Consider the following 114,604-nt stretch of genomic DNA (forward strand, 5'->3'; position numbering starts at 1 on the left):
CAATTGAAGGCTACGCTTCTTTTTTTTGCCAGCACAATGCGTTGTCCTTCAGGAAATAGCCAACAACAAAAACCAATACAGGGCTTGGTTAGTCACAGTTCAAACAAGCCAGTCTCTTGGTATCTTCTCTCTCTTGTTGAAAGTCTTTTATTTCAGAAGAAATTCAGGAATATTATGCCCATCAACACCTTCTGGTATTAACCTTGTTAGGTTCCATAGTTCTTCGAAACTCAGGACATCAGATAGAACAATTTTTGATTAACAGGATCCATAATGTTTTAAGGCCATAAGCCTGGATTGTTGAAAATGCAAGACTCAGCCTAGGACTATTCTCTCCTGCTTCTTCGTAAACCTAGTGGGGGTGCCTATCTTCATGCCTTTCCCTGGAGTCACAGCTTTTCTTTGTCATCAGTTGTCAGTGCCACAGTCTCTATACTGAGATCATTTTCATCTTGATTTTGTTCCACCTGTTTACTGGATTGTTCCTTGACTGCTGAAAAGTTCATTTCTTTTACCTCCTGTATGATTCATATGTATAGTCAGCTTCAGTCATGGCAGCATGGAGCACATGTGTTAAGGACTGTGACTGAATTAGACACTTAAGCTGTTTCCACACTGTAGGCTTTGCTCCAAGCTGCAGGAAAGTAGCACAAGTACCCAGGTGTCACCATCATAGGTATGCAGGTACCTATGTTGTAAACACAGATGTGATTAGTGATAAGTAAACGAGTATTTGTGTTGTCTGCTTGCTCAGTTATTTCTTTCCCCAGTGCAGACTTGCCATTTCAGTAAAAATAAGCAGTTATATATTATTGTACAATAATTGTTTCCCATATAGGTGTATATGTTCGTATATACATAGAATCATAGAATCATAGAGTTGGAAGGGGCCATACAGGCCATCTAGTCCAACCCTCTGCTCAACGCAGGATCAGCCCTAAGCATCCTAAAGCATCCAAGAAAAGTGTGTATCCAACCTTTGCTTGAAGACTGCCAATGAGGGGGATACAATACAATAATAAATAAATAAATATAAGCCCATCCCACGCACAATATCTGTAGCTCTATTTCAAGCATAAAGCCTTACTGGTCTGGGCATCTGAGAAAGAAGTTCTTGTTGTAGTAATGTCCTCTGTGAAGAAGGGCATTTTTTCTTTGGAGGTTTGAAATTAGCAAAACCTTCACTCTGCGTTTTAAACGTTCCCCCCCCCCCCCGCTTCTCTGGGCAGAGAATAAGCATGAAGTGGGGGGGGGGAGATAGGTCTAGCTAGAGACAATAGGAGGGTCCAGTCTCTCTCCCGCCCCCCAACCAAGGAACAGAGACTTGGAGGTATTAAATACTACAGAGACTTAAGAAAGAAACTTCTGAAGACCTCCAGGAAAAGCTTTGTTGACCCAGCCTGACCAGTCAGTGACTGGGGAACAAAGAGGTGATAAAACTGAAGAGAGTCAAGAGTAAGCTCTATTTTTGGTGCTGATTCCATCACAGCAAACAAAACCTCTGAAGAAAGTGGCCATTAGCCATGTCATGGGCTGGGCAACTTAAGAAAGCTTCAAGAAACTCACTAGAGACCTGTAACTTCCTAAGCTAAGTAGCCTGTCCTATGTTGGTAGGGCAGGGATAAAAAGCTGAACAGAGCAATTGCATGTCATCCTTTTTTTTAAATCCCATGCTCAATCTGGTACTGTGCTAAAAATATGCTTGCAAACATTTTCTTTTTAATCAATACTTTAATATATTTTGATATATGCTTTATATCTTTTGATAGTGGTTCTCTGCACCACATAGACCTCTGCTGTTTTGGACCAGCTACTGTAAAAAGAGCACCAGGGCAAAGGCTGGCCATTGGCAAGTGGTCATTCCTCCAGAGGCCCACAAAGCAGTAACCTATCCCCTCAGGTGGCCAGGCCCTGGGCAGCAGGAAACACAGAGGTAAGGCCTCATATCTGAGAAGGGGAGTTAGGCATCCTGACCCTCATAGCAAGCATTTTCTTACAAAGATTAGGTGGCAGCGATGGGTTACCTAAGAAAAGCCTCTTCAGATGCTGGGAAAACCTTGGATGGCAGGATGGAACAAAGCCTGCAGCCCAGTTCCTACACATTCTCTGTTTTCACTTTGGAAATCTGGTCACCCTACTTTGGGGTCTCAAAACAGAGACACGGTAAACCTGGAGAACAGAATGCTCTTGAAGGAAAAACCTAAGCTACAGCAAAGACCAAAATACTTGAATGGTCTCCTGCTGACACCTAGTGGCACTACCATGGCAAAGCATTAGTGTAACCCAAAGAATCCTCAAGTCACAGCTGACTTATGGAGACCCTACAGCAGTGGTTCTCAACCTTCCTAATGCTGCGACCCTTTAATAAAGTTCCTCATGTTGGGGTGGCCCCCAAAATTATGCAAGTGTTCTTTAACAGAAATTAAACCAAAACTGACCAATGGCATGAAGATCCATTGTTCATGATTGTACATGTTGTTGTTACGTGCGAAGTCGTGTCCGACCCATCGCGACCCCATGGACAATGATCCTCCGGGCCTTCCTGTCCTCTACCATTCCCCGGAGTCCATTTAAGTTTGCACCTACTGCTTCAGAGACTCCATCCAGCCATGTCATTCTCTGTCGTCCCCTTCTTCTTTTGCCCTTGATCTTTCCCAGCATTAGGCTCTTCTCCAGGGAGTCCTTCCTTCTCATGAGGTGGCCAAAGTATTTGAGTTTCATCTTCAGGATCTGGCCTTCTAAGGAGCAGTCAGGGCTGATCTCCTCTAGGACTGACCGGTTTGTTCGCCTTGCAGTCCAAGGGACTCGCAAGAGTCTTCTCCAGCACCAGTTTGTACATAGACTGTTTTTTTTTTTTGGGGGGGGGGGGGTTCAGTTCAGTTCTGCCTCTTGTCCCACCATGCCAACCTTGCTCTTTTCTGCTGCTCCAGGCAGACAAATGCTCTATCTCAATCTACCCTGCAAGGCTGTTATGTGGATGAAATGGAAGAGGAGCAATCTCGGCCACTTTGTGACTCCCTTGGAAAGAAGGGCTATTTGTCCTGCTGCGCCCCCTGTGAAAAGGTCTTTTGACCCCCAAAAGGGTCCCGACCCCCAGGTTGAGAACCACTGCCTCACAGGGTTTTCAGAGGTGGTTTGCCATGGCCTGCCTCCATGTCCTGAGTAGGGCTGCCAGCATTCAGATGATGGCTAGGGATCTCATGGAATTACAACCCAGGTAATGGTGGCTGCTCTGGACAGTGGGCTGTGTGGCATCATACCCCACTGAGGATGTGGGACAAGGGATGGGGGAAGAGGCAAGAGGCTCCCACTGCTCTGGGCTGAGAAGGAGGGCAGTGGGTACCAGACTCAGCTGCTCTCCAGCTCCTTGAGGAGGCGCAGGAAGCAGTGAGGAGGACAGGTGGTGGCTTTGGCCCTGAGGGCATCAAAAAATCCCGGGGCTGGCTCTGAATGAATTTCCAAATAGTATCTGTTCAAAAATGCCCCAGTGCAAGACTGCCTTTCTGTCTGTTCTATCTCTCACACTTTTCTCCCAAAGGAGGAGCAAAACATTCTTTATGGGCCCTAATTTATTCTATTATCTAGAGGTAAAGTCCATTGCACCCAGGAATAAAATGGGCACAAGCACATATACCTGCCCTGTGACCTTCCTGGGTTCTGGCTCTCCTCAGCCTTCCTGCTCCCGGCTCAGTCTTGAGACCCAGTGTGGTGAAGTAGTAAAAGAGTAGGCAGACTCTAATCTCAAGAGCTGAGTCCTGACTACTCCTTCATATGCAGCCCAGCTGGGTTGCCAACTTCCAAGGGGAGGCCTGGAAAACTTGAGGAAGATGAAAGACTAGATCAAAGAGAGAAAAAGAAACAGAGAAAGAAAGAGGGAGGTGAGAAGGAAGGCATTGGTTCTCCTGGAGAAAACAGCTGCCTTGGAGGGGCACTGGCCCTCCCACCCCACATTAATCTAAATGTTTCTTCTCTTCTATTTCTTTTTTCTTCTTTTCAGGTATTGAAGCTTAAGTTAGAAATGTATTTTGTATTTGAAAAAAAAGTATTTTATGGCATATTTTAACCAATCAGGTGCATGTGGGCCTGATTTGAACTGTGGCAGGCAGGAAAAGAGGGCTTTCTTTTTTTTTCCCTTCCTTGTCTTGCCAACTTCCAGGTGGTGGCTGGAGAACTCCTAAAACTACAACTGATTTCCATGTTACAGAGATTAGTTCCCCTGGAGAAAATGGCTGCTTCAGAAGGTTGTCTCCATGGCATTAGACCCTGCTGAAGTCCCTCCCAACCCCTCCCCCCTCTCCAGGCTCCCCTTCCCAAACTTTCAGGAGATTCCCAACCAGATTTGCCATTCCGAATCTTCCCCAAATGCCATTTTCTCAAGCCGAAGTAGCCCTGGTGGGGATGAACTACTGGCCATGTTGGGAAACACAACTCGGTCTTGGGAAACTATTTCTTGTCATGTTGGGTAAGCCATGTTGCTCCCAATGGGGCAACTAGGAGCTGTACAAGACTGTCAGGAAAATGGTGGGGAGGAAAGCTTAAACCCACATATATCTAGGGCCCAATTATGAACTAAGTTCCTAGCACGGAAGTCCCAGAGCACATTTGTTGACTGAACCCAGGGACAGACGTGTTTACAGTGGTTAAACCCTTCATTCAAAAGGCATTATTTTGGTAGGTCTTAATTAAACCAGTGTGCAAGTTTTGAATTCTGCAGAACCCTTAAACTGGCTGAATATATTTGTGGTCGCTTTTTGCTGCTAAATAACACATGGTAGGATCCAGTCCTGAATCATGAGCATCATAAGAGAACCACTACATGGAATGGTTCTCAGAGTCTCACAGAGAGCCTTAAAGCAGTAAACGCAGCAGAGCATCTTGGGGTGACCACAGGAAATACCCCCAAGGATACCTTTCTGAGGAACATCAGCACAGACAAGAATTAAACCACGCTAGGCTAGAAGACAAAAAGACGCCTCTTCTATATTGTCTTTTATAGAATATGCAAACACTGCCCGTTAACACAATCTTAACATTAAGAGCCTTGTGACAGTCTGGAACCTCCCATTCAGATCTTCTCATTGTCTGCCAAACTCCTGCCAAAGACATGACTCAGTTTCATGTCTCCAGTTTGGTAATTCTGAATTATAATTCAGTCAGGAACTTCCCTCCCTAGTGCCCTTCAGTTCTCTAGCTTTCTGCTGATAACTTGCCCAACTCACAAGTATTTCTTTATCTTTTGTCCTAATCTTTTGAGTGTTTTTTTGTTTTTTAAAGGAACCCATTTTTTGTTGTGGGCCAAAAACAGTGTAACTGGCTTGGCTTTAGAGCTACAAAGCAAATTAAAGGGAAACCACAGCAAAGCATAACGAATCTAAATGAGAAACGTAAATGCCTGTAATATTGTTACAAAGCAAATAGTAAATAATATTCACAAGGAGTGTCAAGTGCAATATATGAATAAGTGTGTATTATCAATAAAACCCATCAATCCATGTATATAGCAAGATTAATCTTACAATTTCTTTAGAGCCAGCAACTGAGGTCAGATCCTGGATACTGATGGAACGGCAACAGATGCCCAAAACACACACTGGATCCACCCTCCTTCCCTCTGACATTTTCATAGGATAGTACAGGGAATCTTTTGAAATTCTCTCATGTGTGCTTTTTAAGATGGCTTCTTTATGGATCCCTTCCCTTGGCAAAGTAGAATGCAAAAGGTACAGGGATCTGTGAATGAGATATCATAAATGTGTTTTCCCCACTGCGCAGTCGTTTTTTCTTCTCTGCTTTAGATCCACTTCGTATGTTGCTCAGAGGACATCCGTGCTTAAGAACAAGATGTGCTTTTGGAAAGAAAACAATCAAAATCCTATCTGATTCAAACAGATCCTCTTTGTTAACAGTGCAGTACACAGAATTGCGCTGTGATGTAGTTCTCATAACTAATGCAACCATGACAATTAGCAACACTTGGAAATAATGGGCAAAGGTCAGTAATCCATCACATCACATATTCTAGAGTTGGCAGTTCCATGTTTGGAAAAACCTGGAGAATATGGGGTGTGGAGTCTGCAGAGGGCGGGGTTTAGGTAAAGGAGGAAGTTTGATGGGGTATAATGCCATACAGCAGTGGTCCCCAACCACCGGGCCATGGCCCGGTGCCTGGCTGCGAAGGCCCTGGCACTGGGCCACGGCTCCCTCTCCCACCCCCCGCAGTGAGAAACTTCCCAGGCCGCAAGCAATTCGGCCGCCAAAGCGGACAATTAGCTTGTGGCCCGGCAAGCTTCTTTTTGCAGGAGGGGGGGAGAGGGAAGCGCGGCTGCCGGCGCAAACGCGCATGCGCGGCAGGTCCGCGCACGCGCATTTGCGCCGTGCGCTGCCGCAAATGTGCATGTGTGGCAATTTCGTGCATGCGTGCATGCGTGGCAGGTCCACACATGCGCATTTGGGGCTGCGCGTGGCGCAAACACGCATGCATGGACCTGCCACACATGCACGTTTGCGCATGGACTCCTGCGCATGCGCTGCGGCCGGATCGCCCTCCCCCCCCACCGGTCCACAGCCTAAAAAAGGTTGTGGACTACTGCCATACAGTACACCTTCTAAGTGGCCATGTTCTCCAGGGGAACTGATCACTGTTACCTGAAGATGTACTATAATTCTGGGGGATCCTCAGGGTCTACCTGGAGGTTGGTTTCTCTAATATATTCCCTGGTTCTTCACTTTTTTAAAGAGTTGGGGATGGCTAGAGAAGGGAAATCTGGCTTCTGAGAGTGGTAGGGTAGGCTGAGCTGTCTAGCATACCACGCATTAGTATATACGTAGCATATATTGCATTCCCACTTTGCAAATCACTTTATTGATTTACAAGATACTTAAAACTATTTCTCCCAGCATAGTTTAAAGCAGTTTCCTTTCCAACACACCCGCTCATGTTGCATTGAACAGGCAACATAAGAACACACATAGCACAAAATAATTCAAGTATAAAACCATCTCAAACAATAATATCTATAACAAAATTTGAGTCCAATAGCACCTTTAAAACCAACAAAGATTTATTCAAGGCACTCTTCCTCAGACAATGCACTCAAACGTTACCTTGAATAAACCTTTGTTGGTCTTAAAGGTGCTACTGAACTCAAATTTTGTTGTGCTACTTCAGACCAACACAGCTACTACCCACTTGAATCTAAAATGATATCTATAGAGAGCATTTCACAAATCAGAAGAGGGTCTCATCCCCTCTACCCCTTTCAAGGACGCCACATTAAGACTCAACACACACCTGATGCCCTTCACTGGCCATTATATTAATTTATTCTGGAATAACCAGCCTGGTGCTGTTTTAAAAGCATAATGGGTGCCTGATCTTGCCGTTAAGGATAACCAAAGAAGACTATTGTTTTACATTCTGCTATTTACAATTCAAAATGAGTCTTCATTATATCTGAAATAGCAGGGGGGTGTTAAATGGTGCATTACATGTATTTTCCTGCACGTGCACTGAAGGCAAGAAAAAGAGAGAGACATATTAATTTACAAGCAGTGGGCTTAAATAGGTGTATCCAGCTGCATTAATTTTACTTCTAAAGACCCCGGGAAGGACAAGATCCCTAAAGAATGGCAGCTCCAGGAACGTATATAAATGACATTTTATGAAGACATCACCCTCAGTGATTTATCAGGGACAAAGATGAGGACACAGAAAAACAGGGACTGTTGGATTGTATGAAATCCTAGGTAAAGGGATTCCAATATCTCAATTCCCCAAAATATCAAGACTAAAACAGAAGCTTATAATGGAATGCTAAATAAAGGTAAAGGTATTGCCTGTGCAAGCACCGAGTCATGTCTGACCCTTGGGATGACGCCCTCTAGCGCAGGGGTAGTCAAACTGCGGCCCTCCAGATGTCCATGGATTACAATTCCCAGGAGCCCCCTGCCAGCGAATGCTCCTGAGAATTGTAGTCCATGGACATCTGGAGGGCCGCAGTTTGACTACCCCTGCTCTAGCGTTTTCATAGCAGACTCAATACGGGGTGGTTTGCCAGTGCCTTCCCCAGTCATTACCATTTACCCCCCAGCAAGCTGGGTACTCATTTTACCGACCTCGGAAGGATGGAAGGCTGAGTCCACCTTGAGCCGGCTGCTGGGATTGAACTCTCAGCCTCATGGGCAGAGCTTTAGACAGCATTTCTGCCACTTACCACTCTGCGCCACAAGAGGCTCTTGGAATGCTAAATAGTCACCCAGAAAAGGCTTGGGGATCCCTAAACTATTCCTAAATCCTGGATGAAATTTCTCTAGTGCAAGAAGGCTAGTGAATTAGGCACAAGGCAGCCAGGGAAAAGAATTCTACAAGTGAGGTGCCACAACAGATAAAGGTTTGCCCCTCAATCTCCAGGGACCTCCCAAGGGGGAATTCACAAGCCTACTGGAAACCTCCACACTACAGTCTGAACCTATGGAGTTTTCTGAAGGCAGCCCCAGGTCTAGTGGATTGTAGTAGTCTGTCTTGTAGAGGTTAGACAACTATGGCCAGAACCAGCTTTTCAAAAATCAATAACAATTGCAAATAAAAAAAATGTATTCAGGGGCTTTTTCAAAACAAGAAGGTAACCCTAACCTCCTTTTACAAGGGGAACCAGAAACAATTTATGGATTTATGAAAATAAAGGTTTAGATTTACTAGAGAAACAGGACAACATGGGGTGGGGGGAATCATAAAAGCCCATCTGAGCACCACCATCTTGACACACCCATAGCCTGCTTTGGCACCACACTAAAGAACGTCCAAGCATGGCTGTGTGAAGCCACTTAACAGAGCTTTGTTTAGGCAACACAAACCCACAACTCATCTTCTGAGTGGCTGTGGGAGGAGAAGAGCTAGTTTTTATACCCTGCTTTTCACCACCCAAAGGAGTCCCAAAACAGCTTACAAGCACCTTCACTTTTCTTTCCCCACAACAGTCACCCGGTGAGTTAGTTGGGGCTGAGAGAGCTCTCAGAGAACTGCTCTAAAATAACTGTGACTAGCTGTAAGAACAGCCCTAAGAGAACTGTGAATGGCCCAAGAGTGGCCCAGGTGGCAGCATGTGGAGGCATGGTGGATCAAAGCCAGTTCACCAGATTAGAGTCCGCCGTTCTTTAACCACTATACCATGCTGGCTCTCAGAAGGGAGGAGAGAGGAGACAAGGGCTGGCGTTCCATCCCGCATTGACCTTTTGGTGGATTAAAGTTGGTTTCTCTTGCTAAAAACATTTGGAAGCATTTGAAATATGCACATTATGAAATAGGATAAAGGACTAGGATAAAACCTTGATGCTGTGCAGGAGGAGTGGATACATGGCAATGAAAATACGGCAGGAGGCTTTATCTTCTCCCCCACCCGTTTTGTTTTGATTTTTTTGGCATAGAGGTTTGGATTTATGAAAATGAAGGTTCTGATTTACCAGGAAAACAGCAGGACAACATGGGGGAGGGTGTGTGTGTGCGAAAATCCCTGGCATGCCAGAATCAGTGTAAGATTCTGCATTTAATATTTTGACCTGCACCTCTCTCACATAAATTTCAGTCTGCTGGGAGGCCAGGGGGAAATATCATGAAACGTGCTATTGGGGATCCATGACCGTGCTCTACCTGACATGTTTAGCTGCAAAAATCATGACAGACATGCAAATATGGATTGAGGTTATAGAACTGGGGAAGGGATTAATTCTTTCCCCCTGTGGCATTTCCTGATCGATAATTACTCCTCCTGGTTTCCAGTAGGATCCAAAATCCTTTGGATTGTGCCTGTCTTTTTTTTTCTCTCCCAGGACTTACCACAGGAAGATTATCAGTATGTCAAAAAGTGAAAATAGTGAGGGTCTTACAGTAGGGATCAAAAATAGTGGGCTACAGGCTCTGAAACGCAAGCAATCAAAGCAAACATGGCTTCCAAACATGGCTGTTGGGATTGCTAATAAAGATGCTACAGATAGACAACATGTTTCAAGGATCAAGCTCACCTTGTTCAACAGTATCAATCAGACATGAGCCAGTTACTGGCTCTGCTTGATTCCGCACCAAATAATTCTGGCCCTGTAGCAGGGACGTCTTAATAGCATTATGGGCCCCTGGGCAAACCAGTGTGCTGGGACCCCTACGACAAGCACTCAAAGGAATAAAAAGTCAATGGTTGATAATAACATATATTGATTCCATTGGCACTTTTATAGTTTAGTATAGTCTAGACCAGGGGTAGTCAACCTGTGGTCCTCCAGATGTTCATGGACTTTTGCTGGCAGGGGCTCATGGGAATTGTAGTCCATGAACATCTGGAGGACCACAGGTTGACTACCCCTGATCTAGACTACTGCGTAGTTGTATTTATTTATGGCAAGTCACTTAACATACACAGATTAGCATGGGGCCCTATGCCTGTGGAGCCCCTGGACAAGGGCCTATCGGGCCCATGCCTTAAAACAGTCGTGCCTGCTGGTGGACCCCCTGATGGCACCTGGGCTTCAGCCACAATGTAACACAGAGTGTTGGACTAGATGGGCCAATGGCCTGATCCAACATGCCTTCTCTTACGTTCTTAGTTCAAATGCCTGCTGTTCAGGGTTGCAAAAATAATGCCAATCCAAATACATTGGCAGCTGTCAACATTGCTAAGGACTACGAGATGCAAGCTGAATGGTAGTATTTTTAAAAACAAAACAGCACAGCAACTATTTATAAGTTAAATGATGTCACCAATTTTATCATCTTTTAAAACAACTGCGTGCTGAGCAGAAGCTGCAAGAGCAATGGGAAGTGGAACTCCTTCCACTTAAGAGACTCATGACAGTCTAACTCAACTGAAAAAGAAAACATTTCTGATTAACTTTACAGAAGCTGAAACACAGTTTACATATTGACTATGATTCGACTTCTGCTCTACTTTCTGATCCTAAAGTATGTTGCAGTGATGGTGGTGTTATGACTAGGACAAGAGAGATTTAGGGTCGCTACAATTTCTAGATGATGATACTAGCTTCTCCTTCAGCCTGATTAGTCGCCATTCTATTATCTGTCCTTGAGGCTCATGGACACTGCTCCTGTATACAACCCCCTGGTATTTTGAGATCTGTGTGCTGCATTTCCTAAGGCAGGGAGGCTGGGTATCAATTTCACTTGCATGCAAAATTATCTTAGTTGTCAAGCTCTGCAGAAATTTTGGCTCCATCAGGATTGTCCCTTCTTAAGATAATCTCTTGTGGCACACTAGCTGGAACAAAGGCTAATTGTTATAACTGAGTTTTATATTAGTGTCTTGTGACTACAGTCCCCTTGAATTGGAAGGATGTGGACAAAACTGAGAGGTGTGCAGAGGAGAGGGATGAGGATGATCGGGGGGCCAAGGGACCAAGCTCTACGGGGAAAGGCTGAGGGACCTGGGAATGTTCAGCCTGGAGAAGAGGCGGTTGAGAGGGGACAGGATTGCCTTCTTAAAGTGTTTGAAAGGTAGTCACTTGGAAGAGCAAGGAGTGGTTCTTGTTGGCAGCAGAGGAAATGTAGAATGGTACCTGATAGATATTGGGGGGGGGGGGAAAGAATTCAGTCAGAGTAGTCCAACAATGGACTTGGCTGCCTAAGGAGGTGATGAGCTCCCCCTCACTGGTGTTCTTTAAGCAGCAGCTGGACAGATACTTATCCTGGATGCTTTAAGCTGATCCTGCATTGAGCAGGGGGTTGGACTAGATGGCCTGTATGGCACCTTTCAACTTCAGGATTCTATGACTCTACCATCTTACTCTATTGTAAACTAACTTTCCTGTTATGGGGCACACGAAAGTTTAAAGTATATCCTAGCATAAGGGCATTCAACCTTATTGTGTCAACAGGCACTTTTGAAATTTTGAGAACGGGGAGTTGGATTCCACCCCAAAATGGCTACTGTCCAGAGTTTTCAGGCCAAGTGTCTTCTTATGCTGGAAGCATTTCTGAACAGGTGCTCCCCACAGGGACAAACATGATGCCTCTTCAGCCGTTCCAAAGCACATCCTGCTGAAATAACGTGGAGGAAAGCTAGGATTGGTTCTTTGCTTTGGATGCCATGGCATTGGGGGAGTGTTGCTGGGGATCATTGTGCCCAGGGGATGGACTTTCAGAAAACAGAAACTGGCTCACCTAGATAAAATGGCTTCTGTGGAGGTTAGACTTTGTAACGGAGATGTTCAAACTGTGGCTCTCCAGATATCCATGGACTACAATTACATGAGCCCAGCCCAGGGGATGGATTGTCAGAGTGCAGCATGCTGGCAAGAGCTCATGGCAATTGTAGTCCATGGACGTCTGGAGAGCCACAGTTTGATCAGCGCTGTTCTGTACTCTGCTGATGTCCCTCCCCTCCCTGAATTCTGCCCTCCCCAAGCTCCACTCTCAAAATTTCCAGGTATTTTCTAAACCAGAGCCAGCAACTTAAGGGACTGGGAAGCAGGCCAGTGAAGAAGGCCATACAGGAGAGACCCAATAGAAATGGAAGAGAAAGCAAGGGCTGCAAATTCCCTTCCCTCCCCAGTTCTGAGGCTCTGCAAGCACCCAATGGGGACAGAAAGTGCAGGGCTGCCAACTGTGGCTTAAGAAATTTGTGGAGATTTAGGGGTGGAGCCTGAGGAGGGACCAACGAGGGATATCATGCAGTCCTCCCTCTGAAACTAGGAGTGCCAGCTCTGGGTTGGGAAACATCTGGAGACTTGGGGGGGGGATGCTGGGAGTGGGTGGAATTTGGGGTAGGGAGGGACCTCAGTGGAGTGTGATGCTATAGAGTCCAACCCCCAGAATAGCCATCTTGTCCAGATGACCTGTAAAACCAGGGGATTCCTATACTGGAGTATCTATAATGAAACAGCTATTTTGTCCAGGGGATGTATTTTGTCTGGAGATCTGTTGTAAATCAGGGCATTCTCAAGGGCCCACCTGGAATTTGGCACCCCAAGGCATGACAGATGAGGGAATTTTGAGCAGCATGGGCATACCTACCCCTGAACCACACAGAAGGGTCTAATTATACTTAAGACTGCATGGTTAATCTTCTAGGTGGCTCTTGTACTCTGAAGAGGCCTGTCAGTGGTGCTGGGGTAGTTTCCAATGTGCACTGCAGTCCAATCAGGACCACATAAAGCTCCAATTTGGCAAGGGAAACATTCCAAGCTCAGGTGGGAAAATATTATATAACTTTGACCAAGCAAAGCATCTGCACTGAACACAAATTAAAATGTTTAAAAGTTGCGTTTCAGAATCTAGTTCAAAAGTCTGGCTTCTTATCTGTCTGTGTTATGGTTTTGGAGAGGACATTCTGACCGAAAGGCACAGAACACGTGGTTTTCATCCTTGGGACAGAAACCAGATGAGTTTTGGAGCAAGAAGAGTAAGCAAAGACAATAAGTCACAGAAATAAAATCTTAAATAGGCCACGTTCTTGTTTCTTTTTAAGACCGTCAAGGGATGTCTGCTGGATCGGACCAAGGGAACACTTAATCCATCCAGCTTCTAACTGCAGCCAGTAAGGTTACCAGTCTCAGAAGGCAGGGCGGGGGGGGGGGGCAGCTCTGCCAGAATTACATCTCCAGATGACAGTTCCCCTTTGAGGAAATGGTAGATTCTTTTCACATCTCTGCTGAGCTCCCCCACCCCACCCAAGCTCTGTCCTCCTTTGGCATCAACTCCAGACCTTCAGGACTTCCCTAGCAGAAATTGGCAATCCCATCTACTAGGATGGGAAATGGGAAATCAAAGGCAACCAATATGTGATGGCATAAAATGGAGTAAGAAAGAATCACTTTGGGCCCCAGTTGGAGAGAAACATGGGGTATAAAGTAAATTTCAGAAAGAAAATGAAAGAAATGATGCTATTAGAAATGCAGTGGACAGAGAAGGATTGTTCTCCCTCTCTCATGTTAGAACACAGTCAAACTGATTGGTAGAGTCAAAATAGGCCCACAAAACTGGGCTGGATTCCATGAATCTGTCCCACTGGTATTTCCCCCCAATGCAAGGAATCTTCTCCATAAGGTTGCTTGTGCTGAGGGAAATTGCCACCATAAATGGAATAGATGTGTGGAATTCAACCCGGTATATCTTGACAATACATATCACTGAGTTACAGAATTCACCATCTGAAGGCGTGGAGATGTCTGATAACTCGGGTGGCTTTAAAAGGAGATCAGACAAATATGTGGATGGTAAGTCCATCAATTGCTACTAGACATAGCTGATGGAAGTTTCCATGTTCAGACGCAATATATCACCCAATACCAGTTGCGGGAATAAGAATACCCGGGGGAGGATTGCATGACCCTGTTCCTGGGCTTCCCAGAGGCCTTGACTTATGATCTCTTTTAAAAATTGTTTTCTGGGAAATTTGTTAGCCAGACTTGCTGCTCCCTTTTGGGGGAGCTCTAAGCAGCCTTTCCCAGCCCTGTTCTAGAATTCTGTAACCTCACTGATCCCACCTTTAGGGAGGGCCCAACTTGAACCATTGGCTAACTGGCCTCCGCTTAACCAAGTTGCTCCTTTTTAAGGGGCTTTCAAGGGCAGTGTGTCTGCTCAGCAAATGCTACAAGAATGGGGATGCTGGAGGGTGTCATGTTGTGGGCTTGTTTCCTTGGTAAGTCTGTCTGTATGATCCTAGAGGTTAGCTGCATGGTGAGCAAGCGCTGAATGGGGATTAAATGAAGCCCTCTTGGGTGGGAGAGAGCTATGGGCATACATGGCGAGTTGTGTCTTGGCGTGATTTTTTTCTTAGGTAAACACAAACCAAAGACTCAGGTTCCGTTTCTTTCATCATTCTGTGTTGTTTTGCATCTCTTTCACTGGGGAAAAAATCATTGCAAGCTCAAATCTTTCGCTGAAAACTCAGGAATAAAACAATATGACCTATTAAAATCAAGCTAATTTTTTCTGTTTCAGCAATGGAATGCAAACCTCTGCAGACGGTTCTCAAGTTTGGGGATGCCTACTGGGCCACAGGTAACACTGGGCTCCTGGTACCTTCGCATGTGTGCTTCAATGCCAATTTAGTGATTTGTTCTAGGGTTGTCAGCTCCCAGTTAAGGAAAACCCGGAGATTTGGGGGGTGGAAGCTGCAGAGGGTGGATTTGTGAGGGGAGGGATGTCAATTGGGCATATTGCCATACAGTCCACCTGGGGACTATGTTTTTCCAGGGAGACTGATCGCTGTTGCTTGTAGATAGGTCTCCCCTGCAGGCTGGCAATCCTAATTTGTTCTCGGAGATGCATTAGGGATTTGTGATATGTGGATGGGAGGAAAGTCTGTTATGCATCTCAGCATTTCTCACATCTCAACAGATGTCCCAGGGGGAGGGATATTCCAAGTTTTCAACCATCAGGAAGAAATACTACAAATAAACTTTTCACTAGGGGAGGGGGCTATGGAACAGACCTGATTCTACCAGCTGTAGGGCCCAATGTTTATACTACATGGTTCAGGCCAGTGTTATCTGAGCAGACCCCTTCCAGGTGATGAAGAAGGGGACAATTTCTATACTTCTGAAAGCCAAAATATGATCAAGTATTTGCGCAAGAGCAGAGTGAGTGACCTGTGACCTGGAAGGTCATGAATTCAGACTTTGTGCCCTGCCTTTGTGCAAATCAGAACAGACCATGTGCTTTGTGACAAACCTCACTATATTTCCAGAGGCCAGTGCTAAGGTTCCGAGATGGGAAATTCCTGGAGATTTTGGAGGAGGGTGGGGTTTGGGAAGGGGAGGGACTTCAGCTGGGTATAATGCCATAGAGTCCATCTTCCAAAGCAGTCATTTTCTCTAGGGCAGGGGTGACCAAACTATGGCTCTCCAGATATCCCTATGCTGGCAGGGGCTGATGGGAATTGTAGTCCACTGGAGAGTAACAGTTTGGCCACCCCTGCTCTAGGGGAAATTGTCTCTGTAACCTGGAGATAGGGTTGCCAGCTTTGAGTTGGGAATAATAGGAGAATTTTGAGGTGGAGTCTGGGGACAATGGGGCTTAGGGACCTTGGTGGAGTGTAATGCCATACAAATCCATCCTCCAAAGCAGCCACTTTCTCCAGAGGAATTGTGATTTTTGTTATCTGGCAATTGGTAAAAGTGGGATGTCCCCAGGCTCCACCTGTAGGTTGGCACCCAACCTGGAGACCATTTTGTAATTCTACCTGGCGACTGACAACCTTATCTCTGTTTCCAGGCTAACTAGTTCCAACCCTCTTCCTTCCTACAGGGGTTTTGAAACTGCCTTATGCTGAAATAGAGGAGCCCTTTGAGGCCTGGTTCAACACGACAGAAGGAAACAGCCGGATCCAGTATTATCATGGTATGTAGAGTGGCCTAATGAAAACGTTATTGCTCCGTATGCAGAAATCTGTCTTTTCCCACAAGCATGTTTAGCGCAGGTGACTTGGGCACTACAGCATAAAGTTTGCCTTCACTGGTTGTTTCTTGAAGCAGGGGCTCTTCACAGCATAAACACAGATTGCTCTGCAGGGAGAAAATTGGGGTGGGAAGAATGGAGGAACAATTTCAAGTAGAAACATAGGGGGGAAAGTATAAAGTACCCTCTCCCCTGCTATCTCTAGCAACAGCTCCCTCCCCAAACTCCCCTATTCTGAATCTCCTGTCTACAACAGTCTTTCCTGCTTTTCCCCCATAGTTCTTGCTTCCCTTATTTTCTCCCCTGTGAGGTAGATTAACTGAACCACTGATCTGTATGTATGAGTGGGGATATGTGTAGCCCCCAACCTCCTGGTCTGCCTTGTTTACCAATGTGTCACACTGGCTTTCCACCAAAGGAACATGCCAATGGCCTGATATATTTGTACCCTACTTTTATCTTCAATAGGACCCCAAGGGGCTTGCAATCCAGTGAGGTATGTGTGAGAGAGAGAGAGAGAGAGAGAGAGAGAGAGAGGGAGGGGGTGCTATAAGTATGTGTCCTTATTATAAAGAAATTTGGCTTGGCACAAGAGACAGGGTGGGCTGGAAATTCTCATTAAATAAAGAGTGGGTGTGTTTTCCAAGGCAATGAAATCATCATCCATGAACATATTTCTCTTCTTGCATCAGGCCAGGTCATCACTTACCAGCTTGGCTCCTGGCAGCCTTTTGGTGCCAGCTTCAAGATCACCCCAGAAACCACAGAAACCAGCCTGAATATCAGGAAATGCTTCCAGGTCAATGGCACATCTGAGTTACCCATTAGGCCTCAAAATGTCTTCCCTGCCCTAACAGAGTTCCAGGTGAGTGCCTCAGGATCCTCCTCTCTGTTGAGGAGCATTGGGGTAGTGATGGCACCTGCTGGAGATTCATGGAGCCTTCATTTCACTATCTGACAAATGATTCAAAACAGCCCAGGCTCCACTTCTGTATGGGACCAGCTGCAGGTATGGGACCAGCTGATATCAACTACAGCCTGTGCGTTTTCTGTTTAGCTTCTCTTCTGTGGAATGGGCTCCCTGAGGACTTATGGGAGGGGTGCCATCTCTAGAAATGTTTCAGAGACTCTGCAAAACCATTTCATTTCCCCGGGCTTTTAATGGCGGCATCTGTTAGAGGGGAAGAATTATTTGTGGTTATGTTTTATTCTGTATGTTTTAAATGGTGATTTGTTAGTTTGTTTTGTTCTTTGAGCAAGAAGGAAATGTGGAGTATAAGTATTAAATTAAGTAAACACTTCATTCTCTTCGTTCCTCTCCCACTGCTGCTTCCAGGCTGTACGGCAGGAAATCTACCATGGACGGAATTGCACAGTACTGGAGACTGTGTCACACTGGGGCAAGAAGAAAAACATCTACACATTATGGGTGGCAGATACTCCCACTGGGCTTGTGCCTGTACATTATGAGATGTCAGGATACAACACCCTCTTGGGCTCCCACTACGACAAGTATGAGATTGATTACACCAGCTTTTCTCAGAGCATTCCACCTAATGTCTTCGATCTCCCTCATGGTATGTGCAAAATAATACTGCTCCTATGATTCTGGGTGCCAAATTGACCCCCCCCCTCTGTTGTTTCTGACAAGGAAGTTGGATGTTCAAACAGCACCAGAAGTTTTATTGTTGTTTTAGCAACACTACCATGTGGTCCTTTAGTCACCCAGTGGCCAGCTTTTCTCTTGCTTTGCTCTGATCTTTTCAAAACATGGCTTGATACTATCTATTTTTGGAAAATCAATAGTCAAAGCATGCTTGCATGCTATGTGAATGGGAAGCTGTACATCTTGGAAGGTCCTACTGACATCAGCACCACTTTAATTTCTCAGCTTCCTTCAGCTGCGCCTTCCCCAGCCCTAAAAGACTTCAAAAAAAATCAGTAATCACTTCTACAAAGTTAGCATGTCACGGCTGGTTGAGGTTCTCCTCAACACATGGCAAGCCAGAGGGAACTGAAGAACACAGCCCCAGTCACCTTTTCGTTTCTTTCACAGACCTCAAGTGTGAAAAGTGGCCGACATCAGCTCCAGAGCATCAGATCCTGGCCAATCCCATACAGGAATTTGTTGGGACTGCTGGAGAGATAAGCAGTCACCATGAGCATCTTTTTCAGCGTTACAAGACAAAATTTGGGAAGACCTACAACAGTGAGAAGGAGATGGAGCACAGGAAGCACAACTTCATACATAACATGAGGTACAGAAGGTGATGGCAGAGATGAAGAGTAGCAAGACCTAGGGATACCAGCCTCCAGGTGGGACCTGGGGATCCTCCAGAATTACAGCTCAAGATCATTTTGGCCCAAGATCATCTAGCGAGCTTCATGGCCTGGGGAACTTCAATGGGAACTTGAACCCCAGGTCCCAGGCCAGTACCATAACCACTATACCACAGTGACTCTTGTACCATTGGTGTGCCTGAAAAATTGTGGGTTTTGAAGGCTCCTTTTTGTTTCCTCCCAGGTATGTTCACTCCAAGAACCGAGCCAACCTGTCCTACAAACTGGCTGTGAACCATCTGGCTGATCACACCGCAGAGGAGTTGGCAGTGCTAAGAGGAAGGCTAAAAACCGGGGGCCGTAATAATGGGTGGCCTTTCCCATCACAAGGCTATAATGACCTTAACCTGCCAGAGACCTTGGACTGGAGGCTTTTTGGTAAGCATATAGGCATCTCAGGTAGGTAGGGTGTGGGTGGGTGTGTGAGGGAGAGAGAGACCCACAACCTGCAGTCTAAAACAATTTCCTATTCTTGTAATTCTGCCATGTTATTTCCTTGCATTGTATTCATCAGGTAAGTAAACCTTGGAGGAAAATGTCCCATCTAGAGGCTTAATTGATAGAAACTAAAAATCTAATTTGTAAAAATCAGTTGAACCTTTTCATGGTATGGAAGTAAATTGTATCACCTAAAAAATATCCCAATAAGCCTGTATTTAAAAAATTGGACACTTTTCACCAGGCTTGCTAGCAATCCTAAAACCAGGCCTCAGCTTGCATGTTAGCTTAAGAGTAAGAGGACTCTGGCTCTTTAAAGTCCAAGCTCATGGTTTGATCCAAGTATATAATTCTACTCCTTTGCCCATTTGCACAATGAAAGCTGCAATCTTGGGGAATTGCTTTTAAATATTAGATTGTGACCATGGTGTGTTGACATCTGTCCTTACTTTACTCTGGCTATGGATGAAGGTGCTGTGACCCCTGTCAAAGACCAGGCTGTCTGTGGATCCTGCTGGAGTTTTGCTGCCACTGGAGCCCTGGAGGGAGCCCTCTTCCTCAAGGTGAGAGGCCAGGGACTTGAAGACAGAAAGAGCCATCTAGACACCAGACCAGAGTAGCTTCAGAAAAATTGCAGTATTATGTGCCTTCATAAAGGGGGGGGGTGATGAAGACAACCAGAAGACCCTTAAACCAGAAAGGCCAAACCTGTACAGATTGGCCTATAGATGGCACTATAACTGCCCACCAGCAATTAGCATTCACAGCTACACTGCCCCCAAGCATGGGGGTTCTGCTTAGCCTTCAGAATCACAACTGACAGATTTCCCCCCCCCCTGCACAAATCTCTTTTAAAGCCATATTAAGCAAGCAGTCAACATGGCATCTTGTAGCAGCGTGTTCTTACAAAAGGTTGCCAGCTCCCAGTTGTGAATTCCTGGAGATTTTGAAGTGTAGCATTGGGAGGGGGGTGGGTTAGGGAAAGCTCTTGGTGCAGGATAGTGCCATACAATCCATCTACCAAAGGAGCCATTTTCTCAGTGGAACTGATCTCTGTAGTCCGCAGGTCAGTTAACTTTCCAAGAGATCTCCAGCCCCCAACCTGGAGGCTGGTAGATCTAGTACCACAGCTAGTTATGGGAGGGAGGGAGATTGGGGGATGGAGGATAAGACCTGAAAATGATTAGCTGCAATCTTCTATGTAACCTCAAATTAGGAGGTCTAGAGCAGGGGTAGTCAAACTGTGGCCCTCCAGATGTCCATGGACTACAATTCCCATAAGCAAATGCTGACAGGTGCTCATGGGAATTGTAGTCCATAGATATCTGGAGGGCCGCAGTTTGACTACCCCTGCTCTAGAGTCTTATAAGATTTAACATCTCATGTGAGCTTCTGGATGTATATATGTGTGTATACACACACACATTTTCTCCAAGTTAGGCTTAATTTATAGAGACCCCTCCCCTTCCCCAGCCAGGCTCTTTTTTCTAGGCTGAAAAGGCACGAACACTATACACTTAGGAAAGAGGCTTTAACCCCCCACCCCCATCGTCAGAGGGGCTGCACAGTCGGATCCTTCCTAGTCAAAAGTATCTCTGCACATACAAATCTAACATGATGAGCCTCCCTGAGTGGTATCTGTCTTTCGCTATACAAAGGAGCTTTTCGCCTCCAATCCGACTTCTATTCACACACACCCTGTCTTCATACATAACTTGTTGCACAACTCGTGGGACTGTCCCTAAGTGTACACTATCAGTAGTTAAGAAGTCATCCCTGATGATCTGTCCATTGAGCTGTGATAGTTTGACTAAGGATACTTCTTTTCTCCCTTTCCCTCAGACTGGAGTGCTGACGCCACTGTCTCAGCAAGCTTTAATTGACTGTTCCTGGGGCTTTGGAAACCACGCTTGTGATGGTGGGGAGGAGTGGTATGCCTACGAGTGGGTCATGAGACATGGTGGAATTCCTAGCACGGAGTCATATGGGCCTTACATGGGCCAGGTGAGTCCATTGGTGGCTTGATCACCGTCCCATGTTTTTATTTCACAATTCCTCTGAGAAGCTCCGCCCACTTTGCTACAATCCTAAATGACTGATTTATTTATTACTTGGTGTTACGTAGCCAGGTCACCCAAGGATTGTCTGGCAGCCAGCCAAAAGATGTTCAGAGGTGGGTTGCCATTCCTGCCTCTGTGTCATGGCCCCAGCATTCCTTGGAGATCTCCCATCCAAATATTAGTCTTGGTTGACCCTGCTTAGCATCTGGGATCTGACAAGACCATGCTTGCCTTCAGGTAGGTTAGGCCAATAGGGATCGGCCCCAAGGTTACCCAGTTGGGATGCCAGGTTGCTGCCTGTCATGGTGTGGAGCTTCAGGAGTGGAATAAGAGATGGAAGTGATGTTCTGCTACATACCAACATCACATCTGGGCCAAAAACTGAGGATGATGTCAGCACATTGGCAGATGTTCTAGAAACTCTATGGCCATGCCATTGAATTTCTAGAATGTTGGCTGAGCTCATGTCAGAGTTATTGCCTAGCATGTAGAGGAACCTCATTTCTACTGCCCACTGTTCTTCTGCCAGCCCCTTGAGATATGGTTAGGTGGGGGTTTTCAGCAGGAGAATGCCCACCTGACATGAGCATACGGCACCCCTTCTGCCCAGTGTCTGCACAGGGATTTGAAGCTTGGAGGCCAAGCCTGATTCAAACTCTAACCAAAACTCTGCACTGCATTGGGTGTTCCAGTCAAGTCATATGATCAGGGAACAAGTGCATGCAGGTCTACTCTGAACAGCACAACCTAAGCAGAGTTACACCCTTTTGTCCAGAGCTTAGAATTGCAGTGTCCTTTGCCCACTTCTTGTTTTCTCTTTAGAACAGCCTTGTTGATCCTGAGGATAGGGTTGCTAGCCCGTCTGTAAGCTGAGTGTGGCAGCAGGAGAAAAAAAAAAAGCCAGCAGTCAATGGCCAGATGCCAAGAGGGGAACTTGTTAATCTCTAAGGAGCTCCTGGACTCTCATCTAGCTATTCTACTGCAACCAGCATGCAAAAATAATTTGGAGGTTTTCGGAATTGATGCTCCCTTAAGATGCAAAGATGATGTCACCTGAGCATCTTCTGAAGGACCTATTATGATGAAGTGGAGGAATGACACTTTGCTTTGGGGAATAGCCAGGCGGGCACCAGGAAACACCCTGGCAGGTTCCATGGTGCTCATGGGCACCACACTGGAACCACACCTGTAAGGATCTGGAAAACCCATGGCTTCTCTGCATTCCTGTGGAACTGTGACACTCCCCCTCCCCAAGCCACCCCCTAGATTCCTCTCTTGCATGCATCATTAGCAGTTTATAATCCAGAAGGAATTGCGGAACTGTAGGCTCATAATCAAATCTTGCAATAGCTTTCTGCCGTACTTGCTTTCCAGAATGGCTATTGTCACTATAACCGATCAGAGCTGACAGCACAAGTCTCTGGCTATTTCACGGTGGACTCTGGAGACGCCACTGTCCTGAAGGCTGCTCTCTACAAGCATGGCCCTGTGGCTGTGAACCTTGACGCCTCCCACAAATCCTTTGCCTTCTATGCAAATGGCATCTACTATGAACCACAATGTGGTAAGTACAGAATCATAGAATCCTTGAGCTGGAAGTGGCCATACAGACCAAATAATCTAACCCCCTGCTCAATGCAGGATCAGCCTAAAGCATCCATGAAAAGTATCTGTCCAGCTGCTGCTTAAAGACTGCCAGCATGGTTTGGCTCCTGAGCATGAGGTTTCTTCGGTGGGCAGACATATGGGTGGGATGGTTCTACAGGCTTTCACGAACAAGGAGAAGCTGGTACTATATGGAAAGGCTCAAACTTCACCAAAAGGGAGACAAGCCTATGGCTGCTTCTACACTGGCTCCCCCCCCCCCCCCATGCATGCACAAAACACAGCATGCCTCTGCATTTTTTTGGGAACTTTTGAACACGACTTGCAGAGTTCCTGCCTTTGAACTGGATCAAAGGATAACCTCTTCATCTGATTTAACAGAGGAAATGGGGGGGGGGGGCTACAAGCACAGCGTCCTTCTGGATGGCTACCTGCAGCCAATCTAGGGAAGGATGTGGAGGTATGTTTTGTCTTCAAAATGGCAGAACTAAGCCCTGCATTCCTACCCTGCTCCTGTCCTTGGAACCCTTCAGGACTATATAGTTCTTTTGGCAGCTGGATTGTAGAATAGCTTTAATTGCAACTCAGCACGGAAGGGGGGGGAAGGGAGACTGTGAGGGGGGGCACAGTGTGACCAATGGCATTCTGTGCCCCAGGTCTGAGAGGCAGGAGGAAGGATGGCAAGGATAGCATGAATAGCATGGTGATGGGGAATGTGGACACCATCCCAGTCAGCTACCAGCTTACCTGCTGCTGTTTCTGCAGCTGGGTGTGTGTGTGTCTTTTTGCACCTCTCAATAGAAGCATTCTGTGCTTTCGTTTTTCTTAAAAGATGCAATGTTTCGTGTCCATCTTTCTTAAAAGATGCAAGGTTTTTGTCTCTCTGCAGAGTGTCCTTTAAAATTAAAAAATTAGGCTGACTGCATGTACTTGTGTGAACATGAATAGCATCTCTTTGCTCTGGGTTCCTGCAATACTTGAGGACTTTTTGCAATAACCAATATTGGAAGAGGTCTTTGTGCAGGATTGAACGATCTGGAAATTACATGAAACCATCCCATGCTTTTTGCCATTTTCTGAGCCTTCAGTGAACAGCAATCCCATTCTTTCCCTTTCCGTCACGGTCTTTCATAACCAGAGGACTAGAACCTTTGTGGCTGCTTTAAAAAAGAAACCTGAAATTCTTCAGAGGCCAAATTTAATCATTTGTTCTCCAGTCTTGCAACCATGTAGAAGGCAGGGCCAGTTTATCTGTGTAGCACATGTAGCTTCCAGGAGCCCCACAAGATGCCTTCTTTCCCCGTGGATAAGAGCCATAGCCCCTCTCCTTCCCCGCTTTCACTCTTTAAGAGCAGGGGACACACCTTTCCACTGTTGGGGGCCTTTCCATGGTCATTTTAAGACATCCAACAAGGCAGTGGTGCAGATGGGATGAGGCTCTTACTCCTTCCTTACCTGCCATCTTCCCGCTTTATCTTGGAAAGAAAAGGCAGGGAACAGCAGTGTTTAAACCCTCCTCCCATCCTTCCCCTCCCTTAAAAGAAATCCTGAAAGCTGCCTCTTTTACTGAAGAAAATTTTGTGTCTTTTGAGCATAAGAAGAGCTGTTTTTTATATCCCGCTTTTCACTACCCAAGGGAGTCTGAAAGGGGCTTACAATCGCCTACCCTTCCTTTCCTCATAACCTTGGGGTAGGTGGGGCTGAGAGAGCTCTGAGAGAACTGTGACTGGCTCAAGGTCACCCAGCTGGCTGCATGTGGAGGAGTAATGGGGAATCCAACCTAGTTCTCCAGATTAGAGGCTGCTGTTCTTAACCAAGAAGGCTACAATAACAGCCCGATCTTTTCTCAAAAGTACCACTCCAAGGGGAGAGTCACGAGCGGCTCCTTTCCCATTTTTCCCTTCAGGAAACAGGACCACGGAGCTGGATCATGCTGTCCTTGCAGTCGGCTATGGGGTTCTCCAGGGGCAGAGCTACTGGCTTATCAAGAACTCGTGGTCCACCTACTGGGGAAACGATGGCTACATTCTCGTCTCCACAAAGGAGAACAACTGCGGGGTAACAACTGCTGCAACCTACCCCGTGCTGGCCTAACCGCCATCAAGAACATGGTGATACACAACTGACCTGCTAACTTTGGAGGTGACAACTGAATAGGATTTTGATAAACCTCAGCATCAGAACTGAACAGGAGACTGTCCCCTCAGAACTGCTCCTCCTAGAATGCGTCACTGTATTGTTGTATGCTTCGAGTTTCAGTTATGTTTTAGGTTTTATACTGTTGGATTGAACATGTTTCTGTAAGTACATTTCCTGGCGTTTGTTGATATTTTCAGTGCATTTTTACAGTTTGGTCTGAAAGACCGCAAATAAATTTGATATTGTTGTTATATGCTCTATTGTGCTGAATCCTGCAAATCTGGCAACCTCTGGGCTTTCCCCAAATGCAAGGAATCTTCCCTTAATGCAAGTGATGAGGGAACTTTCTTGCGGTGGGGAAAAGCAACATCATTCACAGATCAGATGCACATGAGCCTGCCCAAAAATGTCCTGTGGAATGAAGGTACTGTGATTCAGTCTATATCCTGTATCCTCATGGCTCGATATCTTTAGCCATTTGACCATTAATACAAGTTCCTGTATTTGGTATGTAACAAACAACATAATGTAGCCACAGGTCTCTGGCTATTTCACTGTGGACTCTGGAGATGCTTTTTCAAACACTTTAAAAGCTCTGCTGGGTTGCATCAATGGTTCATCTAGTCTAGGGAAGTAAACATTCCCTGGAGGCCTGCATTGGGACCAGTGTTATTTAATTTCTTCATACATGATCTGGAATAAGAACATATCATCAGAAGAGCCCTGTGGGATCAGGCCAATAAGCCATCTAATTCAGCATCCTGCCCGCCCACCATAAATAACCAGATGCTCTGGAAGGCTCACAACCAGGAAGACAAAGACCCAAGCCTCCCCCCCAGTGTTGCCCCCCCAGTCAAATGTACACTGCCCTTTGAACAAGAGTTTCCATTTAGCCCAACACAGCTCCTTGTCACTGACATATCCATCCTCTGTTCACTGTGTTGTGGAGGATGGAACAAAGAATCGCTGCACCCAGGCACCAGAAAACTTTTGAAGATGATGATCTGAATTGTTAGGGATTTGGGTACGTATTCCAGACTCCCCTTTCCGTATTTTCCTGCTGTTATTGACTTCTACAATAAATTGTATGGGGAAAGCATCTGCATTATGTGTTTCAAGGTTACTAATTTTTAAGAGCCATGTCTCAAAGGGCAGAGCAAAACAATTTTGCAATCTCACACAATTCTTTATTCTGTGCTAGCAATAAGATGGAAACCTGTTTCTACAGTCAGACTAAATGATGCACTACAAACAAAATGCACACAGATGATGAGCTATGGGCTTACATTTCTCATGTCTGCAGAGCTAGACTGTGCATAATTCATGGGTGAGAAGCTGACACGAATCCCAGCTGTCACCAGCATGTGCCTGTTACTTTCCCCATGGTGTGTATGATTTACATGAGCCCATGAAATGTTACTGTGCAAACCACACTGAAACAACGGTGCTCTTTGTAGAGTTCCACTGCAGTGTCCAAAGCACTTCTGACTGAGCACAGTGGAGCTCTGAAATGGGTGGCTTATGAGCTCGGCAAGTGGCTGTGCTGAGCTAAAGGCCAACAGATCAGAATGTTCTAGCCAGAACAGCACATCAAAGGTTTTGAACAGCTCAGACCCTTCACAGCTACAAAAAGAAGGTGCTATCTCTCTGGCCCTGCTGTGTTTACTGAACTGGGCCAAAAGCCCCCTCTTAATGTTCCTAATCATCACCTTGCCAGGGTATCTAAGAGAGGAAGTCACGTTTTTGCTGCTGCATACAACAAATCTAAGGCTGCATATGGCAACTCATGCTTTTCATATTTGTATTGCATATTCTTATATATATCCTCAGCTCTGCTTAGCTTCTCTGTGAATTCTCTAAGTATTCTCACCAGGTATGAAGGTTTGCTCTTCAGCACCAGCATCTGATTGTTGTTCAGTACAGCCAATATCTCACAGGCCTTGATGGCTTCCTTTACAATGGCCTTTATGCATGGGAGCTGTGGAACAGTGTACTCTATGCTTCTCTCTGCCAACACTTCCAAGGTAATAATTCTCACCTCTCCACAGAGGCAACTCATTGGGAAATCTCTGTCAGTTACTGAAAGCAAAGTATAACCTTCCCTGATCCACTTCTTGCTTAATCACATGGTGTTGACTAGCCAGACAATTCCCACATGCAGCCGGCAGTTCACCATCTCTTTTATTCTGTCCTGATAATTACAAGGACATAAATGAATGAGCATGAAAAGAGTGAGAATTCCTCACGGTGGCTAAACAGATGCCCTGAAATATCCAAAAGCCTTTCCTTCTTCTGACACTCCCTAGCAGGTAATATTCAGAGGTACACTGCCTCTCACCATAGTAGCTAATAATCTTTCTTCTTTATTATTAAGCTTCTACAACAAAAGATCTCGTGCTTAAAACCAATACATCCCAACAGGGTAAAAACCAACGTTACACACCATGACCAAGTGGGCAAAAAGCAAAATACAGAACAATAAAACACATCTCAAAACTCTAAAGCAGACTGGATAAAATAAATGAGTTAACCCAGACAATTTCTCATATGGTCAGCAGGATGAAACTCATTCTAGCAGCATTTTAAAGAGACCATTAGTGTCAAATATTTTGCAACAGGTCAAGTTATTTCTGGATCAAGATTTGCTAACAATAAAGGTATCACCCAAAACTCACCTGGAAGTTGATATCTGGACAGAACAGGGGTAATCCAGAAAGCCCAAGGGACAGTCCTTTGATCAGCAAATAACAAAAAGTGGTCTACGGTCTCTATTGCACCAGGTACACAGCCACAGAAGCAGCCTGAAAATGGGAATTTAGCAAATCATCTTCTGATTCATTCTGACAAGAAGCTGCATCATAAAAGCAAACCTACAGCTAAGGATTGTGAGCAGTTTCAAATAGGAGGGAAGGGTCATAGAGAGAGGAATCCCCAGTGCAGAAGTGGAGTATATACACCTTGCCAGTATTAGCGTGCTGGCATGGTAAAAGCTAGTCATCTTCATCTCAATCAGCTCTGACACTTCCTGGTAAGTGTTCTCTGTTATAATGTAAACCGCCCTGAGCCTCCGGGGAGGGCGGTATAGAAGTATGATAAATAAATAATCCACATTCCTCAGCTTTACAAAGGAAAGAGACTCAACCCTATCATCTACACACCACACCCAAACACTTCTGAAATTGTCTTCCTTTAAAAGGTGCAAAAGTCCCCTTTGGGCATTTGGGCAGTGAAAAAAGGACCTTCAGTGACAGACTAGAGGCAGAAATCCAAGTGGTGGACTTGAATGAACAATGTGTACACTCTAAGTGCAGTTCCTAAAACATAGCTAGACATTCCTGCCACCCCTCATAGGAACTGTAGAGGTACATAAATCAGAGACTCAGAAACTCCACTCATCCAAATGCCTTTCCCAAACAACAGCTGGGAAAATTATTTTAGCATTAAAAGCCTTACTGGCTGCAGGGATGTATTGACCTCTTTTGAAACAGAAGAACCTTAAAAGAGTGTTTGCCTTGGTCCTGGCAATTTCACTGAGCGATCATGGGTTTTCTAGGTGAGATTATGGCTGAAAGTAACTACTCTTCTGTGTAGAACCTGTTCTTTTAGATTTATCATAATTTACAGATAGCCCCTCCTGAATAGAATTATCAATAACTGTATTTAATACCTTATGGCCAGCTTTTGATCTGGATAATAGCACCACGCCATCTGCATTAAAAAGAACAGAGGTTTCATGGCCAGCCAGTAGATGGGCATGAAGTGCTCATTTTTGAAGGTAAGGAATCATGGATCTGTAGTTCTCCAGGGTCTCTCTCTCACACACACTTACACAAACTTTCCTCAGCCCCTGGCACCTAGTTAGAAGAAGACTAAATTGGGAATTAGGGTTCCCAGCTCTGGTTGACAAATTCCTGGAGATGTTGGGAACAGAGCTGGAAGAGAACATGGCTTGGAGTGTGGAAGGGCCTCAGTCAGGTAGAACACCATAAAGTCCATCTTCCAAAGCAGCCATTTTCTCCAGAGCAACCGATCTGCGTAGCTTGGAGATCAGTTGTATTTCTGGGAGATCTCCAACCACCACATGGAGTTTGTTAACCCTCACTGGGATTCACTATAAGGCTTTGACCTAACATGGATTTGGAGTGTTTCACTCCTTTTGTTACTTTTCTTAGCAAAATTAAGACATTATCTAGTTTTTCATCACTAGTTAAGAGTTTCTATTTTTCTTAATTTTAATTTTGCATATTTGCCTTTTATCCAACATTTCCTGCATTTCACAGCTATTTGACATTACTATGTTGTATTTTTTGTGTAACAAGTTTGCACTGTGACAAGTGGGATCTCTAGGCCCCCAAAGTAGATGCTGGAAGAAAGTATTGATGTTCTATTAGTCTCTTGTTCATTTCTACTGGAATTCATTTCAGGCAAACCATAGACAGGTTCCACATAAACAATGTTCTTGGGATGGTCAATGGCAAGGGCTGGGGGCAGGGTTGACAGATCCAGAAATTCCTGGAGATTTCAGGATGATGCCTGGGAAGGATAGGGACCTCAGTGGTGCGTAATGCTATGGAGTTCACACTCCAAAGCAGCTATCAACTCCAGGAGAAATGATCCATTTAGTCTGGATAGGAGCTCTAATTCCAGGGGATTCCCCAAATCCTATCTGGAGGCTGGCATCCCTAGTGCTTCTCGTCTAGGGCTGCCAAGCTCCCCACTGTGTCCACTGGCAAGTGAGTTTTTTTTTTTTGGGGGGGGTAGGCAGGGACTTCAGTGGGGAGCCATAGAGTCAACCCTCCAGAGCATCTATTTTCTTCATGGACTCTGATCTCTGTAGTCTGGGAATGAGCTGTAATTCTGGGGGATCCCCAGGTTCTACCTGGAGAATGGCAATCCTAGGTACCTTGTTAAAAACTAGGAGCAGGGGTAGTCAAACTGCTTCCCTCCAGATGTCCATGGACTACAATTCCCATGAGCCCCTGCCAACAAAAACCAGTTTGGTGTAGTGGTTAGGAGTGCGGACTTCTAATCTGGCATGCCGGGATCAATTCTGCACTTCCCCACATGCAGCCAGCTGGGTGACTTTGGGCTCGCCATGGCACTGATAAAACTGTTCTGACCAGGCAGTGATATCAGGGCTCTCTCAGCCTCAGCCACCTCACGGGGTGTCTGTTGTGGGGAGAGGAATGGGAAGGCGACTGTAAGCCACTTTGAGCCTCCTTCGGGTAGAGAAAAACGGCATATAAGAACCAACTCTTCTTCTAGTCCATGGACATCTGGAGAGCCGTAGTTTGACTACCCCTGAGTAACCATCGAGAGAGAAAAATCAAACCACCTTCCTTTTCTTCGCTCTAATCACCATCGTTCTCACTCTGCAAACTGATAAAAGCTGTTCCTCTGTCTCCTTTCTTTGGCTCTGCTGCTTGCTTTCCCTCGGTCTCAACAAACTAGGCGCCAATGCGTCTAAGAAAACTCCCGGCAACTACATTTCCCGAGAGCCTTTTCAACGTTAAAAAGAGCCAATCAGAGCCGACGGTCGTTGACGTGCTTATAAAAGACCAATCCTGAGGCGTGTATTTCCTTTCGTTCTTTTTCCCTTCATGGTCGAGTTGGGAAGAGGTTAGTAGGGGGCTTGTAATCCATTGCCATCCTTTGGTTTTGGGGGGGAGGGCTAGGTTTACACACTGAGTATCGAGACCCTTAAATAAGTCTGACTCCCCATTGGGTTGTATTTTATTATTAAATTATATATGCTATAATATATTATTAAATTAAAAAGTGAGCAATGATTGCCTGGGAGGATTCTCCAGTTCCTCTTGTACTGGGACTGGGAGGAGGATATCCTTGAACCTGCTGGTTCTGGGACCCGAGCCCAGAAGCCTGTTTTTGCCGTGCCTCTCATTTTAAAACGGGTGTCGTATTCCAGTTGCTGTGACCTCGGAGGAGGGGATCTTGAAGGCCGCAGTGTGCTACTAATTGTAGCAGCAAACGGTCTTCTCTCCCTACCGCGTACCCCTGTGGGTTTCATGCCGGCGCGTTGCAGCCGCACTTCCTGGGAGGGCGGGTTTTGCAAGTTGCTTTGCAGCTTTCTTCAGACATCCTGGCCTTAGCAATCTAAACTGTGCTGCCGAGGCCTAGTAGCTTGTGCGATGGTTCACGCGTGCAGGAGACGGAGGTGGCCCTGCGGTTCACGTGGCCAGAGGGCTTTAAGCTAATTATTGTGAGGCTGGAAAAGGAGCGGCTTGTACGCCGCCCTGGGTTCTACTCTTCCATGTTCTTTGGCCTCTGGCACGTTCTGTTTATTTTTTTCCTTTGTGGGAAGCATTGGGTTGCTCTAGCTTTTGGGGTATCCCTGTAGTGCATCTGGTAATCTTCTGTCCCTTATGGGGCCACCTAGGGTTGCAAGGCAAAGTAGTTTAGGCTGGCCAGGCTGCTTAGCTGGGCTTTGAATCCTGGACTCCTAAAGGCAAGCCCAGCATATTTTTTTTCCTCCCTCCTTTTTCCTCAGTTTGCCATTCCCTTAAGACCTTAAAAGCATTTTGGATGAAAGATTCTTACTTTTACTTTGTAACGTTTAGGACTGAAAGTAGAGCTTAACTCTCCCAAAAGTCAGTGCATTGTAAGCCTGTCCTTGCACATCTTGTAATCTCATCTGGCTACGTGCATGAAGTTAGAGGTGATCCCTGTAGCGGTCTCCTGATTCTCACTGCTGCCTGTTCCGTTTAAGCCAGTGTGGCATTAAGCTTGTTCGTGAGCAGGTTGTACGTCTTCGGACGGGGTGAATCCAGTCCTCAGCTGCACTTATAAATACCTCCCAACATTTATTGAGATACACTTCACTTTTCTTCCCAGTGGTTGCCTTCTTGAATCTTCACAGCAACAGTCCTGTGTGGTCAGTTAGGATGAGGCAAAGGCTAGTTTAAAGTTCACTAGCAAGGGAGACAGCATGGTGTAGCAGTTAAGCCTTCCTTAACCTTTTTACTGTTGAGAAACCCCCAAAACATTCTTCAGGCTTCCAGAAACCCCAGAAGTGGTGCAATGGGGCAGAATATGGTTGGGAAGCATAGTTGTATACATGCCCATCCAAGGCCCCTCGCCTTCTCACTCCTTCCAGGCCTATCATTTTAACACATTTTTAAAATATATTACACATTAACTCCTACCCATTCAGGAAACCCTTCCAGGGCCATCAAGAAACCCCAGGGTTTCACGAAACCCTGAGAGTGGCAGCTTCTAATCTGGACAACCTGATTTTATTTTATGTGTAGACGAAGTTGTGACTAGAGAGATGGTGGTTCAGAATTCCCAGCTTGGCAAAAATCCCTTTCAGGCTTAACCTACCTTTCAGGTGTAGATTTGAAACAAGGGGCCCTGTGTGCCATTATGAGTTCTTTGGTGGAAAGATGGGAGAGCTGCTGATGTATGCCAGAGAAGGTGCAAATATTCAAGTCTAGATGCTTGTGCTAAATAATTCCCTGCTTCCTTGTATTCCAGGTCTCAATGCTGCTGTCATAGCTGTGTTGGAGGAGAGTCCAAATGGCTTGTGAGCTGGTCTGGGCTTCGTCTTCTACCAGAATAACTCAGATAGGCCAGCCCTATCCTCTGAGAAGCAGTGGAAGAATGAGTAGCACTGACCTGTGTAATAAGCTGCTGCTTGGTGAATTAGAAAAGCCTGCATTGGCTCTATATAGTTTTGTTCTGGTGGCCTCATGAGAGCTTCAGCAGAGGCTGCTAACATAATGCTCAAGGGCCACTGGCCGCCCTTCCTCAAAAGTCCCCAAAGTGCCAGCAGGCACTATAATAGGGCAAGGGGACTGCAATAGGGGCTTTGCTGGGAATGCAGAAGTATTTGGCATCTCTTTCCCATGCCCAAATGTAAAGTGGTCCCTGATTTGAAACAACTTTCAAGAAACAACTGGACGGGAGATCGTAACTTTGGTGGCCCTCTATCCTCATCCTTGCCCTTGCCTTAAGATGCAATGGATTTTGCTAACTGTAAGTAGAAATACTGCACGCTTCTGTTTGACAGAATAAGATTGGGGGCCTTGGTGCCGCTTTTCTGATGCATTTTAGCTGCTGTATAGTCCAGTGAGTAAAATAACTGCTGTGTCTGACGTAGTTGTGTTAAATTCCTTTCTAGCCTCTTTCTGTTGAAAGCACCCTCAACAGCTTTCCCCCTCTGGCCCTGTCGAAGCTGCATCTGTCTCTTGTGTGTGGCTGATGTGGTCAAAAAGGTGCCGAAAGCAACTCTCTTCCTTGACGGTCGCTGTTCAGTTGTTCCTCATGTAACTGTCCAGCAACAATTCCAGGGAGATACACATTCTCTCTTGTAGCCATCTGGGTGACCTTGGGCTCACTGCGCAGCACTGATAAAGCTGTTTTGACCTAGCAGTAATATCAGGGCTCTCTCAGCCTCTCTCAGCCTCACCCACCTCACAAGAGTGTCTGTTGTGGGGAGAGGAAAGGGAAGGTGGCTGTGAGCTGCTTTGAGCCTCCTTTAGGTAGAGAAAAGTGGCATATAAGAACCAACTCTTCTTCTAGGAGGCATCACCTGTGTGTCTGCAGAAAACACTGATTCTCTCCATTACTGGATGCTTCCCTTAGAACATCTCAAAGTGCCTTTGTGAAAAAGATTGGGGCCCTGTTGTAATATAAACCATAGGGATAGATCCAGGTGGGTAGCTGTATTGTTCTGAAGTAGCAGGACAAAGTTTGAGTCCAGTGGCACCTTTAAGGCAAGTTTTATTCAAGGGGTGAGCTTTCATGTGCAGACACACTTTGTCAAATACTGATATGTAATGGAATTCCTGTCCATCTCTCCTAACAGGTGGGGAGACAATCTGTCCATAAATTGTCAGAAGCTGCCTTCTTACCACACAGCGTGTTCAGAGCACAGGTGAGAGAGAATCTTCAGTCTTGGTGGGAATGCTTGCTGTCATTCAGACGAACGAAATGCATGTTAACCAAGAGCTGTGGCTTGACAAATAGCTGCTGGATCTCCAACAACATGCAAGAGCATGGTGGGAGGGACTTTGACTCTTCAGACTTGGTTATCTGAGGATGTCACTCGACTCTCCTATACTGCAGTAATCTAGAAGGAATTTATTCCCTTGTAGACTTAAAACTCCATTCTTGATCTCTGTTTGTGCTTGTGGAGGTCGTTTGAGGAAGCTGCAGGATAGAGGCTGTCCCACAAAAGGCAGCATACCTCTCTATTTTTCCCCCTTGGAAATCATGAGGGCTTGAAATTTGGCTTTAGGAAAATGATTGTAGATATTGTTCAAGTCAAAAGCAACCTTACTTGATGTCCTTAAAGAGCCTGAGTGGCTTTGTTAGAGATAACTGCATGTCTTATTACAAAAGTTTGAATGTTGTGTGTATATTTTGAAAATCAGGTCTCCTCCGAAGCCATTCTACAGCTGAAACATGAAATACAGATGTCCTTTTGCAGCAGAGAAGGTTCCCAGCAAATGGGTTTGCAAGGTACAGTTTAGATGGGCAATTTGGTTTAGGGGCAGGTTATTAGTTTTGGGGGCTTCGCTGCGTTTTAAGATTAAGAGATCTGGAATACTAAGATGGGTCATTTCTGATTCCTCCTGATCCCTTTCCCATCAGATCTGAATACTGGTCTTATGGTCAAAAAGGAGGGAAAGTGAAATGCAAGCTGGTCTTTCCCTCTTTATGGGCACACTCCCACATAGAATGAGACTGGCTTGAAACAACTTCTCTGGAACCAAATGAATCAGCATTGCTAATAAGTCTCATTTATACTTTCAGGAGACCTTCCACTGGAACCTGTAAGCTGTGAGGAGGGTGGGAATGGATGTTGCTATGCCTGGATGTTCTTTGCTCCACTCTTTCGAAAAGTGTGGAAGATTCTGAACAGCAGTACAGCTGAGCCACACGGGTAAGAGCCAGTATGGGCACCCATTCACGTGACAAAATGAAAGGAAAAAATTCCAGGTGACAATAGATTTATTTTACAGGGTCCCAATGCAGTTTGTCATGGAGGCTTTGTCAAGGAATCTATAAAAATACACTTTTATATTTAATACACATTTACAAAGACTTCATCATAAATGTATCCCAAAATTATTAAAAACAATATTTAAAATACAGAATCAAAATTGATGTTTACACTCCTGGTGTGTTGTAAACTCCTTAGGGAAGGGTGAAATATCAATGGTGAAGGAGCAGTAGAAGAAAAATTGGTCATTATATCCTGCTTTTCATTGCCTGAAGTCTCAAAGTACCTTACAATCACCTTCCCTTCCCCCACGACAGACACTCTGAGGTAGGGTGAGGCTGGAAGAACTGAGCCTGGCCTGAGATCACCCAACTGACTGCCTGTGGAGGAGACTAGAGACCACCGCCCTTAACCCCTACACCATGCTGGTACAGTATTTACAGTACTGCACTGATCTGGAAATCAGATTCAATTCCCTGTTGTGCCATGGCCTTGAGCCAGCAACATGCAGCTTCATCTACTCCCTAAGGTATTTGAGGGGACAAATGGAGGAAGGGGGTCAGAAGGAGGTTGTAAACTGTTTTGGGATCCCTATTGGATAGAAAGATTGTTTGGTGACAGACTTCTGGCAAAGAGTCCTGTATCCCCACATTGGGGTGTAGGTCTCTGCTGACCTCTTGAGAGCCATCTTGGTTTAGTGGTGGAGAGTAGAAAACTAGTCTGGAGAACTAGGTTTGATTCCCCACTCCTCCACATGCAGCCAGCTGGGTGACATTGGGCCAGTCACATTTCTCACTCAGCCTCACAGAGTATGTGGAGCATGAGAAGGCGATTGTAAGATGCTTTGAGACACCTTTGAGTAGTGAAAAATGGGATACAAAAAGCTGGGTCTTCCTCTTCAGCAAAGCTGACAGCAATGTCTTGTTAGCAATCTGGATTAAGCAGCATGTCAACGGCTACCATATCTGTGTTAAAAACACCTGGTTGGTTTTTGAACCGCATACCACCTATGCCTTGTCTATGATGACTCATGTTTCTTATGGTGACTGCTGGATGAATCCTGCGGATATGGGGCTGAGACAAGGCAGTGGATGACAAGAGTTCCCAAAGGATAAGCCTTTTGGCAAGCTAGCTCCCTTAATAGTTGCTAACTGTGTTTAAAAATATCTGTGCATGAAGCGTGACTACTTGGGAAGGATGAACAAGATCAGGTTAATTTATAGGGTTTAATTTTGCATTGCAGTTTTTCAGGGAACAGGAGGAGAATAACTGCCTCAATCTTGGCTAGTTCTCTGTGAATCTAATTCATATTTTAAGGCATCCAGGATTGTGGCTTGCATCCCATGGCTGTACATTTGCACAGTATTTGGACTGCAAACCTTCCAGTCTTTCAAAATTGACCATTTGTTTTTATTGGATTTTTATACCACTGTTCCCAGCAAGCTGGCTCACAGTGGTTCACAATGAAACATCACAAAACAGCTAAAAACATCATACCACAATACTAATAACTACACAATTAACCATATTTCCACGATATAACAGATAAGATGGCAGTAATAAGATATAAAACTCCTCCTTCCAACACTCATAGCCATGGTCACCAATAGGGTTACAATCATAGTGCAATTGTGTATCTACAGAGTGCAGATAATGGCAAACTTACAGAATTAATACATGCTTGTTTTCCCCTAGGATTTCAAAGGCTTCGCGGGAGTTGATGCTGTCTTCAAAGAAGCTTATGGAATGCAGCATACAATGGAATGCAGCATACAATTTTTGCAACCTTTTTGAATTATGTGGAATTAAAGGATTTTCACTGTATTCCTGTCTGCAGTGTTTATCTTGCTTTCCCCCACAGGACTTTCTGAGTATAAATTAAAAAGCTGTGCTCATATAGGATCTGTGAATTGGATCCCTGGATGCCAGCTGTCTGGCAGTGTGTCTGGTTTCTATTTCTACACAGCAATTCTCATGGGACCTTTTCTGCGACAAAGTGCTCTTAATTTTCCATCCTGGCTTTCTTCCACCTCAGTGGGGCTAGAGGTGTTTTGGAAGTTCCTTGATGGGAGGATGCTTGGCTTGAATCTTCCTAATATTTTGTGATGGGTGTCCTAGCCATCGTGACAGGAATTTTTGTTGGCTGTATTAGAGGTTCCTGTTCCCCATGGGTTCAAATTCCAAGACTGCTGTGAAGTTCACTTTGTGAGAGGCCAGTAGCACAGTCTTCCCCCAACTCAACCTACCTTTCAAGTTTGTGAGGGTAAAATGAAAGGAGAGACAATGTACATTATCCTGAGTGAAGGAGGAAAAATGCTTCTTTGCTGTTCCTATCAGGTCTGCATACTGCAGTGAGAGACCTCCTGCCACATGGAGAGCCTTGGTCTACACCCCTGTAGGATGGGGAGATTTAACTGTTTTGTGTTTAAATTACAATTTTACATGGTGTAAACTGCCTTCTGAAAGCAAGACAATGAAACAAAGGGGACCTTTCTTCAGTTCTTCACTGCAAACCATGTTCGTTCTTCTCTCAAGCTTATGTTGAGGAAGTTATCAATGAATAACTGAGGTCCTGACTGGGATCTCGTGGCTAAGAATGATGAGGATCATTAGGGAGTACCTCCATATGACTGCCTCTGATTGGGGCAGGTGTACCACTTTCTCTGCCTAATCTGCAGTGCAGAGCTAATACTGGCCTATCTTAAAGGGCTGTACAGATCATAGATGCTAAGTATGTACAGAACTCTGCCCTGATCTAGATGGCCCTATTTAGTCAGATCTTGGAAGCTAATGGGAGACCACCAATGAAGTCCAGGCTTGTGACACAGGCAGGTGATGGGTGCCTTGAAAACCTGCTGGATTGTCAAAATTTATCTGTGACTTGACAGCATTACCCAGAACCAGCCATTAGTCTTCTAAAGATAGGCAGTCTTGTAGCCTCTAGCAGCAAGATCAAATAAGACCAGTAGCACCTCAGAATTTGCCCCATCATGAACTTTCACCAGAACTACATACCTCTATTGCAGCCTTTCTCGACTTTTTTGCCATTGAGAAACTCCTGAAACATTCTTCAGGCTTTGAGAACCTCCAGAAGTTTTGCGATCGTGCAGAATATGGTTGGGAAGCATAGCTGTGTTCATGCCCACCTGGTGTCCCTCCCCTTCCAGGCCCATCAGTGGCCATTGGGGAAGTCAATGTGACCATATATGGTCATATCACCCCATACATATTGAACAAATTTTAAGAATATATAAAAAATTAACTACATCCCCATTTAGAAAACCCTTCAAGGGCTGTTAAGAAACTCCTGGTTGAGTAGCCTGCTTGATTAGAACTGTGCATTCTTTTATATCCTGCTTTTCTTCCAATAGGAACAAACCTGTGCAACTGGAACAAACCTTAAAACAAACCTGTGCAACTGGGTACGCTGAGCATAGGGATGCCAGGGATGCCAGCCTCCAGGTGGGACCTGGGAATCCTCTGGAATTACAACCCACCTCCAGACTACAGAGATCAGTTCTACAGGAGGAAATGGCTGCTGGGGAGGGTGGACTCCATGGCACTCTATCCACTGAAGTCCCTCCTCTCCCCAAATCCTGACCACTCCAGGTTCTACCCTCAAACGCTCCAGGTATTTCCCAGCCCATAACTGGCAACCTTAGTGACAGGTCCAAGGCTACCCAGAGAGCTCCTAGAGAAAGTAAACGAATCTCCCAGATTCTAGTCCAGCACTCTAGCCATAAGCTGTTGCTTGAGCGTGTTTGAAGTGATGATCTTTAAAGTGAAATTGGGTTGCGGCTTAACTATCTGGCTGTTTATGTGCTGTAGAGGACATGGGAAGGACATTGTGTAACTGCCTTAGGTCACATGCAGGCCCATCCATGGGGAGGTGGGGAAGGCCACTGTGGGGAGACAGCCAGGAGGAAAAGTCAACTAGTTTTATCTCTTTTTCGTCTAGCCTGCTACTGGGGTCTGATCCCCTCTTCCTTTCAGCCTTGCAGAGTATGGGGATAAAAAGTGGCTTACAATTTCTTTCTGCTCAAGACACTCGAGTGAACATACTGTGGTTGCTTCCACAGTTGTCCTAAGCCGGTTTTCATCATGTTATGCTTTGTGAGGAACCTGTTCTTAATAATAAAACTGACATTTGCTGCCAGTGAAAGTAGTGAGGGCCACAAGAATCATTCATGAAGAAGTACAAAAAAGACAAGAGGTACTTAGTCTCTGAATGCTGGAGCTGGGAATCTACTGCAGGAGAGGCACTGGCCTTTGTGTCCCTTCTGCTGGCCTCCAGGGCAACTGGTTGAGTGCTGTGTGAAACTAGATGCTGGAGTACATAGAGCACTAAGCTGATTCAGCAGGGCTTTTCCCAACTCATTGGGGTTTACAGTAGAGCACTGCATGACTGCATCCAAAGTTCTGTTCTAGATTACATGGGAATTGAAACATTCTCATTATAAAGTGTTCAGGCCAAAGATGATTCAAAAGCTGGTGCCTGTGGAATTGGTTTGATGTGATGCCTGATTACTCTGATAGGGGGTAGCAGACGCTGGTCTACAGAAAAACAATACCAACAACAACGGAAATTTGGCAACATTTTAGCTGATCCTCCTTGAAAATGCAATTGTTTGGGGAAACTGATATGATGAGCTACACTAATTTATCTTGGCTTTGCGTCTGTCCTGTGCTTCCCGCCTCCTTCACCTTTCTGGGCTGTCAAAATCTGATACAGAGGACTGTTTGCAGGTCGAAACAGTAGAAGAATGTGTTGTGGGCGGGGTAGAGGGTCCTTATCTCTCTGTCCTAAACAAGGTGGGTTATTACTTTGAGGGCGGAGAACTGATCCCATCAAAGATCTCTGGCCAGAGCTCAGCTCCAAAGGCTGCCTGCTGTTTGTCTGCTGGGCCTTAGCCCCACACCATGGATTTGTCTCCTGCAACGGATGCAACCCTTAACATGGAGACGGCCCGCATGACAGCTCCCAAGTGCAACCTGGATGGTAACTGGCACTACCAATTCCGCATCATTCTCTTGGGTGATACCACCGTGGGTAAAACCTCTCTGTTGAGGAGCTACACCGAGAAGTGCTTCCTACCGGATCCGTGCCCCACAGTGGGTGTGGAGTTCTACAGCAAGATTATGGAGCTCCCGCCTGGCATCAAGGTAAAGCTACAGCTGTGGGACACAGCTGGTCAAGAAAGATTCAGGTGAGAAAGGACCCCCCCTCCTCTTCCCAACACCAGAAACCTAGACACTGCCACAACAGGAGTCCAGGGTTCTTTTCCTTTACCATGCCTCCTTTCAGGACCTTACCTCCTAGGGTTACCCATCTCCCAGTTGGTAATTACAGCTGATCTCCATACCCTGTTTTCTTCCTCAGACATGAGGCAAGGGAGGGGACTTGAGGCTTGTGGGGTAATCAAACCTCTTCATCTAAAAAGAAGCTTGTAGAATCTGAATGGAAACATCCCAGCCACTTAAGGTCTGTGTAGATAATCATATGACTAATCACTGGGGTTGCAGCAAAGAAGCTGTAAGGAAAGCCTTATCAGAGACCCCCAACGGCCCCTTACTCAACACATTGCGTTGCCAACTCTAGGTTGGGAAAACCTGGAGATTTTAGGGGTGCAGCCTGGGGAACATGGCGCTGGGGGAAGGGAGGGCCCTCACGGCATATAAATATGACATACAGACCATCCTCCAAAGCAGCCATTTTCTCTAGGGGAACTGATCTGTCATCTGGGGATCAGTTAAAATACTGGGAGATCTCAAGGATGCACCTAGAGAGTTTGGCAGACCTACTCAGCACAGGGGTGGATTGCCAGCTCCATGTTGGGAAATACCTGGAGATTTGGGGGATGGAGCTTGAATAGGGTGGGGTTTGGGGCATAATGCCATAGAACCCAAGTTCCAAGGTGGCCATTTTTCCAGGTAAGCTGATCTCTGTTGCCTGGAGTTCAGTTGTATTGATGGGAGATGTCCAGCCACCACCTAGAAGTTGGCAACCCTACACAGATTTGGTGTTTGTTTTTTTTTTAATTTAACCAATAAAACTATAATGGGGAGCATTTGGAGAAGATAAATAGATGGGAGGGGGAATTAAACTTCCCCTACTCCACAGTTCTGTTTCCAGACAACCCAGCCCTTCTGTCTCCAAGTCTGGTTTATTTCTGGTATTTTCAGCTTAGCTGAGAGGGGAACAGTTAAGGAGGTCCATGGGAGAACATCCACTTCTTCCCCCTTTCGCACCACAGTTCTATGCCACCACCATCCCATCCCCATTACGCAGCAAACTCAACCATGGGGCAGCTCTCTTTGGTATGTGAAGTGTAGATTTGCCCACAGTCTAGCAGGAAAATGCCACTGAACGTTATGGCAAATCCTAGAGGCCTCCAGACAAATTAACAAAGAGTCTTAAGCAGGGATGCTCAAACCCCAGGTGAGACTAGAGATTACCTCTGATCTCCAGACTATACACACAGAAGTGATTGTTTATTTTAAACAGTGATTCTACTTCTCTTGGAGAAAATGGCAACTTTGGAAGGCGGACTGCATTTTATCCTGACAAGGTTTCTCCCCTTCAGAAATCCCCCTCTCCCAGGCACCACCTTGTACTCTCCAGGTACTTCCGAACCCAGAGTTGGCAAGCCTGGCCTTAAAGACTAATGCATTTACCATAGTGTTGGTCTTTAAAGTGTCACAAGACTCTTTGTTATTTTGTGGGGATACTCAGAATCACCTGACTGTATGTTGCAACAGTTGACAGACGGTGACATTCCTGCAGCCAACAGAGCCAGCGAGGAATTTATTTATCTTAGGCATGTGTAACGGAGCCAGGAGACCGGAGGATTTTCTGTCAGCTGGCAAGGGACATTCTGAGGTGGTTTGCGATTGCCTGGCTCTTCATCATGACCCCATACTACCCCCCAAACCCTTGGAGGTCTCCCATCCAAATAATAGCAGCAGTCCGAGATGTTCAGAGATGGGTTGCCATTGACTGGCTCCACATCATGACCCCTAGTGTTCCTTGGAGGAACTCAATCTCAATCCTTGGAGGTCTCCCATCCAAATACTAGCCAGGGTAGGCCCTGCTTGGCTTCTGAGACCTGATGGGATAAGGCTTGCCAGGGCCATCAAGGTCAGGGCCCAGTATGGAGTGATGGACTGGGATATCATGCTTGAATCCCCCCCTCTGCCACAGAAGCTGGCTGGATGAACCTGGGCCAGTCATACACTCTCAGCCTAATCTACCACACAGGGTTCTTGTGAGGATAAAATGGAGGAAAGGAAAGCGAAGTTAAGGTGCTTTTAGGTCCACACTAGGGAGGAAGGTGGGATATAAATGAAGTGCCCAGAAGCACCAGGGGCATTCCTGTGTGAAAGGTCTGTCCCAGGAGACAGAAACTGCTCCGTACAGAAAATTTCTGCCTTCATCTTTCATTCATTCTTGTGGGGCACACAAATGCTGAAATAAAGTCTGTTAATTCTTAAAGGGCTACTGGACACCTGCTTAGTGCTGGAATGTTCACTCTCGGAGATCTCTGGATCTACAGGCCCCAACAGACAGCCACAGTGACAACGCTCACACACCCCAAATTCATTCTTTTGATCTTTCCTCTGATTGTCAGTGGATCCCAGAGAAGAGGACAGGATCTGAGAGGATAGGGAGACAGAGGTTGGCAGAGTCAGAGGCTGTGCAGTCAAGTGAAAAGGAAACAAACTCTGTGCATATGAGTTGATTATGCATGTGCACAAAGTCATGTTGGGTACATCATCATACCTGGATATAATGTATGAGTTCAGTTGTAAAGGGTCAGGAAAACTGAAATAAATATGCGAATAATTCTGGCCTGGATATTGCATGCTGTAGTAACTCCAGTCGCAATCAGATGCCCGATCTGCAATAGATGTTTGTTTTCTGGACTGCAAAAGCTCAGGCCAGAATAAAAAGTTGGAAAAGGGCACTTGGAGCTAAAACAGCTCTGCTAGCGTACTGATGTTATTTTTAAACCAGCAGATAAGGAAGGGGCTGTAGCCATTTGAGTTTTGCTTTTCCTCCTTGAGGGCATTTTACTTTCCCAAGCACTGGAAAGAACAGAAGAGGGGCCCTTTCCCTCCAGAAGCTGGAATAAGTTACCCATGTCTTTTGTGGGAAAGGAACTGGCTGTGTTGGAATAGAGACAAATGTATCAAAGAGGCACAAAGACAACTAAACAATGAAGCACATTTATTCTAACAGCCCCCAAAATCCAATTAGGTTGATTAAGAAACAACTGAATCAGATTTGGTCTGAAGCAGCAGAACAAAGTTGGAGTCCAGGGACACCTTTAAGGCCAACCAAGTTTGATTCAAGGTGTGAGATTTCATGTGAATGAACACTTCTTCAGAGAAAGTGAAGCAAGATGTCCTCTCAGCTATTATGTATAGGTGTTGGGAGGGGTGCATTATTCACCAAGATGCATAAGTAATTATAGATGAGATTGGATTGAAGTGCTTGGTAGAAAATTATACCAATAAACACATTATTTTCCCCTGAAAACAGAAGGTAGAGGGCCATAGCTTTATCTATTACCCAAGATGCAAAAAAAGTATTTAACCTGTCCCAGGAGACCTACAGTTTCAGGGTGTGGATCTACTTTGGAACCCCTAGCTTTTGAATCAAATCTGGAATGTACAGCAACGCAATGAGTTGTATGGATACAGTTTCACTATATACTAACATTCCACAAGAAGAGTTGGATGAGGAGAGAACATCATTTAAGTTGCACTGAACAACAACAACAAAACCCTCTCTCAGTTCCCTAATACTTTGTATCAGCAAGTCTTTGCTAGAGACTGCAAGTTTGCCCCCTGAATTGGCCAATATCCTAACCCCGCCCACGGCGCCGCGGACTAAATAAAGCTGTAAGGGCTTTGGGAGAGGAGTTAGGGCAGGCTCTGTCCGGAATGAGGAAGGGTGCCGATTGGCCGCTTCCTCTGGACAGACCATCGGGGGGAACAATCGGCAGGCGCAAAGCATAGCACGGCTCGCAGTTGGCAGCCTGACGCGGTGAGAGGCGCAAAGCGCCTCTCGCCGCATCAGGGCGCCGACAAGGGAGCCCCCGCCAGCTGCGCTCCCAAGCCTAGCGCCCGCTGTATTTTGATTACAGCGGGCTTGATTACTAGTTAATGGATAAATCAGATAATATTTTTATGCTTCAGAATGACAATATCTATAGAACAGCATTTTCCAACACCATTCCACTGTATTTTGGTTTATGTCCCATTAATGCTCCAGCTGAGGACAACACTTGAAAGTGAGATTTCAAAAGAATCATAGTTGGAAGGGACCTCCAGGGTCATCTAGCCAACCCCAAAGCTTAGAGTAATTTATTTTATTTAATATATATGCCTGTCTTTATCTCATCCATTTTGTCCTTACAACAACCCAAGAGTGACTGGCCTACGATCACTCAGAGCGTCATGGCAGAGCAGAGACTGGTACTCAATTTTCTCAAGTTAGCCACATTTCACACTGTAGCATCCCCAACTGTGACAGGAATCCTATTCCTTTCCCACTAAGTGTGCAGTTAGAGAGGACATGCCAGTCATTCAGTGACTGAAGCATAAATGACTGTTGTGGTCTACAATTGCTCTTGTTCCATGCCAATGGACTTCTGAACACAGAATAGACTTCCTCAGAATCTCAAAAGCAGGCCCATAGCCAGAAAATGTTGATGGGGGGGGGGTGAGTACATGAGTGATCAGCCATCATTATTTTCTCCTGCTTTACTTCAACATGATTTTACTCCCCTCCCCCTTTTGCAAGCTTTTTTTATAAAGGAGGAGGACTTTTCAGCCCTGCTAATTCCTCTGCTCTAGTCAATTGCATAGAGAATTCACATTTGGAAGATTTATGACAGGATTCATACTTTTTAATTCAACTGCTTCCTTTTTCACTCAGAGAATTTCCTTGACAGATTTCATACCACCCCTGTGCTGATTGGAGGGGCATGACAAATAATTGGTGGGGTCTGACCCCTTTTTGCCCTGATGCGTCTATGGGCCTGCTCAAAAGCAAGCATGGGGGTATTCTAATCTTGAATAAAGTACAACCATGTACTAGATTCACATCTGGAAGGTAAGAAGCCATGTGGATAATGCCTGGAGATGAACATTTGATATTAGGGTGAATGGCATAAACAAAGGTTACATGATCTCACGAAAGTCTGATGCACTGTTTTTATTTTTGTTAGATCTATCACCAGGTCTTTCTACCGAAATGCGGTGGGGGTGTTCTTGGTTTTTGATATGACGAATCGGAGATCCTTTGAGAACATCTTTGAGTGGCACAACGAAGTGACTACTTCCCAGATAATGGAGAAAGTAGTTTTCCTCTTAATTGGACACAAAAGTGACCTTCAGTCACAGCACAGAGTCTCCATTGAGGAAGCTGAAGGGATGGCCACTTGTCTAGGAACCCGCTTCATTGGAACCTCAGCCAAGGACAACATGAATGTGGATTTGGCTTTTGATACCATGACCAATACCATTTATGAGGCTCTGAGAAACAAAGAAATTGACCTACAGGAAGGATGGGATGGCATCAAAGTAATTCAAAGAAAGTCAATCAGCAATCATCAGAGGAGGAAGAAGCCAGAAGAGAAATGTCAGTGTTAACAAAGGCCAAGACTGAGTTGTGACTGGCAGAAACATCCCATTATGAAGTCTAGTTACCTCAATTTATTCTACATCCTAGTCCCCATCATACAAATTTTCTGTGGCTCTAGGATAAGGTGACCAGATTTTAACATTGGTAAAGCGGGACACCATTGACCGGGGGGGGGGGGTCTTGATTAAAAATTTGGTCTATATGGAGCAACAAAAAGTTTCATAGAACGCATAGAAGGCAAAAAAATAGTATTGTAATATATATATATATATATATTAATTTCAACGTAAGTACAATTTGCCAGGTACCCCCAGATGTCCCTCCAAAAGTGGGACAATCTGGTCACCTTACTCTAGGAGCAAGCCCAAAAATTTAGGCAGCAGACTAATTTTGCAACCTTCATGGTTTTGTATTTTAATAACCAGGCTTTTTAATTACTGTCACTCCAAATCCTGATCATAAACTCTTCACGGTTTCTTATATATTAAAAAATACTATGGCACAATTGTAGAAATAAATATGGGATAACCATATTTGTCATCATCACAGCACAAAGTTGACTTTTAAACCTAACCCAACTTCTTCTAACTTCAGAATTGCTTTAAATATTTGTTGTACTGAATATTGGAGCCAGTTTAGAAAGCAAGTGGTTAAGAAATAAATTAATTTACCATCATCTGAACAATGTAACGTTAATATATAAACAAGCAATTACAAGAACTTCAAGCACATGTATCTTTAGTTCATGGAGCAAAATATATTCTGAAGTGAACTGATAACATTGCACTTCTTCTGAGGATCACTGACAGACTCTACAATAAAACTAACATTCTAGGCATCACATATAGAGTAACTCAGAAGTGACATCACACCACTCTATGAATTGTCAGACACTTTATAGTAAAACTATAGAGTTTAAAAGATTCCTAGAGTAGCTTGACATCACTTCTGGGTATCCCCTTGAACTGACATCACGCTATCAGCTGGACAGCTACTTTTAAAATATTTTTCCTCATTACCACTGCAAAAGGAACTGGCAACTCTATGGAACAATTATATTTCTAAGTGCCATGGTCATCTGATGCCTGGGATTTGTCAAGCCCTGCCTGAGCTAACAAAGCAGAGAGAGCAAATTGACTTGGGGAGCTCGATGGCCCTAATACCTTTGTAAATTGACTGCCCTGTCAACTTGATCATGAGGGAGTAAAGTCATAAGAGTAGCTGCTATTTGGGTCTGAGGACTGACATGACATCCTAAATGCTATGGGGATGCCACAGTAAAAACAAAGGATCTCGAGGAACAGTGTTTTGGAAAAGGAAGTTCTGTTGCATTTCTAAAATGCCCTGTACTTCAAAGAGTTCCATAGCTGAACCATGCATTCTGAGTGTCCTAAGAAAGCCAGTGAAAACAGATTCCAAGTGGTGACAGATCCCTGCCACTCCTCACTCTGACATCGGGATGTATTCACCATGGGGATCAAGGCGATCTCTTTATTAGAGTCCCCATCTTCCCTCACAGCCCTGGTTCCTGAGTTACCCAGATCAGATTATTGGAATGGGGAATTTAGCTGAGGGGCAGCAACGGGATCTCCTCCAGGGTATATGACCCTTTAGAAACTCTCAATGAACCAGAACAGATTGAAAATGAAAGTGATTTGTATTGAGAACAATGATTGAAGTAAATTACAAAACTCATAAATTAAACTAAACATACACACACCGGTGACGTATGTGGAATATCCAAGGAACACACACACACACAGCAAGGAAGATGAAGACAGGTTGACACATAGAATCCCAGAGAACACACACACAGGGGCTTTGGGTTTGCCTTCAATACGCAAATTTGTATCTAGAGGCTAATGTTGGACACTGTGGCCAGGTAACAGCCTTTCTCAACCTTTTGACAGTGGAGTGACCCCTGAAACATTCTTCAGGTTTCAAGTGACCCTGAAAGTGATGTCAGCTTGCCATGCCTCATGCCACGGGAAGTCACATGTTTACAGTGTGCATGGCATCACTAATAAAATAAAATGCTTGTTAGATAAGACTTTTTTGTGTGCTGTACGTTGCCTGAGCAAAACAAGGGAGCATTCATATCACCTGTTGTAAAGCCTACCATGCAAAGCAGTTCTCCTCATTGGAAATTTTGGGGGTCAGGCAGGGTCAGAAATGGCTGCCAGGGCAAGGGGAAACCTGGGAAGAAAGGAATCCTTGGGCAAGCTATGCACAGCCCTTGCACTGGATTTAGGTGTAGCAGCTCTCGGCTAGGGATGCCAGCCTCCACATGGGATCTGGGGGTCCCCTGGAATTGCAGGTCATCTCCAAACTGCAGCAATCAGTTTTCCTGAAGAAAATGGCTGCTTTGGAGGGTAAACTCTGTGGCATTGGACACAGTCCTCTCCTGCATGGATATCTGAATCCCTTTGCTATCAACAGCATTCCTCCAACCATTTTCTGCTGGCAGGGAGGAGAAGAAATTCTGAGAGGGGGAAAACAGCAGGACCCAGATTCAGCTCTTCCTTTTTATGTGAATTCAACAAGGCCACCACAGACCAGAGAGATGAACAGAAGGCCACACTGTCCTTCTCCCTGAGTTAGTTAAATTTATATATCCCCCCTCACAGCTCTGGAGTAAACCTTGGGTAACTAGTAACCTTGGTTGAGAATGACTGATCAAGAACAATGTGCTTGAAGTGATTGTGTGTGAATAATAAATTAAAAGGCATGTGATGGTCTTGTCTGATCTGAGGCAAAACCTTGGGTGGAACTCCAGAGGTTTCCCAGAGTGGGAACAATACCTGTGATTGCAATTGCCCTGCGGTGGTTCCTTTAAGAATTTCCCAGGGAAAGAGACAAAGCCATTATCTGTGCGAGACTAAAAGTGAAAGTGGTTTCTGGACAACCCCTAGATTGTGGTACAGGATGCTGACTAGGTGTGGCAGGCATGTTACTAATTTCCCTAATTGACTTCTTCCAGGTGAAGGGAAGGAAAAAGCTTTTGGCATTGATAAGAATTACACCAGTGTTAGGAGACCTGTTGTCCTGCAGATATGCGTTGCTCCTGGAAGCATGGCAACAGGCTGGTTTGTGCAGTTTCCACTTTTGGCTTGGTAGCAGATTGCACATGGTTGATCAGTCTGGACACAACTGACATCAATCTGTACATTTCAGCCGGGCAAGTTAATTGCAGAGAGATATGAAGACAATATGCAGATGATCTTAGAGAAGGCAGACTTCCCCTCAAAGTGAAGAGGATATACCTGGGGATATATCCTTGTGTAATTTTGCTTCTTCCCCAAAGCAGAATTTTCTTGATTTCAACATGCCTCAGAATAAAGGTTAAGAAAGAAATAGCCTTTTATTTGAATTGTAGTGACATCTAGTGACCAATTTGGAAAAAGAACATGTTTCTGCTCCATCTTTTATTCGGTATCCATGCATTTATTGTTAAACTAAATTCAGCACTTTTTTGTAAATACTGTTTATGGAGCATGCATGGTATATTGTATGCATGTTATTAGAAGGTGCTCAAGGGAAACATGAATGAAACCCCTTAGAGGACTAAGTTGACCCCAGACACATCAAAACCACAGGAATCCTGAGAATCCAGCCAGTTGGGAACCTTTGCAGTTCTTTTAATAAAATCATATTTAATAATTGGGGGCTCCCAGGACTTGTGGGATGGGCTCTTATTTTCTTCTTTCCTTTCCCAGAAAGTCCCCATATCCCAACACCTTTTCCTGCTTCCTTCTGTCTTTCTCCAACCAGCCAAACTACCGTTATCTTCCCTCCAGTCTTCAGCTTTCCCTCTGTTCCACCCCTGGCCAGCCTCTCACCAGGAAAACTCTGCAGTGATATTGGGAACTTTCCCCCAGGTGTGTCAGCTGCACCCATTCCTGGCTCAGTCAGATCTAGCCACAGTGATCGATGCCTTGGTTACATCTAGGCTGGATAAGTATAAAGCAGGAAGGGTGTTCAGAAGCTGCAGCGACTCCAATAATACCAGCTACTGATCTGTTCCTGAAGCCAATTCAAGGTGACGGTGCTGTTATTTAAAGCCCTATTTGGCTTGGGATCTGGACCATCTTCTCTCATATATTCCTATCTGGGAATGAAAAAGAAAAGCCGGTTTTTCATACCCTGCTTTTTACTACCCGAAGGAGTCACAAAGCAGCTTTGAATCACCTACCCTTCCTTTCCCTTCAACAAACACCCTGTGAGGTAGGTAAAGCTGGGAGAACTGTGACTAGCCCAAGGTCACCCAGCTAGCTGCATGCAGAGAAGTGGGGAATCAAACTCTGTTCTCCAGATTGGAGGCCGTCACTCTTAACCACTGCACCAAGCTGGCTCTCTCCTACAAGAAGAATGGAGTGGACCTCCTGACTGTCCTGCTAATCACAGACGCTGATCTGTTGGGAACACAAGAGAGGGCCTTTTTGGTGGCAGCCCCATGATTATGGAACAACCTCCCCAGGGAAGTGGGCCAAGCCCTCTCACTTTCCATATTCAGGAAACAGCTGAAGACAGTTTGCTTTAGGACTGCATTTGGCAAATTTAGTTTTTATTTATTGGCAGTCCTAGTTGAGAGTTTAAACTGTCATCTTTTTGCATTTTAAAATCATTCTTTTATTTATATTGTAAACTGCCTTGAATGCTGCAAGCTAGAAATGTGGCAAATGAATGTATTAAATAAAGTTGCTAAAGAGCCAGCTTGGCGTAGTGTTTAGGAGTGCGGACTTCTAATCTGGCAAACCAGGTTTGATTTTGCACTCCTCCACATGCAGCCAGCTGGGTGACCTTGGGCTTGCCACAGCTCTGAGAAAGCTGTTCTGACCGAGCAGTGATAGCAGGGCTCTCTCAGCCATACCCACCTCACGGGGTATCTGTTGTGCGGAGAGGAAAGGGAAGGTGACTGTAAGCCACTTTGAGCCTCCTTCAGGTAGAGAAAAGTGGCAAACAAGAACCAACTCTTCTTCCTCTTCCTCTTCTTCGTTCCATGAATCTGCAAGGACTTGCATGGGGCACTTCACTTTCTCATGTATCCCCTTTCCATGCTCTCTCCTCCTGGCAGCTTCCATATCAGACCTCAGAAGCTAATCAGGATCAGCCCTGGCCACAATGAGAATTAAATTGATTATGATTATTGCCCCATCTAATAGTTAAGTGGGTGGTTCATGCCAATTACAAAGTCAGCAAGGCAGGCTCACAAATGATTTTGTGGGAAGGGGGATCTATATACTTTGGAGGCTTATATGAATCGGTCAATCGCTGCAATTAGAACAAAACAGACATTTGGTTTTAACAGAAAACAATTTGATTAAAACAAAACAGCAGAAAATAACTTCAGATGGAAAGCTACAGCAAGCTTCCCCACCCCCACCCCGTCCTGCATTAGACATCTGCCTACACGGCTGGTCATAGGGTGTTTTATTGGTTTTCCCTCCTTCAGTGTGGTTGCAAAATGAGAATGAGTCTTGTTTTTCCTCCATGAGGGTGCTTTACTTTCCCTAGCACTGGAAGTAACAGAAGAAGGGCCAGTTCCTTTTCCTGCAAAGGCCAGAATAAGTTACCCATGCCTTGTGCGGAAAAGGAACTGGCTGTGCTGTGGCTTTCAGACCTTTGCAGGGCCAGGCTTGCAGCCAATTTTAAAGGGCATTTTCCAGACCATTTTTTTGGGTGGCTCCCCAGGGCAGCTTCTCTAAGTGCTGTTTAAATTATACTAATGGGAGTGCCTGTGCAAAGCAGATTGGAGGGGACTGGGGAGGGTGCGTCCGGGACAGAGCGCTTCTGTAACTCGATTAACCCTGGTGGGTTGCCAGTAGCTGCAGTGCCGTGTACCTGTTAACAGCAACAAGAGGAAACAGGAAGCTTCATTTAAGAAAGGGTAAGGATTAATATCTGGGTTCCAAGGATGAGTTCTTAACTAGGCCTCTTGTGCTTGCTTGTTGAATAATTAACAGTTCACCCTTCCAGGCCCTTCTTCCCAGGCCTGTTGTTAACACACTCAATATTACACAGTCTCTACCCTCACCTTTAGTTGCTCCAGCATCTACAAGCCCCACCAGTTACCCTAGGGTTGCCATTTCAGGTTAGAAACTCCATGGAGATTTGTGGGCAAAGCCTAGGGACAACAACCTTTGGAGGGGGAGCTCAGCAGTAATGTTATGCCGTACTGAAGCTGTCATTTTCTCCAGGGGAACTGATCTTTGTAGTCTGGAAATCAGTGGCACTTCTGTGAGAACTCCAGCGCCCCCGCCCCCACCTGGTGGTTGGCATCCATACCTCTCACAAGTCTGTTCCTGGCTGCAGTGCTCCCTCAGCTTTCTTCCCTTTCTCTTCTCCAAGAAAAAGACAACAGGGGCTTTTGGGAGAAATAGTCTCTCACAATTTCCATTATACTTAGAACTACTAACTGCCTGAAGAAGAAAAAGGCCTTTCCTGTTAACAGAGATTAGAGAAGCCAGCCTCCAGATGGGACCAGGGGATCCCCTGGAATTATAGCTCATATCTAGGGTAGGTGCTGTGGCATTGTGCCCCTGTCCTCTCCAGGCTCCATCCCAAAATCTCCAGGAGTTTCTCAACCTAGTTCTGGCAAACCTATCCACCATGCCAGTGACCGGGAAGGACCTGGCAAGTGGCAACCCTGTTAGAGACGTAAAGAAATATTGTTCACCTCCATATCAGTAAAAGCTTCAACCTGCTCATTTTCAAGCATTAAACCTCTATTAAACAAGCAGGACATGTTCCTCAAGGCTGTTGGCAGTCCTCATTCCACTCCAGCTATTTTGTGCTCCCTTTCCCATTTCTGTATTCCTCCACACTTCTGATATCTCATAAATTGCAAAAAGGTAGAAAGCAAATCAGTAATTCCTTTGACCGTCAGCAGTGGTGAGGTCCAAATCAGTGGCCCCTTGCCTGATTTGTGTCTTCTAAGAGCTGGCACTAAGAATGAGGTGTTATAGGTGTCCCAGGAAGTCCCCCTCCCTACATTTTCTTCATTAAGCACCACCAGGCTGGCCTGAGGCCTGTCTGGAGGAAGGAAGGAGGCAATGGTTGCTAGGAAACCACAGAATCCTTTGGCTACCAGGAAGCAGTTGGACAGAGCATTTTACTAGCCTCTAAGTGAATGCTTGATGAAGCACAAATCTGGCCACTTGAAGACAAACACCAGGAGAGCAGCTTCCCACAAAGGTTAGTCAGGAGTATTATTTGGCTTTATCTGCATTCCTAAAGTGTCCATTGTGCTTCGTTCCTTTCTGGCTGAGTTTGGGGAGAAGAAGCAGAAATGTCTGTATTTCTCTATACTTCTAATGGCTCTTGTTATTATGTTTACATTTGTTTAGATTGGGTTGGAACCCAGAGAGCATTTCAGCTGCAAAACTGAGCAGCACTCATGAGGTAATTTTTGAATGAATGTGCTGTGGAGGGCTAGGAGCCTTTTATCCAAGGACTGTCAGCTTGCAGAATACTCTTCATTTTGTCCCATTGATGTGGAAGGTAAAAACCAGCAAGCTGAGGTGACATAGTTGAAGGGCCAAGCAATTAATTTGCCTTACCATCAGACCACTTGTCCCTCTAGCTGAACATTGCCTACCTACATAAAGTGACAGCAGCCCTCCAGAGTCAGGTTCTCTGGAGGTTCTCAGGTTCTCAAGAACCATAACTGGAGATGCCAGGAATTATACTGGAAACTGTTTACAGACAAAACATGTTCTCATACCACAGAACCATGGTGGCCATTCCCTTGTTAAGTTAGTGCAGCACCTGTCCAGGACCTTGGAAAAGAAAGTTTCACCCCCAACATAAGATCTTGTAAGCTGGAGATGCCTGAGACTGAACATGAGACCTGTGCACACACTATGCCATTGAGCCACAAATGTACCATCTCAATCCAGCTGAGATTTCAACATGATCTGAGGAACTTCCCAAGCACTATCTCACCCACCAAATCCAATCAGTATCATCTTCCTAGTCATAAAGCTGAAGCTTGATCTCTTTAGGATTAAAGAGAAAGAAAACACACACACATATACCATCTATCTGTCACATTTCTATCTAGGGTTACCAGGTCCCCCCCTGGCGCCACCAGTGGGGAACGGGTGGGAGAAGGGTGGCCAGATCCAATATGAGAAACTCCTGGATATTTGGGAACAGAGCCTGGGGAAGAGCTTAATGAGGTATAGCCCCATAGACCCTACCCTCCAAAGGAAAATTCCCCTCCAGGGAAAATGATCTCTGAAGCCTGGAGATGAGCTGAAATTCCAGGGGTTCTCAGGTCCCACCTGGAGGCTGGTATCCCTGTTTCTATCTTGCCATTGGATTTGAGTCCAGTATCAGAATAATCACTATACCATGTGTAGTCTGAGGGCCATTTCGCACGGCTTCAAAGTAGCAGAATGGTTGCTATTTGGAAACGCTACTAATTTGCCATAACCCACGACGTCGTAGACAATCTGCAACAATCCTGAAACCAATCAGCAAAAAGCGCTTCGTTGTGGCGCTTTCAGGGGAATCCAGAAAAGTGGATTCACCCTCCGGATAGCGATACACTCCTGCAACCAATCTGCAACAGTAGCGCTAAAGACCTGTGCGTTACCATTGTTGCTGGTTCTTCAAAGTCCCTCCCCCTGGCTCTCTCCTCCAAACTTCCGGCGAAGCGATCGCCATTTTTTTTTCTCCGAGCGAGCGGGGATAAACGCACCGGCGAGCCTCTTTCTGTTTAGAGGCTTCCCTGGCTTCAGTCCTTCACCTTTAGTCACTAAGCACAAACCACTGAAAAGCCCGTTTGCTGAAATAAAGTCCCTTTATTTTTTACAAATAAATTCAGCCGAAAATCGGGCCCGTGAGGGGGGGGGGGTTTATCACTCGAGGCAGCGTGCAAACGATCATACAATCAAACGACAGCTCACATTAGGCAGCTGGATGGGTCTCTCCGTAGCAACGAATCTACCTAAATTCGTTGCTATGGGTCGTTTTTTTTTTTTTTAAAACCTTTCTTAAAGGGAAAGGGGCTGTTTGGGAGCATGCTAACGGCTGCCCATTGGCTGCTTGACGGCCAGGGGCGGGACGAGCTTGGCAATAGCGCTTCCTTTCTAGCGATTTCTGCCGAGACCGGAAGCCTGTGGGAAACGCTAAAAAACGCAACTGATTCCACTACAAAGGCAGGTATGCATAACGACGAATTCCACTATTTTAAATGGCGATTTTTCATTCCGCAAACAATTTGCAACAAAGATCCCTGTGCGAAAAGGCCCTGAATGTGTAGTGTACATCATGTATAGTCTATATAAGGTTGCCAGCTCTGGGTTGGGAAATACCTGATAATTTTGGGGGTGGAGCCGGGAGTGGATAGGATTTTGGGCAGCGAAGGACCTCAGTGGAGTATAATGCTATGGAACTCACCCTCCAAAGTGGCCATTTTCTTTAGCAAACTATAATTCCGGAAGATCCCCAGATCCCACCTGGGGACTGGGATCCCTATGTGTAGTGCATGCCATGTATAGCCTCCTCCATGTATAGTCTGAACGTGCTTTGTTAAAAAGGGGAGCTTTCTTCCTTAGAACCTGTGCGACAGAAACCAGCAAGCATTTTTCCAGCCATTCACTCCCAAGGTTACGACTTTCCCACAGGAGGGGAAATGTTGCTGATAGTAAAATGTAGGTGATATGTACTCTGTCTGGCTTTCTCCTTCCATAAACACTCCTCATTTAGGGTGGGGCTGAGCAGGGTGAGTGTGAACCTTCCAGCTGGCCTGGCAGCTGCTTGCCTAAACATGGAATGAAACAGCTCTCAGCCCCCGGGCTATTGCGGAAACCATCCCGGCTGCTTCTCTAACAAGCCCCAACCAGTAAGATCCTACCTCTGCCACAGCTCGCTTTCCATACTTGCTGGGGCTAAGCAATCTTTCTTTTCAGGAGTGGGGGGTGGCTTGTGTTTGACTGGCCGTGAGCCGCTCTGTGTCTTCTTTTCCCAGCTCCCAAATGGCAGCGGATTTGGCCTGGCATTACCAGTTCCGGATTATCATGCTGGGTGACTCCACTGTGGGCAAGTCATCCCTCCTGAAATGCTACACAGAAGGGGTCTTCCTGGAGTCCACCAGCCAAACTGTAGGAGTGGATTTTTATGTTCACTTTTTGGAAATCAAACCTGGCCTGCGCATCAAGCTACAGTTCTGGGATACGGCCGGGCAAGAGCGGTTCAGGTTGGTGTGTGCATGTGCGGTGGGATTAACCAATAGCAACGCAAACCTCAGAGATGTCATGTGATTATTCTTCTCTTGGCCGTAAGATTATGTATTTCTTATATTTCTATCCTTCCTTCCTGTCCAATGGGCACTTGAAGTATCTTCCATTATTCTTCTCCACGTTAGAGTTGCCATCTTCAGACGGGGATAAACTTGGATATTTGCGGGGATGGAGTCTGCAAAGGGTGGGGTTTGGGAAGGGGAGGGACTTCAGGATTTTTTAAAAAATTCTTCTATTTTTATACTGTCCCTCTTGAATAAGTCATCTTGGGGTGGTAAAACATTTAGTCCATAGACATCAGTGACATGAGGCAAAAACAGTACAATATATTAAACAAAATTAAACAAAAACATTAAACAAAATTATCAAAACAGTTTAAAATTATTGCTAAATGTCAGCAACCGATTGTTGTCAAATTCTGGTCTCCAAAAGGTGAGGGGGAGAAGTGGAAGAGAGGGAGGCCCAGCCAGATGTATTAGATGTATTTCTGCTGGCCTCAACTGTAAGCTTGGTGGAAGAGCTCTATCTTGCAGGTTTAATAGTCCACCTTTGAAGCAGCCATTTTCTTCAGGGGAACTGATCTCTGGGGGAGGTTGGCATCCCACGTTCAAATCTACCCTGTGAGGTGAGTTAGTATGTGAGAGATGTGACAGGCCTAAGGTTATCCACAAGCTTCCATGGCAGAGCTGGGATTTTAACCTGATTCTTCCAGGTTCTTGTCTGACACAATGTCTATGGGTAGCAATGCTTCAAATGACATTCCAGACCAGAATATTCTTCTGCTAAAAAACAAAGCACTGTTCTCCCTCTGCCTCTTACTTTAAAAAACATAGGCGCGTCCTAAAACATTATTTGCGGTGACTTCCACTGGCAATCTAAGGTGGCAAAGTACCTCAGGTTTTGTCAGCTCATTTTATTTCTCCTGAACACAGGGAATACACTATTAAAGACTGTCCAAGTAAGTCTTAAGGCATTATTCCAGCATGGACACGGTGGATAGGCTAAGCAGGACTGGAAAGTCGATAGATGGATCGGACAATCCTTAAAGATATATTTAGCCAGAAATCTGAGGGGAGACATGATTATAGTAATCAAACACTTAAAGGGCTGTGCCAGGGAAGTGGGCAAAGATTTGTTCTCTGCCACTCTGGAGAAACTAGATTTAACAGGTGTTGCAGGAGGGTAGATTTTAGTTGAACATTAGGGAAAGATCCTGATCAGTACAGGTGGTTTACAGTGGAACTGGTTACCTAGGGAGATAGGTTAGGGTCTCTCATTCCTGGAAGTCTACAGGCAGAGGCTGGACAAGCATTTTGCAGAATGTTCTCTCTCAGAATGTTGATTTCCCATGGCCCTTGAGGAGAAGATTGATAGATGGTCCCCTCCAACTATAGGTCCGCTGGAATTTTATAGAGCTACTTTATACAAAAGTGGCACCATATCTGCTGAGTATACAAGGCCCAAATCAACCTGCCACCCAGTTCAGATGAGCATTCCAAGCACTGCTTCAGGTCCCCCATCTTGGAATAAGGTGAGTGGAGGGTTATAACAGAGACTGAGGTTGGTGCCCTCCCTGCAAAGGTTTGCTAGTTACTCGGTAGCAGATGGTGTTAAAAACATTAATAGGGCCTCTTCTGTTATGGTTTTAATATATGATTACACACAAATCTTTTAAGCAGAAATTATTTTCTATTGTTTATTTGCATGCTAGTAACTATTGCTCTGTTATATTTCATGCTGTTTTTAATCATTAACTAAAACACTTTATTAACTGAGAGCCACTGTGACGTAGTGGTTAGTTTGTCAGATCTGAGAGACCCAAATCTAAATCATGGAAGTTGTCACGGAAGCTTGTTGGGTGACCTTGTCCAGTCATTTCCTCACTTTCAGCCTAATGTTCCTAACAGTGTTGTTGTGATAGTAGAGATTAAAATAATCTACCTCACAAATTTGCTGTGAGGATAAAATAAAGATGAAAATCATGTGAGCTACTTTGGGTCCCCACTGGGGAGAAAGGCCATGAATGAAGCAACTAAATAAAAATATTATTGAACTACTATGCGCTCATTACGTTTGCAAAAAGGAAAACACATATTAGATAAAAGAACTGGAATTAGACAGGGGGATTTGGGCAGAGTTCAATCCACACCAAGCCATGTTCAATGGATATCCTAGATGTTTTGTTTATATGCCATTATGCCAAGAAATCACTCTCCCCCTAAAAGAACAGAGAAATTTTAGTGGAAAATGTGTTTTTTAAATAGAACAGTCTGTTACTGTTATTGTTGTGGCTACCATATTTTAAAAAGCAAAAAAGGGATTTATTTATTATTTATTAATTTTCTTACCCACCTCTCTCGGGGCACCGACTTGTGGCAGGTCACAACATATAAAACCTCACATTAATTTTAAAAACCTATTAAACATTACAAAAAAACAGGATAACAAAACAGAATCAGAGTCCAGTGGCACCTTTAAGAACAACAAAGATTTATTCAAGGTGTGAGCTTTTGAGTGTATAGTAGAAATGTATTATAAAATTTAAAAGGCTTAGGCTTCAAGCCTATTGCTAAAATAGTGGGGGGGAGGGTGAATTTTTAAATAACTAGCTTCTCGAAGAGCCCAACTTAATTGCCAAGCTGATATACATTTATTGTCAACAGAGACACTGGCAGGTTGTAAATTGTAAATTGCAACAGAATATTCTACTTCAAACTGCCTACTCCCTAAGTGTGTTTACTAAAAAACCAGGCTTCTTTTATACATGCATACCACCACCCTAGAAGAGTAACTGTTCATAATGTATACCAAAAAGAAAAAAAAATAGTATAGCCCCTCAAAACAAATAAATCAGGTATCTAAAAACATTTAAGCTAAAGCCTTTGGAGTTTTCTTGCCATTCTCTGATCCACAAGCTTGCTCAGGTGGATAACCGAGAAAGGAAATCACTAAGCTTAAAAGCAGCATAGAAGTTACATAACTAGAGAGGTTTAGCTGACCAGTCCAGTCACCCAAATGATTTCATGAGAGGTCGGCCACTTAGCTGACTTTGGACTGGTCAGCTAAACCTCTCTCTAAAGGCTCCTGTAAAAACTAAGCAAGCAGGTAGAACCTGATATAGTACTGCGGTTGATTCCCAGGAGACCAAGGTCACAGGATGCCACTTAGGTTGGGATGATAGCAGTATGAAGGAGTTTTAGCCTTTCTTGCTGTGCTGCTACCCAAAGAGGAAACAGTTCAGGGAAGGAGATATCTAGTTCTTTGTGGATGACTCTAGTGAATAGCAGTAAACCTTTCATCCAGCTCCTTAAAGGAATAGAATAAAAATTGGATACAAAATGACTTCTTAGAGATCCAATGGAGAATGGGAGATCCTTAACCTGGTGTACTTTTCTTGTGATGTAGATCTGTGACTCGTTCATATTACCGCAACTCAGCAGGTGGAATGCTGATGTTTGACTTGACCAACCGAGTATCTTTCGAGAGCATCAAAAAGTGGCACCAGGAAGTGATGGAGACCGTCAAGCCTTGTCATGTGGTCTTTGTGCTGGTTGGCCACAAGAGCGACCTGGAGGCTGAACGTAAAGTCGGGCAAAAAGAGGCTGAGAAACTGGCATCTTCACTGGGAGCAAAGTACATAGAAACATCAGCTAAGACCAGCCAGAACGTGGAGGTGGCTTTTCAGACATTAACCTCAGGGATCTATGAAGCACTGGAAAGTGGGAAGATGAGACCAAACGAGCAATGGGACGGAGTGAAATGCAAGTTACCACCTGAGGCACAGCCTAAGGTACAGGAAGAGAGGAGAAAGCAGAAATGCTCATGCTAGCAATATATACGTACCTCTCAGAAACACGAGCTACCTAAGACTGTCTTAGTGCCACCCATTTCTACTAAAACCAATGGCGGTGGCTTATTGGATAATGTCTGTCCTCATTTCTTACCAGTCCCCCAGAACAGCACACAGATCTGATGCGCTTTTAGGTGTGCCTGCAGGGTGCATCGTTTTACTGCTAGGCCTACCACACACTTCTGGAAGGGTGCAATATCTGCTTCTGAGCCACTCCGTGTAGTGCTTTCCTTTACCTGTGTCAAGACTTTCTTCCTTGCTAAGCAGGCATCTGGGTTGAAACGTGTGAAGTGAACCTGTTATAGGCATCTACACTCACCATCCCCCAAAGACCACCAGCTAAATTTTGGCATATCCCCTTTGCTGCCACATTATAACACACCCAACTACCCTGCATTTAACTCCAGGTCAGCAGGCAGTACAACTAATAGCTAAGTCTTTGGCTGTGCATTGTACCCAAGCAGGATCCTTCCAAGTCTCTTGCTTGCTGTTAAAGATTTGAGATTAGACTATTATCCATGCCCTAGAAATCATCATAGCTTTATAAAGACAACCCGCAGATAAAGGTCAATATCATTTCACTGTTCTATCTCTGCTTTTGCTGTTTTAAGGAAGAGATGTTTATTGTTAAACAGGGTACGGACAAGGATTGTCACACAGCACCGCAAAACCAAGGGCATTTGGGCATTTCCAGCTGAGTTGGCAATAAAAATCTTAACCGCTGCATAAACAAGTGACAATGAGAAGCATTGATTCCTGTATTTTGGATATGGCTCATCTGAATAGCTGTTCTCAAAGCAAAACCATTAGAACTGCAGGCTTGCACCTGCCTAGTTGTTAGAAGCGATCTCCCCTTGCCAGTTATGTGAATTGCTGTGCTGCTTGAAATCCCATTAAGCAAACACCCTTAATATATTTTCAGCCCTGGCAATGTGAAAACAGGAAACAGCCATCTTTTAGCATATACTAGATCAGGGGTAGTCAAACTGTGGCCCTCCAGATGTCCATGGACTACAATTCCCAGAAGCCCCTGCCAGCATTTGCTGGCAGGGGCTCCTGGGAATTGTAGTCCATGGACATCTGGAGGGCCGCAGTTTGACTACCCCTGTACTAGATTATAATAAACAGGGATGATTCTTCCCTGTTTTCCCTTTCCCACAGCAGTCCTGTTTCTCCCCTGGAAAGATCTGTGGGGACCCTGGGGCCCATGTGGCAAAAGGGCTGGAGGGATCCTCAACAGGGAGGGAGATTTGGACTGAATCTCCCCCACTCTGCAGCCCTCCACAGGGCACATCCCATGTGCAATGCTGGCAGTTGGCTGAACGCAGTCCACTGTAGCTTTTTCAAATCAACACTGCAAGGGGGGGGGGGGAATGGGGACTCAGCACAGCTATCTATTGAGTAGAACTGGCAGTTCTGAAGCCACGATTACAAGCCTAAGGGCAAACACCTGGAAGTCAGCACCACTGGATACCTGCGTAACTATAAGTTCAGGTTACATGACACAATTTAGGCTGTGTACACATGCTTTTTAAAACAAACAAAAAAACAACAACAACAAACTGTATTCTACAATCTGTCTAAATTGTGTCCCTCTACAATGTATGCAGCTTGCGGGGAATATCTCACACACTATGGAAGACATAAAAGACCTGCTAGAAATCCCAGTTTAAGCCAGCTCCAGCATTTTTAGATTTTCAAAGCTTATCTCCATAGTCCCAGGGAGTAAAAATGTATTTTTTTTAAAAAAGAGAATTCAGATACTCAGAATAAGAGCTCTGTATTTGCATATCACAGTTATACTTCCCACAATAAAGGGGGGAGGTAGAGGACTAATTGAGGCAAGTGTGATATTCTAGAACATCATGCCTCCTCCACCCTTTTATGGACTTTAATTACATATTAGAGCCAGTGGAACATATAAGATCTTCTGAAAGATGAAGGGCCCAAGCCATATTGCTGGTTTTCAGAAGACAAAGATATAAAAAAAACTGAATGCATGAACATCATTCTGGAGGGAGGAGTTTGTTTTGCTTTCAAAGGGGGCAAAAACATTTAACACCATTTTAAGTGCACACTACTGCTCGCAAATAACTATTTCACACACAACAGGATTGTACTAGTCCATAGCCTTTACTTCAAAGCATTGCCAGAGACAGCCACGTGGTGGAATTACTACACAAGTACACTAAAGCAGATCTCCTTCAGGGAAAGCCAGGTTAAATAAGAAAACTGAAAACACAAAAACCCCAGTGTCCCATCTGGATAAGGGAAATTTCATTGCCTTGCTGATTTGTCACCAGAGTCATGGCGCTAACTAGAACAGAACAGGTGGGCCTCAGACTAGTACTATGAGTAAGGATGAGAGTTTTGCCAGCTTCCTAAAGTATTTGGCCTATATGGGCTTAGAAAAGAGAGGGACACCTCTGTACACTGCCATAATACCTGTCATTCACCACACCATGGGGAGACACAGACAGTTCATGCTGGAGGCACACAGGGCAAGAGATAGCTGTGTAACCTTCCCATGTGATTGTGCATTTAAGTGTAGGTAATTGTAGGAAGATTTAAAAAGTAATCTGGATAAATATGGAGGTAAAGGATTGACAAGACTGCTTCTGCAAACATGACCCAGACTTCTAAAACAAGAGCATGTAAGGAGCCTGAGGGTGGGGGGAACAGTTCACTCACACAGGCACATTCACAGCTGGTTATGCTATAAAGGGACAGCACTGCAGGCTTGTGGGCACTGACGTCAACTTCTTGTTCACACATTAAATGGGGTCCTGAGAAGGCATTGTGGCTGACTAAGCCTTTTTTTTTCTTTTTTTTACACACCTGAGTGTGTTCTGATTTGAGATCAAACACTGAAGGAGAGGCTGGTGGACCCTTTGAAACTGTTCCCCACCCTGTTGGAGGAGAGATTAACAAGCCATAGAGAGTGTAGATACAGCACAGCCTTGATATCTTCCATTTATTAGCCAGTAACCAGAATCTGCTGATTAACACTGCGTGTGCTGGGTACTGAACAATCATCCTAGGAGAACCTTTTGCTCCGGGCCTCACTGTTAAGTGGCTCCTTTGAGAGCCAAGCAGCTGCATTCCAAGAGAAATAAAAATAAGAACTCAACATCTTTCTTGCTTGATGTTGAGCCTCAAAATAAGCTTGTTTTGAAGAGGGTTTTTTTTTTTTTTAAAGACAGACCGAAGCTCTTGCTCCAGCCTTCTTGCCCTCAGTAATGTGTTTTTCATAACTGGTGCCATGACCTGGTTTTAGGTGCATAATTTCTTTACTAAAGAAACAAATCCAAACACTGACATTACAAAGAGTTGAAGGAAACAAAAACATCTACAGCTGCTTCTAACACTGTTCCTCAAAATACCAAGGTACTCTGTCCCTTGGACAATCCCAGACACCATAAATCACCGCTGGAGTCAGAAAAAATGTTGGTGTTTCAAGAGATACACTGTGTTCTTTGGGGGAGAGAGACCAGGGAGGGGGAAAGGCGGGCAAGGGCTAATGCTTTTGGCAGATCTCCCCTCCAAGTCAGATATTGCAGCACCATTAAATAGATGCCTCTTGATAAAGCATAAACCATCCAACAGATGGCATAGAGATGTCACAGTTTAGAGGCAGATTCCTTTTTCCCAGTCCCAGAAAAGCCATTTTTATCTCCTCGCCTTTCCCAGGCATTATTTCTTGGTTGTTTTGCGGATCAATGCCATCCTCTGTAAAGAGAAGAACAAGAGCATGAGTCAGGAACATGGAGTCTCAGCAAAATGCTAGATTAATGGGATCTAGGCCAATTCTTCCGGAGGCTTCATCATAACAGTACTCAGATGCCTCCAAGACCCCCAAATCTTACTGGTCACCATTGATGCGGCTGAGCTGAAATAGGATGCCAGTTAAATGGGCAGGCAAGGTATTAGTCTCTACCTTGCATTGGTGCTGGCAGAAGGCCCACACCATTCAATTGTACCTTTGGATTTCTGAACACACTGGGGGTGCTTCCCCCCTCTCACCAGAATGGCCTGCAAGCCACAATCTTCTGGCACTCACATGCCTGAACCAAGCAGAGACTTCTGCCTGAAGTTTCAGAGTGCATCTTCTTTAGGTTATACGGTGAGTCCTTAGACAGTGGGTCCTTACCTGTTTATGAGCTTCAGTAGTGCAGGCTTTTTTATATGGCCTAATTTCTTCGGAACCAAAACCTGGGATCCACATATTCCACTGGCGCTCTATAGGAAAGCAAAGGTGGGAGACGAGGCAGTAAGTAGGCACACAGGAAGTAGGTAAGACCAACATCCCTTGTTCCCTATTTAGGAAGTAAAAAGCCTAAAGCACCACCTGCTGTCCGGGTTGTAAGCACTACATAGTGAGAAGCAGAAATAAAACAGTTGCTTTGACAGGAATTGGATTCTCTCTATTTTAATTCATTGCTTTTTCACAGGATCTGAGTGGTCCCTGTAAGACAGATGCTACCATCTCAAAGATCTGGACTGGAGGTTGGACAGCAAATGTATTCCACCCATGGGTGCAAGGAAGGTGAACTAGGGGGTCTCCTTTGAAACATTATAACAGTTATGCGGGAGCCACATTGCTGTAACTCAACCCCATAGTGCTGCTGGAAATAACTGGAACCACATGGGAAGGAGAAATCACACAAGTCCTTCCCACCAGCATGGCATCCACTTTTCAGCAGAGCAACAGCAAGGTGGGAAAGATCTTACAGGTTAAAGAAACAATTCATTTCTGCCTTCCAATGGGGAAATTTGGGAATAATCAAAGTGTGCCTTCATGCTCAAGCTGTTCAAGTCTATGAACTCTCCCACAACATCTCCTTAGGCTCTGTTCCCTAGACTCTGGATTTTGTCTCCTCTATGATGCGAAAGGCCACTGCTCCCCTTTTCACCATCTTTGAAGGAGCCATGTATGTATGACAGTTGTCACACACAGAGTCAATTCTTCCTCATGGCCGCCACCACTACAGTTCCCATTTGCAAGCAATGACTTGCTGCATACATCAGACTATTTTGTCCATCCTGTCTTATAAACAGGAAAGGAAGTCTGCAGCAATCTGGAGACACAGCCAGATTAATCAGAGGCACAAAATGCTCGCCATGGAGTGAGAGGGGCCCAAGGGAGTGACACAAAGCCATAATTTCTGCCCTGGCCAGGAGAAGCTTACCAAGATGCAACTGGACATCTTTCACTTCCAGGGTGTTGGATTTGCGGTGCCGTGCAAGCTGGCAGGCTGCTGTCACCACGCTTTCAATGAAGTCATCAGCAATCTGCAGCAGCATCTGTCAAAAACAGAGGACAAAAGAACCCAGGTGTGTTCAGTGGTGGGTTGACATCTCAGTTTCAGAAGTTTCTCACTTTCCCAATAAATTAAGCTGGTTAATTTTCCACCAACTGATACTGCTAATGTGCTTGATGGCCTTATCACCTGATCAACACATACAAAATGAATGGTCCAGCCCCGTAAAGGAATAATTTGAGTGTGTACCAAAGAACCGTGTGACTTCTCCTTACTGGCCTCCTACTTTAACAAAGACCTACCTCCTCTACATCTTCATCCAACTGCTCATTTGGATCCACTTCCCGGACCAGATCCTGCAGTTTCTTCTTGGTTAAGATCTTGGGGGGGGGGGGAGATGTGAAGAGAAATCAAACATTAGCTCAACTTTTTAAATTATCCCCCCCACTCATACATTTTCCCAGTACCCAAAACAAAATTACCTGGCTGCTTTCAGGGCTGAGACGTCCCCCGCTGCTAGGAGTTCCAGGCATCTTTGCCACAGTGGTATTATTTGCCATGGAGCTATGTGGGGGAGTACTAGCAGGTTCTGGCTTGATTGAGGAAAAATTGATCAAGGTAGACGGACCAAACTGGTTCATAATCTGCTGGGCTTTAGCCTTCAGATCATAGAGTTTGTCAAGATCTTGCTTCTTCTTGGGAGTGTGAGGGCCTAAACCAATCAGCTGGAGAAAAAACAGAAGCCCATTGTTAAAAACAATGAAAGTGAATTAGAAGGTAGAGGTGGTGTAAAGATAGCCTTTTAAAAGCTATTCCTAAGAGGCAGGATTCCAGATGTTTCAAACTGATGAAATCTTTGGATACCCATTTAGAGAAATAAGCTTCCACTAATCACTGGGGGGGGGGGAAACAACTCACTACATCACATTTAGTTATCCACTTTATAAAAAAGGTAGGGAGAAGTTTTTGTAAGACCTCCCTCCTAGAATTAACACTAACCCAGTATGCAAACCATCAATTTGGAAGCCTGAGTATTGTTATTCCTCCTATGAATCCAAGTAGTTTATTCTTAACCTTTCATACCAGCCATTCAAGGCAGCCCCTCCTCCCAATATTTGCCAGGCCCAAAAGCAAATGTGAGCTGTTAGTTGATCTTTAGCCGGGCCCTGAAACATGGGGACTCCTGCCCCACCTGAAGTTCTGAGAGAAGAGAATATAAAGTTTCCCAAGGCACAGCTCTAGCGACAGCTGGACATCACTAATTGTGCTATTCATTTGTTTCAAACTGAATGCTTAGCCATCTTACAGTTTGGCATTGTTCACACAGAAAACATATCACTGTAAAACTGCATTTTCAATTAAATCAGTGTACTCATTTCACTTCATTTTAAATCATGTCTATGATCTCTCAGTTCAGTCACATCTGCCTAGTGTACAGTGTAGTGTATCTTCTCAAACCTCACATAATGCATGAATCCTTTGGTCTCTCTATATTAGTGGTCCCCAATCTTTTTCAGGCTGGGGACCAGTGGCAGCAGGGAGGGCGATTACATGTGCATTGCGCGTGCGCGGCCCTGCTTCCCTCTACTCCCCCCCCCCCACAGTAAGAAGCTTGCCGGGCCGCCTGGGAAGTTTCTTACTGGGGGGGCAGGGAGAGGGAGCCGCGGCCCAGTGCCAGGGCCTTCGCGGTTGGGGACCACTGCTCTATATGGAAGTTATCCTCTATGAACAGAGGAACACCCGAGGCTCTGGATGAGCACTAACATGTTCCATGATTCCCAACATACAATTTCTGGAGAACATCCCCTGATTCAGTGTTCCACAGCACCATGACTCTGGGTGATGCCTTGGGCTCCCCTCGGTTTTGCTTAAGAATGGCCCTGCTCACATTAATTCCAACAATAGTTCAGAATTCAGAGGGGTCTTTCTCAAGAGCTATCCCATCCAGTTTAGAATGCCAGCATCTTGTATGTGCCAGCGGTTCAGACCATCAAGTTCAAATCTGTAATCAAATCAGTTACCCAAATTACAAAAAGGCTGAGTTCAGACTCACCAAAACATGTGCTTTGCGACCTTCCCTTTTAATTCCCTTTTGTCTTCATGATTATCAACAAACCAATCTGTCATTTAAAGTGTCCTAGGCAAACCATGTTTCTCCACAATTATGATTTGCCTTGAGGGTTCACATCAGCCAGACCCTGACAGATTTCTTTGACATGGGGAGCCAGCACAAAAATGTAGAACCCAGGCTCATTTTTCAGCCTTCAGGGTTTCAAATTTTAATGACCAAATTCATTTAACTATTGTTATCACTGCTTCTTTACTGTTTCTTGTGACTTTATTGAAACGATACCAAAAGTGTTGTGGCATATTAATAATTAAATACAAGAATAACCCTGGTGAGCATCATTACTACAAAAAGTTGACCTCTAAGACTAGTCTAACCTGACCTCAATTTCTCATAATTCTATCATTGGTTTTAAAAGCTTCACATAATAGCAGGAACTAAAGCACAGAGCAAGGGGAGAACATCTAATTTTGATGCTCATGTAGCATCAAACTATGGTTTTGAGTTGTATTTGAGAGTGTTAGAGGTGAACACTACTCGTGAGCAACATGTACTTTTTTCTAATATGCTATGCTATCTTATTCTGCACAGCACCTTTCCTTACAACTTTCACCTTACTATCATAAAAACATGCAAACATATACTAGCCCAACAGCAAGGCTATTAACTTGAAACATCCCCCACCCCCAATCATCTACTTCATTTAATCGTTTAAATAAAACAGAACACATTTTGTGTTAGTACTAAGCCACACAAAGAACCATACTTAGCAATTTCAATCCATGTTATAATCATGCACCATTCTGTTCAACATATTTTGGCAGAGAAGTCCATGCAGTGGCAGAAAACCCTGTCCCAGAACGATCACCACTTTCAAACAAAGACAAATTTTTAATCTTATAGAAAAACCTGTGAAAAATGGTCTGCCCAAAATCTAAAGGAACAGGCACTGAGTAAGGGAATACTGAGTGGAGGTCAGAATCAGGTTCAAGTTGAGGAATATCAGGGTTCCATTTCCTGCTCTATCAATGAATAAACTTCCACCATGAGCTATCACCAATTAACAGCTGCTTCAGGAGAATACTCAGGTATTCAGGAGAGTACTCAGCCACCACACCCTTTAGCTTACTCTCCTGGAGGTTAATATACACTAGCAATAATTGTTTCTATAAATAGCTGGCAGGTATAAAGTATGAGTATCATCTAATGCATGCCACATGAAAGGCATAGCTTCATTCAATACCAACTAAAGTCAATCACCAAAGCTGGATCTTCTATTGTCCCAATTGTTGCCCCTTCCCATCTTCCTTTCTTCTGCTGCTTCTAATCTTGTTGACCCTTTTTGTTGTGCTTTCTTCTACTAATCAGTTTTCTATTGTGGCTCCTGCTCCTGAATTCCTCTGCATCATTTCTGCCCCTTTCCCACTTTCAGAAGTGACACTTTGAAAGAACTTTTTAATAAAATGAACCTTTCTCCTCTATCTCATAGCTTAGCTTCCCTCATCCTCCCCAATAACCTCAGATATAACACAGCAGAAGGTTTTGACTATTAGGTATATATCATTATTTTATTATGCATATTATTTCATATTTCTAGCTATCTTCATAAGCCACACAGAACTAGTTGCATTTGAGAAGCAAGACAGAAAAAAAATCAGATAAGCAAATATTAGGAAAAAAGACCATGTATCGTTACTAGGCAGGGGATATTGTTACCCGCCACAAGCCGCAAGGGAGTGGTGGGATATAAATATAAAAATAAAAATAATAATAATAATGTGTATACAGTGCCCCATTCTGGATTATCATCAAGTCATGTGAAGGAATGCATTACTTTCCCCATGGGCAAGGGCCAACTGTAAAAAGTTCAATATCTTGTTATATCTCAACAGAACAAAATTATAAAAAGGCAAGACTTTGACATTTTCCAAAAAAGAAAGCAATAACTAAGTAGTCTACACAGGCCCATTCTAGAATTTAGCACTTGCCAGTTCATGCCTTAAATTAAGTAGAATGTATTTGTGAACATGGGCCAAATGACACTGACAAGTATTTTTGAAACTTACTGGGAAAGGCAAGAGATTCTTGCAGAATTTCATTTACCATAATCACACTTCAACCTTGGCATACAACCAAATTGAACAAGGTAACACCGCTTGGCAGTTTCTCACCACAATGCTAGCATGCCATATCATGGGGAGCAAGCTAACTTACTTACAGCTATTTGAGTATCTAGATCTTTAATTACATCAGAAACTGCTGTAGGACCAGTGAAGGGAGAGGCCATTTTCAAAGGGAAAAAATTCCTGCAAATAAACAGTCAGCGTTAACCTACAGACCTTTCCTGTTGCAAATGCTTATAATTCCCACATGTACTAAAAGTTGTCACACAGGACAGAAGTTCTGAGGGATGTCCCATATACCTATAAATTAAATTGTGCCCGAAAGGCCACACATGCACCTTACTCCTTTCTCGCCACTCCCATTACAAGGAACATAATGCAGTTTGAGCCCTTTAGTACCTTTAAGACCAAAGAAGCTTTATTCAAGGTATGAGCCTCTGTGTGCAAATACACTTCTTCTGATACAGAAAAGTATGTATAGGTTATATATACATCTGAAGTATACATTCACATGAAAGCTTAGACCTTGAATAAAACTTTTGTTGATCTTCAAGATGCCACTGGACTCCAACTTTGTTCTGCTGCTTCAAACCAGCACAGCGACCCACCCAAATCTGAGGAGCATAATAACCACATTGATCTATGATATGAATGCAACCACACAGTTTAATGAGAGCTCATTTTCCATCCACAAACTGGGGACTCTAAACTGAGAGAAAAGCAGCTCAAGTTAACCATGAACACAAATTACGGTGCGTGGGTGAACCAGAACGGGTCTTAAACTATTCACTGTGAAATATCCTTAAAAAAGGGTGGATCATAAGCACAAGCCAGGTTCATGAATTTAAACATGGGTAAATTGAACGTCAATACAGCCACTGTTACTTCTTTACTTCAAACGGAATATATTACGGGGGGAAATACCTAAATCTGATTCTTGGAACATTAGTTACAGTGCCATTGATCTAAACTACCATGGTAAAATTGTGTATTGGTTCAGTGAGCAACTAGAACCCTGCAATATAATCCAATCCACCTGCTACTCATGAATCATGTTGATCACAAACATTTTTGTGGTTTGTTCTGCCTCCTATAGCAACAATTTTCTGTGTCAGAATTCAACAGGCTCAAAAAGGTTGGAGACCCCCCGAAGTAAACAAGGTCAATGTATATGCAAGCAAGCTTGTCTTGTAGTGCTGTTGAAAAGGGACACTTAGGCTTCTGTTGGAGACCTACTGGTAGGATTATATCACCCTCCTCTGAGCAAGAATACTGACTTAATTTACATAGTCCATATATATATGCACCACTGTCCAGTGCCATTTGATGCACATTGACAAGGCCTGTAAAAACAGGTGTCAAACTAATCTTTGTCCTCTACCTTTCCCCTCACACATTTTTGTCTTTTAAAATCTTTAAACCATTTCTAAACTTCATCTTGCAGTCTATTTTCAACCAATGTGATCCCTCCAGGATGTCAGTCCCTTGAAAAGCTGGCTAAATATAAAAATAACACAAGCGATCCCACATGCTATTGAATTACATGCCTGGGGTTGGGGGATGGACAAACTAGAACACTCAGGAACTTAGAGAAGTTCCTCTCTGTCAAACAAACAATTTCTGTTTCCCAAAATGACAACTTAAATTGCAAAATATATACAGTTATTCATTTAGTGGTTTGCTATCCCACCCTTTCTTCAAAAAGTTTCTCCCCACCAACCATATTATTTACGCAACACTGTTGTGAATTAGGTTAGTGGTAGACTAAGAATTGGTGAACAGCTAATGATCAACACAGTAGGTTTCAGAGCCGAATGGGGATGTGAATCCAGGTCTCACCAGTCCTACACAATGCTGTACTGATTGGTATCAGGTAAGTAGTTATGTTAACCTGTAGTGGTAGAACAAAACAAGATTCCAATAATACCTTAAAAACAAACAAGATTTTCCAAGATATAAGCTTTCATAAACTGACATGAACAGCTCAGGCTGGCCCAAACTTATCAGATCTCAGAAACTATGGCCTGCCCTGGTTAGCATGTGGAAATACAGAATTGCTAAGCAGAGGTAGCCAATGGCAAACCACCTATAAACATCTCTTGCCTTTAAAATTCTACAAATGGATGTGGATCCATTTATTTATTTATTTATTATATTTATATACTGCCCTCCCCGGAGGCCCAGGACGGTTAACATTGAACTTATGAACCATACATGAAACAATCTGCACTAATAATCATACAATATTAACAACAGTGGTTGTAACAATTAAATAGTACAACAAATAAAGTTGTAACAGCAAACAATACAATATAACAACACCACAAAGGTTTTATGAGAAGTGTTGCCAAGAGGGTCCAGCTAGAATCAGCATGCAAAAGTACATAAATTAATTTGATTGCAGGAAGGTACACATATTACTTACAAGTGCTAAAAACTGGGATCTGCAATGAGATAAGAATATTATATCCCTACTCAACCCTTACTGGGGGGGGGGGGTGTCTATTGTCCTGCACCACATTCTCTGTATTTTAACTCAAAGTGGTCATTCTTAAGAACACCCCTCCCACCTTCTGACCTTCTCCTTTGCATTTGGCAAACTGAGCGTTGAATCACAAAAGCTTACATCCTGGAAAACACTGTTGGTCCTGAAAGTGCTAACTTCTTTAAGAAATAAACGACAGAAAGGGACTCACAGTTGAATTGGCTAGGTCCAACAGGCGGCTGTGAGTCCCTTTCGGCTACAGAGGAGCTGGAGAGCAACCTGAACAGGCGCGGGAAGAACCAGGGAGGTCGCGCGGGGGGCGCGTTTGGAGAGAAAGCGCTTGGGGCAAGAAAGGAGGTCAGCGGGCATACGAGGCCATCACGGCCCCTCTCCAAAACGACCATTCCCTTCGGGAAAGCTGCACCCCCGTCCCTCCAGGCCCTACCTGGCAGCTGGCAACTCCACGCCGACGGCTTCTGGGCGACCCGCAAAGCAGGCGGGCGCCTCGGACTGCCCCCTAGCCCTTGGCGAGCCCTTGCAGCCCGAGCCCCGGCAGTCTCCGGCGCCGTTCCGTGAGCCCCGCGCACGCCCCGCCGGCCATCTAGCTCGCCATCTCCGCCTCCTGCGGCTGCCGCTTCCCGCTCCTCCAGGAGTCGCCCAGGCACAACACTTCCGGGATCACGACCCGAACCGCCGCGCCTCGGAACTTAAGGCAGACCGCGCGCCCAAGCAGCCCACCAATCAGGTGCCCCCTCGCTTTCTCACGGGAGCCTTGAGAGTAAACTGCGCATGTGCTCAGCTGAGGGTTTCGTCAGTGGACGGTATCCTTCTCTCTCTTTTGCGCCTTCTGTGTCTGAAAGCTGCGCAGTTTATATCTGCTCGTCCCGCTTCAGCTTCCTGAAGAGACTCCTCCAGGTAAGTGTTTATAATATATATATCACAAGGGCATCTCCAGCCTTCGTCCCACCCCGTCTTTTTCTCTCTCCATAAAGTAGGCTGGCCGCCACCCACAATGCCATGCGGTATTTGCATATTGCTTGTCGTGGGGTGTCCACGGTTCTCATCGCTCTGCAGAGTCAATTTTTTGTCAGGAAAATGGGCAATATAGGGCAAGGGGCTTCTAGGGACTCTGGGCGTTTCGTCCGGCTCGCGACGGGAGGGTCGCCATGACCTTGTCGAATCGCGTAGACAGCCTGGCGGACCCTCCGCCCAGCGGAGCGGTTAAAAAGGGCTTCTGCTGTGAGTAGCACACAGAAGGGGGTGGCTGCGGCTTTCTCTCTTTCTGTGCGGAATCGCTATCAAGAGATTTCGGAAGCATAATTTTTAGAGGATGGGGTAGCTGGTAATCGCTTGTTCTGGCTCCCCTGCTTTGCTGTGTTTACAAAGGTAAGAATTTTGTCTTGTTTTTCTATAAAGCTCACATGCTGAGTTGTTCTGCTACTTCAAGCTCAGAGGCAACATCCCTGTGTCCTTTTTGTATTAGTTTTGATCCTTTGAAACTTGTTTCCTACCTGGACTTTTCCAAACCTTGTAAATTGGTTTTGTAGATTAGATCCTGTCACACTTGGATGCACTATCGCAAGCAGTTAGCCTGATATAACTTTTCTATCACTTCTGCAGTAGTGCAAATCACATCCACTGGGATTGGAGGGTTCAAAGCTCAAAGCCACCGCCTGGCACAAAGTTACCCAGCAAGCTTCCATGGCTCAGGGGTGGATTTGAACCCAAGTCTCCCAGATCCTAGTCCAGCCTTTCTCAACCTTTTTACCACTGAGAACCCCCTGAAATGTTCTTTAGGCTTTGAGAATACAGTACAGAATATGGTTATGAAACATAGCTATGTACATGCCCACCCAGGGCCCTTCCCCTTCCAACCCTGTCCAGGCTCATCATTTGGGGGGGACATATATGGTCATACCACCTGATAAATATTTAACATTTAAAAACATATTAAAAATTAACTAACTCCCACCCGTTCAGTGACAGATCCGAGAAAATAAAGAAACCCCATGGTTTCATGAAACCCTGTCCTAGTCCATCACTCGAACTCTGGGTCTGTCTCTCTGAATAAAAGTACAGTCTTCTGACATTACAGCATTCTAAATCTACAGACCAAAGAGTGTCACTCTGATGAGGGGTTTGCACTTAGAATCATAGAGTTGGAAGGGGCCATACAGGCCATCTAGTCCAACCCTAGCTGAGATGCAGTGGTGTTTCTGTGATCTTGCCACTCAAACATTCCTCCTCTGTATGTTCTTTTCCTCATCTTCTGTATTAACTTTGCTTTTGCAGGTGGGTGATGCGTTTCTGAATGTAAATTTCAGGTTTTGTGAAAGCTTTGCCCCCCCCCCCCCATGGCATAAAGTTTTGGGTTGTTTTTATAATCTTTAAACAATCTCCCATAAAAGTCATTACTTCCATAAATGTATGGAAATCAATATGTGATCCACTTTGGTATGCAGTACTTACTGAGGGAAAACATGGCTATCCCGGTCCCTCCCTGCCTTCATGATGGATACGGAATGAGTGTTTCGTTCCAAAATCTTCTTGTGAATTCCTGTTGTCTGCTCAGAATTCTTGCTCTTCCTCCAAGTCACTCAGAGTGGCATCTTTAGGGTTTACCCAATTTCAGAACAACCCTGGGAGGCTGGGATTTGAACCTGGCTCTCTTCCGTTCTAGTCTGGCACCCTAACTGATGGACTGTTTTATCAATGTGGCCAAAAAAAAGTCAAAGTGAGTGCCTTTTTTGACATGGAGCAATGAGGAATATTCACTGTTGACTCTGAAAGCTAATTGAACCATGGGGGAATCTTGGCAACAACAGGCAGTGGAGAAAAAGGTTTGACTTGGTTTGCGAAATGCCTTCAAGTTTTTAATAAGTGAATGTGGGCATTAGTAAATGTCACCGGACTTATTTTCTTCCTTATTGGAAGCACATTTTTATTAGCAAGGTAAGAAGATAAAGTGATATATATGATCCCCCCCAGTACAATCATAAATATGTTTACTCAGAGGTATGTCTCACTGAATTCAATGGGACAGAGTGCAATTCTAGGGACACATTCCTGTGAGTAAGCCCTGATGGATAACATGGTTTTGTTTCAGAGTAGAACTGCTTAGGACTGGATTCCTGCAGCTCCACTTGGAGGCATTTATTAAATTAAAGGGTGTAAGTGAGAAATCCCAACCAAATCCATCAAGGTTTCAAGATGAAGACTCTGCAGAAGCTGAGCTTAGATGCCCGGAGACCCTTGACTTATTCCCCTCTGCTGGTGAGAGAGACAGCCCTTGGTCAGAGGCCACGAGTGGTGCTCCTTGGCCCAGTCCCCCTTTCTAAGCAGCCTGGGCACGAGTCCTCTTTCTGTGTGGGGCACTGGGTCTTGTGCTAAACACGTGTAAGGGAGGAGTCTGTGACCCAGATGGAGCATCATCGCCAAGAGGTCATTGGGGGGACACTTCTTTTGAGCCCAGAGTCCGATCACCGTGGAGTTCCCTGTGGGTAGTTGTGGCCATGCCCCCCAGCATGCCTGCTGTACCATCTGGTTTCTCAGCATTCCGCTGAGCAGGGGAGTCATATTGTATCTGATGCTCAGGGCACCCTGGTGAGTCTGAAGACCCTAGCTGGCTTTGGGCGGGAGGAATGACTTTGACGATGCAGATATTCTTCCGGAAAGCGGCCCCCTCTGGCTCAGTGGGCTGTTCTACGAATGGCGTGGCGTATTCCGGCTCTGGGGGCAACAGTTCAGCATACTCATGGTACTTCCCTGGTACGTCATAGTGATTCACCACTAGGGGGAGCGTGTAGCCTTCATCTGGGTCAGGCTTGAATGTGGATGGTGCCGGCTGGCTGGCGGGACTGACTTGGACCACATCTGGCTCAGCATATTCTGCAAAGGGGAAAAATGAACTCCCTGAGACAAGAAGAGACTCACAGACAAGGTTATAGAGGTAGCTCTGTCAGTTCTGATAAAAAAACCCTGCTCTATCTTGTACATTTTTGTACCGCCTTCCTCCAAGGAGCTTAGGGGTGGTTTATGTGGCTTTGCCTTCCAACATTTTAGCCTCACAACCACCCTGCGAAGTAGAGTTGAGAGTGATGACTGGCCAAAACAAGCTTCATAACAGGGTAGGGATTTAAACCAGGATTCTTATCCAGCAGTCTCACTACTAACAGCATGCTGGTATTCAGGGGTTTCCTGCCTGTGGTGATGCAAGTCGCATTAAGTTGCCCAATCTAACAACAACTGGTAGGCTTGTCTCTCTTGATGACTTCAGAGGCAGTGAAGTGTAGTGGTTACAGTAGCAAGTTGGGCTCTGGGAGACCCAGGTTCCAATCCTCACTCTTCCATGGAAGCTTGCTGGGATCCCTTGTTACCATTATTCTCTCAGAGCTACAGTCCATTTATATGATTCCCCTCCTTTTAATCTTCATAATAACTCTGGTAGGTAAGTAAGGCTGAGATAAGCCTGTCCAGTGAGTGATGTCTGTTTCTGGTCTTCCCAATCCTATACCACACTGCCTCTCTGCAGCAATTTGAACTGGAATGTTTGTTCATGAACTTGGTTGGGGGTTCTATGAGATTGCCACCTGGATATTCCCCTAAAGCCCCTTCCCCAGCTTCCTGATTCTTGCTCATGGTCTGAATGGCATAGCTACCAGCTGCCCCAAGATGCAGGTGCCTGCTAACCCCTTTCCAGGCCCCTTTTCCTACCCCACCCATCCCATCTTGCTCACAAGCCTAGAAATAAATCAGAAAAGAAAATCAATGGCCCAAGTGTTTGTACCCATCTGCATGGAACAAGTGGAGCCAATTTGCTGCACTGGAGCTGTCCTTAGAAGACAGGGCTTCTTCTGGACAATGGACAGCATTGGCCTGAGCTTAATTTATGGGCAAACCAACCCTGATGCTCAGAATTAACCTTTTGTCTGTTTCATAGAGAGGAACAAACAAGCCATTCAAGATAGGCCTTTGGAGCTGGACCCCTCATTTCCCTCGTGCTGCATCTTGGGAGACCGGCGATGTATTCCTGATCCTGAGGCTTGTAAATACACAGAGATAGTCCTGGGTTCTCTTGTTTCCACTCAATGCGTTTTGTTTTGCCGCTGAATGGAGTAAGGAGTCTCTATTTCCACTGAATAACTTTTGCTTTCATTGACCGTTGACACATTAGGAAATTACGTAAAATGAACAGAGGGAGGGGCTTCATTTCTATACCAGCTAAATAAATCTTCATGTGTTTGGGAGATTGTTTACAAACACTTCTGCTTAAATAAATGAGTTGGCCTTGCAGGTGTCACCGGACTCTTTCCGGACTGCACCGGATGAACACGGCTGCTCTTCTTGAATTTGTTCACTTTTAGCTCTCCTAGCCCAGTGGTGACCTACCTGGTGATAGAGCTCCACTGAGGTCTGCTGAGGTCCCTACCCCAGAGAACAAGGCCATTTCTGAGGTGGGCAGTGGCAGGCTATATCCGGAACAGATCTGGTTAGCCGCTGGTGTTGCGTAGCCTACAGCAGAATTAAAGGTTGGCAGGAGAAATCAATGAAAAGTCTGCAGCAGTTGCACTTTGAGGGAGAAAAGAGTCTTCTAGAGCAGTGGTCCCCAACCCGCGGGCTGCGGCCCGGTGCCAGGCCGCGAATCCCTCTCCCCGCCCCCCCCCCGCAGTAAAAAACTTCCCAGGACGCAAGCTTGCGGCCCGGGAAGCTTCTTACTGCGGGAGGGGGAGGAGAGGGAATCAGGGCCGCGCATGCGCCATGCGCTGCCGAAATCACACATGCGCGAAAGTGCCACACATGCATTATTTCGGTCGCGCATGGTGCATGCGCGGCCCAGCCGCACATGCGCAATGCGCGGGCGGGCAGTTGCCCTGCCGATCCCCAGCCTCAAAAAGGTTGGGGACCACTGTTCTAGAGTATTGGTTGCAGTATTTATAGTGACACACACATGAATATACACAATTATACTGAATTGGACTATGGATCCATCAAGGTCTGTACTGTGGTGGGAAAGAACTTCCACATCACCTCCTACTCAATATTTTGAACTGGAGATGCCAGAAATTGAGCCTGGGATCTTTTGCATGCCAAGTAAATGTTGTACAACACTCCCTGCCAATTGGTTTCAAGTCAGTGTCAAGAACTTCACTGTGAATGACAACCTCCTCCCAGGGGGTAGAAATAACGAGAAAATCCATCTGAGTGCCAGAACTTGTTAAGAACAAATAGTCTTAAAGATTTGTTCTTTGTGGAGAGTGCACAAGGCCATTGCCTGGAAGGCCCTATGGCTGGTGATTCCTACCTCAAACCAGCCACTGGCACAGAAACTAGAAGATAGGTAAGCTGTGAGTCTCCCTGTGGTGCAGGCCTCATGCCAGGGAGATCCTGTCCCTCTATCATCTGTGCAGCTTCTGAACTCCCAGCCCAGGAAAAGGACAAGCTGGCCACCCTGCTTGTCCTCTCAGTGTGCTGGCAATCTCACACTCTCTCTCTTTCCTGATCTGCTGTGCCTCAGGTGGAAGAGAGAGTAGTAAGGCAGAGAGGGAAGCCATTCCCCACCCCCCAGAAACAGAGGTGGGGAGAGACAACCCTACCTTCTGAGAAGTACTCTGAGGGAAGCAGAAAGGGAATTCTTATACATTTAATAATCACTCTGTGTGTGTGCACGTGTGTGTGTGTGTGTGTGTGTTTGGAGTGGTACACACGGTATACAGTAGTAACATGGTGCTAATTGTGAATCTGAATCTCTATGAACCACAAAGTGAGAGTACCACTGAGACAGATAGAAAACTTACAGGAAATTAATGGGAAGTGCACATCATTGCTGTGATATTGAAGAAGAGAAGTTTAAACTCTTCTGCCTGAACACTCTCAAATCGCTCCCTGCCCTCTTTTAAGCACCAGGAGACAAAAAAGGTGAGGTTTTCTTCCACTGGATTTTAAAGCAGCCCAGGAAAGAGACATTTTTGGTCATAGAAATAGTGTGACTGAAAAGCCCCCTCCCCAGAGCCAGTTTGGTGTAGTGGTTAGGAGTGCAGACTTCTAATCTGGCATACCAGGTTCGATTCTGCGCTCCCCCACATGCAGCCAGCTGGTGACCTTGGGCTCGCCACGGCAATGATAAAACTGTTCTGACCGAGCAGTGATATCAGCGCTCTCTCAGCCTCATCCACCCCACAGGGTGTCTGTTGTGGGGAGAGGAATGGGAAGGTGACTGTAAGCGGCTTTGAGCCTCCTTCGGGTAAGGAAAAGTGGCATATAAGAACCAACTCTTCTTCTTCTGGTCCTGATCTATATTCCCCCTCTTTCCACAGTCACTGTGAATGGCCAGATTTCCCATTTGTTGGTTGAGGTCCCATTGGTGTTGTTGGATGGTTTACCTTTCATGAGGCCACAGTCCTGATCAACTGTTGTCTTCCTGCCAAAAAAAACAAATATTTTATTTTTATTGTATGGGAGGGCAGTATATAAATAAAATAATAATAATATACCGGCTTTTCATGGTGGGCTCAGGGTAGTTAACAGCAAAGTTTAGAACAATCATAATAAAACATTTTTCCACCAATAAAATAATAAAAATTGCCTCCTTTAAAAAATTGACCCTATGAGTTCCAGATGCTATTCTTCTGGCCTCACCCATAGGCCTGGTGGAATTGTTTGAGATCACAGACGGCCCTGATTTCCTCAGGTAGCATGTTTCACCAGTCTGGGCCCAGAGCTGAAAAGACCCTGGTTCTGGTCAAGGCCAGTTTTATCTCCTTGGGGACGGGGGGCCCTGAGCAGATTTTGGCTGCTAGATCCAAGGGAGAGAGAAGACCCAAGTGGATTGTTACACAAAGGATTCAGAAACCCCCTTCCCTTTCCCCACTCGGTGCAAGAATACAACACAGTTTTGTGGACTACTCTAAAGAAAAAGTTGGAAACAACTTTTAAATTTCAGTGTGCAGAAATCCACAGGGCTATGGAGTGACACCCAAACAGTTTGCACCAGGAGTGCAACGAAACAGTTGACATCTTGTGCACCCTTGGGACACGGACATGCAGTGTGTTCCTCAGTGGCTTCCCAGTGGTTCCTGCAAACTTATTTTTAAACGGGATGGTGGTGAGAAGCTTCATGGAGGCAACTGCGGACCGTGTCTAGTGTGACATGGTCTCAGACGGTATGCATTCCATCCCAAATGCCGCAGTGTCTTCTTTCTATGCTGCACTGTCCATCTCTACCTGCAGAGGTGAGGTGGGTAGCAATCAGTGTTTTCTCAGTGCTGACACCCTGCCTTTGGAATGCTCTCGCACTGAAAACTCACTTGATGCCTGCTTTGCCGTCCTTTAGTTACAAGACCAATGTGTTTTTTATTCAGGCTTTTAACTGGAGGGATTCTCTCTCTTTGTAAGCTGCTTTATGGCCTGTGTCTAGCCCAAGGACTGTTTGGAGGATACTGTTTTAGGCTATTGGAGTAGCGGTTAAGAGTGGCAGCCTCTAATCTGGAAACCAGGTTTGATTCCCCGCCCATTGGGTTAGGCACAGGTCTCTCAGTCCCACTTACCTCACAGGGTGTCTGCTGTGGGAAAAGAAAGGGAAGGCATTTGTAAGCCGTTTTGAGACTCCTTCAGGTGGTATAAAAGGGTATAAAAGCCAATGGTGCTTCTTTCGTGCTGTTTTTATATTCCCCTGTTCTTAGGGCTTGTTTTCACATTATTTCAAAATAATTTTATTGTACTTTTACTTTGTGAGTTGCCTCGAGCAAGTCTATCTAGAGATGGGACATAAACTATCTAGAGACAGGACATAAAAAGTAAATAGCCTGTGTATGGAGGCTTTTTGGGTTGAATCCTTCTTTGCTCCAAATTTGGTATTCCTTTTGTGCTCGTATCAACAGGAGATTCTAGGAAGGATACACAGTGTTCCTTGTGAGAAATAGTTCCTGCCAAAGTTAGGTTTGGAGGAGATCCTCTTTACAACAGCTGGCTCAAGAAAGGGAAAATTTACTTACCTCTTCTTCAGGCAGAGGAAAGCTAACAGCAGTAGGGCAGAGAAGAGGAGCACAAAGCCCCCGGTCAGCAACATCACCAGTAGTGGAGGACCTGGGTAAGAAGGGAGGCATCAGAAAAATGGAAGATCCTAGATTTCTGCTCTGGGTCATTAAAGTAGCACTCAGCAAATAGGAATTAAGCCTAATATTAAGGAGTTGGCTGATGGCCTATTGGACACAGGTCTCATTAATTCTATGCTTTTGTGTATCAACTCTGTATATCAAGTTGCTTGTCTGGAATGCTGTTCTGACAACCTGAGCCAGCTGGGAAGGGTGGGATATAAAAATAAAATTATTATTAATCATTTATTTTTACTAGGGGAGCAATCAGAGGTTGCATTGCAAAAGTGGTAGGCAGTAGTGGACATTGGAAACCATGGTGACTGGGTCATGGAACAATTTTAAAATGCCTAAGAATGTAAAATGAGGAACATTGCTCGGTTTGTAAAACATGCATGGTTTTCACAGATTTGTATTCAGGTGTTTATTAGTTTTGCTTATTTATATATATACTAGTAATCAAGCCCGCTGTACTCACAATACAGCGGGCGCTAGGCAAGGGAGCCCCCAGCGTGGCTGCCGGGGGCTCCTGGCCGGCGGCCTGACGTGTCAGGCTGGCGGCCAGGGAGCAACTCATCCCGGACAGAGCCCGCCCTAACTCCTCCCCCTAAGCCCTTACGGCTTTATTTAGTCGGGCGCCGCAGGCGAGGTTAGGATTATAGATCAGACCAACCAGATTTATGTATTGCATGTTCTACTTCCCAAAAGTCATTTGAAATGCTTTTATACATTAAAGTAAAACACAAAAAGTCATGGAACTCTTACTTATTTACAGGTGGTCAGGTATATGACACCTACAAACAAATGTGCAGTTGTAGAACACCCCTTTTTAAGTGTAGTTACATTCCCCTTGAAATCAATGGGCTTAAGTAGGTTTAAACTCTACTTTCAATGGCTTTTCCAGGGCCCATGCATTACTAATTCTTGAGTTTTTGAACATACATTAACTCTGAGTAGGTTTGATGTGTGTAAAGCATCTGTTTGCCTTTTATGATAGTAAAAAAAAAGCCTTGGACAACACTTCTAAACTTTGAAATGCCCCTAATGCATCTTGGGTCCTGCTCCTGATATAGCTTCTCCTGGGCTCTATGGCCCTGTTGCCTATCTGTCTCACACATTTTTTCTATATTTTATAGTGGCAGCAAAAAGTGTAGCGGCGGCCTTGAAAGTGACACTCTCAAGTAAAATGAGTAAGGAACAGATGTCTTTGCCATGTTTCCTTGCGAAGGGGAAAAGGCCGAGTGAAGAGACAGGAGAAGAGCCCACTTCCAAAGAAAAGAAAGCTTTTAAGAGACAATACCAGGAGTCCACCACATCAGTAAATGTCAGTGCACTGAGAGCGTCGTACTTGGTTGCTAACCGTATTGCTAAGACTAAAATGCCATTCACTATTGGTGAGGAATTGATCTTGCCTGCCGCTGTAAACTTTTGCCGTGAACTTCTAGGAGAGGCTGCTGTTAAAAAGATCGCACAGGTGCCTCTGTCGGCTAACACAGTGAGTCAGTGCATTGAAGAAATAGCCAAAGACATTGAGACGCAATTGTTGGAGAGGATTAATAAATCACCGTGGTACGCCCTCCAGGTTGACGAATCTACAGATGGTGACAACAAGGCAATACTACTTGTGTATGTGCGATATCTTTATCAGGGGGATGTGCATGAGGATATGTTATGTGCGCTATCATTGCCAACCAACACCACCGCCGCAGAACTGTTCAAGTCGCTGGATGGTTTTGTATCAGGGAAACTGAAATGGTCCTCTTGTGTTGGCATCTGCACAGACGGAGCTGCTGCCACGACCGGACGGCTGTCTGGTTTAACAGCTCGAATTAAGGCAGTTGCCCCTGAATGCGAATCTACACATGGTATCATTCACAGGGAAATGCTGGCAAGCCGAAAAATGGCACCAGAATTGAACAGCGTATTGAATGATATTGTTAAAATCATTAATGAAGTCAAAGCACAAGCCTTTAACTCATGCCTGTTTGAGCAACTTTGTGAGGAGATGGATGCAGATTACAGACGCCTTCTCTTATATACAGAAATGAGATGGTTATCCCGAGGGAAATCGCTGGCCAGAGTGTTTGAATTACGAGAGCCTCTGCAAAGATTTCTCTCAGAAAAGAAGTCACCGCTGGCAGCAAATTTCAGTGACAAGGAATGGGTCGCCAAACTGGCTTACCTGTGCGACATATTCAACCTGCTCAATGAACTCAATCTGTCACTTCAAGGAAAAATGACAACTGTCTTCAAGTTGGCAGATAAAGTAGCAGCGTTTAAAGCCAAATTGGATATGTGGGGACGGCGCGTGAACAGGGGCATATTGGACCCGTTTCCAACATTAGCAGGGATTTTGGATGAGGCTGAGCCTGAGCCTTCATTCTCCCAGCTGGTGCACGATCACCTGGCTTTGCTTTTAAAGGAGTTTGAGCGCTACTTCCCAACCACAAAAGACCCACGAACTGGCAAAGAATGGATTCGCAACCCATTTGTCAACAAACCAGATGAATCTAGCTTGTCTGTACAGGAAGAAGATCAATTGCTGGAGGTTGCCAATGACGGGGGCCTTAAAGGTACGCTTAAGACAACAACTCTGCCGGTGTTCTGGATTAAAGCCATGGCAGAATACCCTGTGATCGCCACCAGAGCACTGAAAGCCCTGTTGCCATTTCCGACATCCCATCTGTGTGAAGCGGGGTTTTCTGCAGTGATAGCCATCCAAAGAAAACAACGGAGTAGACTGGACATAAGCAAGACCCTTCGGGTGTCCTTGTCTCCCATCACTCCTAGATGGGACTGTCTAGTTGCCGAGAAACAAGCTCAGGGCTCCCACTGATTTGTTATTGTGAGTTAAAATTTTCATGAAAATAAAATGTTCTTTATATTTGTTTTTGTGGCACATCTATATCTTATTTTGAAGGGATGTTTAAACATTACCATAGCGACCAGAGTCGGAGAGCGTTAGGACAGTGGTTGAGAGGAGAGGACTACCCCCTCCCCGGCCTCAGTAAAATTGTCAGGTGTTGACCGATCCCCAGTGATAAAAAGGTTGGGGACCACTGCATAGGGATGCTAGTAATCCAAGTGCTTCCCAGGGAAATGACCAATGGGAAATAGAAATAAATCCTGCCAAAGAGGAAGGGGTGCTCATTGGTGCGTGTTTAATTAGGCACAGGAGATCGCATTGCCTTTGTGAGCAAGATGCTGTCACAGGGTTGTAGCATAGGTGTTCCCTCCCATGCCCTGTGCTTGTGAATTGCGATACACTGAACAGTTTTCAGACTTTGCACGTTTGAGGTGTCATACCTAAATAATTTAAAAATCCACAATCAAAACTGAAACATGACCAGGTTTTGTAAATAATAACATTAAATTACCTATATACTGTTAGCCATGTGTGGCTCGTAATCTGCAGATCAGGGCCACATGGAGGCTAAAGAGATTTCTTTCTGCAGACTAGTCACTCTTTAGGTTTGCGGAAAAATCTGAAAATTTCTGTGTGTGTACACATACTCATAAACTCAGGGAGTTTAAATATCTCCCAAAGTGAAGTGGTATTCTCTGTGCAAGTGCAGAAAAGCACTTCCCTTAGGCAGTCAGTGCGGGTCAAAGGAGCTGTGCTGTGTTCAGCCGTGACAACATAGCCAGGGCATCCTTGTTGGGGCAAGGGGTGGGAGCTCCAGCCTGGCCGTGGCAGTGGAGGATGTGGCTGTTGCTGGCACTGGCCAACAGAACACTGGCAGCTGTTCCAAACCTGCTGCAGGGCTCAATAGAAGGGAGTGGAGCCTGGAGCTGTTTGGTGATAGGGAAGGATGGGATTTCCCCCTGCCCCAGTCCTTAAGGAGGGAATGGGATCCCCTCCCCACAAGTATCCTTCAGGTACCCTGATCCTGGGCCATGTAGGATTGTTAGGACATGTTGACCATTTGTGCAAGAGGTTTTTGGCATGCATTTGTATGCTCTGGGTATAGGGTAGGGTGCCTGTTAAGAGTCTGCTGCTGCCTGAGAATTGCAACATAGGAAGCAGGTGAGAAGGCAGAACCAGCACTCTTGCTCTGACCACTAGAAAAAGAATTTGGGAAGCACTCACCTGTTTTCTCAGAATTTATTACGATTCCAGAGTTTGTAGTGAAAATGGCTGGAGTGCTGGTCAGAATGGGGAGCTCCTTGGGGCCACTGTGGACTGCAAAAAAGGGGATTTCTTAACATGTTCCATCAGCCAAAATGCATATTTGTATGACAAATGCCTCTTCTGCATTACCAAGCATAACTACCCCTGAGCCAGGTGATTTCAGTCTCATATGAAAGCTTCTGAAGAATCCTTTGTGACTCAAAATGAGACCTATCCTCTTCCTGTCTTTCAGATTACCCCCCATCTCTTTTTATGGTTTAGGTGAGGGGTTCCCACTCTTGGGATTCTGTTGTGAGTACAAAGACAAAACAGTGGGATGTTCCACAAAATATTAAGGGATTCCAAGTCAAATATCCTCCTATGTCGAAGGCAGCTGTTTTCCATACAGATGCTCCCTGTGGACACAAGAATGATACCTTGTGAGCTCTTTTGAAGAGTCTCCTTGGCCAGTGAAGTGAAGGAAAGTCAGATGTTCCAAACATCAGGAGAAGAGATGTTTTGAGGATAAAGCAGGTGGCTGCCATATGCCCTTGAATACCACAATGGGAATTGCAGGTTCAGATTAACTCATAAGACTCCAGATTTTTGAGACATGTAAACAAGATGCCCTACAGTGGCCCTTCCATGAAGTACATCAATCAAATCTCATCGTCCTCTATTTTGACATACATGAGCTCTAACATAAAATTTGCTCTGTGGCCAGAAAGTCAGGATGAAAAGAAGCTAGAGAGTTAGTGCTCCGCTACTTTCATCCAGCCAGGAAATGGAAGATCCTGTAGGGCAGCGGTCGGCAACCTTTTGGCTGCTGCGGCCCACTGCTTCGCTGTAAAGGGAGAGGGCGGCCAGGGGCACTGCGCACCCGCGGCAACCCCACCGCAAACGCAGACTTGCCTTGCGTGCGCGTTTGTGTCCGGCGGGGGTGCAAACGCACACGTGCGGCAGCACTGCACATGCGCATGTTTGCACCCCCACTGGACGCAAACGTTCATGCGCAGCAGTCCGCGCACTTGCGTTTGTGCCGCCGGCATGACGGCAGCCGCGGCTCCCTCTCCCCACCCCTCCAGGCTGCCAGCAAATCTGCCACCAAAGCGGCCGATTAGCTTGTGGCCCGGCAAGCTTCTCTTCCCCCCCTCCCGAAGCAAGAAGCTTGCTGGGCCGCAAGCTAATTGGCCGATTTGCTTGTGTCCTGGCGAGCTTCTCGCTGCTGGGGGGGGGGCGGGAAGAGGGAGCCGCAGCCTGGTGCCGGGCCACGGCCCAGGGATTGGGGACCACTGCTGTAGGGTGTTCTTCCATTTCCTGATGGGAGAGAAAAGACAGCTAAGCGTGGTTCCTACATTGCCTCCCACTAGCATCCTACTTGTCAGGAAATTAATGTTCATCCTAGAAGCCACTGCAGCATCTAGAGTTGCTAGCAGCATCCCAATCCCTCAGATTTTGGTGGGAGAGTCTTCTTGAGGGAGTGCAGCGTGACTCTCCTCTGCCTCCAAAGTGTGAGAGCCATTCTCAGGTGGAAACAGAAGGGTCAAGCTCCTTTGCTTGGCAGCAGGCCTATTACACAGCTGTGGCCCAACACCTGATGCTAGTCCTGATGTTGCGGTTCAATGGCATGCATTAGCATTCCAGGTGACCTGTATCATGTGCATGTGTGGGTCACATGACAAGACCTCCCTTAGCAGCAGGGAAGATGTCCAGGGCCCATTCTGTGCACTTTGGGTAATGCACTTTCAATGTGCCTTTGCAGCTGGATTTTCCTGTGTGGAACAGGAAAATCTACTTCCAAGGTCCAGTGAAAGGGTGTTACGTAATGTGTGTGGAATGAGCCCTGATCCCCTTAAAGGAAGATGAGACAGTGGCTGGTAATCAAAGAGTAGCAATTTGGATATGCAAGTTGCTGCTCCTTACTTCCATTATTGCTGTGAGGGTGCATTCCCTTGAGACGTGTCACCTGGCATCCCAGCAACTCCACTTTTAGCGCAACCCTCTGGTTCCAGCTCTGGGGTGCGATACGCAGGTAACGAGCCAGGATTGGAGGGATGAAAGTGTTGGAGACCTCTTGGTAGCTGTCACTATTTCCTTTGAAGACCTGGCAGGATGGGGAAGAGAAAGAAGATGAGTTAGAAACTAGCAGGGGAACCTTTCATTATGTCTGCTGATTGCAGATTGGGTGACCTCAACTTGCCTCAGGGCCATGCAGAGAAGAGATGGGGGTCTAACTCTTCAGTCTTGGTTGGCTATTTGAAACCAGACTCTCTGTTCTGTTGTTAGCACTTGAAGGGGAAAACACGTTTTTAAAGGACACATTTCCTTCTTTAGAATGTTAACAGGAGAGCAGGGGAGGCAGCCTTGAATATTGGCTCTTATTAACCATATCCATCCCAATAAAACCACTTCCGAGTATTCACCAGTCTCACCTTATCCTCTCCGTTGATAGACTTATAGACTTTCCAGCTCTTTCCATCCCGGCTGAAAAGGACTCGGTAGGACTTTATGTAGTAGTTATATTTATGAGAGGACCCTTTTGTTATAATCCCTAGAACAATAATAGAGTTAAATTTGTACCTAAATATATATACATGAGAATGTCACGTAAACAAGATGTAGGTAGCTTGATGCAGTGGCTCGACCAGGGAATCCTGAGTTCAAATACCCACTCAGTCCTCACGTTTGCACTAGTCTAAGCAATCAAAGCCCCCTGGCTTCAACAGACACAGAAAGGGGTGCAAGTGAGCCTGAACCAGTGAGGGTCTCTTGGCCTAACCCTCCTCACAAGGTTGAGGTAAAAAGCGTTGTGCCGAATCACGGGGGGTGCCTATGCTCAGCTGCTTTTACTGTTGGTCCCACTGGCTCAATACATGCAAGAAAGCAGCTGTGCTATGAAGTCAGACAAGAGGTCCATCTAGCTAACAGCAGCAACGCCATCTGACAAGCTCTGAAGTAGATGCCAGGGCTGAACTAGCTAGCTCCCCCATGCTTCTGAACTGTGACTTCTCCATACAGAAGTAGGAGGGAGACTGTCAGGACTAATTCTCTCCCTCTTCTTTTTACACAAAGCTGTTTCTCTTCATACTTAAAATACATGTCTAAGGAAGCAATCTCAGATCTACAGTATCAGGTTCTAAAACCTCAGCATCCCATTTAGTTTGACACTTACAGCCTAAAGAAATTGAGCATGTTTCCCTTTAGATTTTTAGCCAACAGGAGTGTAACAAGTTTTCCTCAGCTTTCCACTGGTTCTCCATGCCATGGCCGCCAACAGTTTTCAGGCCTGAATGAGCTTTGAACGTTTCACCCATATTGCCTTGCTCTGCCAAGCATCGGGCGGGGCAGTGATCAGATAACCCCTCTTTCCCTCAACTATGTTGGTTTTTCTGAATGCCACTCAGTCAATGGCTGCCCAGCCTCACAAAGCTTCTTTTTTCCCCTTGCCAATTAGCAAGTGCATTCTGAGGTGGCCTCACAAAAGCCACAGTTTCTCCTCAGGCTCCTTGAAAACGACACACAAAAGTGAACATTTGACTAGTTCAGAACACAGCACTGTCTCTGAGGAAACGGAGGCAGGAGAGGAAGGAATGAGGCGACCGGCGAAGGAAAAGAAATGATGCAAAAGGAAGAAGAGAATAAAAATGGAAAAGTATGTGGAAACACATCACGGTTTCTGATTATTTTGTTCCTTTGTAAACGGCATGCAGCCATCAATGTGCATCAAGGCCACTGTGCAAGGAGAATTATTTCTTAACTCATTCACCTAAAATAATTTGATCATTGAAACAATGGTAAATACACATTTACTATCTCTAGAAGGATGCAAAAAAAGGTGCAAGCGGACTTCGTAGAGGCCCTGGATCCCTGCTTGTGTTTTACAGCCACATACTACCCTGGAATGGGACCCCACGGGCAAAGGAGGAAAGGTTTAACCTGCCTGTTTGGAAGCCAGCCCCTCTCTTCTCTTACTAGCTCTGTAAAAGAAACTGTGGGTTCCCATGGCTGTACTTTAGACTTTAAAAGATGCTGGATGGCTGCAGTCCCAGATCTCTTGTTTCATCTGTTGTGAGAAGTTTGCTTGGAAAAGGGGAAAGCTACTTGATACTTACTGACCTGTGACGTTTCTCCTTCCACCCAAATCTATCTCCAGCCACTCTTCTGTAGAGCTCTGATCTGCTGCCCAGGAGATCCCGCTGCTACTAAAAGTGGCATGCTCGGCGATCCACATCTGATTCTCCCCCATGGCATTCTGTTCATGCCAGTAGGATGATGCGTTGAAGCTGGATGCTTCCAAGACGCCATCGCAGTCTGAAAAAGGAAGGAAAAGGACTTGTGGTCTTGGTTCACAACAGTTTTGAGGCAGTTCCAATGGATTTGGTTTATCTGAAAGATTTTTGTATTGCTGTTGCAGCAAAATACAGGGAAAGGCATCACTGCCAACAAGGACCAAATGGCAAAACTAACCAGCCAGTGCAAAGGAGTGACATGCAGCAGCTGAGAGGTTTGAGTAAAAGCTAAAAGGATACAGAAAGAGACAGTGCTATATAGTAGTTAGAGCGCTAGGTTAGTGCTAGGGAGGGGCTGGTGTTGAACACCCCACTGGGTGCCACAAAGCTCATTCTGTGACCTTGTTTTGGTCATTCCCTCTCCCAGCCTAACTCCTAGGGTAAGTGGAAAAACAGGGTTACAGTATGTTGGTAGGAGCTCTGGCTTGAATCACAAAGATAAGCTGGGGAACACCCCATTCATGTATGCCCCCCCCCGAGCTTCTGGAAATAATGGTGGGATATAAATATGAGAGAAGAAAGAATTAAAGCCAGTAAAATGACAAACCTTTATGAAAGATGAACCGCTTTTCAGATAGGGATCCGCTGTTTAAATTGAGAAAAAGATGGAGAAGGTAAAATATCTTGGGCTGCAAACTCTTCAAGTATAAGCTATTTCTGACCACTCAGAGGTTTCCCAGAATGCCTTCATCATTCTTTGGATAAAGAGATAGAGGCCTTCTCATTAGTGGCTCCTTTTGCTGTGGACCACCCTTCCCAAGCGGGTTCACCCCGCTCTCTTCCTCATCAACCCAAAGCTTTACTCTTTTATAATGACAAATGAATATCATTCCTCCCCCTTTACCTTTGAAATAATGATTAACAAAAGTTTGTAAGAAATACGTAAGATCTATGGTCACCAATTTCATGCCTTTCTGTTTCTGTCTGGCTAATTTTTTGTAATGGTGATTCCCCCCTCCCCAATAATTAAAACTGCTAGAGAGCTAATTTAGATTGCAATCAAAGCATATCATTGTTTTGTTCAGTATATCTCTTAATTCTTGTCACTGGTGACAAACAAGAGGACAGCTGCAGTTTTCATGCCCTAATTATGGACTTTCCAGAGACCTCTGGTTTGCTACTGATGAAAAAACAATACTGGACTGGTTACATCCTTAGTCTGCCTGAGAAGGATTAGATTGTACTATGTCAGTAGATAATTAATCAAATTATCTAATTCTCAACCTGTCCCCATCTGTGGATACTTAAATCTGAAGTGGGACCATGGACACACAGGGGAATGACATAAGGTTCTTTGAGTTTTCATTGTGGAGACAGTCGGGGAATACATGAAGTAAACAAATAATAAGTATAGCTGAAGGTTGCTTGGTGGGAGGAAGGAGAAAGGGACAGATGGGAAGGTGAGGAAATGGGGGTTGTCAGGAGAGGGAAGAGGAAACAGTGTGGGGAGTGGCCTACAGGGAAAAGTGCAGTATTCCCCAAAAGCCCTTGGGGTTCTCCACTGTGCAACAGGGCCTGCATCACACAACTGGGCCCAGCCTGATGACTGACACCCTGCAGCTTGGCTATTGTTTCCTTCGGGAGGAAAAGAAGGAAAACTGAAGGAGGCTGGTTGGGTGGGAAGGAAGGAAATAAGCAGAAAAAGAGGGACAAGGCCATAGGGGCTTTCAGATATTTCCGCCTGCTCCACAAGTCTTTGCAGGTCCACCACTCGTTCTAACTGCTGCATTCATTTTATTTAATTGCCAAGTTTGTCCATTGGTATTTTGTTTCTTAGGGGAAAGAAACAAAACTCTGTGTCAACTCTATTGTGGACGAGAGAGTCCCTACACTTAAAATACATGTAAAACCTGTGCTAAATTAAATTGAAATTGAGACCATTCAAAGAGAGACACAGAAGATGCTTGTTTGCTTGTTGTCCAATCCAATTCTCCTTACCTTTTGGAATACAGTCCGTTAGCAAAGGATGATTCGTACAGAGTGATCCCCTTCCCTCGCTGTAATGTAACCTGTCCTCCCTGTTCATCGAGGATCACCCCTGCATGGACAGCAGCTTTGCAGAGAACTGAGGTCTGGAGGGAATTAATACGAGACAGTGAGTGAAAGAAAAGATAAACTGGAGTCCTGTGGCACCATAAAGGTTTGCATGAGCTATCTCTTGGATGGTCTGTTCTCCTAGCTGCACTGCTACGCAGCTCCCAAAATTCCCTTAGCCAAATCAGGCTAGATCCTGGGATTTCCATGCTGGATCAGTTAGGCATGTAGGGGTTTGATTTGGCTCAAGATCATGGCTCTGTGAGAGGGTGGGGTTTAAGACTTCTTTCCTGCACCATTTTCCCAACTCCAAACAACCCAAGTGTAGTGCTATTGGCCCCACTGTGAAAACTTACAGATATGCTTTTCCGCTGTTGCCACCTCCGCCATTTTACGTGGCAGATGTCTGGCATGGTCCCCTTAATTTGTAGCCAACTGACTATCGTTCTTGGGAAATGAGCCAGGGGGAACTACCTCAGTATGGAAGTTAAGTGACAAAAGCAGCCTGTGCACTGCCTGAAGTGCGAAAGCAAAAAAACCCCTGTTCTTCTTCTTCATTAAACCAGGCCCTAAAGACACCATTCAGCAAGCAAAGCATGACTTGAACTTACAGTTGACAGCACTGTACTCACATCTCGGTAGCCTTGCTTCATGTTGCCCCAGATGTCTCCTGTCACTCCTTTGCAGCCTGCAGGACAGTACACTCTGTAGCGGAATTAAAGAGCCCAGGTGAAGAGGACCCTTCTTTCTTGTAAGGGTGGCCGCAGGTGTACATGACTCCCAGGATATATACTGACTTCAAAAGCCTACTTTGGGGCTTATGACCGTAACAAGGCTGTTCTATAGATTAGCGATCCCCAACCTGTGGGCTGCAGACCACATGTGGTCCGTCAACTAACTGGAGGTGGGCCGCGAAGGATTCCCCCCCCCCCCGGCCCTTTACTTCATCCACGATCCAGCAGCCGCACATGGGACTATCTCATTGCAGAGAAACAAGCTCAGGGTTCCCAATGATTTGTCATTGTCATGAGTTAAAATTTCCATGAAAATAAAATGTTCCTTATGTTCATTGTTGTGGCGTGTCTGTATCTTATTTTGAAGGGATGTTTAAACATTACCATAGCGACCAGAGTCTGAGAGCGTTAGGGCAGTGGGCCTCAGTAAAATTGTCAAGCGTTGAGTGGTCCCCGGTGATAAAAAGGTTGGGGACCACTGCTATAGACACTGCAAGCCACTACAAGCCACTGCAAGGCTACTCCTGCACAGAATTGCTGTACCGCAGCTTTCAAACTAGAGTAGACTCTTTTTTTGTTGGGTGGGTGGGGAGCATCTATATGACATCCTTCTCTGGTTTGTCTTGTGCAGTTGCTCCTCCTTTCCTCCTACATTTCTGGAACCTGCTTTGATACCCTGAACTAGGTTTGAGTCCAGTGTCACCTTTAAGACCAAGTGCAGGCAGAGCAGTGCAGGTTTCCAAATTTCCTCCCCCACACCCGGTGCCATTTCTTCCCTCTCCATCCTCTTGCACCCGCCAGTTCCTCCCCCACCCACAGGAAGACGTTAAAAAAATCATTAGAAATCAATAGTGATAGACCCTACTACTGTTCTACTCCATCAGGATCCCCAAGAGTGCAAACATAAAAAGCACGAAAACATTTAAGCAACTAAAATACAGTTAAAATTGTAAAACAATTCAATTAAAAATAAAAAACAAACAACACGAGGAGAAGGGCCAGTAAGAACAACGGAGGGTTTGCCAGAAAAAAAAGTCTTTCCCTGCTGGTGAAAATGCCAGTAAGAGAAAGACAACTGAGAAGGGGGTCCCAAAGTCATATCACACTATAGTCATACGCTCGCTCAGCTCCCCTGTGTGTAAGGCCACTCTTTCTATCCATACCTATTTCAATTGCTCACCTCCTTGAGCATCAGAACAAATTCTGAGTCCAGGGACACCTTTCAAACCAACAAAGTTATATTCAAGGTATAAACTTTCATGTGTCTGCACACTTCTTCAGATACAGTGTCATGTAATCAGTTCATGCTTATATGCAGAATGTAAGCAATGAATTAACATGCAGCATAATGAAGAGATTCCATAGGGCCCAGATGGAGCTATTACAGTTCTACAAGGCCTATATTAAGACAGAGCTCTTCCACCAGGGTGGAGGCCAGGACAATTGACCGAAGGGCCTCCCTCCAAGCTTCACAGTTCTTCCCCACTCCTTCCTTCCATGCCGCTGAGATCTAACAGGCCCTGTCTAACAGGCAGGGAAAGAAATGATGGCGGAAATACGGGAAGTAGTCAGATAGCTAATTAGTTATATTAGTCACTATGTTAATTATTCCAGGGTTTGAATGTTAGAATTTTAATATGTAATAAGTATTGTAACTCTGTATTTTGAATATGCTGTGAACCACGAGAGATACGGTCTAGAAACCAGATGATGATGATGTTGTTCTTCATCAACAACAAGCTATTTGGAATTGTTTGTTTGCCCTGAAATTCAGTCAGTGGAATTGAATCCAAACAGCTTGTTATTCATATTTATCGCTGGAATTTAGGCAACATTTTCATTATACTATATGTTAATTCACAGCTTACATTTTGCCTATAACTGACATTGTATATTTGGAAGTATGCTTGCACATGAAAGTTCACAATTTGAATGATATTTGGTTGGTCTTAAAGGTTCCACTGGACTCATGGCTACCCACTTGAATCTATCTCCTTGAGCAGAACTCTGTTGAGGCAGCATAGTAATTTTTAACATAAATACATCTTCCCCTGTACCCAAGTGCCAAATTGTGCTAACTACCAGCTGTAGGGGAAGGCAGATTTAATTTTGTACTTACAGCTAACCAGAGCAGACTCTTCTTGGATGGCACTCACCTGAGTTGTTCCTTGCTGTAGTGGATGCCCTTCTGCAAACAGGAAATCAGATCTGCAAGACAGAGGGAAGGGGTAACAGATAGGAGCTAGCCATATCAGTGGTTTGTGAGTAGATTGATACAAAGGAGGATCCAGCCAATGTGGAACCTTCCAGATCTTACGGCCTCCTTTGAAATGACTTCACAGCCTGAAGCCAAACATCAGGGACCGGCCAGAGTTAATGTGGGATGGAAATGAACCCTGTTAACAGACACGCTCTTGTGCGGCATGCTGCAAGTGAAATTGGAAGTCTTCATGCTAAAGCCAATCGGCCATGATATCTGAATAAGGGCACCACAATGAACTGAGGTTCATTTCTTCCCTAGTAACAGATTCTTAACCACAGTTTAATCTTTGTTCGCTGGACTTGCAAAGGAGGGAAGGGCTGGTGTGCAAGCCTGACAATTGATCAGTAATCACAAAGAAATACCGCTTTGTTCATGACATGGGAATGAAGTCACGCTGCAAACTTTTCTTTGCATGTCATGTATGGATTTGCCCTGTAGTGGAGAGCATGCCTGGCCCAAGTTCATAAAGGGAGCTTCTTGGCAGAAACCCTGATCTTGCCAGTCCCCGTTCATCACTAACCAGACCTGGGGTGCAGAAGATATCTGGCCAGCCACAAATACACTGACAGTCACATAAAATTCTGTATCTTAGTGAAAAATGTTCAGCAAACTTCTTGGGAAACGGAGGCCAGTCTGCTGAAAACTACCTAAAATATCCATGAGAGTGTCTGTGAACACACTGAAGTATCCTTTCTCTGCATCTGAAAACACAAAATACCTGCACCGGGGGATTATTTAGGGGAATATTTTATGGGCAGAACTATCCTAAACAGAAAACTAGGCAAAAACCAGCAATGCAACTTATCACAGTTATAGGGCAACCAATGCAGCTGCTGGTGGATGGATCAAATGTGAGCTTCCATGGTGTCCTAGCAGTGTCTGGCTTTCTTGGAACAGAGCAGCACCAGTGGGGTCACTCCCCAGAAATATGTTGTTGTCATTGACTACACAAGCAATTACAACAAAGGCTTCACAGATCAAAGAACGCTTTTTGAAATCATTTCCCTCCTGGGTGCTCTCCTCCGCATAAGGAGAGTTAAGATCAGTTCAGTTAAGATCATAAACCCGCCTCCTTTTCTGCCTTGCAGTTCCATCCCATCAAGCTGGACCAAGCATCAGCAATTTGCTTGCAGTGGAGGAGGAGAGAGAGCCAATGTAGCTACCAACTGAGAACAAATGGCCAGGCTGGAGGACACCCCCTCCCCCTTCCTAACTTTCCGGGCATACTGATTTCTACATCTGTGACCAGGGAGTCTCTCTCCTACCTGGCTGGTTGCTGCTGGCATAGGAAAGGAGGAAGCCGCGTCCTGAGCGGTGTACTGTGCTGTTGAACACGATGGTGACGGAGCTGGAATTTATCACCAAGACCGTGCGGTGTAGGCCCGTGTTACTGCAGTATGGACCTGAGGAAGGAGAGGCAGAACAGGTAATTTCCTATGTCTGGAAAGAGCTCGGTTGCTTTGCCCCAGCCATAGGCACTGCTGTTTGGCAGTGGTGGAGAGGAGGGTAGTTCCACACAGGGACCGTTCTCCGCGAAGAAGCTGCGGCCATTCCAGCTTTATCTGCATGATACTGGTGAATATTACATATTTGGAATCATTTATCTTCTGGCTGTTTCTATCCATGTGAAAGGTTCAGTTCCACTAAGAGGATAAATCATTTTCCTCCTTTTTTTTTTTTTTTTACTGATTTCACTGGAGAAATACCAAAATAAACAACAAAAGTAAAAGATTCTGGAGAACACAGTGCAACAAGCAGCCAAAACAAGAACCTCTATTGGCTCTAAACATCGACATGAATAAAAGTTCATGCAGAGAAACTTGTGTAAAATGTCTTCTGTCTTTTATTCTGATAAGCCTTGGAAAGACAGAGTTTCCAGAGCGGCTCTCTGTTTCGAATTCTTCTTCAGACAAGGTCTAATGTTATGAGTTGTTCCACAAAAGGAGTCTTTACCAATAAGACCTTAGGAGCCTTACTTGCCACAGCATGCACCTGTGCTCCAGTTCACCAGTTGAGCAGCTCTGCTCGCTTCTTAGCCCAGGGTGGAAGAGACTTACAGAGGAGGACCTTATTGATGGTGTTCTGTTGACTCAACCAAACGCCTGGTGCAAAAGCTCCCTTATGCAGGCCCTTTGGAACTGGGGCAGTTCCTGTAGGGCTTGCAACTCTTCCAGGAACTCATTCAACAGGGTTGGGGCCAGGACTGAGAAGGTCCTTTATATATTTCTATGGAAACACCTCCTTAAACTTCTCTCATTCATCTTGCATGCACTTCAATTAGTTAACGAAACTGAGAAATATGGAAACATCCTGGAACAGTTTTGAGGACAAAGATTAGGATTCCAACAAAGGTAGAAAGCTGTTGGTATTCTCTTGCAGGTGGACATACATCTGTGTGGTATGGTGATCTATCAGAAGGCAGGAGAGGAGCTAGGGAAAGACAGAACAAGTGGCCAACCAAAGATGTGCAATAAAACTGGATTACAAAAGTAGAAAACAGTGCAAGACGTGACATATCAAAAAAAGTTGTGAAAAGGGGGATTACAATTAAAAAATAATAAAAACAGGGCAACGAAAACAAGCTCAGGCGTACAATAAACAGTGGCATAAGGGGGAAAGCCCTGGCCTCGCACACTTCCTGCTGAGTCTCCATGGACAGATCATCAGTGTCTGTGTGGATGACCTTCCTTCCAGTAAGCTCTTGGACTTGGCTGAGGCTGGGCTGGCCTGGGGGAGGCAAAGGAGGGGGAGGGCTCTTGCATTTTTAGCTGTTTCTCCATCTTTCCTGCTCTTTGTCCTCTGCCGTAGCTGACGGGTGGCATATGACACATCCCACATACCAGATGTAATACAAATGTTGCTGACACACATTTCTGTCAGTAGATGCCATTCCAGGTTTAGGGGTGGGGGGAGAATCTGCTCTCTCAAAGCCTAGTGCCAAAAAGCTGCACTTCTCATAGGCTGCACACAAACCAAACATCCCTTCAAAGTCCCCGTGATGGGGAACATTAAAAAAAACAGCAATCCGAATCACAGGGAGGGGAGCCTATGTGCCTGCATTTGCAACTTGTGTGGGTTCCATGCTCAGGAGCCAGTGGGCATTTGATAATGCGTGGCTGGGCTGTGGTCCTTTTGTCTACTCCCTCCTCTATGCATGTTGCTTTCAATGAAGCCATGTATGTAGAGGTGTCGGTGTCTGCTCCAAATCATCCTCATTGGAAGAGGAGGCAGATTCCTTAGGAGAAGGAGACAGAAAAGAAGAAAAGCTTGGGGGGTTTTCTACCCCACTTTTCACTACTCAAAGGAATCTCAAAGTGGCTTGTAATTTGCCCACCCTTCCTCCCCCCACAGTAGACACCCTGCAAGGTAGGTGGTTCTCCAGATCAGAGGCTGCCACTCTTAACCATTATACCAAGGTGGTTCTCACACTTGTTAGAAGAAGAGTTGGTTCTTACATGCCGCTTCTCTCTAGCATAAGGAGTCTCAAAGCAGCTTACATTCACCTTCCCTTTCTTCTCCCCACAACAGACACCCTGTGAGGCAGGTGAGGCTGAGAGAGCCCTGATATTACTGCTCAATAAAAACAGCTGGAGAGCCACAGTTTGGCCACCCCTGTCCTACAGGAAGGGGTGGAGTCCTCAGCTCCTATATAAGCCTTTGCTGCTAGAATAGCTGTCCAACCTCAGTTGTGCAAAACTCTGGACAGCTCCCCGCAGCAAGGATCCTACTAATGGGCAGGGCCACAGTTCAGCCCCAGCTTGGTCTGATCCTGCCCTCCTCCGCAGAGATTCCTTCCGGGTGGATCAGGTAGAGGATGGGACAAGAGCTTGTGTCCCTGGAGAAGTGCCAGAAATGCCAGGGAAACAATTTAACGGTGAAATCCAAAGCAGAGTTGCACCCTGGAAATCAATGGGCTGGACTGAGCTTCAAAACTATTCAAGCATAACAGGACATTTCCTTGCAGGTCTTTCAACTAGCTCTAGAAACACAACTTCTGGAGGCAGAGAAACACCACATGCAGGCACTGAAGCTTGTATGCTGGAATGCATCATGAGGAGCTATCCCTCTGATAAAGGCCATCAGCAGCCAAAAACCATGGCTGAGTCAGGGTTAGTGGTTCCCACATCCTTATTTCACCCAAACAGGCCTTTGCCAAGAGTTCTGACCCACCCTCCAAATGAATTATAGAATGACAGGCTGGCATTTCCTTCTGCCTCTTCAAGAAGCCACATACGCTGCCCTTAAACAAACACATTTGCCTGCTTCCATTCCATTTGCCATGTCCCTCCCTGGGTAATTGCTGGAAAGCAAACTTTTGTATGTAACATGTGCATATGTAATCTGTAGTACTTGATTTGTGGTCATAGAACAATAGGAGAAACAACGTAAAAGACCAAATAATACCAATTTCAAAGATTTATTTACTTCTCTCGGGATGTGTATGTGTGTGTAGTGTGTCACATTCCTGTCTTTTTTGGGAGTCTCCCAGAGGTGAACTGGAACTAGGAAGGACTTTTCCTGTTCCTGTATGGAGTTCATTAGCAGGTCCTGTACAAAAGCTCATCAGATAGGGCAAGCAAGAGCTTTACTAATGGACTTACCAATGAACTCCACCCTGACACAGAAAAGGTGCTCCCCAGTTCCAGTCCATCCCCTAGGAGACTCCCAGATGAGACAGGAATGTGATCCATTACATATGCAAATCAAAAGTAAACAAAATGCCCAGCAACTGTCCATGTACTCTACACTTTGGCATGGAGAGATTCCCATCTTGCCATGTCCTACCTCTGAAGATGCCAGTTATTGATGAAACAGACCATGGCCACACAGCTCAGAAAATCCATAACAGCCAGCTGACTTTGCCCATGAACACCTTCAACAATTCACAGAATGTTTGCTTTACAGAACATTCACTATTAATTTCATGGCATCCTTATTTATCATTACCCCAAAATGTAAGAATCATAATACTAAATGGGAGCACTGAAGAAGCATAAGTTGCACATCGAAAGCCCATGTCCCTCAAGCCAGAAAGGAAAATGTAAGTCTGACAGGGGAAAAAAAAAGGTGAACAAAAATGACTATTTTGGACAAGGTCCTTCCCAAATCTCCCTCTTCACAATCCCCATAGGCCTCTTTGCCATGGTGGCATAAAACCCCATCATTCCACACTGGCTCCTGGAGTTTGCCAACTGCCTTGTTTCCCACAGCAAACTTAAAGTTGTGCTCAAAAGCTGCAGTCAGAAGCTCCTCTTCCTTCCTAGCCGTGTGCGCACTGGGTCACCCCAAGGTCATGCTTGCACAGAACTTCCGTTAGAGAGAGCTTCCAGAGACTCAGCCAAGCTTTGTTGAAGGCTGAAAGTTGGCCCGAAGGCTCTGGATTAAGAATCTGCATTTTGCAACACTGCCAGAAGCAGAACAAGCCTCCCAAATGAGTCAGGAGAGGGGGCAGGTCAGTCAGGGAGGGGGGGATAGTTTCAGAAAATATGGAGGCTCTTGGAATTGGAAAGTTTATCTATGTACCTTCCAGACAGTGGCTCAAACGAGACATAACATTTTTTAGTGAGCCAAATTGAGGAAAAACCACTTTCCTCCTAGTTACTCTATCCCTATGCATTACATGAAAGCACCCTTATGCTCCCCTTAGGCATATATCTAAAAAAACGAAAAAGCACATGGGGGACGATGACAAAGGAGTGCTGTGGAAATTATCTGCTGAAATCAACTTCTGCATCTTTGGAGACCTGCAGGATGGTGTCCAGGTGCAGCATTCTGGCACCAGGGTTCTACAGTCCCAACTGTGGTGGAACAGGCCTTGCCGCACCTCCTATGAAAACTCCCCATGTCAGGCAATTGCTTTCCTAGGAAGTGGATCAAACACTCACCACCCTCTTTTGCTTCCGTTGTCTCTTCAACTAGTAATTTATTCATTTTTCATATGGCATGTATGTAGTGTAGTCTGTCTGGCAGATAGGCAAGGGATGTTCTCCATGTCATGACCCCTCGTGTTCCTTGAAGGAACTGCCACCCAAATCCCTGGGGGTCTCCCATGCAAATACTAAGCCAGGGTCAGCTCTGCTCAGCTTTCAAAATCTGACAGAATCAGGCTTGCCAGTGTTGTTAGTGTGATGACTTCCTTGCATGATCTTGATCTCATTTCTACCCTTACTGTCCAGAAGGAAGGGGTCAAAACGTGCATTCCCCGTTGAATATTGAGTCTCTTTTGACACAAACAGGCCCAGCGGTAGCCTTGCGATAAAGGGGAGGATCAATAAAATACCCTATAGAAGAACAGGCTAAAGAAAAAAAGCAACTTTTTGTTTCTGTTCCTGCATGGGAAACGTGCCATATGGAGTGACCTGATGCAAGGAGCAGTTACGTTACGTTATCCCACTACCGGAAGAGTAGTGATCCAAATGCGATCTGGATTTCTTGGGAAAGACTGAATGAATTACAGAGGAAGTGGACGGACACCAACAGAGCTGTGTGAGAATGGAAAGAGTGGGAAAGAAATGACGACCTTTGGAAATGTCTCCCAGAGCCGTCTGCCATCGAATTGTGCAATAGGCTCTTCCAGGAAGAGGGGATGATGAAGGCAGAGGGGAAAGGGGAGGCTAGTCTAAAGGATGCAGAGCTAAATATAGGATCCAACAGAGGAGTGAACTACAGGACAAGGAGCTACTGAAGGGACAAGAGCTCAGGAATGCCAAAGCTGGGTCTTTTGTGCTCTGCCAAAGGGGCACATGAGTAAGTCTGCAGATACAATGTTTGTCTCTTGCTCCACATGGAAATCAGAGATGGTAAAGAATTATTATTTTCTTGACTGCCAGGCTTCCCACTTTTAAGAAACGGGGAGGGGGGGTCCTGCAGTCTACTGGGCTCCCTGAGCCAGTTGCCCTATCTTGCTTATTTTGTTTTAATTCCAGTTTGGGATAACAATGAGGGATCTAACATGTCAGGATTACAACAAGGATCCATGGATAAAGATACATAAGACCCTTTTCTCATGCGGAGGACGAATGGAGCTCCTGCCTTTAAGGTGGTAAAAAGTGAGGGGTGGGCAGTCCAGTTTTCAGAGCAAAAGCTGAAGGGATCAGAAGGACCACAAAACCAGAATCAGAAGATGGGTTGCCAGCTCTGGACTGGGAACTACCTGGAGATTTAGGAGGTGGAGCCTGGGAAGGGCAGGATTTGGAGCAGGGTCTCCAGGTAGCCTGGAGGTTTGCCACCCCACTCAGGGCTAGTTGAGATCACCAATCTACCATGGAAACTTACCTGCTGGATTACTTGGGGCCATATTGTATTTGCTTCCCCAAGCTAAATAGGCCTATAATCTCCACTTGCTTTGTTGGTAACCCATGCTGGTTGCATGGAAGGGGAAAGGGGCATCCTTATTCTTACACCTTGGGTTGCTTGGGCAGAAAACAAGGCCTGGGTTGATGGAAAGGAAAAGCTCACTGGTTCAGTAGAGGCTGGAGTGTCATTTTTGGACAGAGTTGCCAACCTCCAAATGGATACAGAAGGAAATCTTTGGCATAGACGTTACCATGCCAACTCCATTGAGTTCTTGTGATGTTGTCCACACCTTTTGGTTGTTTACAGGCATAGATTGTTTATGGCAGTGTTGTTCAAATTTTGTTACTTAAACTTTTTGTTATTCACACAGATGAAATATGTTCTGAAGAAAAGAATTCTGTTACCAGAAAATAGCTTTTAACCAGTAGCTATTCAAGCCCAGTGCCGTATAGAAGGGTGGTATAAAAGTTTAAATACAAAAATAAAATTTTTGGAAGGTTTCACTGGTCTGAACACAGTTTGAGTTCTCTATGAAAAGATTTTTGGTCAGAATAAACTGTTATATAAAATCTATTTTCTATTTTTTTTGCCTCTTAGGGATTTTCTCTAAACCTCCAGATGGAGCATGGAGATCTCCAGGCAACAGAGATCAGTTCCTCTGAAGAAAATGGCTGCTTTGGACGGTGACATAGGAAAGTCAGCCTCCAGGTGGGGCCTGGGGATCCCCCCAAATTACAGCACATTTGCACACTACAGAGATCAGTTCCCTTGGCAAAAGTGGCTGCTTTGGAGAGTGGACTCTGTGGCATTGTGCCCCACTGAGGTCCCTGTCCTAGCCAGGCTCCACTCCCAAATCCCCAGGAGATTCCCAGCCTAGATTTGGCAAACTTATGCCTCCATCCCCTGGTGGTGGCTAGGGGAGACATGGGAACTCTAGGGTGGCATTATACCCCACTGAGGACCATCTAGGGTTGCCAGTTCTGGGTTGGGAAATACCTGAAGACTTTGGGGGTAGAGCCAGGAGTGGGTGGGATTTGGGGCAGGGAGTATAATGCTATGGAGTCCACCCTCCGAAGCAGCCATTTGCTCCAGGGGAACTAATCCCTGCAGTCTAGAGGTGACCTGTAATTCCAGAGGGCATTCCTAGGTCCGTCCCCTCCCCAAACCCCACTCTCTACAGACCCCACCTCCAAATCTGCCAAAAAATTCCTATCTGGAGCTGGCAACTCTAGATCTGAGAACCTCATACTCAGATCACCAGTCTGCAATAGGAGCTGGCTCACTGGGTGACCTGGGCCAGTCACACAACCTGAGCCTAACATAATTCACTGGGTGTTTGATGAGGATAACGTGGGGGAGATATTAATGATGTTGTGAGCTTCTTTGGATCCCTACTGGGGAAGAAAATGGAGTATTAACTAAACACAGACCACTCTAGTCAAGGCCAATCTCACTTCGTTAGTGCAAGAGGAAGCTGAAACTAGTCCTTGTGAAACCCACTCATAGGCCTCAAGCCTACGTCATCACATGTATCTGGATTCCGAAGAAGCTGAATGGCCAGAGGAAACGGTATGACAAGAATATGTGCCGTTTCCTCCCTCACCTTCTTACCATTAGGCACTTTGAACATCAAGCACCCCCATTTTGTGATGATGATGAAGGAGTCAAGGCTGTCCTTACCATAGCTGGAGCTGTCAGAAAAAAGCAACAAGAAGCCCGATCTGCACTGTTCGGAGGCCTCAATGTCCATGTCTCCAAAGACTAGGCTGAGGCAGTTCCCACCAGAGACCTGGATCCTCCATTCACAGGATGTGAAGTTGGGGTAGGTGCCGGGGTAATTCTTGGAGGCCAGCGTCCCACTGTAAGGTGTCAGCACAGAGTGGCCACAACCGTCCCCTGAAAGGTAATAAAGTGAGATGAGTCACACTGCCACAACTGAGTTGGGTCAAATTCTAGGCAGCTGAATAAGGTGGTCATGACATACCAGAGTTCTCTGAGTTGGTAGAAGGGGACTGTCCCCCTTCAGAGTAAGTGTGAGGCCATAGTGACCCCACCTGAGATCCCTGTTTTCCTGAGTTCCTACTTCTAGTAGGAAGATACATGGCCACCAAGAAGGGGTCTGTTTTCTTTCATGGTGCCTTTTTTGTGGAAGGCCCTCCGACCTGTACCCAGTCTGTTAACTTTCTGTAGAACCAGTGCAGTACAGTGGTTAAGTGTCAGACCTCTCGGTACTGTTTCTCCATTGATATTTTATATAGTTTGGGGATGTTGAAAAGCTGTGTCCCTGACCATTTGATGTGGTGCAGTTTTGGCTCATCCCCTAATGCCACATTACCCTGTGCTCCAGTTCCTCCTCCCTCCTGTGAATTTCCAAGGAACTTCCCCAAACAATTTCCTGTTTGCACATTTGAGGGGGAGGAAGGCTCCTGCTTGGGTGCATTTTAGTCATCCTCCCGGCACCAATGGACTTCTGTTTTCTTCAGCTACAGCAGACTGGTTCCTCACATGCACAGTGGTCTGATGCCCTTGGCAGTCACACACACTGGCTGCTGTAGGCAGTTCTCATGAGGGGTCTCTGTAGGGATGCCAGCTTTCAGGTGGGCCTGTTTTGGGGGGTTCCCTAGGATTGGCTAGGCGGGACATGGGGATACCCTGGAATTACAGCTCACCTCCAGGCAACCGAGATGAATTCCCCTGGAGAAAATGGCTACTTAGAAGGTGTGGTTTATGGCGTCCCTCCCCTTCCCAAACCCCACCCTCTGCAGGCTCCACCCCCATATTCTCCAGATTTCCCCCAATCCAGAGCAGGTAACTATAGGATCGGCCTGTAAATCTCATATTAAGCTTCTGCATGGAGTTGTAAGAAAAGATCACACAGATCTGAGGGAACCACAAATATAAGTCATTGCACTTTGGCTAGATCCACTCTGCAGGAAGGAGCATTCATGTTGGTCAGCAGATTGCTGCCGGCCACATCTTTCAACAGGATGTGGGAAAGACAAAACAGGACAGATGTGATGGAAAAAGAACACCTTCCCTCAGCCGAGACCAAACCCTCAAAAATACAGATGGGCAATGTTTTGCTGTGGTTATTGCTCGTTGCTTTCTTTCAGGGGATCCATGGAGGGATTAATAGCTCAGGCATGTGCTTCAGTTCCCAGAAATAAGTGTCATTTTCTAGACATTTTTATATTGGCACACTGGGGAAGTTACGACCCTCCTCCAAGCAGCCTTCCTCCCACCCAAGGAACCTTCTTCCAACAGAAAAGCCGCTTACATTGGCTTCGATTGGAGGAAGACTTCAAACCTGAGCCAGAAGGAAAAATGCAGTACAAATATTTTAATAAACAAATATATACACTTTACTCAGTGTCGTAGGGTCCATCCCAATGATTTTATAATCTGGACAGATTCAGCTATACCCAGTGGCCAGTAGTATCTCTTTTCACAATACAGAGAAAAAGCTGGATAAAAAAGGATTTGACACAAACTGTATAATTAGGGGGGATTTTCATTAGGGCAGGAGAGCAACCAACCTGAGCCCCAGTTTCCTTCTGGTTCTTGACAGGTTGGGCTGCCAACCTCCAGGTGGAACCTGGAGATCTCTTGCTATGAGAAGATCAGGGAAGTACTTCAATGCAGTAGAATGTTATATATTCCACCTTCTAAAGTAGCAGTTTTCTCCCAGTGAACTGAACTCTGTCGCCTAGAAATCAGTTGCAATCCCAGGAGATCTCTAGTTGCCACCTGGAGGTTAGCAATCTTTGGTTCTTCCTAAGCCAGAGCTGGCAACCCTATTGACGGTGGTAGAGGAAATGGAGGGAAGTTCTTTGGCATAGCATCAATTCATGACACCACTTTGGTGTCAAGGCAAAACTAGAAGTGACATCACCACATTGGGTCAATGGGCTAAGATTTATTGCCTTGACACAAGGATGTCTTTGTGCCCCTCCAAATCTGGTCTCCTAAGGAATTGCCCAAGTTGTCTAGTAGCTGGGGTGGCTCTGGGCTGTACCATTTCAGACAGCAGGTGCGTGTGGACTGCGCTATGTCAGAACAGTCCATCCCCCCCCCAAACTGGAGAATAACTTAGCTGATAAACAAATGTTTTGCAGTGAAGCTGATGTTTTCAATCCTCCCTTATGGAAAAACTCCTTGCAAATAAATAATACAGTTTATTAGAGTTAAAGATTCTAGTCTAGCTTTCCACTTTCAAGGGCTTGAACATTGAGGCTGCGTATGAGTCTCTTGGTTATTTTGAATGCAACAGGCAAAAGTCAGCAGAAGAAAGGGTTACTGAAGGGCAGGGTGACAAAGAGCCAGGAAATGGGCAAGGGGTGTGCGGGGGTTGGGCAGAGATTATTTAGAGAAGCCAAGAGGTCAGGGGAAAAGGCCTTTCTTTCATTCAGGAGCTGCAGCAAAGCAAAAGTTGTGAACAGAAGTTGTGAATCCCCTATAGGGAATGCCAGGCCAACAGGAATATTTAGTAAATTGTGATAGACATTGCAATTTAGAGAACTTCCTTTATATTTGGGCATGGTAAAGTGTGCCCAATTTATTTGCTATGAAGCCGTGTTTGGGGCAACCCAACTGATAACTGGATAGTCAATACAGAACTCAAACAGATTGTGTAATTGTTATCAGAAGAGGAAGGACCTCTGTTCTCCCTGCTAAAATCAAACCAGGAGTGGATTGTGGTACAGACCATGAATGGTTAATATGGAAAATTAGGATAAAGCTGAAGAAAAACACCAAAGCATTCATTGTGCCAAAATAATATCTAAAGAATGTTCCTGAAGAGTTTAAAAACTCATGTAAAAAGAAACACAAAACAATCTGCATTACTAATTTTCCTCCAGGCCAGATTGGCCTGGGATCTTGGACATTTTTTATCTTCTTCTGTGCATAGAACAGGGGGCACTGAGGGAGGTGAGGAAGTTGCACAGGGGGCTGGACTAGATTACCCTTGAGTTCCCTTCCAGCTCTATGTTTAAAAAAAAGTGATTTCAAAGGCTGCAGTAATTTATTGGACCATCATATTAATTTCTCATGCCAGCAAAGTGGGAATTCCAACTTGTTCTCTCCTCCCATGAATTCTGTCAGGTTCTCAGTTGGTAATTTATTTTTTGCTTATAAGTCTCACTGTACTTATGGTGCCTGAGGTTCCATAGCTTGCAAAACAAAATAGACGACATATTTTGGATGGAGCAAACAGCATATGGGAGGTGAGAGCCTTTGATCACCGATAACAGGCAGTTTGGTCTCTTGTGTTTTTGTAAACTACACTGAATTCAGGGGATTGATTGGCTGTTTTAACAAAGGATTATCATTGGCTGTATTTGTTTGTGACACAGTCTAATGATGTAACAGAATTTATTTTTGTTATATATTCTCTTGCACTTGAAAGCTCACACCCTGAATAAATCTTTCTTGGTCTTAAAGGTGCTACTGAACTCTGATTTTATTGTGATATTTCCCAACTGATGACCACAAACAAGCGATCACGATACAAATCTCATTTTAAATGCCCCTACTTTTTTATGCTGTGGCTACTAACTAGGAACATTCCTAACTTTCCAATCCAAAAAGAGGACATTTTCATCAGTTTTTTAAAAAGAGCCCAAAAGAGGACAAACACTTAAAAAAAAGAGGATGTGTCTTTTAAAGAGAGGGCATCTGGTAACTCTAATGGTGACCCTGCTCAGCTTCTAATATATGATACTAGGCAGCAGTATTCATCATATAAATATACTTGATTAACTGCACATCATATTGACTGTGCCTACCTGTCCCCAGAGCACCTAGCTACAGTGATCCCTGCAATGATAATTTCCAGGCTAGACTTCAGTAGTTCGCTTTCCCTTGCCCTTGTATAGCTAGTGCAAAATGCAGCTGTTATGAAGTCATCTGGGGTGGGGGGCATATCCAGCCAGTGCTGAGGCAGCTGCATTAGTTGCCAATTGCATTCCAGATCAAGTTCAAGGTTCTGGCATTGTGCCAGGGCCTTTTTGGTCCTGGCCCCGACCTGGTGGAATGAGTTCCCAGAAGAGCTGAGGGCCTATCACAGGGCCTATAAGATGGAGCTCTTCCACCATGCATTGGATTGAGGCTAGCTTGGGGAAGATTTTGGGTCCCTCCTTAGAACATGAAGGGCCAGATGTATGAGCCCTCTCTGAGGCTTGTAGGCAGTTTGTGTGTGTGGGGGGGGGGATGATGGAGGCATTCTGGACTGGTAATGTTGGGAGGATGGTTGGAATTGGGGTTTGTGCTGCCAAGGGTTTATGGTACTTTTTTATATATTGTTTTATTGGGGATTTTATTGTGAGCTGCCACGAGCCGGCTGGGCCCAGGAGTGGCAGTTAAGAAATCAAATCAAATCAAAAAACATTATGAAAGGGTTACAGTTACAATAAAAAATGTTAAGGGTGCAAACCCAGATGAGTCTAAATCCCATGTTTTTCAATGGGGCTTAATTCTAGATTCATATGACTGCAGTCTGCAGTCTACATACAGTAAGCAAGTGATCTAACATTTTATTTGTTTAAGTTCCTAGCAGTGCTTTTTCTACGCTGCTTTTTACTCTCTGAAGGAGTCTCAAAGCAGCTTACAATCACCTACCCTTCCTTTCCCCACAACAGACACCCTGTGAGGCAACTGAGGCTGAGAGAGCTCTGAGAGAACTTGGACTGGCCTAAGGTCACTGAGCCAGTTGCATGAGGAGGAGTGTTCTCCAGCTTAGAAGCTGCTGCTCTTCTCCATTACTGCAAGCTGGTGCATTTGTATTGGTTTAATAGTGTATTTATTGCTGCTGTCCTGCTGCATTTTTAATGTGTTTTTGTTTTAAATAAGGGAAATCATTTTGAATGTCCTGCTCCCTGCCTAAGACAAAAAGGCAGAATAACAATTCTTCAAGTCAATAAACAATAAGGGCAACATCCTTCCCTTGTTAAGTCTTCCATGGGACTTCAAGGATGCACACTTTTGCCAACAGGGCTTGGTCCAGGAAGAGCTTTATATTTAGCCTCAGGGCTATAGTTGTGCACACCTCTGCAGAGTCCATTAAAAAAAAACACATAGTTCGGCATCCAAAAAGTAGAAGACCTGGAGAGCCATTTACCAGTACAATCCTTAACAGAGTTAGGTCCTTCTAAATCCATTGAACCCAGTGGACTTACTGGAGTGTAACTCTAGAAGAAAGTTTGAGTCCAGTGGCACTTTTAAGACTGACAGTGTTTTATGCAAGGTATAATTCTTTCATGTGCATGTGTGCTTGGTCAGTGTGTATAACTCAGTTGAGGACTGCAATGCAAGTGTCCTTCTCTTGGGGCAACTTTAAGTAACTGATTTCTAGGGGCATCTGTCTGTCTGTCTGTCTTTCTGTTTGTCTATCTTCCCCTAAGTCTCTGGGCGGTTCACATGGAATGAAAACAAAGAACAGTACATCAAGCTCCATTATTATATTGAATAAAGGAAATAGCAATAAACAGAGAAAATAACATTCCAACAATGAACAGTTAACAATCTAACAGACCCATGGTTGGTCAGTGTATGGGTTCAAGGGAGGGAGGTTTGGGGGCCCAGTCAATGTTGTTTAACTTCGGTTAACCTCAACCAAATGCCTGGCGGAGGATCTCCCTTTTGCATCCCCTGCGGAACTGTTTTAGTTCTGTTAGCATAAGCTTTCACATTGGCGTAACAAATTAGTTAATATTTTAAGGTTTCCAGACAAGCCTGATCCCACCAGAACTTGGAAACAAAGCAGGTCTGACCCTGGCTAGTATTTCAGTGGGAGACCTTCAGCAATTTGGGTGGTGTTTCCTCCAAGGAACAGTAAGGGTCATGACGCAGAGGCAGGCATTGGCAAACTGCTTCCAAATGTCCCTTGCCTGGCTGTCAGACAATCCATGGATCTCCTGGTTATGCTACACAAACGCCATATAATAATAATAATAATTTTTAAGGTGCTACCAAATGGTTTTTGTGTTTTGCTGCAACCTATTTGCTGCAGCATCTGATAAGGTGAGCTCTGGCTTGCAATGGAATAAAAGTTATCGGTCTTTAAAGAGCCACTGCCCTCTGGCTTTATTTCACTACTGCACTTTACCACTCGAATCCTTGGAAGGCAGTCTCACTGACCCGGCTAAACACACAAGATTGTGAGCACAGGAAACATGCATGCACAGGAAAGCTTATCCCCAGAATTAAACTGTCTTGCTCTCAAAGGTGCCACTGGACTCAAACTTGGTTCCATAACTTTTATACCTGTGTATATATATATATACCTGTTTGTGTGTGTGTATATATATAAAAAACAAATGGATACTACCTCCAACATATTGATATTGCTATTTTTATTCTCCCTGACCTCAAGTAGCAACCATATTACCCTGGTGCTAGGAAATGCATGCAGTTATTAAGCGAATCTGCTGGGTATACAGAGTCTCCAGATGTGGGTGCCTTCAGAGAGCCACTTTTGTGCAGCAGTTAAAACAGCAGTCTCTAATCTGGAGCACCGGGTTTGATTCTCCACTCTTGGTCCACATGCAGCCAGCTGGGCAACTTTGGGCCATCCACAGTTCTCTCAGAGCTCTCTCAGCCCCACCTACCTCACTGGGTGTCTGTTATGGGGAGAGGAAGAGAAGGCGATTGAAATGGGGTACAAACCCCTCAAGCTCTTCTCCTTCTGTGGATTTGGCTCAGAAATGTGATGTTGAGCTGGATCGTGGCAGCCCAGTCTGATGTGCCTGCCTATTGACTTGAGCTTCCACTGTTTTGTGGGGTGGGGAGACTGATAAGTAAGCTAGTTAGTCTGTTGCAGCAAAAAGAAATAAAATAAAAATAAAATAGGAGTCTTGGGGCTTTTAAAGGCTAAAAGAGCCAGTCTGGTATAGCGGTGAGAGAACACCCTCCCGCTGGCAGGAGGAGGAACGATATTGTTCCCGTTTTGGGTCCTACTGTGGAGAAAAGTGGGCATTGATATGGAAAGAAATAAAAAGCTGAACGATTCATCCGATTTTCTTCCCCCCTAAACTTTCCTGACGGCTCAGCAGAGCGTGCTGCGACAGAAATACCATGGGAGCGAATTGACCGCCCGTGACATTTCTATGCGAAAGCGACAGGCTGCATTTCAACAAGTCGAATCTGCCCTGAGACCAAGAGGGCGCGAAAAAAAAGAAGAGAGTTTGCTGGAATAAACAATGTGGAGATGCTCCCATACGCCTGGTTTCGGGAGGGGGGGCTCCCCCCTTCTGCCCCCCCCCCCCGCCCGCGCTTAACTTCCTCTCCGCGGTCCCGTCCACGAAGTCCATCCTCCTCTACGCGACTTACCCGTCTGGCCGCCGGCCCGGGAGAAATCCAGCTGCCGGCACAGCTGGAACAGCTGCAGCAGCAGCAGCAGCCGAGGCGCGCGGAACCCGGGGCGCATCCTGGCAGCCTCCCGCCGCTCCGCCGCTGGGGCCGGCTGCTCCTTGCGAGCGCCTCCGCACGGGCGAGCGCCAGTCCCCGCCTCCCGGTTGGCTGGGGGCGCCGAGCCTCCCTCGGCCGCTGGCCCGCGGAAGAGCCAATCACCAGCCGGGCATTCCCCGAGCGTCCCCCCGCGGCTCGCTGCCCTATTATGGAAGCGGCGATGCCAGGGAAGGTTAACCCCTGGGGCCGAGCAGTGGAGCTGGAGGACGAGCTGGGGCCATTTTAAAGGGGGACTAGGACGCTCCGGAGCTGAAGACCCCCTCCTGCCCTCTGGATGATCCACAGACGACTTCCAGCCCGCCCCCCTCCCGTATTCCCTGCGAGTTTGTTTGATTTTTGTTTTTACTACTGCATCATTTTATCCTCACAAGAACCCTGTGAGGTAGGTTAGGCTGAGCGTATTTGAGGGAGGGAGGTCAGGCGGCAGTGTTCCATGGCAGAGAGGGGATTGGAACCTGCGTCTCCCATCAATTTAGTCCAACACTTTTGCCCTCACACTACATAAGTTCTCCTTCTCTATTATAATTCAAAAGAACCCCCCAAAGTTTCTGACAGGACATAAGGCCCAGCTGGACCAGACCATCTAGTCCAGCATCCTGTCTCACACAAAGGCCAACCAGATTCTCTCTGGATAGCCAACAAGAAGACATAGAGGCCAAAGCATTTCCCTGACATTTCCTCCTGCCTCTAGGATCCAGAGGTTTAGTGCTCCTGAACATGGAGTTTTCCCTCAGTCACCATGGCTAGTAGCCGCTGATAGACCCACCCTCCATTAAGCTGTCCTATCTCTTTTAAAGCTGTTTATTCCTGTAACCATCATGACATCCTCTGGCAGCAAAGTCCACATCTGAATCACTCTCTGGGTAAAGTAGTATTTCCTTTTGTCCATTCTGAACCTACTGCCCATCAATTTCATTGGATGCCCTTGAATTCTAGTATTTTGGGAGAGGGAGAAAAAATTCTCTTTGTAAACCCTCTCCACCCCATGCATAATTTAAAAGACCTGTGTCATATCCTCCCTCAGTCATCTATTTTCTAAACTAAAAAACCCCAGGCTCTTCAGCCTGTCCTCATAGGGAAGGTGCTCCAGCCCCCTAAGCATCTTGGTCATGCTCCTCGGTACTTTTTCTACGTCTGTGATGTCCTTTTCGAGTATGGGAACCAGAACTGCACACACTATCCTAAATGAAGCTGCTCTTCCCTGCGAAAGGACGGCATTTAGGGGCAGGCCCTTGGGTTGCAGAAGAACATTGGCTTCAGATGGGGAAGTGCTTAGGTTCAGTCCCTGGAAACTGAAAGGGTTTTATCACGGATTCTGTTCCACCGATACTGGTGTTCCCCACCCCATGGCAAGGAGACTTCCCCCATGCAAAAGACCATGGTGTGCATTTCTACTGTGCAAAAGCCAATTGTTGTTCTGCTGAACATCTGTAATATCAAGCCTTTATTGAGCTGTGTCTTAATGGTCACAGCCATTTAGGGGGCAGTAGGTGAAAATCAGCACATGGAAAGGTGTCCATAGGTCTATGGACAGTCATTACCAACATCTGCAACTCCTTTTAACATGCCTGCCTTGCTTTGTTAGAATCAAGGCAATAGAGTCGAATGCAAACATTAGATATCATGTAGCAACCTCATTTTGTTAAAAAAGAAGCATCAGATTCCTGAGATCTATTTTACTGTCCGACTAGTATTTGGTGGAATCTGTTCAAATAGCCACCTTAAACAGCTTAGAAAAGTTTTTTTTAGTATTTAGCTTGTTATTCTTATAATGTCTTTGAACCTGCTAAACATCACTATTTTATTGTGGACTAATTTATGGCTCACCCTCTGCCTATATGCTTTAAATACATTTTTGTTGGTCTTAAAAGGTGCCACTGGACTCAAATGCTCTGTCAACCTGTTAGGACATCTGGTATGCAAGACGGCCTTTGGCGCCATCATGTGGCCATTAAATTTGTCACAATAGAAGTCTCTGATTTTTCCTTCCTCTAGGCATTTTCAATCTATTCTGGACAGGAATGGTGTGTGAACATGCTTGTTTTCTTTTGGCAAGATAGTTTTGTCATCACAGATTTCATGGTCACTTCATTGTACTATTTTATATTGGTTTTAGCTGCTTGAAATGCACAATTTAGATTAAGTATGCGTACTTAGTGGAAATATTGAGATCAGTTACTAAACATTGCCAAAGTGGAATGTTATTAAGAACAAAGATGTGATTAGCCAAGGGGGCAGCTTTTTAGTGTGTGTGTGTGTGGGGGGGGGGAAAGAGTGATATTTGAAAGATGACAACTGAAAAACTTCTGCTGGAGAAATGGTGCAGGAGTTAGAGAAAGCTTTTCAGTGTAAAATTTTGGATCATATATTGTTACTGTTGACAGTTTAGGCTAGCCTACAGTGCAGTTCTAAAAACATTCCTGGGAGTATGGTCCATGCAGTACACTTTAGTTGGTTCTAAGTACTATTATAAGCTACAGCTGAACAGATTAGAAGGGTGTACGAAGGCACTTATGTGGTGTTTTCTCATAAATCCACTTGGTTGCTGTTTGCTAAAACTGCTTTTTTAAAGCAGCGATACAGGCTTGAATACTTTATTTGTCCTTCTCTATCACACATTGTTTCTTTATAAAGAAACTGGCTAAGAGGATCTTGTTAACCTTTTGTTCGCCTGTAGGAATTGTGCAGAAAAAAGATTTTCCTTCTAAGCTGGGATGTTACAGTAAGCTTCAGATAAGCTGATCCTACCCGGTCAGAGGAGCAGCATAAATGCTCTGAGCCATGGCAGCAGAAATAGACAGAGGCTGGTGGTGCAGTCTCTGTAATTGCAGGTTCAGTCACTTGTCAGGACAGGCCAAACTCAATGCTGTGGCTGAACACCAAAATCTTGTTCCTTTCCTGCCTTGGGCCAGTGATCCCCAACATGACTCTTGATGGCGTGTTTCCTGGTACTCAGTTCTTTCTTCCTGTAATCTCTGCCCACAGAAGGGACAACCTTGACATCCCTCTGTCTGGGTTCCTGTGATGCCCTTAGGTGCTGTAGTGCCCACAAGCACTTCCCTAGGTGCCTGCCATACACTTTAAGAAAATGGGTGGGGCTGTTGGGAGAGCAGAGCTGGTAGCTTGCTGCCTTCATATAAATAAAGGGTTTCTTTCATTTGGAGCCTCCACATTGTCACTGCATGGGGATTCAGAGTGCTGTCAATAGGGCCCATAGCTCAGTGGAGAGTTGGGCCCCCAGAAACCCCATGAACTGGGTCACAAACCGACCAACCAATGGAATCATAGTTAAAAAGTTAAATTGTCACCCCATTACGATTATTTTGTGATCCCTCCCCCCAATCCCTCTGGCCCACATTCCAAAAGTGCTCCAAGGCTTATCAAGATTTTGGAACCCTGCCTGAGAATGGAAACTAGGACTGTAAACCTATCATTTGTCCACAGAGCACTGTAACTTTTGTGGATGTCATTTTAAGACTGAAGACTACTGACATAGGCATATTCTCAAAGGAATATCATGGTAAATGGCTGGTTTCTCATCACTGAGGAACGAATGAAAACTACTCCCCCCCCAGATATCCAGAAGTACTTAGTAAATTAAACTCAACATCTACATCATTGGCATGGCTAAGCGTTAAGCATTAAAACATTAAATATAGTTAAAAAGCATCCTTGTACCTTTAGAAA

The 114,604-nt window shown here is 45.2% G+C and overlaps 6 protein-coding genes, 1 long non-coding RNA gene, 5 other non-coding genes and 1 pseudogene across 19 annotated transcripts; 10 read left to right on the forward strand and 3 right to left on the reverse strand.

Annotated features, from left to right (window-relative positions):
- The first annotated feature begins 14,500 nt into the window (after positions 1–14,500).
- Positions 14,501–25,235, forward strand: LOC143837682 (digestive cysteine proteinase 1-like). The gene is made up of 11 exons (XM_077337767.1): positions 14,501–14,642; positions 14,945–15,004; positions 16,253–16,345; positions 17,095–17,267; positions 17,739–17,979; positions 18,459–18,660; positions 18,927–19,120; positions 19,652–19,743; positions 21,023–21,184; positions 22,615–22,804; positions 24,752–25,235. Exons 1-11 carry the CDS (start codon positions 14,600–14,602, stop codon positions 24,937–24,939), a joined length of 1,638 nt encoding a protein of 545 aa, XP_077193882.1. The 5' UTR covers positions 14,501–14,599; the 3' UTR covers positions 24,940–25,235.
- On the reverse strand, positions 16,094–30,451 carry LOC143837683 (uncharacterized). The gene is made up of 3 exons (XR_013231053.1): positions 30,320–30,451; positions 27,660–27,785; positions 16,094–16,509 (listed from the first exon to the last, which is right to left on the reverse strand). It is a non-coding gene; the product is annotated as an uncharacterized LOC143837683 (long non-coding RNA).
- A 92-nt stretch (positions 30,452–30,543) lies between these two features.
- Positions 30,544–36,848, forward strand: LOC143837686 (uncharacterized). Of its 2 annotated transcripts, none has more exons than XM_077337769.1 (6): positions 30,544–30,603; positions 32,479–32,979; positions 33,812–33,880; positions 34,380–34,467; positions 34,762–34,891; positions 36,647–36,848. In XM_077337769.1, exons 2-6 carry the CDS (start codon positions 32,959–32,961, stop codon positions 36,831–36,833), a joined length of 495 nt encoding a protein of 164 aa, XP_077193884.1. In that variant the 5' UTR covers positions 30,544–30,603; positions 32,479–32,958; the 3' UTR covers positions 36,834–36,848. The 2 variants fall into 2 exon arrangements, with proteins under 2 accessions (XP_077193884.1, XP_077193885.1); XM_077337770.1 differs by lacking the exon at positions 36,647–36,848 and adding an exon at positions 35,269–36,640.
- LOC143839208 (small nucleolar RNA SNORA16B/SNORA16A family) lies at positions 33,162–33,305 on the forward strand. The gene has a single exon (XR_013231663.1). It is a non-coding gene; the product is annotated as a small nucleolar RNA SNORA16B/SNORA16A family (small nucleolar RNA).
- Positions 33,937–34,068, forward strand: LOC143839210 (small nucleolar RNA SNORA44). The gene has a single exon (XR_013231665.1). It is a non-coding gene; the product is annotated as a small nucleolar RNA SNORA44 (small nucleolar RNA).
- Positions 34,575–34,708, forward strand: LOC143839211 (small nucleolar RNA SNORA61). Its single transcript, XR_013231666.1, has one exon. It is a non-coding gene; the product is annotated as a small nucleolar RNA SNORA61 (small nucleolar RNA).
- Positions 35,964–36,037, forward strand: LOC143839219 (small nucleolar RNA SNORD99). The gene has a single exon (XR_013231673.1). It is a non-coding gene; the product is annotated as a small nucleolar RNA SNORD99 (small nucleolar RNA).
- A 2,554-nt stretch (positions 36,849–39,402) lies between the features above and the next one.
- LOC143837684 (ras-related protein Rab-42-like) lies at positions 39,403–47,680 on the forward strand. Its single transcript, XM_077337768.1, has 2 exons — positions 39,403–40,158; positions 45,187–47,680. Exons 1-2 carry the CDS (start codon positions 39,872–39,874, stop codon positions 45,608–45,610), a joined length of 711 nt encoding a protein of 236 aa, XP_077193883.1. The 5' UTR covers positions 39,403–39,871; the 3' UTR covers positions 45,611–47,680.
- A 3,791-nt stretch (positions 47,681–51,471) lies between these two features.
- Positions 51,472–60,419, forward strand: LOC143837689 (ras-related protein Rab-39B-like). 4 transcript variants are annotated; one of them, XM_077337774.1, is made up of 4 exons: positions 52,674–52,796; positions 52,949–53,102; positions 55,579–55,806; positions 59,255–60,419. In XM_077337774.1, exons 3-4 carry the CDS (start codon positions 55,586–55,588, stop codon positions 59,676–59,678), a joined length of 645 nt encoding a protein of 214 aa, XP_077193889.1. In that variant the 5' UTR covers positions 52,674–52,796; positions 52,949–53,102; positions 55,579–55,585; the 3' UTR covers positions 59,679–60,419. The 4 variants fall into 4 exon arrangements, with proteins under 4 accessions (XP_077193891.1, XP_077193888.1, XP_077193889.1 ...); XM_077337776.1 differs by lacking the exons at positions 52,674–52,796; positions 52,949–53,102 and adding an exon at positions 51,472–51,489; XM_077337773.1 differs by lacking the exon at positions 52,949–53,102 and having other exon boundaries at positions 52,669–52,796.
- Positions 60,420–61,813: 1,394 nt separating this feature from the next.
- On the reverse strand, positions 61,814–72,337 carry TAF12 (TATA-box binding protein associated factor 12). 2 transcript variants are annotated; one of them, XM_077337778.1, is made up of 6 exons: positions 72,082–72,337; positions 65,443–65,685; positions 65,263–65,340; positions 64,889–65,003; positions 63,850–63,938; positions 61,814–63,428 (listed from the first exon to the last, which is right to left on the reverse strand). In XM_077337778.1, the coding sequence occupies exons 2-6, from the start codon at positions 65,599–65,601 to the stop codon at positions 63,393–63,395; spliced, it is 477 nt and encodes a 158-aa protein (XP_077193893.1). In that variant the 5' UTR covers positions 65,602–65,685; positions 72,082–72,337; the 3' UTR covers positions 61,814–63,392. The 2 variants fall into 2 exon arrangements, with proteins under 2 accessions (XP_077193893.1, XP_077193892.1); XM_077337777.1 differs by lacking the exon at positions 72,082–72,337 and adding an exon at positions 69,247–69,339.
- Positions 72,338–72,392: 55 nt separating this feature from the next.
- Positions 72,393–83,609, forward strand: LOC143837688 (SCAN domain-containing protein 3 pseudogene; annotated as a pseudogene). Of its 2 annotated transcripts, none has more exons than XR_013231054.1 (2): positions 72,393–72,551; positions 81,862–83,609. The product of XR_013231054.1 is annotated as an SCAN domain-containing protein 3 pseudogene, transcript variant X1 (transcript). The 2 variants fall into 2 exon arrangements; XR_013231055.1 differs by lacking the exon at positions 72,393–72,551 and adding an exon at positions 72,715–73,022.
- On the forward strand, positions 72,860–73,002 carry LOC143839214 (U11 spliceosomal RNA). Its single transcript, XR_013231669.1, has one exon. It is a non-coding gene; the product is annotated as a U11 spliceosomal RNA (small nuclear RNA).
- On the reverse strand, positions 74,476–110,950 carry LOC143837687 (discoidin, CUB and LCCL domain-containing protein 1-like). The gene is made up of 15 exons (XM_077337771.1): positions 110,780–110,950; positions 103,133–103,348; positions 95,422–95,559; positions 94,050–94,101; positions 91,792–91,864; positions 91,064–91,197; positions 89,673–89,710; positions 88,953–89,147; positions 87,269–87,387; positions 86,760–86,940; positions 84,816–84,908; positions 80,627–80,717; positions 79,016–79,053; positions 77,025–77,147; positions 74,476–75,524 (listed from the first exon to the last, which is right to left on the reverse strand). Exons 1-15 carry the CDS (start codon positions 110,874–110,876, stop codon positions 75,079–75,081), a joined length of 2,034 nt encoding a protein of 677 aa, XP_077193886.1. The 5' UTR covers positions 110,877–110,950; the 3' UTR covers positions 74,476–75,078.
- Positions 110,951–114,604: the final 3,654 nt, after the last annotated feature.

This window comes from Paroedura picta, chromosome 5 (genome assembly GCF_049243985.1).
Source record: "Paroedura picta isolate Pp20150507F chromosome 5, Ppicta_v3.0, whole genome shotgun sequence".
NCBI lineage: Eukaryota > Metazoa > Chordata > Lepidosauria > Squamata > Gekkonidae > Paroedura > Paroedura picta.

What these genes read in the sequence shown, in the direction of transcription:
- LOC143837684 (XM_077337768.1), top strand. Translation starts at nt 39,872, where the DNA reads ATGGATTTGTCTCCTGCAACGGATGCAACCCTTAACATGGAGACGGCC. An exon ending in GCTGGTCAAGAAAGATTCAG is followed by an intron (nt 40,159 to 45,186) that starts GTGAGAAAGGAC and finishes TATTTTTGTTAG; the next exon opens with ATCTATCACCAGGTCTTTCT.
- LOC143837689 (XM_077337773.1), top strand. Translation starts at nt 52,732, where the DNA reads ATGCTTGATGAAGCACAAATCTGGCCACTTGAAGACAAACACCAGGAG. An exon ending in GAGAGCAGCTTCCCACAAAG is followed by an intron (nt 52,797 to 55,578) that starts GTTAGTCAGGAG and finishes TTCTTTTCCCAG; the next exon opens with CTCCCAAATGGCAGCGGATT. An exon ending in GCCGGGCAAGAGCGGTTCAG is followed by an intron (nt 55,807 to 59,254) that starts GTTGGTGTGTGC and finishes CTTGTGATGTAG; the next exon opens with ATCTGTGACTCGTTCATATT.
- LOC143837686 (XM_077337769.1), top strand. Translation starts at nt 32,959, where the DNA reads ATGCAATGGATTTTGCTAACT. An exon ending in ACAGCGTGTTCAGAGCACAG is followed by an intron (nt 33,881 to 34,379) that starts GTGAGAGAGAAT and finishes TTTGAAAATCAG; the next exon opens with GTCTCCTCCGAAGCCATTCT. An exon ending in CCAGCAAATGGGTTTGCAAG is followed by an intron (nt 34,468 to 34,761) that starts GTACAGTTTAGA and finishes TTATACTTTCAG; the next exon opens with GAGACCTTCCACTGGAACCT.
- TAF12 (XM_077337777.1), bottom strand. Translation starts at nt 69,315, where the DNA reads ATGGCCTCTCCCTTCACTGGTCCTACAGCAGTTTCTGATGTAATTAAA. An exon ending in AGATGTCCAGTTGCATCTTG is followed by an intron (nt 63,939 to 64,888) that starts GTAAGCTTCTCC and finishes GCTTTCCTATAG; the next exon opens with AGCGCCAGTGGAATATGTGG. An exon ending in CTACTGAAGCTCATAAACAG is followed by an intron (nt 63,429 to 63,849) that starts GTAAGGACCCAC and finishes TTCTCTTTACAG; the next exon opens with AGGATGGCATTGATCCGCAA.
- LOC143837682 (XM_077337767.1), top strand. Translation starts at nt 14,600, where the DNA reads ATGGGGATGCTGGAGGGTGTCATGTTGTGGGCTTGTTTCCTTG. An exon ending in TGTCTTCGATCTCCCTCATG is followed by an intron (nt 17,980 to 18,458) that starts GTATGTGCAAAA and finishes TTTCTTTCACAG; the next exon opens with ACCTCAAGTGTGAAAAGTGG. An exon ending in AGGGAGCCCTCTTCCTCAAG is followed by an intron (nt 19,744 to 21,022) that starts GTGAGAGGCCAG and finishes CCTTTCCCTCAG; the next exon opens with ACTGGAGTGCTGACGCCACT.
- LOC143837687 (XM_077337771.1), bottom strand. Translation starts at nt 110,876, where the DNA reads ATGCGCCCCGGGTTCCGCGCGCCTCGGCTGCTGCTGCTGCTGCAGCTG. An exon ending in TGAAGCAAGGCTACCGAGAT is followed by an intron (nt 91,198 to 91,791) that starts GTGAGTACAGTG and finishes AATTCCCTCCAG; the next exon opens with ACCTCAGTTCTCTGCAAAGC. An exon ending in CTATCAACGGAGAGGATAAG is followed by an intron (nt 86,941 to 87,268) that starts GTGAGACTGGTG and finishes CCATCCTGCCAG; the next exon opens with GTCTTCAAAGGAAATAGTGA.